This window comes from Pelodiscus sinensis, unplaced genomic scaffold, assembly GCF_049634645.1.
Source record: "Pelodiscus sinensis isolate JC-2024 unplaced genomic scaffold, ASM4963464v1 ctg144, whole genome shotgun sequence".
NCBI classification, from domain to species: Eukaryota; Metazoa; Chordata; order Testudines; family Trionychidae; genus Pelodiscus; species Pelodiscus sinensis.
Window position 1 is genome coordinate 37,564 of NW_027465974.1, and position 131,720 is coordinate 169,283.

Consider the following 131,720-nt stretch of genomic DNA (forward strand, 5'->3'; position numbering starts at 1 on the left):
AGGAGTCCGGGCTCGCAACCCCCCTGCTCTAACCACTAGCCCCCACTCCCCTCCCAGAGCCAAGGAGAACCCAGGAGTCCAGGCTCGCAACCCCCCTGCTCTAACCACTAGCCCCCACTCCCCTCCCAGAGCCAAGGAGAACCCAGGAGTCCGGGCTCTCAACCCCCCTGCTCTAACCACTAGCCCCCCCTCCGCTCCCAGAGCCAAGGAGAACCCAGGAGTCCGGGCTCTCAACCCCCCTGCTCTAACCACTAGCCCCCCCTCCCCTCCCAGAGCCAAGGAGAACCCAGGAGTCCGGGCTCGCAACCCCCCTGCTCTAACCACTAGCCCCCCCTCCCCTCCCAGAGCCAAGGAGAACCCAGGAGTCCAGGCTCTCAACCCCCCCCTGCTCTAACCACTAGCCCCCCCTCCCCTCCCAGAGCCAAGGAGAACCCAGGAGTCCGGGCTCTCAACCCCCCCCTGCTCTAACCACTAGCCCCCCCTCCCCTCCCAGAGCCAAGGAGAACCCAGGAGTCCAGGCTCTCAACCCTCCTGCTCTAACCACTAGCCCCACTCCCCTCCCAGAGCCAAGGAGAACCCAGGAGTCCGGGCTCTCAACCCCCCTGCTCTAACCACTAGCCCCCCCTCCCCTCCCAGAGCCAAGGAGAACCCAGGAGTCCGGGCTCTCAACCCCCCTGCTCTAACCACTAGCCCCCCCCCCCTCCCAGAGCCAAGGAGAACCCAGGAGTCCGGGCTCTCAACCCCCCTGCTCTAACCACTAGCCCCCCCTCCCCTCCCAGAGCCAAGGAGAACCCAGGAGTCCGGGCTCACAACCCCCCTGCTCTAACCACTAGCCCCCCCTCCCCTCCCAGAGCCAAGGAGAACCCAGGAGTCCGGGCTCTCAACCCCCCTGCTCTAACCACTAGCCCCCCCTCCCCTCCCAGAGCCAAGGAGAACCCAGGAATCCAGGCTCACAACCCCCCTGCTCTAACCACTAGCCCCCCCTCCCCTCCCAGAGCCAAGGAGAACCCAGGCGTCCTGGCTTCTGCCACCCCCACTATAACCACTGGACTCCACTCCCCTCCCAAAGCCGGGGAGAGAACCCAGAAGTCTGGGCTCCCAGCCCCCCATGCTCTGGCCACTAGTCCCCACTCCCCTCCCAGAGCCAAGGAGAGAATTCAGGAGTCCAGGCTAGCAGCTTCTCCCCACTCTAACCACTGGACCCCACTTCCCTCTCAAGGCAGATTCTGGCCAGCTCTGAGCTCGCCCTCCCTTGGGCCCGGAGCTGCCAGCTGCCAAGAGCCCCAGCCGGCCGGGAGGCAGATGGAGGTGTGTGGGGTGGGGGGGTGCCCCAGTGGAAGACAGATGGTGTGAGCTATGCAGTGCACAGCCCCCTCCTGGCAGGTGAGGGGGGAGCGCCAGCAGTGCTGAGCAAGGCTGTTGCCCCCCACACCAGCTCCCCCCCCAGCCCCGAGCCAGGGAGAGACCCCTGGAGTCCTGGGACTCCCAGCCCCCCACCTCCCACCCCACCAGTGAGAATTACATCCCAGGAGCCATGGAAAATTCCCAGCGCCAGACTGGATGGGTGGGTGAGATAATGAGATGCAAATATATGCACAGAGGAGGGAGTGGGGCAGGGCCTGGGGGCATAGGATAGGAAGGGGTCTGGGGCTGGTTGTGGGGGGAGGAACCAGGGAGCCTGGGGGGGCAATGGACACAGACGCCCCAGAGCAGGGCAGTCAGGCCTCAACCGGGCTCAGGGGGCGGCTGGTGGGGTCCCCCGAAGGGGAAGGGCCCCATTCCCTACCCCCCGAGCCAGCGAGGCCCTGCCCTGGGGCCGGGTGGGAGCCGGCGCCCCCCGAGGGGAAATTCCCCTGCCCCCGAGCTAGTCCCTGTCAGTGCCGGCTGGAGGGGAAGGGCCCATGGGGGGCGGCAGAGCCGGCTCCGGGGCGGGGCGGCTGGCGGCAGATGGCTGGAGGGCGGTGGAGGGGGCTGCTGTGAAGGGAACAGGCTGTACAGGGGAAGGAGCCAGAAGGGAAGGAAGGGGGAGCGGGGGGGGGGGGCTGGACAGGGACAGAAACCAACAGACAAGCACAATGCGCCCCCTGCTGGGCGAGGCCGGGCACTACCCCCGGCTGGAATCTCTGCCCCCAGCGCCCCCTGCTGGGCGAGGCCGGGCACTACCCCCGGCTGGAATCTCTGCCCCCAGCGCCCCCTGCTGGGCGAGGCCGGGCACTACCCCCGGCTGGAATCCCTGCCCCCTGCTGGGCGAGGCCGGGCACTACCCCCAGCTGGGATCCCTGCCCCCAGCGCCCCCTGCTGGGCAAGGCCGGGCACTACCCCCGGCTGGGATCCCTGCTCCCAGCGCTCCCTGCTGGGCAAGGCTGGGCACTACCCCCGGCTGGAATCTCTGCCCCCAGCGCCCCCTGCTGGGCGAGGCCAGGCACTACCCCCGGCTGGAATCTCTGCCCCCAGCGCCCCCTGCTGGGCAAGGCTGGGCACTACCCCCGGCTGGGATCCCTGCCCCCAGCGCCCCCTGCTGGGCAAGGCTGGGCACTACCCCCAGCTGGGATCCCTGCCCCCAGCGCCCCCTGCTGGGCAAGGCTGGGCACTACCCCCGGCTGGGATCCCTGCCCCCTGTTGGGCGAGGCCAGGCACTACCCCCGGCTGGGATCCCTGCCCCCTGTTGGGCGAGGCCAGGCACTACCCCCGGCTGGGATCCCTGCCCCCTGTTGGGCAAGGCCGGGCACTACCCCCGGCTGGGATCCCTGCCCCCTGTTGGGCGAGGCCGGGCACTACCCCCGGCTGGGATCCCTGCCCCCTGTTGGGCGAGGCCGGGCACTACCCCCAGCTGGGATCCCTGCCCCCCAGCACCCCCTGTTGGGTGAGGCCAGGCACTACCCCCAGCTGGGATCCCTGCCCCCCAGCACCCCCTGTTGGGTGAGGCCAGGCACTACCCCCAGCTGGGATCCCTGCCCCCCAGCACCCCCTGTTGGGTGAGGCCAGGCACTATCCCCGGCTGGGATCCCTGCCCCCTGTTGGGCGAGGCCAGGCACTACCCCCGGCTGGGATCCCTGCCCCCTGTTGGGCGAGGCCAGGCACTACCCCCGGCTGGGATCCCTGCCCCCTGTTGGGCAAGGCCAGGCACTACCCCCGGCTGGGATCCCTGCCCCCTGTTGGGCGAGGCCGGGCACTACCCCCGGCTGGGATCCCTGCCCCCTGTTGGGCGAGGCCAGGCACTACCCCCGGCTGGGATCCCTGCCCCCTGTTGGGCGAGGCCAGGCACTACCCCCGGCTGGGATCTCTGCCCCACAGCGCCCCCTGCTGGGCAAGGCTGGGCACTACCCCCATCTGGGATCCCTGCCCCCAGCGCCCCCTGCTGAGCAAGGCCGGGCACTACCCCTGGCTGGGACCCCTGCCCCCCAGCACCTCCTGTTGGGTGAGGCCAGGCACTAACCCCGGCTGGGATCCCTGCTCTCCAGCGCCCCCTGCTGGGTGAGACCAGGCACTACCCCCAGCTGGCAGCACCCCTCCCCCCAGTGCCCCCTGCTGGGCGAGGCTGGGCACTCCTCCCCCCAGCGGCCCCTGGCGGGCAAGGCCGGAGCAGCCGCACACAGACGAGTGACACCACGTTTCCTTCACACTCTTTATTGCACCCCTCTGGATGCAGATGAAAATGGCACAACCCAGCCCCTGACAAGCCAGCTGCCCCCCTTCGCCGCCCCCATCCCGGCACCAGGGCGGCAGCGTCCCGGCCTCCCCACAGGAGCTGATCTCTGGGCAGGGCAGGAGCAAGAGCTGGAAAGAAAAACCCAGGCGTCCTGGCTCCGTGCCTTGCCCCACCCTACCCACCAGACCCTACTCTCCTCCCAGAGCCGGGAGAGACCCCAGGAATACTGGCGTTCACCTGCCCCTGCTGCTGGGAATCACAGTGCTGACCCCCCCACAGTCTGGGGGGCCCCCCACTCCAGATCCTGGCTTCTCGGCACAGGGGACCTGGCTCAAAGGGGCCCCAGCTGGGACTGGACAGGCATCTTGACAGTCAGCACCTGCGAGGAGAGGAGGGGGGGTGAGCGTGGGGGAAACCGGGGCGGAGGGTCAGAGCTGTCGGGCAGTGCCTGCTCATGGGGCTAGGGGAGGGGCCACTGAGAACGGGGCGGAGTCAGATGGGCGGGAAGGAGCCCAACAGAAAGGAGCCCCAGCCAGAGGGGGTGGAGTCACATCAGAAGGGGAGGGGCCACAGCTTGGGGGCGGGGTCACTGTCTTAGGGGCTGGGCGTTTTTGCCTGGGGGCAGCGGTTCGCAATTTTTATTTAAACCCCCCCTCTCCCATTTTTATTTAAAACTTTTCAGGGAGCCCCTGTGGCACCCCCACACCGAGGCCCCGCCCCTTCTCCAAGGCTCTGCCCCTGCTCGCTCCTGTCACTCGCCCTGCCCCGCCCTCACTGACTCAGCGGGCTGTGCAGGCGAGTGGGGGGCTGAGGGGACCCCGGGGCAAGTTGGTCACGGTCCCAGCACTCGGGCGGGAGCAGGATACGGAGCGTCCCTGCGCAGAGGGGCCCCAGGGAGCCGGCGCCCAGGGGCGGGAGCCGTGCAGGGCCGGGGACGGGCTGAGGGACTCAGGCAGGAGCTGATCAGTTCGCCCTGCAGGGCCGGGTTTGAAAACACTTCCCTAAGGGAAACGTGATCACCCCACCCTGGGATTCCTGGGGGGTTCCCCTGGGGAGGTAAGGTCCCCCAAGGGGTGGGATTCCTGGGGGGTTCCCCTGGGGAGGTAAGGTCCCCCAAAGGGTGGGATTCCTAGGGGGTTCCCCTGGGGAGGTAGGGTCCCCCAAGGGGCGGGATTCCTGAGGGGGTACCTCTGGGGGGAGGTAAGGTCCTCCAAGGGGCGGAATTTCTGGGGGGGGTTCCCCTGGGGAGGTGGGGTCCTCCAAAGGGTGGGATTCCTGGGGGGGTTCCCCTGGGGAGGTGGGGTCCTCCAAGGGGCGGGATTCCTGGGGGGGTTCCCCTGGGGGGAGGTGGGGTCCCCCAAGGGGCGGAATTCCTGGGGGGGTTCCCCTGGGGAAGTGGGGTCCCCCCAGGGGCAGGATTCCTGGGGGGGGTTTCCCTGGGGAGGTGGGGTCCCCCAAGGAGCGGCTCACCCTCATGCCCCGGTGGAAGCGGGCATGGCTGCACTCGGGGACGATGTCGTGGGGGATGTAGATGTCGAGGACGTAGGGGTCCGGGCCCCCCCGCAGCACGACCCGGTCCTGCCCCAGCTCCAGGGACAACTCCAGCGCCGAGCCCTGCAGGAGGGTCATGAGAACCTGGGGGGACAGACCCCAGCATCCCCACCCCACAGCCCCCTCTGTTGGGACAGACCTGCCCCAAGGCCAGCACCCCCACCCCATTGCAACCCCGTGGCTGGGACAACCCCACCCCGTTGCACCCATCGCTGGGACAGACCCGCACCATGGGGGGCACCCCCCCACACACACACAGTGCCCCCCTGGCAGAGAGCCGACCCACGGTTGGCACCCTCGCCCCACAGAACCCACAGTAGGGACAGCCCCGCCGCACAGCCAGCACCCCATGCCCCCCCCCACTGGGACAGATCCAAGCTGGCTGGCACCTCCTGCCCCACAGGGCCCCCTAGAGAGACAGACCTGCCCCACGGCTAGCACCCTTTGCCCCACATCACCCTTTGCCCCACATCACCCTTTGCCCCACATCACCCTCTGCTGGAACAGACCCACCCTACGGCCGGCACCCCCCACTGGAACGGACCCGCCCCACAGCATGCTCCGGTGGGACAGACCCGCCCTATGGCCAGAGCCCCTGCTGCACCCCACCGTGCCCCTCATTCAGAGAGACCTGCCCCACGGCCGCCCACACCTCCCTGCTGCCACAGACCCAGGCTGGAGCTGCCAGGAGCTCCCCTCTGCAGAACTCACCACTTTGGGCAGGTGGATCTCAGCCAGCAGGAACTCGGGGGGCCTCCCCGCCGGCTCCGCCAGGATGGTGAATTTGGGGACCACGGGGGAGCTGCAGAAAGAAACAAGGGTGGGGAGAGCAGGTGCTCAGAGGGGGAGCAGGGCTGAGCACCCCCCAACAGCTCCTCAGCAACAGCCAGCACAGCCCTAGGGGGGCCACGCCAGGAGGGGGGGCCCCCAAGCAGGGGGAGAGGGCTCTACAGAGCAGCGGGGGAGTGACAGAGGAAGGGGCTATGTGGGGGAGGGAATTTCAGCACAGTAATAATTCCTGCTTGTCCCCCAATATTCCTCCTTTGTCCCCTGGCCTGGCTTCAGACCCAGCCCCCCCAAGTGTCCCTGTGGGTCTCCCCACCATTGTCACTGCTACAGACGCACACAGGACACGTCTGGGCCTGCGCTTCCCCATCTGCTTCTCTTATGGAGGGGGGGGAGCTTTAACAGCCCCTCCCGCACCCACAGCCCCCTCCCCCAGCCAGGGCTCCATTTCAACCAAGCTCTTGCAGTCACGCCAGTCTGACTCCTATTCTGCAGCCCCCCCAGACCACCTTATATCATCACCTCAACCTTCCCACCCCACTGCCTGCAGCCCCCAGGCCTGACTCTGTCGCACTGCTGGGACGCTGGGTTTCCCGGGGGGGCCCCAAAGTCCTTCCTAGCCCCTCTGGTCTCCACTAGGGAGTTATTTCGAACCGACACGCGGCACGTCCGCACCGCCAAGCCTGTGAGTGCGAAAGGACGGCCGCCCGCTTCCCACGAGGAACGACGCTGCTTTCGCGACCGCGGGAGCGTGGCCGCTCCGCTGCTGCTATTTCGAAAGAACGACCCCCCAGACTCACTCAAAGTGATCACGCTCTGGTGCTTCCTGGGGCTCTAAGTCGAGGGAACACGTCCACGTTCCGGGAGCCTGCCTGGGACTCGTTTCGAGGCTTCCCTGAAGCGTGGACGCGCGCTCTCGAAAGAGTTATTTCGGGAGTTATTTCAAAATAAGTTATTTCCTAGGGTAGGCAGGCCCTAGGTGACAAGATACCCCCGGTTACATGCTCCCCCGACTCCGTCTACACAGCAGCGGTATGTCGGCGTAACTGACGTAATTCCGAATTAACACATTTTGGGCGCGTCTACACAGCAAGCTGTGATTTCAGAATCCTGGCGAGCAGGATGTTTTACTCCGACTCCGGTAACCCTCATGTCACAAGGAGTACAGGAAATGGAAGGAAAAGCGTTCTTCCTTCCACTTCCGGCTGTGGAGACAGCGCCCAAAGCCAGATTAAGCTATTTCGACTTCAGCGACGCAATCGACGGAGCTGAAGCTGAGCAGCTTAATTCGACTTTTGCCCTGCTGTGTAGACATGCCCCAAGGCATCTGGGCTCGATCGGCTTGGATCAGCTGTATTTCCCACCCCGCCGAGTGCCTGTCCAATGGGGGAGAACCCACTGAACTCCTGAGGATAAGACGGGGGGAATGAGAAAGGGCAGGACTAAGGGATTCAAACACACTGACATTTATTTCAATTCATGCAGAGCCAGTGGAACTCTTTGCCACTGGATTTCCCAAGCAGCAATCAGAACAGCAGCTGGGGTGTGGGGGATAGGAGGTGTCACAGCATCCGCTAGCACCAGACATACATGGGGCAGAGTCTAGCATCCTTCTAAAATGGGGTGTGTGTAAATCAGATACCCGCCAATCCACTCACCTGACATCCATCTCCTGTATGACGGGGCTGGACTTGGTGCGGATGGTCTGTTCAGAGACGGAGCCCATAAACTTACGGTTCTTCAGCATTCGCCATTCTGCGCAGTGGCAGGGAAGGGATTAATGGGGAGGGGACAGATGGGAAGTAATAGCTCCCCACCGCCCCCAGCCCTACTGGTGCCCTTCATTCCTGACCCACAACCCCTGACAGCCCAGCCCTGTGTCCCCCCTCGCCCTGACAGTGCCCCTCACTCCTGACCCGCAGCCCCTGACAGCCCAGCCATGCCGCCCCCTCCCTCCCCCGCTGGGTGCCCCTCACTCCCAATCCGCAGCCCTTGCCAGCCCAGCTCTCCCCCTCCAGCCCTACGGGTGCCCCTCACGCCCGGCCTACAGCCCCAAAGTACCCCCAGCCTTGAGCTGGACAGTACCTGGGTGATTGATGTCCATATTGTACTTGTCTGCCAGCCCCTCCAAGGCGACAGTGATGAAGAACTCTTTGAAGAAGGGATCCGCCTGGCACAGAGAGGATGGGCGGATTTAGCCTGAGGGTCCCTTTAGGTCTCTATCCCCCCAAGTCCCACACACATTAACACCCTCCACCCCCGCTCCTGAATCTGGCAGAACCCCCAGCTGTGGGGCTCACGAGGCTGTGAGATACCCCGGCCCCGCAGGGGGCGCTCACCTCCAGTTTGGCGAAGAAGCCGGAGTTGATGACGACGTCGTAGGTGGTGCAGCCGTTCCCACCTGCAATGCAGAATGACTGCAAAAGCTCAGCCTAGCAGGCAGCCTCTGAACCCCCTCCCCCCCACATCAGACCCAGAATACCCCTGAGCGCCGGGATCGAATCAGGGCCAGAGTCCCACAGAAAGGACAGGCCCCCGCCCCCTACTCTGGGATTGCATGGGAGCTGGCGCACCCAAGAGGGGAAAGGCCCGGTGACCCACTCCCCATCCCCTGAGCCAGTCAGTCCCTGCCCTGGGGCCCCCTAGAGAGGAAAGGGAGAAGGGTCCTTGCTGTGGGTCAGGGGTCACAGACATGAGTGTGTTTGCATGCTGGGGAGCCAGGGGTCAAGGGTCATGGGGGGGTGCTCACTGTTGTCCAGCTCGGCATGGGGCTCCCCCAGGCTCATGGGGATGCGGAAGGACGAGGCGCTGTCCGACTCGATCAGACACTCCAGTTCCTGGCGGCTGAGGTCGGGGGGCGGCGGGATGTGCATCGACCGGCAGATGTTCACAAACACCTTCTCCTGCGAACCCGTGTGGGTCTTAATGCAAAAGCCTGGAGGGAAAGGGAACGGAGGGGATTAGGGTGTTCCCCTCTCCCAGCCCCCTGGCAGCCCAGCCCTGGGCTCCCCCCTCCCCAGACTCATACCAGGCTGGGGCTGGATGGGTTTTGAGGCAGGCACTGAGGGCATCGTGTTCTGGATCTTATGTGTGGCCTGGAGAGAAGGAGAGAGAAGACCCACGTCAGTGCTGCCACACCCACACGCCTGGGGTAGGGATGTGAATGAGTAGTCACTGTACGATTAACCAATAAGCCTCGGTTCGTCAGTCAATCTAGTCAACTATTCGCATTCCCTACCCCCTTGCTGCCTCTGTATCAGAGGCAGCCGGGGCGGGAGGAAGCATAAGCCAGTGCTGGGGAGAGCTGGCTTAAAAGCCAATTCCCCCCAACACTGGCTCTGCAATGCTGCCTGTCCCCCCCACCCCACACTGCTGCCTCTATTAGAGGGAGCAGCGCAGGGAGGGAGGGCAGCCTCCGCCCACAGTGAGCCTGGGCCGGCGGTGGATGGAGGCTGTTTGGCAGCAGCAGCCTCTGCCCACAGTGAGCCTGGGCTGGCCGTGGACACAGGTGGTTTTGCAGCAGCAGCCTCCCCGCCCCCAGCAGCTTTTGTCCGCCTGCAGCCTGGGGCAACAGGAAGTCAGTCTGTGAGGGGAGCTGATGTTTAAACTGGCTCCCCTTGTGGACTGTCTCCTGCCTGGCACCCTGCAGTACTGTCTCTGATACAGGAGGCAGCAGCATGGGATGGCAGGGGGGTCCCTGGGAAGGTGGCCAGACAGATTGGTTGCTGGCCCTGGGGGCTGTAGAACAGTCGACTAACTACTAAGAATTCACGCAGTCAGTCGACTATTCTATTACCCAATATCTAACATCACTAGCCTGGAATAAACCCCCAGCGCAGGCAGATCTTTGCAAATGAACCCACAACTCCCCCATCACCCTCCCCACAGATTCCAGCCATGAGAACCCCTCTCCTCACCCCATTCTATCGAATGAGAATGATTCCATGGGGAGTAAGGGGGCTATTCCCCCTTGCCAAGATCCCACCAGCCCCTGCCCTGGGGGCCAACTCCTTCCCCCTCCAGATCCCTTGTTCATCTCTCCGCCATCTGCAGCCATCGATGTGCCACAAAGCCTGCAGGTAGGGCAGGGGCAGAGCCCACCAGGTCCATGCCACGCCATGAGGTGCCAATTGAGAGCTCCGAGGACCCCACGGACACGGCCGGCAGGCTCCCCGCACCGGACTCCCCGGCACCGCTCTGTGAGGCGCAGGGAGCCGGGCGGCGCGGCTCACGCACCCGGAGCAGCAGCTGCCCGAACTCGTCGCCCTCGTCCTCCAGCTCCGCCGACAGCAGGGACTTGTCCGTCCGGGAGGCCATGGGCTGCGGAGACAGGACACAGCTTGAGGCCAGTGGGGGGGGAGGGGGCCAGTGGGGGAGGGGGGGCCAGTGGGGGAGGGGGGCAGTGGGGGGGGCACAGGGGCTCATCAGGGCGATGAGACACCAACCAGCCCCCAGAACTGCCCCCCCAAGGGGCCTGAGCGCGGCCCCCAAGCCAGGGCGGGGGCAGGGGCCTGGCGCCCGGCGGGAAGGAGCGAGGGGGCCCCTGGGGGCGGGTACCTGGTAGCCTAGGAAACCTGGGGCTCCCCCAGGTGGCAACGCCCCCCCCCCCGCCGTGTCCTCCAGCCCCACGGGCCCCCCAGAGCCGGGGAGGGAACCCAGGAGTCCCGCCCCCGCCCTTTGCCCCCCCGCTGCTATTGGCAACAGCGGCCCCAACCCCTGCGAGACCCACTTCCGGCAGCGTTTGGGTCAACTTCCGGTGTCTGGCGGGTCCCTTCCGGTGAGGACAGTATCGCTTCCGGGGTATGGTTCCCGCCGCGCAGCGGCTCTGCCCTTCTTCCGGCGGAAGTCGCGGAGGGAGGTCAAGGCCCGTCCCTGAAACCCTAGTCTCTATGGTGCCCGGAGGCCGGAAGTGGCGCTGGGTCCCTCCCGTGGGCTGGGCGGGCTGGGGGCAGAGTCCGCCGGGGAGTCGATGGCTGGGGCGGCGGGGGGGCGCCCCTCTGTGTGGGGCATCTACAGCTCCATGGAGTACGGGCCTGCCCCAGAGGGGGCGGGGCCTGCCCAGGTAAGGCCCCCCCCCCCCACTCCCTTCCCCCCAGGGTTCTCTCCGGGGGGGAGGGGGGTCTAGTGGTTAGAGGCGGGGGGGGACTCCGGGCTCTATCCCCAGCTTTACTTCACGATGCATTAACTTACCTGAATCCCCACCCCTCAAAAAAATCTGTGCCTCAGTTTCCCCATTCATGCCTTGGGCGGTGGCAGCTCTGCTAGCTCCTCAGGGGCTCTAGTCCTCAGTTTCCCCATTCATGCCTTGGGCGGTGGCAGCTCTGCTAGCTCCTCAGGGGCTCTAGTCCTCAGTTTCCCCGTGCATGCCTTGGGCGGTGGCAGCTCTGCTGGCGCTTCAGGGGTTTCATGCCTCAGTTTCCCCATGCATGCCTTGGCCGTGGTAGCCCTGCAGTGACTCATTAGTCCCATGCCTCGGTTTCCCCGTGCCTGCCATGGGCAGTGGCAGCCCCGCTGGCTCCTAGGGGGCTGTGGGGATTCAGACGACAGGGCCTGCTTGGCCCTAGGCCAAGGGCAGAATTGCAGAGGCAGCGGAAAGTACACTTCCCCTTCCCTGCCCCCACCCGCAGCCCTGACCTTGGTAGAACTGAGCCAGCACTGGAGCAGGGTGGCCGGGATGGGAGGATGCCTGCATTGCGCTGAGGGCCGGGCCTGGGGCCTGTCCCACCTGGGTTTTTCCATTGCAGACCCAGCTCTGTGGCTCTGCTGTGCTGACACCGCACCCCGAATGCAGAGCTCTTCCCCTGGGGGGTGGGGGCTGTACAGGAATAGAACTTTGGGGTCCTGTTCCCCGGTCACCTCCCACCTGGACCCTGCTCCCCTCTCATGACTGGAAATAGAACCCAGGAGTCTGGGCTCCTAGCCCCCCTTTCCCCCACTCTAACCACTAGGCCCTCCCAGAGCTGGGGGCGGAACCCAAGAGTCCTAATTTCCAGTACTGAAAACACCCCCCCCCCACACACACACCCGTTAAAACACCGCACAATAGGCTTGCGAAGAACTGGGGTCCATCGATTGACAACCCAGAACCCTGGGTTCTTTCCCTGCTTCTGGGAGCCGAGTGTGATCTAGTGGTTACAGCTGTGGGGGGCTGGGAGCCCGGATTCTCACCTTCTGACCCTCTGGCTGTGTGCCCTAGGGTAGGTCCATTCCATCTTCCTGTACCTCAATTTCCCCCCGTGTTTAATGAAACACTGAGGCTGTGTCCAGACTGGCAAGTTTTTCCGCTAAAGCGGCTGCTTTTGCGGAAATACTTGCCAGCTGTCTACACTGGCCGCTTGAATTTCCGCAAGAACACTGACGATCTCATGTAAGAAATCAGTGCTTCTTGCGGAAATACTATGCCGCTCCCGTTCGGGCAAAAGTCCTTTTGCGCAAAAGGGCCAGTGTAGACAGCTCAGATTTGTTTTGCGCAAAAGGATCGGGGCTTTTGTGCGCAAAAACGTGTCTAGATTGGCCACAAATGCTTTTGCGCAAAAGTGCTTTTGAGGAAAAGCATCCGTGCCAATCTAGACGCTCTTTTCTGCAAATGCTTTTAACGGAAAACTTTTCTGTTAAAAGCATTTGCGGAAAATCATGCCAGTCTAGACGTAGCCTGAGTGTTTTGCTCGCGGGAGTACGTCTGTTATGCTGAGGAGCAATCCTGCTTGGAACAGCCTCTGCCCCCGCCACTGCAGGACTCCTTGCTTACCACATCCTAGTCTGTGGAGAATCCCTTTTACAGTATAGGGCTTAGGACTCGTCATGGCCACATTCTGCTCCTGGCCACTAGAGCAGGAGTCTCAAACTTAATTTCCTTTGGTCCAGTCCAGTCCTGACACCCTCCTAGGGGGCACCCCCCTCTGGAAGCAGCTATGGGGAGTAGGACGCTTCTGAGTCTCCCGGCCCCACCTGCCTGGGCTATTTAAAACACCCCGGGGGGCCCCTCAGCACCACCAGCAGCGCAGCATCTGTCTCCTAGCTCTGCATCACTGCCGGCATGGCCCTGTGGCTTGGAGGAGGTGTGTCTAGAGCCATCCCACCTATAGAATGGTTCAGGGTGGTCACCGGGGCCCCTGCATTTTGTGGGGAGCCCGCGGCAGCTTTCTATGGAAGGCGGCCGAACTAGAATTCATTGACAAATTAGACACTATCAACCTGAACTTGAATAAAGCTATTAACTAGCTAATGCGTTACAAAGGCAATTTCTCCTGCCTTTGAAATTCATGTTTACACGAATGGGACATAGCCAGCCTGACTCCATTAGTGTCATTAACATGGGTCCTACAAGTGATAGGTAACCCGCTTTTGCTGTTACATACGCTCTGGATTCTCTTATTTCCACTCCAGCCCATCTGAGGAAGTGGGTTTAACCCCCGAAAGCTCATGATCATATTTCTTAGTCTCGAAGGGGCCACGGGACTGCTTGGTGTTTTTAAAGTTACAGACTTAACACAGTGACCCCCTCCTGAGATTTTCCCCCATATTGAGGGCCTGGGTGGGCTGGGGCAGGGGGCAGGACTCCCCTGGGTTCTCCCCACCTGCTGTGCTCACCGTGGCTGCAGCAGCCAGCTCTGCTTTGATGCTGTCCCATGCCAGCCTGGGCACTCTGCTTACACTGCGCCAGGCCCCCCGGTAATCCCTGTGGGGACGGGGCTTGGGAAAAGGGCAGGGGAGGGTCTGGGCTAGGGAGAGGGGTGCGGACACCCCCCACCCCCGGTGCTGCAGGGACTCGCCTGCCAGCAGCCGTGCGCGGGCCGGTGTGGGGTGTGCTCAGACCACAGCTGGGCCGTGAGTCAGAGCCTCTAGGGCCTGGTGGGGCCAGTTGCTCCCTGTTGGCTGTGCGGTGTATCGCCAAGTCAATGACTGGCTGGTACCAGGTGTATTCTCCTCCCTCCCCCCCCCCCCCCCCCGCAGGCCTGGCTGGAGACTCACGGGCGAAGCTTTGGGCATTTCATGGACGGCAAGTGGGTGAAGCCGGAAGGCCGAGAAGCTGCCAGCTGCACCAACCCAGCCACAGGTACAAGTCCAGCCCCCATGCGGGCTCCACAGAGGGACCTTAGATCTTGGGGGTGGGGAATGGGGCAGGGGCCTCTCCCCTCCAGGGGGCACCGGCTCCCACCTGGCCCCAGGACAGGGTCAGGGGGGCAGGGAATGGGGCAGGGGCCTGTCCCCTCCGGGGGTGCTAGCTCCTATCCCATCTATGAACCGAGTTGCTGCTTCTTAGCTCAGTTCCGAGCAGCTAGGAGGGGGAAGCCGGAAGATCCCTCCACGGGGCGGGAGGAGTTTGGGTAAGTCGGGGTGGGGGGGTGCAGCCAGCCGGCCTCCTTGCGCTAACCCCTGTCCCCACCCCAGGTGAGCTGCTGGCCTCCAGCCTGCAGGGGGAGCCGGAGGACGTGGAGGCCACCGTCCAAGCCGCCGCGAGAGCCTTTGAACCCTGGAGCCGCCTGCCATGCCATGCCCGGGCCCGGCACCTGCACAAGTGAGCGCTGGCCACCAGGGGGCGGAAGAAACGCAGCCGCTTTGGGTGCTTGGCCACCACGCCCCCTAGTGGCTGCAGCCCGCCTGGCACTGCCAGGCTCCCCCTGCTGCTTGGGATGTGCAGCGCATCACCGGCGCCACCTGCTGGCCGCAGCCTGCACTGCAGGGTAGGGCGTGCGAGCCCCGGCCTGACCCCCTCCTTTCCTCCCCTCCCGCCAGCATGGCCCGCACCATCCAAAAGCACCAGCACCTGCTCGCGCTCCTGGAGAGCCTGGAGACTGGGAAGCCCATTGGGGAGGCCCGGGCCCGGGACCTGCCCCTGGTCATCCGACATTTCTACCATCACGCTGGCTGGGCCCAGCTCATGGGTACTGAGCTGCGGGACTGGAAATCCCTGGGTGAGTATCGCGCCCCGAGAGCAGGGACTGCATCCCCCAGCCCGAGCTGGGCTCATCCGCCTCCTTGGCATGGGGGAAACTAAGGCACAACGTGGGGGCTGAGCAGCAGAGCCCACTCCTCTACTTGACTGCTCTCCCCCGACTTTCAGCAAACCCACCCCCAGACTGTTCCCATCTCAGAGCCTGGGAAAGAACCCAGGACTCCTGGCTCCCCCCCTCACCCGCCCCACCTCTAACCACTAGACCCCACTGCCATCCCAGAGCTGGGGACCCCAGGTGACCTCTGTCTCTTCCCCAGGTGTGGTCGCTTGTGTGGTTACCTGGAATTCCCCCTTGCTGCTGCTGGCCTGGAAAATCTGCCCAGCTCTGGCTATGGGTAAGTGTGGGGGAGCCTCACCCCCCCAGCCTCCACGTGTCTGTCTCAACTGTTCCCCTTGGGAGAGTCTCGTGCTTCTGAATCCCCCCCCCCCCCCCAGCTTCTGTATCTCTCCCAAGCTTCCTACTTGGCCCCTTCTAAGGCAAGGGACTCGTGATTGTCCCCCTCTTTGGGGCCCCCTGTGTCCCCTATGTGGGAGCCCCCTGCACCTGCCCCATGTGGTCCCCTCTGAGACCCCCTCCTCTCTCTGATTTCCCCCTGGTCAAGGCACAGAGTTGAGGTAACAGCCCCCAGAAGAGCCACACAGCTCATCCCTAGGAGGACTCAGCTATAAAGTGGCTGCACCCAAGAAACCAACCCCCTAAAAGGGACTGAACCCCCAAATAAACCCTTCTTACTCTGCGTAAAACTTTTCCCCCGAGCAAGCTCATAAGCTCTGCCCCCTTTTATCAAGGGAAGAGAGATATGCACACTGGTTGCTCCCCTGGTTAACAGTTATTTATACTGGGCATGAACACACACAAAAGTATCAGAGGGGTCACCGTGTTAGTCTGAATCTGCAAAAGCAGCGAGGAGTCCTGTGGCACCTTATAGACCAACTGCAGTGTAGGAGCATACGCTTTCGTGGGCATCTGACGAAGTGGGTCTTTGCCCACGGAAGCTTATGCTCCTACACTTCAGTTAGTCTATACGGTGCCACAGGACTCGACGCTTTTGCACACACAAGTGTTTTCATGAAGTATGAAAGCAGGGTCTACCTGATTGCAAGCGACAGCCGATCAGTGTAAGTTACCAAGGGAAAATACACAAGACTGGCCAGTGAATTTGGGCCATGAAACTTGTTAGGTACAAATTTTTACCCTCGACAGCTGTTCTTATCTGGGGCAAAATGCTTCCAGCCGGAGTTGATCTTTACTCGGGCCTGACTGTGCAGCTTTTTCAAGAGTTCTTTCCAGTCCTTCACGTGGGGTTTCTTGGGGTAGGTGTGGCAGTTTCAAAGGCCAGCGGAAGACAAAGACCGGATTGTTTCTGTTCCTTTCGATAGACTTTCCCCCAGGGCGGGAACCCTTTCCTTAATCCCCCCTCCCCCATGGAAAAATACCAGATTCAAGATGGATTCTAGCCCCAGGTGGCTTCGTCATGTGTCTCTCCAGGAACAATCACAGTGGGGGCTCACAGAGCAAACAGGACCATTCACGGGTCTTTGGTTTGAGTCCGGAGCCATTAAGTTCCTAAAGGTTCCCTCATGCGCACAATCAGAATTCAAACCGGAGTCACACCTCCTGTGTCTCACTCCATGACAAGAACGACCCAGGCCCAGAAATGGGATGTGCCCACTCAGCAGATTGTAACGGCACTGGACCTGGTACGGGATGCATTTTGCATAAAGCATCTTCAAGTTATGCATATTCATAAGCTGATTTTCATAAAGCGAGGGCGGGGGCCGCTTCTCTGGGCCCCCTGCACCCACATATGTGGAGCCTCTGTGGGCTCTGAGCCCCCTGCCCCTCCCCTCTGAGGCATCCCCCTCTTGACCCCCATTTCTCCCCACAGGGAACACGGTGATTCTCCTCCCACCCCCCCACGCCCGGCTCTCTGCCCTGCTGCTGGCCGAGCTGGGGGCCCAGGCTGGGCTGCCCGCCGGGGTGCTGAACGTGCTGACGGGGGAGGAGGCGCTGGCCGGGGAGCTGGCTGCCCACCCCAGGGTGGCTGCGGTGGCTGTGGCCAGCTCTGTGGAGGTAGGTGCTGCCCGGCAGCGAGGAAGGGGTGTTTGCCTGATCTGTGGGGAGTGGGGGGGAGCTGATATTTTGGGGGCAGAGCAGCCATAGGCTGGGAGAGCTCTGGGGGGAAGGAGGGAGCGGCTGTGACTTGGAGGGTCCTGAGGCGCAGGGGGAGGAGGCTGCTGTGGCCAGCAGGGGCTGGGGAGCTGCCCCGGCCCCATTGCCCACCTCTCCCTCTCCCCCCAGGTGGGGCGGGCGCTGCGCCGCGCCACGGCCGGCACGGGCACCAGGCTCTCGCTGCACCTGGGCGGAGACACCCTGAGCATCGTCTTCGACTCGGCCGACCTGGACGGGGCCGCCGTGGGGCTGAGCAACACCGTGAGCTGCCAGCGGGGCCAGGTGAGGCGGGAGCGCGGCCCGCCCCATGGGCTCCCATGCAGGGCCGGGCTGGTTCGGGGGGCAGGGGCCTGTCCCCTCTAGGGGGCACCGGCTCCCAGCCAGCCCCAGGGCAGGGGCTGGGAATGGGGCAGGGGAATTTCCTCTCTAGGGGGCGCCGGCTCCCAGCCAGCCCCAGGGCAGGGGCTGGGAATGGGGCAGGGGAATTTCCCCTCTAGGGGGCACCGGCTCCCAGCCAGCCCCAGGGCAGGGGCTGGGAATGGGGCAGGGGAATTTCCCCTCTAGGGGGCGCCGGCTCCCACCCGGCCCCAGGGCAGGGTCTGGCTGGCTCAGGGGTGAGGGCAGGGAACGGGCTCCTCTGGAGTGTGACTCTGTCGCCCCCTGGAGCCCATAGCCTGCGTTGCATGGGACATCACCCCCACCCCCCATCTGCCCTGACCCCCTTTCCCGCCAGGCTGCCGGGGCGCTGCTGCTGGTGCAGGAGGCTGCGGCCGGGGCGCTGCTGCAGCGGCTGAAGTTGAGGCTGGGGAAGCTGCGTGTGGGGGACCCGCTGGACAAGGCCATGGACGGGGGAGCCCTGGCGGACGAAGCCCAGCGAGCCGCCATAAAGGCCTACGTGGAGGAGGCCCGGGCAGAGGGGGCTGAGGTGAGGGGCTGGGTCTAGGGGGCAGCAGCAGGGACTGGAAGCCAGGACTCCTGGGTTCTCTCCCTGGCTGTGGGAGGGGAGTGGGGGGTGGTGGTTAGACCAGCAGGGGCTGGGAGCCAGGACTCCTGGGTTCTCTCCCTGGCTGTGGGAAGGGAGTGGGGGGTAGTGGTTAGACCAGCAGGGGCTGGAAGCCAGGACTCCTGGGTTCTCTCCCTGGCTGTGGGAGGGCAGTGGGGGGTAGTGGTTAGACCAGCAGGGACTGGAAGCCAGGACTCCTGGGTTTTCTCCCTGGCTGTGGGAGGGGAGTGGGGGGTGGTGGTTAGAGCAGGAGGGCCGGGGCAAAGCCAGGACTTCTGGGTCCCCTCCCGGCTCGGGAGGGGCGTGTCTCTGGGCTCATGTGCTGCTGTCTCCCCACTCCCAGATCTTCCAGGCGTGGGCTGCGCTCCCGGCCCGGGGCCCGTTCTACCCTCCGACCCTGATCACCGGCGTCAGCACCTCCTCGCGCTGTGTCCAAGAGCAGGTAGAGGCAGACGCCCCTAGAACCCGAGGGCCCCCGAGAGGCCGTCCCGTCCCGTCCCCTGCCCTCAGGAACAGGACTAAGCACCATCTTCTCCACCGGGGTGGGGACCTCAGGCCCGGGAGCCGGACGTAGCCTTCGGCTCGATTGGATCCGGCCTCCGAGGCTGGTCCCCCCCAGACTCCGGTGTGCGAGGGGTCTTTCTCGGGGGTCACGTCAGTGAGGGGTTTTCTCTCACTTCGTACGGCCCCCAACTGATTATTCTGCAGGTCAGTGGCCCCCGCGCCAGAAACGGTTCCTCGGCCCTGTTCTAGACCATCCCGGACAGGCGTCCGTCCCGCCTGCTCGCCGATATCTCCTGGGCTGGAGATTCCACAACCCCCCTTGGCAGCTTATTCCAGTGTTGAACCACCCGCACGGGCAGGAAGCTTTTCCTAATGTCCAGCCTCAACCTTCCTTGCTGCAGTTTACGCCCCTTGCTCCTTGTCCTGTCCTCAGTGGTCAAGGAGAGTAATTTCCCCCCCTCCTTGTGGCACCCTTTTAGGTACCCGAAAACCGCTCTCGTGTCCCCTCCCGGTCTGCTCCTTTCCAAACTAAACCAGCCCAGTTCTCTGTCTGCCCTCCTCGCTCCCGTTCTCTAGGCCCCTCATCCCTTCTCTGGACCCTCTCCACTTTCTCCACCTCTCCCCTGGAATGTGGTGTCCAGAACTGGACACAATCCTCCACCGGAGGCCTCGTCCGCGCCGAGCAGAGCGGGAGGAGGGCTCCTCGTGTCTGTTCATGCCTCCCAGAGCCTCGTCCGGTGGTGCCCCCTGACCCCTCGCCCCCTTCCTGCAGGACTCCTTCCTGGACAGTCGCTTCCCGTGGGAAACCGCTTGCTCCCTCCCACTTTTCAGCTCTTTGCCTTTTCAGCGATTTCCCCACGGCTTTGCTTACCACAGGATGGTGCCCCTGCCACCCGGCCCGCCCTGCCGGGCCCCCCCTGCCTCCTGACGGCCCTGCCGGGCCCCCCCCCCCCACAGGGCCCCTGCCACCCGGCCCGCCCTGCCGGGCCCCCCCTGCCTCCTGACGGCCCTGCCGGGCCCCCCCCCCCACAGGGCCCCTGCCACCCGGCCCGCCCTGCCGGGCCCCCCCTGCCTCCTGACAGCCCTGCCGGGACCCCCCCCCCACAGGGCCCCTGCCACCCAGCACGCCCTGCCGGGCCCCCCCTGCCTCCTGACAGCCCTGCCGGGCCCCCCCCTGCCTCCTGACGGCCCTGCCGGGCCCCCCCCCCCACAGGGCCCCTGCCACCCAGCACGCCCTGCCGGCCCCCCCGCCTCCTGACGGCCCTGCCGGGCCCCCCCCCCACAGGGCCCCTGCCACCCAGCACGCCCTGCCGGGCCCCCCCTGCCTCCTGACAACCCTGCCGGGACCCCCCCCCCACAGGGCCCCTGCCACCCAGCACGCCCTGCCGGGCCCCCCCTGCCTCCTGACAGCCCTGCCGGGACCCCCCCCCCACAGGGCCCCTGCCACCCAGCACGCCCTGCCGGGCCCCCCCTGCCTCCTGACAACCCTGCCGGGACCCCCCCCCCACAGGGCCCCTGCCACCCAGCACGCCCTGCCGGGCCCCCCCTGCCTCCTGACAGCCCTGCCGGGCCCCCCCCTGCCTCCTGACGGCCCTGCCGGGCCCCCCCCCCCCACAGGGCCCCTGCCACCCAGCACGCCCTGCCGGGCCCCCCCCTGCCTCCTGCCTGGCCCTTTCCACCTACTGCCGGGCCCCTGCCACTCGACGTGCCCTGCCGGGCCCCCCCTGCCTCCTGCCAGGACCCTCCCCCCCCGCAGGGCCCCTCCCACGCAGCATGCTCTGCCAGGCCCCCCCTGCCTCCTGACGGCCCTGCTGGGACCCCCCCCTCAGGGCCCCTGCCACCCAGCACGCCCTGCCGGGCCCCCCCTGCCTCCTGACGGCCCTGCTGGGACCCCCCCCCCTCAGGGCCCCTGCCACCCAGCACGCCCTGCCGGGCCCCCCCTGCCTCCTGATGGCCCTGCCGGGACCCCCCCCCCCCACAGGGCCCCTGCCACCCAGCACGCCCTGCCGGGCCCCCCCCTGCCTCCTGCCTGGCCCTTTCCACCTACTGCCGGGCCCCTGCCACTCGACGTGCTCTGCCGGGCCCCCCCTGCCTCCTGCCGGGACCCCCCCCGCAGGACCCCTGCCACCCAGCACGCCCTGCCGGGCCCCTCCCTGCCTGCTGCCTGGCCCTTTCCACCTTCTGCCGAGCCCCTGCCACTCGATGTGCCCTGCCAGGCCCCTGCCACCTTACGCGCCCTGCCAGGACCCTCCCTGCCTGCTGCCAGGACCTTTCCACCTCCTGCCGGGCCCCTGCCACCCGATGTGCCCTGCCGGGACCCCCCACCTCCTGCCGGGCCCCTGCCACCCGGCACGTCCTACCGGGCCCCTCCCTGCCGCCTGCTGGCACCCGCTGTCTACTCAGACTTGTCTTGCCCTGCCCTGCAGGTCCCTGGGCCGGTGCTGGTGGTCCTGCCCTTCCGGACCGCCAAGGAGGCCGTGACGCTGGGGAACCACCGCCCGTCCGGGCTGGCAGCCAGCGTGTGGACCGAAAACCTGCCGCTGGCCATGGAGGTGGCCCGAAGGTCGGTTCAGAGCCCGCAGTCGGGCCCCCGCTTCACCCCCCCACCCCCCTCCGAATCTGCTCTCCCATCCGCTGGGAGTCAGCTCAGGTTTCTGCCCTCTTCCCTCCCCCGCTTATTACGCTTGAGCACCCAGCACCTCCCTCCCCCCCCCCCCATTTTCATTCACGCTCGGCCCTCGCCCGGAGCTTGGGCGTCCCCGCTGGAAACGCGAGTGCAGTAGCCGGAGCCGGGCGGGCTGGTTTATTGCCCCCAGCCGGTGAGAGCGTGCGAGAGAAACCCTTGGCTGGCTGGAGACGGGGCCCGGGGCAGAGCTCGGTTAGAGAAACAGCCAGGCTGGCCGGAAAGACGCCCCCCCGAGAATCCTGGGGGGCAGCCCGTCCATCCCCAGCCCCGGGGTCTACGCTTCGTTTCCAGGCTGGCGGCGCCGCCAGTCGCCTCTCGGGAGCAGGACAGCGGGGCGGCGGCTGCGGTCGCTCAGAGACACCCCCGGGGGGGCACAGGCAAGCGGCCAGTTCTGCCAGGGCCCTGTGGGGCAGAGAGGGGGGAAGCCCACTCAGGGGAAGGCTCCGTCACCCCTGTCTCACCACAGCCTGCAGGTCGGCACCGTCTGGATCAACGGGCAAAGCTTCGTGGACGCGGCCGCGGGCCTCGGGGGCAGCAAGGAGAGCGGGAGCAGCCGGGATGGGGGCAAGGAGGTGAGTGAGACTGGGCAGGGGGAAACTGAGGCAGAAGGGTGCAGGGCCCCTTGGGCCTGACTTGTCCTGCCTCCTCCTTCCAGGGCTTGTTCGAGTACCTGAGACCGAGCTGGGAGAGCCGGGCCCAGCCCAGCCCTGCCGAGCTGGACTACAAAACCTTCGCGGCTTCCTGCAGCGCCGAGCCGCCCCCCCTGCCCGGCCCCACGGGGCCCGAACGGGAGGAAAACATGCCAAGGTGCTAACGCCTCACGGGCCCCCTCAGTGTAGGGCCGCGGCCCCTCTGGGGTGGGGCGGGGCTGGGTATCTGGGGACCCCCTTGCCGGGCACCGGGACAGGGCTGCTCTGGGGTGGGGCGGGGCTGGGTATCCGGGTGCCCCTTGCCTGGCACTGGGACACGGCCCCTCTGGGGCGGGGCGGAGTATCTGGGGACCCCTTGCCGGGCACTGGGACGCGGCCCCTCTGGGGTGGGGCAGGGCTGGGTATCCGGGTGCCCCTCACCAGGCACTGGGACACGGCGGGGCTGGGTATCCGGGTGCCCCTCGCCGGACGCTGGGACACGGCGGGGCTGGGTATCCGGGTGCCCCTCGCCAGGGGCTGGGACACGGTGGGGCTGGGTATCCGGGTGCCCCTCGCCAGGGGCTGGGACACGGCGGGGCTGGGTATCCGGGTGCCCCTCGCCAGGGGCTGGGACACGGTGGGGCTGGGTATCCGGGTGCCCCTCGCCAGGGGCTGGGACACGGCGGGGCTGGGTATCCGGGTGCCCCTCGCCAGGCGCTGGGACACGGCGGGGCTGGGTATCCGGGTGCCCCTCGCCGGGCGCTGGGACACGGTGGGGCTGGGTATCCGGGTGCCCCTCGCCGGGCGCTGGGACACGGCGGGGCTGGGTATCCGGGTGCCCCTCGCCGGGCGCTGGGACACGGCGGGGCTGGGTATCCGGGTGCCCCTCGCCGGACGCTGGGACACGGCGGGGCTGGGTATCCGGGTGCCCCTCGCCGGACGCTGGGACACGGCGGGGCTGGGTATCCGGGTGCCCCTCGCCGGACGCTGGGACACGGCGGGGCTGGGTATCCGGGTGCCCCTCGCCGGGCGCTGGGACACGGCGGGGCTGGGTATCCGGGTGCCCCTCGCCGGGCGCTGGGACACGGCGGGGCTGGGTATCCGGGTGCCCCTCGCCAGGGGCTGGGACACGGCGGGGCTGGGTATCCGGGTGCCCCTCGCCGGGCGCTGGGACACGGCGGGGCTGGGTATCCGGGTGCCCCTCGCCAGGGGCTGGGACACGGCGGGGCTGGGTATCCGGGTGCCCCTCGCCAGGCACTGGGACACGGCGGGGCTGGGTATCCGGGTGCCCCTCGCCGGGCGCTGGGACACGGCGGGGCTGGGTATCCGGGTGCCCCTCGCCGGGCGCTGGGACACGGCGGGGCTGGGTATCCGGGTGCCCCTCGCCAGGGGCTGGGACACGGCGGGGCTGGGTATCCGGGTGCCCCTCGCCGGGCGCTGGGACACGGCGGGGCTGGGTATCCGGGTGCCCCTCGCCGGGCGCTGGGACACAGCCCTTCTGGGATGGGGCCCAGGGGACTCCCCCAAGCGCGTGAAGTTCCCGGGGTCCCCTGAGCCCCTCGTGTACCTGCAGGGTGGACAGGACCTACAAGCTGTACTACGGAGGGGCTCAGAAGCGCCCTGAGGGGATGGCCTCGCTTCCCGTCCTCGACCCCGCCGGCAAAGTGCTGGCGTACGTCGCGGCCGGCACCGCCAAGGACATCCGCAACGCGGTGGAGGCTGCTCATAAGGCCGCGCCAGGGTGAGACGGCCAGCAACTCCCAAGACGCCTGGGTTCTCTCCCTGGCTTGGGGGCAGGGCAGGGGAGTCTAGTGGTTAGAGAAGGGGGGGTCTGGATTCTCTCCCTGGCTTGGGGGCAGGGCAGGGGAGTCTAGTGGTTAGAGAAGGGGGGGGTCTGGGTTCTCTCCCTGGCTTGGGGGCAGGGCAGGGGAGTCTAGTGGTTAGAGAAGGGGGGGTCTGGGTTCTCTCCCTGGCTTGGGGGCAGGGCAGGGGAGTCTAGTGGTTAGAGAAGGGGGGGTCTGGGTTCTCTCCCTGGCTTGGGGGCAGGGCAGGGGAGTCTAGTGGTTAGAGAAAGGGGGGTCTGGGTTTTCTCCCTGGCTTGGGGGCAGGGCAGGGGAGTCTAGTGGTTAGAGAAAGGGGGGTCTGGGTTTTCTCCCTGGCTTGGGGGCAGGGCAGGGGAGTCTAGTGGTTAGAGAAGGGGGGGGTCTGGGTTCTCTCCCTGGCTTGGGGGCAGGGCAGGGGAGTCTAGTGGTTAGAGAAGGGGGGGTCTGGGTTCTCTCCCTGGCTTGGGGGCAGGGCAGGGGAGTCTAGTGGTTAGAGGGGGGGGGGTCTGGGTTCTCTCCCTAGGTTTGCACCTCCACTCACTATTTACACTCCGTGCCTCAGTTTCTCCAGGGACGGGAGCTCCCTGAGTTGCCAGAGCAAAGTGTCACCCCCTTTCTGGCCCCATGCTCCCCTGCCGCGCCCCTCTTATCGCTGCCCGGCAGCGCGAGCACACATTGTCCCCAGAGCACTGGCGAGCCGCTGGCTTATCGTGGCTGGACTTTGAGTGAGGTGGCTGAGACCCGCCCGGCTGGGAGCGTTGCTGCTGCTCGGGGAGCCGAGAGGGGGACGGATGCCGAGACGTCCCTGGAGAGCTGGGCGCAGGCCGGGATCTGACCCAACGGGGGAAAATAGTTCCGACCTAAATTTGCCTGGGACAACGTCGCTCTTCTTGTTTTGGGGGAAAGTTGGGGCGGTTTTGCCCCCAGACCGGACGGTTTCCCTCCCCCGCTACCCAGAAGGGGACAGTTCAGATCCAGAGCTGGCACTGCTCAGCCTTATGGGAGCCCCTGGCCTCATGGGAGATGGTGCCCCATGCTCCTAGGGGCCAGGTTCCTCGTCTGGACTACATCTCCCATGATGCACCATGGTCTCACCTCAAGGGGAGGGGAAATCATGGGAGCCCATTTCCCATAATGCACCACAATCTCCCCCTCTTGGACAGAGGTGTTAGTTGCATCATGGTCCCATTCATCTATAGGCTGAGCTGTGTGGCGGAACTACGTTTCCCATGATGCACCACAGGTCTCCCCTGTTGGTGAATGGAGGAGACTCAAAGTCATCCCCCCTCCCCCCGGCTGTGGTGCACCCTGGGAATTGTGGTTCACTTGCCCCATGTTCCTCTAGGGCTCCTTGTGTGCACTGCATCTCCCATCATGCACTACAGTTACCCCTCTTTCTGAGATGTTGCAGTGCTTCATGGGAGTTGTAGTTCCAGCCTTTTCCACCACAGGCTGTGCACTGTAGGCCATAATTCTCCACAGCCTCCCCGCCCCAGTCTAGGGAACCTTTGGCAGTGGCGCATCATGGGAGTTGTAGTTTAGGGACTTCTTGCTCTAGTCTAGTCTATAGTCCTTCCTGGACTACAGCTCCCCTCCCAGGGAGCCAAACCCCACCGACTCCACGTGCTCTGACCTCCACATGTTCCCTTCCCCCACCCGACTCCGACACCCTCTGAGCAGCCCCCCAAATCCGCAGGGCCCCTGAGACCGGGGATTTCCCTTCGGGTCTGGTGGGGAGGGGCCAGGAGGATGGTGCAGGCGTGGGGCCTGGGCCATGGGTAGAGGGCAGGGGCTGGGGCTTCTGGGTTCTCTCCCCAGCTCGCTGTCTCCTGGCAGGTGGGCGAAGCGGACGGGCCACGCCCGGGCCCAGGTGCTGTACTACGTGGCGGAGAACCTGGAGCTGCGGCGGGAGGAGGTGGCGGCGCGCCTGGGGGCGCTGACAGGGGCCACCCCCGAGGAGGCCCGGCAGGAGGTGGACCTAGGCCTGGAACGCCTCTTCCACTGGGCGGCCTATTGCGATAAATCCGGGGGCACCGTGCAGGTGGGCAGTGCCCGGGGGGGCGGGGCGGCCCAGAGCACCCCCTATGACACGGGGTGGCCAGAGGTGCCACAAGGGGGAAGGGGTGAGCTGCAGCTGGGGGGGCAGGATTCAGGGGAGGGGGTGTAGTGGCGAAGATGGGGAGGTTCTGAGGTGGAGGTGGGGTTTGGGGAGGTGAGGAATGGGGGGCGGGCCCAGAAGGGGGCAGAGTATGGGGGACAGGAATATGGCTGGGGGGGAAAGGGGGCGGAGTCAGGGGGCGGGCCCAGGAGGGGGCGGAGTCAGGGGGCGGGCCCAGAAGGGAGTGGGGCCTGAAGTCAGGAATGGGGGGGGGCCAGGTGGGGGAATCATCCCCTGCTTTCTCCCCCCCTCCCCGCAGGAGACCCCCCTACACGGAACCACCCTGCAGCTCCGGCAGCCCCTGGGCGTGGTGGGTGTCACCTGCCCGGACGAGCGCCCCCTGCTTAGCTTCCTGAGCCTGCTTGCCCCCGCCGTCGCCCGGGGCAACGCCGTGGTGGTGGTCCCCAGCCCGCGCTACCCACTGCCCGCCCTGGACCTCTGCCAGGTATCTCCTCTTGGCGACGCATGGGGCTAGCCCCTCCCCCTGTGCCTCAGTTTCCCCACAGATCACCCCGCCCTCTGGAAGACGAGGCTGATGGAAAAGAAGCCACCGGGGCCTGAGAAGCTCCAGCTGTGGGGAGAACCCCCCTCCCCTGCTCTAGCTACAGTCCCTGTTGGGCGTTTCCAGCCCCCGAGTCCCTGTCCACCCCGCTGCTCTGCCCAGTTCTCCGTCGCCGAGGCTCTGCCAGTCCCAACAGGTCCCCCTCCCCGCTTCAGCTCCCATGCAGGCATGTTCCCCCCCCCCCAACGGCTCACCGGTTGCACCCACATTTGGCCTGCACAGGTCCTGGGGGGACCCCACCACTCTTAGGGGTTCAGCCCTTCCACCTCCGGGGACCTCCCTTCTCTCAGCCCCCAGCCCCTCGCTCTGGGCCCCCAGGCCCCACGCCCGGAGAGTGGGTCCAGCCCTGTTCTCCAGCCGGAGCGACTCCCAGCCAGCCGGGAGCGTTTATGGCGCTTTGAACCCAGCACAGGAGCCCTCGGGCCTGACGGCCTCTCCCCCCCCCCAGTCCAGACTGTCTGCCCTGCCCAGCAGCCCCCCTTCCAGCCAAGCCCCCAGCAGCCCCTCCCCCGCCTCTGTCTCCTGTTGTGAGCCCCTCCCCTCTCCGCCATCCTGTGTCCCCCCAATGGGGCAGGGTCGGGGCCTCTCTCTGCAGCCCGTTGGCCTCCCACTGGCCAGACCCGGCCTTGCCGCCAGAGCTGGCACCAGGGCACCAGTCGCTGGGGCTCCAGTTCTGGGCTGGGCCCTGTTACAGCAACCCCCCCCCCCACATGTAACCCCCCTTTGAACCGCTCCAGATACCCCACGTGGCCCCGGTAGGGTTGCTAGATGGTTGAAACAAAAATACCGACACACCCCCCCCCCCCCCCCCCAAAAAAAAAACACTGGGAAAAAAATTCTGTTGAAGAGAAAAAAAGGGGGGGAGACAAAAGTTGAGTTTAAACAAAAAAAAGGGAGAGGTTGAGCACTAAGACCCCGGGGAGGCAGCGCTCACTCTCGGAGTTCCAAAGCTCTGGCTTCTCATTGGTCGTCCCCCCCCCCCCCGTTTTATGCAGAACCAGGTAAGCGGGGGGGGGGGGGGGGTGCTGGGGGCCAGAGAGGGCTCAGGTGGGGGGAGGGAGGCTGGGTGCTGAGTGTCCGGTATTCTCTGAATTTTTTTACCGGACAGGAGGCGAAAATACCGGTGAACACCGGACACCTGCAACCCTAGCCTGCTCCAGGGGTACATTGGGCATGAGACGGAGCAGCGGAGCGTCGCTAGGGGGAAGAGCCGCCTGCCTGAGCAGCGAGCTCTCGCCCTGAGCTCGGAAATATTCCAGCCTCCCGGCCGGCTCGCCGGACTCTCTGGAAGGCTCCCAGCTGGCTCCGAGCCCTGGGGCTGCTGCCAAGAGGCTGCACGAATAGCTCTGTCCCCGGCCGTGGCTTTTCCCACATACGTCGCAGCCTGCGGGTGGGGATCAAGCCGCGCCGCGCCCGGGGGCGTTCTCAGCCCGGCGCCCGCTGGCCTGCCGCTTTGACGTCCCCCGGCGTCCCCCTCCGGCAACCAGCCAGTCGACCCTTAGCCCCGGTGCCGGGAAGCCGCAGACGGGGAGGGCGGTCGGGGGGCGGTTTGGCACGGTGAACGCAGTCGTGTGCGTAGCAGCTGGGTCGTGCGAGCGAGGGTTTCAAGGCTTGTCAGAACGAGCCAGTGGTTAATTCCACACCGATGTGGCTCTGCCTCGCCCCGGGTTGCTCAATTTTGCCCTTGATGGATTCGGGAAAGCGACAGTGTCAGGGCTGCCACGGGAGGGGGGACCCCACCCCGAAAGGAGGGGGCGGCAGGGCTATTGTAGGAGAGCCGGGGGGGGGGGAATTGCCTCCCTCCCTTCTGTGCTGCTGCCTGCAGAGCCATTCCTGGGGGTAGGACGGCCGTGGGTCGCGCCCAGGTCTCCCCCCATGCCTTGCCACCCTCAGTTTGGCAGTGCTGACTTCAGAGCTGGGCTTGTAGCCAGCAGCCACCGCTCTCCAGCCAACCAGTTCTGTGAAATCCCCTCTGGTAGCCGGATTTCACAATGTGCTGCGTGGTTCTCACAGCTGTCAGTGGGGCGGGTTGTTCAGTCTCCAGCACGCAGCAGCTTTAACACTTTTGCACCCGCGGGGCTGAGCGGCTGGGGAAACTGAGGCACACAGGGGCAGAGGGGGAAGGCGTCCCACAAATGCAGCGACGTTACAGCACCAAGCCCAGGCGCACTGACGGGCGCGGTTCCATTTGCCTCCTCGTTAAGGAGCCCGTTGACTACATTCCCCTGGCGAAGAGTTAGGAACAATTAGCGCCGGACCATGGGGGCCACACTGGCCCGGCTGCCCTGTTCCCTTTGGCTCAGCTGCCTCACAGTGTGAAAACGTCTCTCGCCTCCGCCCTTTATGCCCCCTCCCCTGCTCTAACCACTAGCCAGCAGTGCCTAGTGCCAGGGAGAGAACCGGGGAGTCCTGGCTCCCAGCGCCGCCTGCTCTAACCACTAGACCCCACTCCCTCCCCCCCCCCCCCAAGGAGAGAACCCAGGAGTCCTGGCTCCCAGCGCCGCCTGCTCTAACCACTAGACCCCACTCCCCCCCCCCCTCCGCACCAAGGAGAGAACCCGCGAGTCCTGGCTCCCAGCACTGCCTGCTCTAACCACTAGACCCCACTCCCCCCCCCCCCCCCCACCAAGGAGAGAACCCGGGAGTCCTGGCTCCCAGCCCCACCTGCTCTAACCACTAGACACCCTCACCAGCACCAAGGAGAGAACCCAGACATCCTAACTCTTCCCCCCCCATCCCTCGCCCAGTTCTGGCTGGTAATGGGCCCCCTTTCTGCTCCCCCCCCGGCAGATCTTTGACACCTCGGATGTCCCCGGCGGGGTGGTGAATGTTGTGACTGGGAATCGGGACCATCTGAGCCGGACGCTGGCCCAGCACCAAGATGTTCAGGCCATGTGGTACTTTGGGACCACGCAGGTGAGTGGGGATACCCCCACCGTTCCCCTGATCCTGCCAGCCCCTGCCCTGGGTGGGAGCCAGCGCCCCCTGGAGGGGAGAGGTCTCCCTCCCCCCCACCCTGCTTCCCCTCTTAACCCTTCCTCCTCAGCAGGGCTCCCAGTTTGTGGAATGGGCCTCGGCCGGGAACCTGAAGCGGACCTGGGTGAGCCACGGCACCCCCCGGCAGTGGGAGGACCCGGCCCAGGGGGCAGGTGAGGAGTTTCTCTGCCAGGCCACCCAGTGTAAGAACATCTGGATCCCCATGGGGGAGATTTTTGCCAACTGAAGCTGCCGGGGGTCCCACCCTGGAACGGCGCAGTCCAAGAGCAATAATAAAAAGGCTTCCTCTTGTTTAACCCTGCCCCTGCTGCAGGGGTCTGTCTCCTCTTGCATGTCACTGCCCCAGTGGGGAAACTGAGGCACTAGCTTCGGAGGGGGGTAGAACTCTGGACTCTTGGCTCCCAGTTCTAACTGGTACACCTCACTCCACTCCCAGGCCTTAAGTGACAAGTGCAGGACTCTGGAGTTCTCGCCCAGGCTCCGGGAGAGGGGTCAAGTGGGGAGGGCCGAGAGCCAGGCTTCCTGGGAGGGGGGCGTCTAGGGGGTGAGGTTTAAATCCCCGCCCTGGTGTCTCACGGCTGAGTCTTGTGTGAAAGGATGGGGGTGAGTAGTTATGAACCTCAAATTGTATTGTCTCTTGTACGCACCCTGTCCTCTTGCATCCGCCCCAGAGCAGGAGACAGAACCCTGGCTCCCAGCCCCCCATCCTCACCCACTGGAGTGGATTTACGTGCCAGCAGGGACTTGAATCCCGACCGGTCATGCACAGACATAGTGCTTGGAAAGGGTTGATTTTGCAAAGCTGGAAGCAATCACAACAGATCAGAAATGAATCACATAAATGAGAATGATACATTGGAATGATCTGGGAACATTTTACTAGAGTCCCAAAACAGCAGACCATTCAGGTTACAAACTGGCTGAGGTTAGAGGAGAAGTGAAGGCAGCTATAGAAAATAACAAATTGGAAGTCAGAGGAAACTGGTAGTAGCACAGATAAATTGGAAAATAAGAATTGTAGAAAACGGATAAGGGAAGCCAAAGGACACGAGCAGAAATATATGGCCTCCAGAGTTAGACAAAGCATTATTTTAAGTCTCTTGGGAACAGAAAGAACTGTGCCAGTGATATGAGACCATTGCTAGATGGAAATGGAAGAATTATCACTAATAAGGAGGCAAGGTAATACATATTTCTGTTCTGTACCTGGGATAAAAAAGCAGCTGAAGCAGGCTCAGCAGCTGGTGGTGCTAGCCCTCTTTTCCATTCCACTAGCACGACAGCTACTAACGTTCCAGACTCTGTTAAATCAGCCGATCTGGACAGCTGGCATCCAAGAGTCTTCAAAGAGCAGGCCGAGGGCTTCGATTTTCAATGTTTTGGAGCACTGAGGCAAGCCAAGAAGTCTGGCTGAAAGCAACTGTCAGCCTCCTGTAGCCCACTCCACAATGCTAGACATGCCCGACACATCGGTTCCAGGCAAGCTTATGGAGCAGCTGTTCTAGGACTTACTTAATAAAGACCTAATGGAAGGGAACTTGATTAGCCTGAGCCACGTGGGTGTCAGACTAACCCGGTAGCTGTTTCGGGTGAGACGGCGGCTGGGGGTGACAAAGGGCGCAGCTCAGACATCTGGGCCCAACACGATAGGACAATTCAAGTTCAGAGAGGCTGTAAAATTGACCACGGCCCACTTTAAGTGGACTACACGCTGGTTAACATGGGTCACCAAACCTGCCTGTGAACGGGGCCGCACCAGCGTGTGGGGATTGGCAGCAAGCTAGCAGCGGATCGATCCCCGGGGAAACGGTAAAATCGTCCCAGCCACCGTTGAGCGCGGTCAGCAATTTAATGTTGGTCAATACTAAGGAATGCACATAGGAAAAAATAATCCCAACTATGCAATATGATGAGGACTAATTTAGCTACAGCCGCTTGAGAGAGATCTTGGAGTCATCACAGAGAGCTGGCTGAAGACGTCCACACAGCGGCAGTCAAACAAGCAAACCGAATGGTGTGAATCATTAAGGGACGGAGAATAAGACAGAGATTAGCTTATGGCCTCTATATGAAACCATGGGATGCCCATAGCTTGAATACTGTGTACCAGTGGCGGCTATAGGGCAGGGCGAGTGGGGCGGCCGCACCGGGCCCCGCGCTTCAAGAAGCCCCACGCATGCACCGTGTCAAAGGGGGGGCCCCGCGAAATTGTGCTGCCCTGAGCCCCGCAAAATCCTCATCTGCCCCTGCTGGGTACAGATGTAGTGGCCTCATCTCAAAAAAGATCGCTCGGCATTGGAAAAGGTTCCGAAAAGGGCAACAAAGGTGATGTTGGGTTTGGAACGAGTCCCATGGCATGAGTGATCAAACAGACTGGGCCTTTTCCACTCGGAAATGAGGCTAAGGGGGGAGGTAGGATCGAGGTCTATTCAATCATGACAGGTATGGAGAAAGTGACTCAGGAAAAGTGATTGACTTGCTCCCATACCACAAGAACTAGGGGTCACCACGTGAAGTGAATAGGCAGCAGGTTTCAAACAAACCAAAGGACGTTTTCCTCATGCAGCGCGCAGCCAACCTGTGGAACTCCTCGCCAGAGGATGTGGTGAAAACCATGACTTGAACAGAGTTAAAAAAAAGAGCTAGATAGATTCATGGAAGACAGGCTGGGCAGGAATGGTGTCCCCAGCCTCTGACAGAGGCTAGGAACGGGTGACAGGGAGGGATCACTAGTTGATTCCCTGTTTCTGTTCACTCCCTCTGGGGCGCCTGGCATTGGTCGCTGTGGGCAGACAGGACACTGAGCTGAATGGACCTTTGGTCTGATCCAGTCTGGCTGTTCTGATGCTTTTATGACGCAGGCTGGGTGTGTGGGGATTAAACCAGCTTGTGTTTTCACACAGCTAGGGCTGGGCCAGACCTGAGAACGCCGGCCGCACGTACAGACTAGGGGTTGCCCTGTGGGGCAGCCCAGACTCGGGGAAGGATTTGGGGTTGTGGTGGGCACCCCACTGAGGCCGAAGGGCTAATGGGATTCTGAGACAAAGCCACAAGGGATCCTCGGGGCGGGGTGGGGGAGAGGCCGTTTGGCCTCTGGATCCGGAGTGCGCAAGCCAGGAGCGTTTCGCTGGGTGGAGATGGTTTGGGGGGGGACGCGCTCCCCGGCGCTGGCTCCCGACGTGGGGCACCGATATTCCACACCAGGCTCCACCGTGGCCCTGAGGTTGGCGGACCCCACTCCCACGACCGGAGCAGGGTTTTCACAGTGCGGGGTGCTGAGCCAGCAAGGGTCCTGGTGGAGTCTCCAGCTGCAGCTCCGGGGAAGTCTGGCTCTGCCGGCTGCCTCCAAGGGGGGCCCCGGGGGAAGAGCTGCGGCCGGGAGGCCAGATAAAAGGCCGCGATTCTCAAGTGCAGCCGGGTGGGAATGGGGCCCTTGCTGACGGGCTGCGGGAGCTAGGGACCTAGAGGGGTCTGAGTTCCCCCCTCCTGCCCTGCTGGCAGCTGCGCTTACTGATTACAGTTGTTGCAGCTACCGCAGTTCAACGGCTTGTGTTAAGCAATCAAACTTCAGAACCTTTCAATGCAAAGGCCCCCCTGCTCTAACTGCTAGGCCCCACTCCCCTCTCAGAGCCCAGGATAGAACCCAGGAGTCCTCCTCCCCTCCCAGCACCCCTGGGAGAAGTGTCTGTTGTAAGTCTTTGGCGCCTCCGTCAGGGCCTCTGACCACACCAAGCCAGCTCCATTCTTCTATCTCCCCAGCTCACCCCAGCCGGGCGTCCCAGGCGCCCTGTCCTCTGCCCACGGCCAAGCCACGGCGGGTGGATCCCGTTGGCAGCCCGTGGCCGAGCTCCGTTAGCCAGACGTCCCGCCCCGCAGCGGGGAGAGGTCGGCCTCGATCCCGATCCACTCGGGCAGGAAGGCGGCTTCCGGCTTGAAGAGCTGGAGGAAGGGGGAATCGGGGAGGGTGTAGTTGGCCAAGTAGATGGTCTCCCCCCCGGCCAGGTAGGCGGCCCAGATGCCGAAGGTCCCGATGGTCATGATCGTGTGGTTGCAATGGGCCAAGAGAGCGAAATCCCTCCCCGGCGACGACTCCTTCCCGTCCCCCGAGAAATACACGTCCCCCCGCGAGGCGTCAATGTTCTCCCGGCACCAGTCCATCCCGTTGCTGGTCACCACGAAGACCGGCTCCTGGTACCTGGCCCGGAAGTAGCCCATGGCCTTGTCCAGGTAGGCCTTGTCCGCCACCACCCCTTTCCAGACCTGGTGCATCACCCGGACGTAGTCCCCCCTCCGGACGTGGACCCCCACGTAGGTCACGTTCTGGCGCTGCCCACGCAGCCCGGCCAGGTACCGGTTGGCCTCCTCCCTGACGTGGTCGTGGAAGGAGAATTCCTGGCAGATCTCCTGCCGGAGGTGGTGGTAGAAGGTCCAGGAGCAGGGGTAGCCTGTGAGCCGGACGTATTTCCCCTCGATGTGCCTGTACTCCTCCGACATCCAGTCGTGGAGCCCGTAATCCCTCCAGGGGATGAGCCAGACCTGGTATCTGGAGAGCACGGGCAGGGTGATGCGGAAGAGCGGGGCCAGCTGCTGGTGCATCTCCGGCGGGATGTAGGCCTGGTGCCCGTTCATCTTGGCCAGGGCATAGAGGGTGGCGTATTCCCCCATCTGGTTCCCCAGGCGCCCTGCGGAGTTCACGGTCCACATGCCCGGATCCATGGCGAGCATTGTGGCGGGGGGGCCCTCTGTGGCGTTCAGGAAGGGGAGCATCCACTTCATGGTGGGGAACCAGCCACTTTGGTGGTAAAGGATTACCAGGACCACGAGGGCCACCAGGAAGAGGCAGACCCGGGAGAGCAAGCGGGAGGAGGCCCAAGCGACCGGGGTCATCATGGCTCTCAGCGGTGCTGAGAGGAGGCTCCGGCCGGGGAGAGACGGGGCGGGACGGGGGGGGGGGTGACTAGAAAGGGAAGGGGCAGAGAGGAACAGGGTGTGGTTAGAGAACGGGGGGAGGGGAATGGAGGCAGAAGAGAGAAGGAAGTGGCCGACTGTTGGGCACTGGACCCTTCCGGCCCCCGCCCCCGCCTGTGTTGCCCGGGCCAGGTTGCTGGCGGCGTGCGAGCGAGCCGCCCTGCAGGGGAGACATCCGACCGCAGTGACCGCCTGGGCGGAGCAAAGCAGGGGGACGTGTCAGACAAGGGTGCGTGGGGGGGCTGGGCGTTCACCCCATTTGCTGGGGGGAGGCTCTTGCTGCTTTTTACGCCCAGTGCAGTGCAGACAGGGGGTTCCCAGCCCCCCTCCGGGCGCCCAGCACTCAGGCCCGGAACCGCCCAAGCCCGCGGCCCGGCTCCGACGCCAGGCCAGCGGGCTCCATCCCCTGGGCCAGGGGCTCCGGGGCGAGTCCGTCGGGGGAGGGTCTGCCAAGGCCCCCGCAAAGGAGGGGCCCAAAGACTTCGGTTTGGTGCCACCTCACAGACGGGGCATCGGGTCCTGGCCAGTCCAGTGTCCCAGAGTCGCTAGTACCGCTCTCGGGCCGGCCAGCAGGGGGCGCTGGGCTGCAGGGGGGTTGGGAGGGGCGCAGTGGGGGGAGATGCGGGGCGAGCAGATGGGGGAATGCAAGGGGTGGGAGGAGCGCGGCGGGGGGAGTTGTGGGGCTGGCAGTGAGGGGGGGAACGAGGCGTGAAGGGCGCAGGGGGGGTTGCGGGGTTGGCAGTGAGGGCGTGGTGGGGGAGGGATGCGGGACTAGCGGGAAGAGGGGGAGGGGGGCTGGCAGAGAGGGCGCGGCGGGGGGGATGCGGGACGAGCGGGGGGGGGGGAGAATCGCGGGGGGGGGGGGTGCTGTCCGTGAGGGGCGGCAGAGAGGATGCGGGACACGCGGGCGGGGTGGTAACGCGGGAGCGGGGAGGTGCTGGCCTTGAGGGCGTGGCGAGGAGGATGCGGGACGAGCGGGCGGGGGGGGAAATGCGGGGCGGGGGTGCTGTCCGTGAGGGCGTGGCGAGGAGGATGCGGGACGAGCGGGGGGGGGGGGCTGTCCGTGAGGGCGTGGTGAGGAGGATGCGGGACGAGCCGGGGGGGGGGGTGCTGTCCGTGAGCGCGTGGCGAGGAGGATGCGGGACGACCGGGGGGGGGGGGGGGGGGCTGTCCGTGAGGGCGTGGCGAGGAGGATGCGGGACGAGCCGGGGGGGGGGTGCTGTCCGTGAGGGCGTGGCGGGGAGGATGCGGGACGAGCGGGAGGAGGGGGAACGCGGGGGGGGGTGCTGTCCGTGAGGGCGTGGCGAGGAGGATGCGGGACGAGCGGGAGGGGGGAACGCGGGGGGGGGGGTGCTGTCCGTGAGGGCGTGGCGAGGAGGATGCGGGACGAGCGGGAGGGGGGAACGCGGGGGGGGGGTGCTGTCCGTGAGGGCGTGGCGGGGAGGATGCGGGACGAGCGGGGGGGGGGGGTGCTGTCCGTGAGGGCGTGGCGGGGAGGATGCGGGACGAGCGGGGGGGGGGGGTGCTGTCCGTGAGGGCGTGGCGGGGAGGATGCGGGACGAGCGGGGGGGGGGGTGCTGTCCGTGAGGGCGTGGCGGGGAGGATGCGGGACGAGCGGGGGGGGAGGGTGCTGTCCGTGAGGGCGTGGCGGGGAGGATGCGGGACGAGCGGGGGGGGGGGGGGGCTGTCCGTGAGGGCGTGGCGAGGAGGATGCGGGACGAGCGGGGGGGGGGGGGGTGCTGTCCGTGAGGGCGTGGCGAGGAGGATGCGGGACGAGCGGGAGGGGGGAACGCGGGGGGGGTGCTGTCCGTGAGGGCGTGGCGGGGAGGATGCGGGACGAGCGGGGGGGGGGGGGTGCTGTCCGTGAGGGCGTGGCGGGGAGGATGCGGGACGAGCGGGGGGGGGGGGGTGCTGTCCGTGAGGGCGTGGCGAGGAGGATGCGGGACGAGCGGGGGGGGCTGCAGGGCGCGGGGGGGGGGGCCCGGGCCGGCTGTAAGGGGCGCCCCTCCCTTTGGCTCGCAGCCAGGACTTGGGTCAATATTTGCCGAGCTGGGCTGCGGGCCGGGCCGGGCAGGGCGCGGGCGGCGAGGTGGGGGGGGGGGGAGGAGCTCACACCTCCCCCCTCCGCCCCTGCGGGCCCCGCCTTGGCCCCCCCTGCAAGTCCCCGCCCCAACCCCGGGGGTCCCTCCGACCCCCCCCACCCACCGCTTGGAGCCCCTCCCCCCGGGATCCCCTGGGGCTCCCCCGCAGCCCCTCCGGGTCCCGGCGCCCCCTCCCCCGCAGTCCCACCCTGGGTGCCCGCGGCCCTGCCCCTGCCCGGCCCCCCCCGGAGCTGGGACTTTCTTTCACTTTCGATCCCTTGCGCGCTGGTGCGGGCGGCCCGGGCTGGCAGCGGGACGCGGCGGCGCTTCGGGGGGTCTGAGCCGGGCCCCCGCACGACCCCCGCGGAGGTGAGGGGGCGACACAGGCCGAGGGGGGAGCGGCCCCCCCCGGGCACAGCTGGGGGCTCCGCGCGGGTGGCCCACGTGCGTCCCATGCCCGGGGATGGGGACTTGGCACCGATCCTGCGCCAATCGCCGCCCCAATGCCCTGCCCAGCCCGGGTCCCCCCCAGCAGCTCTGCCCCCCCCCCCCCCGCAACCCCTGCACGCCGGGTCTCACCGCTGCCCTTTCTCGTACCTAGCTCCCCTCCCGGAGTGCGCCCTCCAGCATGCGGGTCGCCCACCCCCCAACGAGGAGATGACTGGGCGCCCTGCACCCCCAAAGGCCCCACCCCCACCCAGAGCTGCCGTGGTGAGTGGGGGGCAGGGGGCCTTAGAGCCAGGGCTAGAGCAAGGTTGGTTACTTGGTTTGGGAGGGGCTGGGGGGCTGGGCTGGTAGAGGGAGGCCAGGGGGCAAGAACTGGGGGGGAGGGGAGGAGGCTGGGCTGACTGGGGGGATTGGGGCTGGTGGGGGGGAAGAGCTGGGGGTCAGGGGCTGGGCTGAGCGGGGGAATTGGAGCTGGTGGGGGGGAAGAGCTGGGGGTCAGGGGCTGGGCTGACTGGGGGAATTGGGGCTGGTGGGGGGGAAGAGCTGGGGGTCAGGGGCTGGGCTGAGCGGGGGAATTGGAGCTGGTGGGGGGGAAGAGCTGGGGGTCAGGGGCTGGGCTGACTGGGGGAATTGGGGCTGGTGGGGGGGAAGAGCTGGGGGTCAGGGGCTGAGCTGAGCGGGGGAATTGGGGCTGGTGGGGGGGAAGAGCTGGGGGTCAGGGGCTGGGCTGACTGGGGGAATTGGGGCTGGTGGGGGGGAAGAGCTGGGGGTCAGGGGCTGGGCTGAGCGGGGGAATTGGGGCCGGTGGGGGGGGAAGAGCTGGGGGTCAGGGGCTGGGCTAAGTGAGGGAATTGGGGCTGGTGGGGGGGAAGAGCTGGGGGTCAGGGGCTGGGCTGACTGGGGGAATTGGGGCTGGTGGGGGGGAAGAGCTGGGGGTCAGGGGCTGGGCTGAGCGGGGGAATTGGAGCTGGTGGGGGGGAAGAGCTGGGGGTCAGGGGCTGGGCTGACTGGGGGAATTGGGGCTGGTGGGGGGGAAGAGCTGGGGGTCAGGGGCTGAGCTGAGCGGGGGAATTGGGGCTGGTGGGGGGGAAGAGCTGGGGGTCAGGGGCTGGGCTGACTGGGGGAATTGGGGCTGGTGGGGGGGAAGAGCTGGGGGTCAGGGGCTGGGCTGAGCGGGGGAATTGGGGCCGGTGGGGGGGGAAGAGCTGGGGGTCAGGGGCTGGGCTAAGTGAGGGAATTGGGGCTGGTGGGGGGCTAGACTGGCTGGGGGGGACGAGCTGGGGGCAGGGCTGACTGGGGGGATTGGGGCTGGTGGGGGGGAAGAGCTGGGGGTCAGGGGCTGAGCTGAGCGGGGGAATTGGGGCCGGTGGGGTGGAAAGAGCTGGGGGTCAGGGGCTGAGCTGAGCGGGGGAATTGGGGCTGGTGGGGGGCTAGACTGGCTGGAGGGGACGAGCTGGGGGCAGGGCTGACTGGGGGGATTGGGGCTGGTGGGGGGCTGGACTGGCTGGGGGGGACAAGCTGGTGGCAGGGCTGACTGGGGGGATTGGGGCTGGTGGGGGGCTAGACTGGCTGGGGGGGACGAGCTGGGGGCAGGGCTGACTGGGGGGATTGGGGCTGGTGGGGGGCTGGACTGGCTGGGGGGACGAGCTGGGGGCAGGGCTGGCTGGGGGGATTGGGGCTGGTGGGGGGCTGGACTGGCTGGGGGGGACGAGCTGGGGGCAGGGCTGGCTGGGGGGATTGGGGCTGGTGGGGGGGCTAGACCAGCAGGGGAGGCCCGGGGGCTGGACTGACAAGGGGGGCAGGGCTGGCAAAGGGAACCGGGGGGGGGGGGAACTTCTATACTCACCTCTGCCCCCCCAGGTCCTCCTGGTGCTGCTGCTCGCCGTGCTGCCCCCAGCCCCCGGCTGCGTCTTCCCCCACAGCCCTGTGACCAGCACCTTCACCGCGGCCATCAGTGAGCTGGTGAGCGACCCCCCCCCCCCCCCGCGTCCCTGCCCCTCCCCCGCTAACCTGGCGCTGCCCCGCCTCACCCCCCCCCCCCCCTCCGTCTCGCCCCCAGAGAGAGCACCTGCTCCTGGATTATTCCGTCCTGATGCCTGCGAACCTGGAACCGGTGAGAGACGGGGGTTCTGCCCCCCCCCTCCAGCCCCTCCCCCATCGCTAACGCTGCCCCCAGCCCCTGACCCCCGTGTCTCCCCAGGACGCCCGGTGCACCGAGCTGTGGATGGTCCATTTCCTGGCTGCAGAGCTGGGGCGCATGGGGGGCGTGGCGGGGCGCGGCCCTGCAGCCCCTGCTGGCCGAGGTGGCCAGAGAGACCCACTTCATCAAGAACTGCGCCATCTCTGTAAGCGCGGGGGCGGGGCCTGTCTCGTGGGGGGGTCAGTCCCCTGTGGGACTGCGGCTTGGGGGCAGGGTCTGTTCCCTTGGGGGGCGGGGCAGGCTGGGGCCTGTCCCTCTGGGGGCGGGGCCTGTCGCCCCTCCAGGGGGCTGGCTCCCCCAGGGCAGGGACTGGCTAGCTCAGGGGTCCGGGGGCGGGGAACGGGCCCTGGCCCCCCAGGTGTGGCCCGGGGGGATATTGCACAGAGGGGCCAGGTTCTGGGCCCCTCCCCTGCAGAGCAGTGACACCCCCTGGCCCCCCTGGCCCCCAGGACCCCGAGAGCTGCGTGGGGCTGGAACAGGCCAACGTGTCGCGGATGCTGAGCACCCTGAATGGCCACATGGAGGAGCTGAAGAGCAAATTTCAGCTGGAGCAGGACTTCAGCAACTGCAGCCACATCCGCTGCCAGCCAGGTACCCCCGGCCCCCGGAGACCCCCCTCCGGTCCCTGGCCCCCCAGCCCCCTGAACGCCCGGACCCCGGACCCATGAGCCCCTGGCTTCCCAAGACACCCAACTCCCTGCCCTCTGAGTCCCCCCCTCCGGTCCCTGGCCCCCCAGCCCCCTGAACGCCCGGACCCCGGACCCATGAGCCCCTGGCTTCCCAAGACACCCAACTCCCTGCCCCCGGAGACCCCCCTCCGGTCCCTGGCCCCCCAGCCCTCTGAACGCCCGGACCCCGGACCCATGAGCCCCTGGCTTCCCAAGACACCCAACTCCCTGCCCCCGGAGACCCCCCTCCGGTCCCTGGCCCCCCAGCCCCCTGAACGCCCGGACCCCGGACCCATGAGCCCCTGGCTTCCCAAGACACCCAGCTCCCTGCCCCCGGAGTCCCCCCTCCGGTCCCTGGCCCCCCAGCCCCCTGAACGCCCAGACCCCGGACCCATGAGCCCCTGGCTTCCCAAGACACCCAGCTCCCTGCCCCCGGAGTCCCCCCTCCGGTCCCTGGCCCCCCAGCCCCCTGAACGCCCGGACCCCGGACCCATGAGCCCCTGGCTTCCCAAGACACCCAACTCCCTGCCCTCTGAGTCCCCCCCTCCGGTCCCTGGCCCCCCAGCCCCCTGAACGCCCAGACCCCCAGCCTCCTGAGCCCCTGGCTTCCCAAGACACCCAACTCCCTGCCCTCTGAGTCCCCCCCTCCGGTCCCTGGCCCCCCAGCCCCCTGAACACCCAGACCCCCAGCCCCCTGAGCCCCTGGCTTCCCAAGACACCCAACTCCCTGCCCCCGGAGTCTCCCCTCCGGTCCCTGGCCCCCCAGCCCCCTGAACGCCCGGACCCCCGGACCCATGAGCCCCTGGCTTCCCAAGACACCCAACTCCCTGCCCCCGGAGTCCCCCCTCCGATCCCTGGCCCCCCAGCCCCCTGAACGCCCGGACCCCCAGCCCCCTGAGCCCCTGGCTTCCCAAGACACCCAACTCCCTGCCCTCTGAGTCCCCCCCTCCGGTCCCTGGCCCCCCAGCCCCCTGAACGCCCGGACCCCCAGCCCCCTGAGCCCCTGGCTTCCCAAGACACCCAACTCCCTGCCCTCTGAGTCCCCCCTCCAGTCCCTGGCCCCCCCAGCCCCCTGAACGCCCGGACCCCGGACCCATGAGCCCCTGGCTTCCCAAGACACCCAACTCCCTGCCCTCTGAGTCCCCCCCTCCGGTCCCTGGCCCCCCAGCCCCCTGAACGCCCAGACCCCCAGCCTCCTGAGCCCCTGGCTTCCCAAGACACCCAACTCCCTGCCCTCTGAGTCCCCCCCTCCGGTCCCTGGCCCCCCAGCCCCCTGAACGCCCAGACCCCCAGCCTCCTGAGCCCCTGGCTTCCCAAGACACCCAACTCCCTGCCCTCTGAGTCCCCCCCTCCGGTCCCTGGCCCCCCCAGCCCCCTGAACGCCCAGACCCCCAGCCTCCTGAGCCCCTGGCTTCCCAAGACACCCAACTCCCTGCCCTCTGAGTCCCCCCCTCCGGTCCCTGGCCCCCCAGCCCCCTGAACACCCAGACCCCCAGCCTCCTGAGCCCCTGGCTTCCCAAGACACCCAACTCCCTGCCCCCGGAGTCTCCCCTCCGGTCCCTGGCCCCCCAGCCCCCTGAACGCCCGGACCCCCGGACCCATGAGCCCCTGGCTTCCCAAGACACCCAACTCCCTGCCCCCGGAGTCCCCCCTCCGATCCCTGGCCCCCCAGCCCCCTGAACGCCCGGACCCCCAGCCCCCTGAGCCCCTGGCTTCCCAAGACACCCAACTCCCTGCCCTCTGAGTCCCCCCTCCAGTCCCTGGCCCCCCAGCCCCCTGAACGCCCGGACCCCCAGCCTCCTGAGCCCCTGGCTTCCCAAGACACCCAACTCCCTGCCCCCGGAGTCCCCCCTCCAGTCCCTGGCCCCCCAGCCCTCTGAACACCCAGACCCCCGGACCCATGAGCCCCTGGCTTCCCAAGACACCCAGCTCCCTGCCCCCGGAGTCCCCCCTCCGGTCCCTGGCCCCCCAGCCCCCTGAGCCTCCCAACTCCTTGCCCCCTGAGTCCTCCCTCCAGTCCCTGGCTTCCCCGAGCTCCCTGCACCCCCAGCTCCCTAACCCTCCAGCCCCCTGAGCCCCCAGCCTCCCGAGCCCCCCAACTCCCTGAGCCTCCAGGCCCCTGAACCACTGGCTCCCTTGAGCCCCCTGCCACCAACCTCCCCATAATCCTCTGTTCCCCCTCAGCCTCCCTGACCTCCCCCTGCTGTCCCCGGCCCTCATTGCTGCCAGCCTGGTCACGCCGGGTATGTCTACACTACCACCCTCGTTCGAAGTAGGGAGGTAATGTTTTCATACCCCCTTCCCTCCCCTCCCCACCCCCCACAGGAGCTACATTTGCTGGCAGCCCGGCACCTCTTCCGAACCCCCTCCCCCCGGCCGCTCTCCCCTCCCCCCCCCCCGCCCCAATCCCCCCTCCCCCCTCTCCCTACGCTCTCTGTGTCCCAGCAGGCCCGGCTCTCCCGCAGCCCAGCCTCTCCAGCCAGAAGCAGACAGGGACCCAGGCGTCCGGGGCCAGCTCCCTGCACCGGAGCCACTTGCTGGCCCTGCTGGGGCCCCTCGTGGGGTACCTGGCCTTCGTCAGCCTGTGGCACTGGCAGAGGCGGCTCCGCAGCCAGGTAGGGGCAGGAGCTGGGGGGGGGGGGGCCTATCCCGGGCTCCTGAAGCTGAGTCTTCCCTCTCCCCCCAGGGGACCCAGGAGGCTGAGCAGGCAGACACCTGAACGAGCCGGTCAGAGGAGTGGATAGGAAGATGGATCAGGTATAACCCTCCCCCCCCCCCGACACGTGGGGTGTGGGCCCTGGGGGGGGGCAGTCTCAGGAAAGGCGGGACTAGTGTTTAGAGCAGAGGGCTGGGAGCCGGGACGCCTGGGTTCTCTCCCTGGCTGTAGGAGGGGAGTGGGGCCTAGTGGTTAAAGCAGGAGGGGCTGGGAGCCGGGACGCCTGGGTTCTCTCCCTGGCTGTAGGAGGGGAGTGGGGCCTAGTGGTTAAAGCAGGAGGGGCTGGGAGCCGGGACGCCTGGGTTCTCTCCCTGGCTGTAGGAGGGGAGTGGGGCCTAGTGGTTAAAGCAGGAGGGGCTGGGAGCCGGGACGCCTGGGTTCTCTCCTGGGCTCTGGGGTGGGGGTGGGGAGCTGGGATGCCCGGGTTCCATTTCTCTCTGCTCCGTTTCCTTCCACAGCCTCCATCGGTCCTGCTGCTACGGATCCCAGGGCGTGGGCAGCCAGCGCCGGTGCGGGCCGGGGCCAGAGGCTGCTTTCACACCTCCCTGCCGCGGGCCGAGCGGCGGGTGGAGCCTCCCACCCTGCCCAGCGGGCTGAGGCCTGTGGCTGGACTCCCGCGGGGTGTGGTGCTGGCGCCTGCCCCCAGGAGTCGCTGTGCTGGTGCCGGGCGTGGACCGTGGCCGGCCTGGCGTGGACTGCAGGGCCAGCGTCTGCCCAGCCCAGCCCCACGGCTCCCACTGGCCGGCCCAGGAAAGGCGGGGCGGCGTGTTTTGTGGAGACAGCAGCCCTTCCTGGGACACCCAGCATGTGGCTGGAAACAAATGGATTTTCCTGCGGGCCAGGAGGCCGGGGCTGGGGATCGGAGGGCTCCGCGTCCGGGTGGGGCCTGTCCTGGTTTGACTCGGGGGGGGGGGGGGGGGAGAATACTGTGGCCGAGTGGGAAAGATTCATCATATTTTGTATGAATACTGTGTGTGCCTCAGTTTCCCCATGCGCGGCATGGTCACTGGCGGGGGTGCTCCCTGCTGGCTGCCCGGACCCAGATGTGACCCGGGTTCTACCCAGCACCCGCCCAGCAGATGAGCGCTCGCGGAGTGGGACCATCTGGGAGACAGAGGGCTAGGAAGCGGGGGACTGCTGAGGGGGGCTGGGCACTGGCGGGTCAGGGGGATGCTGGCTCCCAGGGGTCAGGGGGTGCTGGCACTAAGGGGTCGGGCTGCTGGCTCCCAGGGGTCAGCGGGATGACACTAAGGGGTCGGGGGGGATGGCACTAAGGAGTCAGGGGGATGGCACTAAGGGGTCGGGGGGTGCTGGCACTAAGAGGTCAGGGGGATGGCACTAAGGGTGCTGGCACTAAGGGGGCGGGAGGACGGTACTAAGGGGTCGGGGTGCTGACCAAGTCAGAGCCAGGAGCTGGGGGGCTCTTGCGGGGGGCTCCGAGCCTGACCTGGGGTGGGGGGGGAGGTCTGCTGGCTCTGAGCATTGGTCCAGGTGGGCAGGGGAGCTGAGAGGCTCACCCCAGAAGGGGGGGGGGCTGCAGGGACCAGGCCAGAGCCCTGGACCTGTGGCTGCCCCTCTGGGATGCTACAGGGACCCCACCCAGGCTGCAGTGGGCCCCACCAATTGGACTGGGGGGGGTTCTGGTGCCCCTTTGGGCCAGGTTAGGGGTCCCACACAGGAGCCTTCCCCTGTGCTGTGGGGCTGGTCAGGGGAGCCCTGGTTATGGGGCTGGGGATTCTTGCCCCCAAATAGCCCCCTGAAATTTCTCCTGGCCAAGTGGTGTTGGAAAGAGCTGGGAGGGGGAGGGGGGGAGCCAGGACTCCTGGGTTCTCTCCCCAGCCCTGGGAGGGCAGTGGGGGCTGGTGGTTAGAGCCGGGGGGGAGGGGGGAGCCAGGACTCCTGGGTTCTCTCCCCAGCCCTGGGAGGGCAGTGGGGGCTGGTGGTTCGAGCCCGGGGGGAGGGGGGAGCCAGGACTCCTGGGTTCTCTCCCCAGCCCTGGGAGGGCAGTGGGGGCTGGTGGTTCGAGCCGGGGGGGAGGGGGGAGCCAGGACTCCTGGGTTCTCTCCCCAGCCCTGGGAGGGCAGTGGGGGCTGGTGGTTCGAGCCGGGGGGGAGGGGGGAGCCAGGACTCCTGGGTTCTCTCCCCAGCCCTGGGAGGGCAGTGGGGGCTGGTGGTTCGAGCCGGGGGGGAGGGGGGAGCCAGGACTCCTGGGTTCTCTCCCCAGCCCTGGGAGGGCAGTGGGGGCTGGTGGTTAGAGCCGGGGGGGGAGGGGGGAGCCAGGACTCCTGGGTTCTATTTACAGCAGCAACAACAAAAAAGCCTCCCACGCCTTCATGCCCCCCAGTCCCATGACTGACCCCCCTTCTCTGCAGCCACCTCCCCATCACCCCGCCCCTCCCCTTAATCCTGTTACCCCCCCCCCTTGCTCCCAAGTCCGATGATTAAACCCTGGCGAGGGGGGGGGGCACCGTCTGGCTCCCCCAGCCCCCCCCCCCCATTCATTCCCTCTCCCTCCCGCTAATCCCCCGTGCGGACTTGTTCCTTGGCCGCTTGACGTGGCTGCCTGACGGGGGCCACTAAGCCCCTGGGGGGGCGGAGGGGAGCCGGACACCCCCGGCCTCCGCTGGCACCAGTTCCCCCAGCGCCTCCGGACCAGACGGACGCCGGCCCCGGGTAAGGCCCGTTCGGGGGCAGGAGGGTGCCAGGTGGGGGGGGTCAGTCCTGTCCAAATCCACACACAGCGCTGCAGGGACCTGGTGCACTGCTAGGCCCATAGGGCATGTCCGTGGGCCCGGGCCCGGGCTCCTGGGCTCTCTCCTCTGGGAAGGGAGCGGGGGCTAGTGGTTAGAGCTCAGCGCCAGGGCTCCTGGGTTCTCTCCCTGGTTTTGAGAGGGGAGCGGGGGCTAGTGGTTAGAGCTCAGCGCCAGGGCTCCTGGGTTCTCTCCCTGGTTTTGAGAGGGGAGTGGGGGCTAGTGGTTAGAGCTCAGCGCCAGGGCTCCTGGGTTCTCTCCCTGGTTTTGAGAGGGGAGCGGGGGCTAGTGGTTAGAGCTCAGCGCCAGGGCTCCTGGGTTCTCTCCCTGGTTTTGAGAGGGGAGTGGGGGCTAGTGGTTAGAGCTCAGAGCCAGGGCTCCTGGGTTCTCTCCCTGGTTTTGAGAGGGGAGCGGGGGCTAGTGGTTAGAGCTCAGCGCCAGGGCTCCTGGGTTCTCTCCCTGGTTTTGAGAGGGGAGCGGGGGCTAGTGGTTAGAGCTCAGCGCCAGGGCTCCTGGGTTCTCTCCCTGGTTTTGAGAGGGGAGTGGGGGCTAGTGGTTAGAGCTCAGCGCCAGGGCTCCTGGGTTCTCTCCCTGGTTTTGAGAGGGGAGCGGGGGCTAGTGGTTAGAGCTCAGAGCCAGGGCTCCTGGGTTCTCTCCCTGGTTTTGAGAGGGGAGCGGGGGCTAGTGGTTAGAGGGGGCAGATCTCTCCTCGTCCAGCAGGGTGCAACAATGCACAGAAGGGGACCTACCGCAGGTGCTTTCTCCTCTGGGGGCGCCGGCTCTCCCCAGGGTAGGGCCTGGCCGGATCAGGGGGGCAGGGAATGGGGCAGGGGCCTGTCCCCTCTAGGGGGCAGCACATTCCCATTCTACTAAGATCTCTTTTCCTTTCTCCTGTCCCCTTGTGACCACCCCTGGCCCGGACACTCTCCCGGGCGGATTATGCACCGGCCGGCTCCCGGACGGTTATTTTATTGTGAAGATGATTTAATGCCGCACAAAAGGAATTGAAAAATCCTCCGTGTTAATATGGATTAACTGCGGAGGCGGGGGGGAGGGCCAGCTGCCGGCCAGGCCAGACGGAAACTTAGCACACACTGGGAAAAGTTCTGCGCAAAATCCCCCCTTTCCTCCTGATAGGCCCAGGACTCCTGGGTCCCAGCCCTGGGTCCGGGATGGGGGCGAGGGGAGCCGGGACACCTGGGTCCTTCCTTTGGCTGGCTCCTGGACTCCCTGTGTCCCGCTGGGACTCAGTTTCCCCACCTCTATAATCACCAGACTGTGGCGTGGACGCTGTTTGGAGCAGGGCTGGGCGAGGAGGCGCTGTAGTGGGGCTTTGACACATGGACGCCTATCGCTGCTGCAGGGCAGGAGGGGACTGTGGGGTAGGAGGCCCCTTTCCCCGCCCCCCTGAGCCAGCCAGGCCTTGGGGCCAGATGGGAGCCCACGGACAGGCCTTGGACTCCCTGGAGGGGGGAAGGCGAAGATGGGGAAGCAGGCGCTGTCCCCCGGCTCAGGCCAGGAACCCAGGTGTCCTGGTGACCCCCAGCCTGGGGCTGCCCCGCGGGTGCCACTGCAGCCCCCAGGAAGGGGGTCAGGGCCGTCTGAGTGGAGCTCGGTGCGGGGGAGGAGTCGGGGGGGCAGGACTTCTGGGTTCTCTCCCTGGCTCAGGGTTCGCTCGCTGCCCCCACAGACGGGGCCTGGGACCCCCCCAGCCATGACCAACCAGGTGGAGCTGGCCATGGGGGATGGGCCCCACCTCAGCCTGGACTCGCTGCCCAAGCCCTGCCTAGAGAAACGCTGCCGCTGGCTCACCCACAACCTGCTGCTGACGCTCACCATCCTGGGTAGGTGGGGCAGGGCCCAGCAGGGGTGCTGGGCTGCAGGGGGGCTGGCAGGGGGCGCTGGACTGCAGGGGGGGCTGGCAGGGGGCTTTCAGGGGAGTGGGGGCCTGGCCTGGGAGTGCTGGGCTTTGGGGGGGCCGGCAGGGGGTGCTGAGCTTTCAGGGGAGTGGGGGCCCAGCAGGGGGTGCTGGGCTTTGGGGGGGCCTGGTAGAGGGTGCTGGGCTTTTGGGAGAATGGGGGCCCAGCAGGGGGCCCTGGGCTTCGGGGGGAGGGGCGAGGGCCCGGCAGGGGTCGCTGGGCTTTGGGGGGGCCGGCTGGGGGCGCTGGGCTTCGGGGGGAGGGGTGAGGGCCCGGCAGGGGGTGCTGGGCTGCAGGGAGCGGGGCTGAGAGGGTGGAGGCTCCTAGCTGACCCCCAGGTCCCGCCCCAAGGTGTGTCCCTCGCTGCCCCCCTGTGGCAGAGGCCATGCCCTGGCAGGTGGGGGGACTTTCCACGCTGGGTGATGGGGGTTACCAGCCAGAAAGCCGAGGTGCTAGGGGGCAGGAGGGCATCTCCCCATCCCCCACCCCCTCCCTCCTTTCCCCACATCTGCCCACCCTCGTGGCCTCTCTGTAATTAGTCGCCAGCAGGTGACCAATGGGGGGAGCAGCAGATGTGCCCCCCCTTGCCTGCTCCTCCCCCCAGCCAGGCCAGGGCAGGGGCAGGGCTGGCATGTGATTAACGTCTCCTTGTGTCTTTTACGTCACTACCCGGGAAGAAGAAAATTAAACATGGGCTAATCCCCCCTCCCACGTGGCCACCTCCCCCCCAAGTGCGCGGGTTGACATGTGGGCTCATTCTGAGCCCCATGAGGTGCTATGGGGCCCTGTGCTGCAGGGGGAGGGATGGAGGTTCAGTAGGGGGCGTGCTCCCTGGCTGGGCACCAACGGCCCAGCCACTGCACCCCACCCCAGAGACAGCCGCATCTCTGGGCCGGGCAATGGGTCCCTCTATGCCCCGCCACTGTGCCCCACCCCAGACCCAGCCGCATCTCTGGGCCGGGCAATGGGTCCCTCTATGCCCCGCCACTGTGCCCCACCCCAGACCCAGCCGCATCTCTGTGCCGGGGTAGGTCTCCCCAGATACCTGGCCACCCCACCCTCCTGAGGCCGCATTTCCCTGCTGGGGGTCCGACTGGGGTGGTGCTGAGTCCCTCCCCTGGTGTCTAGGGGTGATTCTGGGCGTGGTGCTCGGTGCCCTGCTGCGGCTGCTCGCCCCGCTGGACGGAGACCTGCTTGTGCTCATCTCCTTCCCCGGAGACATCCTGATGCGCATGCTGAAGATGCTCATCTTGCCCCTGGTCATCTCCAGCCTCATCTCAGGTGAGGGGCGGGGGAGGCTGCCCTGTTTGGAGCTGAATCCCAGTGCAGCCCCCGGAAGGCCCAGCTGGGCCCTGAACTCACAGCCCTTGGGAATGGCACAGGCCACGCTGCCCAGCCTAGCCACCGGGGGGCATTGGTCGGAGGCGCTGTCCCTACCTACAAGGGCCCCCCCCATGCCCAGCCCCTGCCCCAGAGCGGCCCCCAGGTGCCCAGCCCCCACACTGCCCCAGGGTCCCTATGTGCCCAGCCCCCACACTGCCCCAGAGCGGCCCCCATGTGCCCAGCCCCCGCACTGCCCCAGAGCGGCCCCCATGTGCCCAGCCCCCGCACTGCCCCAGAGTGGCCCCCATGTGCCCAGCCCCCACACTGCCCCAGGGTCCCCATGTGCCCAGCCCCCACACGGCCCCAGAGCGGCCCCCATGTGCCCAGCCCCCGCACTGCCCCAGGGTCCCCATGTGCCCAGGCCCCACACTGCCCCAGGGTCCCCATGTGCCCAGCCCCCACACTGCCCCAGAGCGGCCCCCATGTGCCCAGCCCCCACACTGCCCCAGGGTCCCTATGTGCCCAGCCCCCACACGGCCCCAGAGCGGCCCCCATGTGCCCAGCCCCCGCACGGCCCCAGGGTCCCCATGTGCCCAGCCCCCACACTGCCCCAGAGCGGCCCCCATGTGCCCAGCCCCCACACGGCCCCAGAGCGGCCCCCATGTGCCCAGCCCCCGCACTGCCCCAGAGCGGCCCCCATGTGCCCAGCGCCCGCACTGCCCCAGGGTCCCCATGTGCCCAGCCCCCACACTGCCCCAGGGTCCCCATGGGCCCAGCCCCCACACTGCCCCAGGGTCCCCATGTGCCCAGCCCCCACACTGCCCCAGGGTCCCCATGTGCCCAGCCCCCACACTGCCCCAGGGTCCCCATGGGCCCAGCCCCCGCACTGCCCCAGGGTCCCCATGGGCCCAGCCCCCACACTGCCCCAGGGTCCCCCGCCCCACCCTGCCCCTTGTGTAGCTTTTGCCCTGTGCTCGGGCAGGGCTGGCGGGGCTGGATGCCAGGTCTAGCGGGCACATGGGCACCCGGGCCATGGTGTACTACGTGTCCACCACGGTGCTGGCCGCCATCCTGGGCGTCATCCTGGTGCTGTCCATCCACCCGGGCAACCCCAAGCTGAAGTCGGCCACGGCGGTGGTGGAGGTGACCGACCAGGTGTCGAGCCTGGACGCCTTCCTGGACCTCGTCCGCAACCTCTTCCCCGAGAACTTGGTGCAGGCCTGTTTCCAGCAGGTAGGGGGCGTCCTCCCCCGGCAGGCAGGGAGTGGGGCGGGGGCCAGCAGGGGGGTTGGTTGGCCTGCAGGGAGTGGGGCCTGGCAGGGGGTTGGGCTGCAGGGGGTGGGGACCCTTCAGGGGGTGCTGGGCTACAGGGTGGAGGGGTGGGGTCCCGGCAGGGGAGGTCGGTTGCAGGGGGTGGGGTGGGGGCTCAGCGGAGGGGGGCGTTGGGCTGGAGGGGGTGGGGCGGGGGCCCGGCAGGGGGATTGGTTGGGCTGCAGAGGGCTGGGCAGGGGCTTAGTTGGGGGGGGGCTGCAGGGGGCGGGGGGGGACTCAGTGGGGGGGTTGGATTGCAGGGGGCGGGGGCATGGCCGGGGGGTTGGTTGGCTTGCAGGGGGTGGGGGCCTGGCAGGGGGGTTGGTTGGGCTGCAGGGGGCGGGGCGGGGGCCCGGCAGGGGGGGGTTGGCTGCAGGGGGCGGGGGCCCAGCAGGGGGAGGTTGGCTGCAGGGGGCGGGGCGGGGGCCCGGCAGGGGGCGCTCTCCCCCTCAGTCCGTACCGACCCCGGTTCCCCTCCCAGGTCCAGACGGTGTCCCAGAAGGTCCCTGTTGCGCCCCACGTTGTGCGGCAGGAAAACATCAGCCGGCTGCTCCCGGGGAACCTGTCCCTGCTCAACGCCACCCTCACCGAGATCACCCTGGGGCCCAGCACCGTCACCCAGAAGCGGCTGGAGTTCAAGGCCGGCATGAACGTGCTCGGTGCGTCCTGGGGACGTGCTTGGCCGAGGGCACTGCCGGGGGGAAGTTCGCAGCCGTAGAGCCCCCAGCTGGGGGCACTGTTCCGGGGAAGCTCGCCGCAATAGGGCACTGCTGGGAGGGGAAGCCCGCAGCCCCCAATGTCCCTGACAGCCTGCTCCCTCCCCACAGGGCTGATTGGGTTCTTCATTGCCTTCGGGGTGGTCATGGGGCAGATGGGGGAGCAGGCCAAGCCCATGGCCGACTTCTTCAGCATCCTCAACGAGATCATCATGCAGCTGGTGTCCATGATCATGTGGTACGAGGGGGTCGGGGGAAGGGTGTGGGGGGGGTTACTTCTCCCCCAGCCCCTCCCCTCACAGATTTCCCCCTCTTCAAAGCCTTCCCCGTGATTCCCCTCTCCCAGTCTCCCACCTGGCCCCATCCTGCCCCCCTCCCGATATTCACCCTTTGGCATCTCCCCCTGGCCCCGCCCCTCAGTCTCCCCCTGGCCCCACCCCCTACCATCTCCAGCCCTGCCCCCGAGGGTGTCTGGCTCCTGGGCCCCACCCCTCACGGTCTGGACCCCCAGGTACTCGCCCTTCGGCATCGCCTCGCTGATCTGCGGCAAGCTGGCCGGGCTGCAGGACCTGGAGCTGGTGGCCCGGCAGCTGGGCATGTACATGGTGACGGTGGCGCTGGGGCTGCTGCTGCACGGCGCCCTGGTGCTGCCCCTCATCTTCTTCGGGGTGACGCGCCAGAACCCCTTCGCCTTCTACGCCGGCATCTTCCAGGCCTGGCTCACCGCCCTGGGCACCGCCTCCAGGTGGGCAGGGGCGGGGCTTCGCGGGGGCACCGCCTCCAGGTGGGCAGGGGCGGGGCTTCGCGAGGGCACCGCCTCCAGGTGGGCAGGGGCGGGGCTCCGCGGGGGCACTGCCTCCAGGTGGGCAGGGGCGGGGCTCCACGGGGGCACCGCCTCCAGGTGGGCAGGGGCGGGGCTCCACGGGGGCACGGCCTCCAGGTGGGCAGGGGCGGGGCTTCGCGGGGGCTCCGCCTCCAGGTGGGCAGGGGCGGGGCTTCACGGGGGCTCCGCCTCCAGGTGGGCAGGGGCGGGGCTCTGCGGGGGCACTGCCTCCAGAAGGGAGGGGGGGCAGCTTGGACTGGCACTGGGGGGGGTGAGGGTCTGGGGTCTCCCTGCGTGTCTTGCCAGGGGTATCAGGAGGATCGGGGGCTGGGGGTGTCATCGGGTGTCGGGCCTCCATGGGCTCTGGGAGCCTCATCCCCAGCATGGGGTTGGGGGGGGGAGCCCAAGAGAGCCTGGGGGTGTCAGGGCTCCCAGGCAGAGGGCATGGGGGGCGTCGGCCGCTGTCTACACCCCCCCTCGGTGGGAGTCGCACCCGCAACCCCCACCCCTAGCTGGGTCAGGACTGGCCAAATACCGGCCCACAGGCCAGATCCGGTCCAGCAGCCCTTCCCCCCCCATCCCCATTCACCTGCACCTCCGCAGCTCCCATTGACCGCGGCTCGCCGTTCCCGGCCAATGGGAGCAGCCGGAACAGCGATCTGCGGCCAATGGCAGCTGCAGTCCCCGGGACCTGCGGGGGCCCAGCCTGGCAAAGCGCCACCATTTTGGGGCCCACCCCTGCGCGAGGGATTGGTGCAGGGCCCAGGGAAACTGAGGCACGGCCCAGGGAAACTGAGGCACGCTCCCGGGATCGGCACAGGACAGTAAAACTCACAGGCACTGTAACGAGGTGCCACTTTGTCACGGGGGCTCCAGGGGCGTCTTGCCCCCCAGTGCAGGACCGAAGGGTGTGGGGGGTGTTGGGGGGCCGAGGGCTGGGAGACCCAGGGGCCGTGTCGGGGCTCCGTGTGCCTCTCCCCCCAGCGCGGGGACGCTGCCCGTGACGTTCCGGTGCCTGGAGGAGAACCTGGGGCTGGACCGGCGCGTGACCCGGCTGGTGCTGCCCATCGGCGCCACCATCAACATGGACGGCACGGCGCTGTACGAGGCCGTGGCGGCCATCTTCATCGCCCAGATGAACAGCATCGCCCTGGACACGGGGCAGATCGCCACCGTCAGGTCAGCCCGGCCCGGCCCCGCCCCCAGGACCCAGCCCCCCACTCCCTGCCCCCAGCACCCCCCACTCCCTCCCCCCAGTGCCCGGACCCCCCTCTCCCTTCCCCCAAGCCCCCAGCACCCCCCAACCCCTCCACTCCCTACCCCCAAGCCCCCAGCACCCCCCAACCCCTCCACTCCCTACCCCCAAGCCCCCAGCACCCCCCAACCCCTCCACTCCCTACCCCTGTCCCCCAGCACCCCTCACTCCCTACCCCCAAACCCAGCCCCCTGCACCCCCCACTCCCCACCCCTGGCCCCCAACCTCACCCCCAGCCCCCAGACTCCCTACTCCCTACCCCCCCACCTCCAGGACCCCCCACTCCCTACCCTTGGCCCCTAGCCCCCAGAACCCCCCACTCCTCACACCTGGCCTCCTCCAACCCTGGCTCCTCGCTCCCAAACTCCCCACTCCCTACCCCTGGCCCCCCGACCGCCCCAATCTCAGGTGTCCGGCTCCTGACCCCCTCGCCCCCAAGTCCAGCTGATGCCCAGCCTGGGACGGATGGGAGCCGGCGCCTCGGCCCCTGGTGCTGACCCCCGCCCTGCTCTCTGCCCCCAGCCTGACAGCCACCCTGGCCAGCGTGGGCGCGGCCAGCATCCCCAGCGCCGGGCTGGTCACCATGCTGCTCATCCTGACCGCCGTGGGGCTGCCCACCCAGGACATCAGCCTGCTCATCGCCGTCGACTGGCTGCTGTGAGGGCCGGGCGGGGACAGGGGGAGTTTGGGAGGGGGCAGGGAAGAGCCAGGGAGGGGGTAGAAGGGGAGAGGGGGGCCAGGAGGGGAGGGGGCAGGGAGAGGTCACCCCATGTCCCTGCCCCCCAGCGCTGATGCCCCTCCCCCCCCAGGGACCGCCTCCGCACCTCCATCAACGTGGTGGGGGACTCGTTTGGGGCAGGCATCGTCCATTACCTCTCCCGGGCGGAGCTGGCTGCCATCGACGCCCGGGCCGAGGGGCGCCCGCCCGAGCCCCCCAGCCCCAAGCTGCCGCTGCCCAACCACCAGGGCCCCCCCGAGGTCACTGAGGCGGGGTACACGGCCCTGCCTGCCGCTGACAGCGAGGAGGAGGAGCAGGTGAGGCTGCCCCGCTGCGAACTTCCCCGCGACAGTGCCCCGGCGCCAGGAGCTTCCCCGCGACAGTGCCCCGGCGCCGCGAGCTTCCCCGCAACAGTGCCCCACTGCGAGCTTCCCCGCGACAGTGCCCCAGCGCAGTGAGCTTCCCCGCGACAGTGCCCCAGCGCCGCGAGCTTCCCTGCAACAGTGCCCCACTGCGAGCTTCCCCGCGACAGTGCCCCAGCGCAGTGAGCTTCCCCGCAACAGTGCCCCGGCGCCGCGAGCTTCCCCCGCGACAGTGCCCCGGCGCCGCGAGCTTCCCCGCGACAGTGCCCCGGCGCCACGAGCTTCCCCGCGACAGTGCCCCGGCGCCACGAGCTTCCCCGCGACAGTGCCCCGGCTGATTCGCTGCCTGTCCCAGCAGGCGGAGCCGGCGGGGGCAGAGGACGAGGGCGCCGAGGGGTCCCTGGGCAGTGGACAGGAGGAAGAGGAGGCTGCGGAGGAGGAAGAGAAATAACCCAAGCCCTCGTCAGAGCCGCTGTGACTGGCCGGGGGGGGGGGGGGGGCGTTAACTCTCTGCACTCGGTTTGGCCCCAAATCACTGGGTTGGCCCCCCCTTGTGGCCCCTCAGAAGCTCGGTACCCAGGACATGGGGGTCCCTGTGTACCCAGTCCCCCCCCCAGCTTCTGCCTGCCCTGCTGAGGGGGTACAATGGGGGGAGCAAGAAGAGGGACAGCTCTAGATTTTCCGCTCTCCCCCGGGGGCCTGGGACCCATCTGGGGGACGGGACCTACATGGGGGGGGGAAGCAAATTCAGGGAGAAATTAGAACTAATTGAACCAACTCCCTGAGCACTCCCCCCGCCCCGCCTGTCCAGCTCTGGTGTCCCCTCGTCTGTCCGGCCTCGGCACAGGAGCTCCCCTGGCCTCGGCTGGCCCCCTTGGCCCAGCACGGCTCGGTCTGTCCTGCACCAAGGGGGCTCTGGCTGCCCCCCCCTTCACTGGGCCCCACTCTGCCCCCCGTCCTGTCCGTCTGCTCCCGCAGCCCCCTCCCCGTCGAGCCGGGGTTTCTTTGAGCTGTGGGTCTGGCCTCCAGCACATGCCCAGCTTGAAATTGCTTCATTTACCCACCCTCCTGGGCCCCCCCGGCCCCAGCTGCGCCCCAAAAGGCCTTGTCCCCCTGCCCTTCCCCATTGCGTTCAGCAGAGGTCTGGATATGCCCCCTCCTTCCCTGGGGGGCGGAGTAGGGCCCATGGCCCCGCCCTCATCCATCCCACACAAGCTTGGGGGGGGGGGGGGGGCTTTATTTCTAATAAACTACTGGAACCTGCTGACATATTCCGGCTTGGCCCTGATGAGCAGCGGGAGGGGGGGAAGGAAGGAATTGGGGGAGGAGCCTCTTCCAAGCTCCACCCACAAAGCAGGCCCTGCCCTTAGACCCCGCCCCCTCACAGCTTGCCCATGGGGGCAGGCTCCCCGCAGGCCCAGGTGGCGGGGTACAGGCTGGGGGTGGGCTCAGCCCTGCGGGACTGGCTCCATCTGAACGCAGGATGCAGGTGGGGGCTTTGCACCCAGGGGTTTTTACAGGAAGGTGCCTGTGCAGAGCTGCCCCTGGGCTTCCCACCCCTGCCCTTGCGCCCAGCTCTGGGGAGGCGCACGTTCTGCTGGGCCAGCTGAAGGAGCTGCAAAGCTGGAGGGGGGGGGACGGAGGAGTCGATTCCCCCACCAATCACACTGGGAGCTGCACATGCAGCTGGCTGGAAGGAGCCGCCGGGGCCGGGGCGCTGGACAGCTGTTGGCAGCTGCTGCAAGTAAGGGGGGGGGGGGCTGGTCACATCTCAGTATTGGGCTGAGGCGGCCACAGCCGGGTGGGGGAGGGGAACCCAGGGCCAGGCTGGGGGGTTGTTTTTGTAGGGTCTCCCTCCTTTCCTGACCCATAACAACAGAAGGCCGGGTTGGGGGGGGGGGGAACCATGTTTATTGAACCTCACAAGTCCCATTGGGTCTAAGAGCAGCTGCAGAGCCAATCCCCAGAGGGGCCTGAGCCCCCCCTTCTGCCTGGGGGGGGCAGCGCCAGCCCTTCTCTGTGCCAGAAAACCCCAGCCTGTGTGGGGGGGGGGGGGGCAGGGCCCTAAGTACATGTCCCAGCTCCCCCCATGGGAGCGTAGAGAGTGGGGGGAGGCTGAGAGCTGGACTGTTGGAGTTTTATCGGGGGGGGGGGGGGGTCAGAGGAAGTTCCCGGTGGGGAGGTTAGCCGGGGACAGACACTCCAGCTTTGGGGGACTTGGCTTGGGCTGCTCAGAGCAGGCCGGGGGCGGGTCCCCAGAGGGCGTGGGTGGGGCAGGGAGGGGGGGCTTTGGTGGGGAGTAGGGCCAGGGAGGGGCCTGGCCAGTCGGCTGCGGGGGCGGGAACTTTTCTTCCTCCGTCTCATAGAAGAACCATTCATAGGAGCCCTTGGGGCTGTCCAGGTGCAGCGCTGGGGGGGGAGATGAGAGTTATGGGTGGAACCCAGCCCCTCCCCTGCGCTAACCACTAGACACCCCTTCCCCTTAGCCAGGACTAGGACCCAGGCATCCAGCCCCCCCAGCCCCTCCCCTGCGCTAACCACTAGACACCCCTTCCCCCGAGCCAGGACTAGGACCCAGGCATCCAGCCCCCCCAGCCCCTCCCCTGCGCTAACCACTAGACACCCCTTCCCCCGAGCCAGGACTAGGACCCAGGCATCCAGCCCCCCCAGCCCCTCCCCTGCGCTAACCACTAGACACCCCTTCCCCTTAGCCAGGACTAGGACCCAGGCATCCAGCCCCCCCAGCCCCTCCCCTGCGCTAACCACTAGACACCCCTTCCCCCGAGCCAGGACTAGGACCCAGGCATCCAGCCCCCCCAGCCCCTCCCCTGCGCTAACCACTAGACACCCCTTCCCCTTAGCCAGGAATAGGACCCAGGCATCCAGCCCCCCCAACCCGTCCCCCGCTCTAACCACTAGACACCCCTTCCCTCGAGCCAGGAATAGGACCCAGGCATCCAGCCCCCCCAACCCGTCCCCCACTCTAACCACTATGCCCCCCCAAGCCAGGGTAGAACCCAAGCCTCAGGGCCCCCAGCCCCCCCGCTCTAACCACTAGACCCCCCTTCCCCCGAGCCAGGCGTGCGGGCCCCGCTCACCGAGGTCATCGAAGGGCCCGTCCTGCAGGCGCTGGTGCGTGAAGGACGCCCCCTTGGCCCCCCGGCGGTAGGCGCAGTAGATCCCGGCGAAGAGGCAGAGCAGGAGGACGCAGGTGGCGAGGAACAGGGTCATGGCGTGCGCCCCCCCAGCCCGCGGCGGCTCGGCCGGCCGGTCTGCGGGGAGAGCACTGCGGTGGGACCCAGGCGTCCGGCTCGCCCGCCCCTCCCCTCGGGGTCTGCACCGCCTTCCCCTGCCCCATGCCAGGGCCCTCTTTGTCCCCCCCGCTCTCCTACCTGCCCCGTGCACCCCCCTGCTCCCGCGTCCGCACTCCACACACACCCCCTGCTCCCCCTCCTCCCCCATATTCACGCCATCTGCTCCACCCAGCCTGCCCAACACCCCCCACATCCCTCCTGCATCCCGCCTGCTCCCCCTTGCTGCACCCCACCCTCCTGCACCCCCGCTCTGCATGCACCCCCTTTTAGTGCCTCAGTGCACCCCCACCTGCACATGCCTTAAGGCACCCCATGAACCCCCCTCGCTGCCCACATGCTAACGCCAGCGCCTCCCCCCGGCATCCCCACTCCCCAAACCCCTGCCCCCCCCAAAGCCCCTTCACCTCTTCTTCGCTCCACACGCTCCACCAGCAGAACCATCTCCACCTCTCGGGGCCCCGGGGCCCCCTGCTGGCCGGCATCTCCTGCCACGGCCCCCGGGGTCCTCTGGGGCCGGCTGTCACCTGGGGTCCCCTGGCCCAGTGTCACCATGGGGTGGGCCAGGCTGCTGGGGGGCAGGGAGGGGCTAGGGGTAGCGGGGAGCGGCCCCGTGGGGCTAGAGGAGCTAGAGGGAAGGGGAGACCCCCCAGTGTCAGGTGAGGGGGCAGGAGTGGGCAGGGAGGGGGGTGCCCCATCAGACAGGGGGGTGGGGTCAGACCAAGGGGCAGTAGGAGAGGGGGACTGGGAGGCTCTGGCAGAGAGACAGGCCCCGAAGGCCAGCAGGGCCACTGGTAGCCAGGGGGAGTCCTGGGGCAGCATCGCCTGGCACCTGGGGGGGCAAGAAGGGGGCGTAAGTTGGGGAGTTAGGAGGAGCAGCCCTGAGTGCTTGGGGGAGCCCCCCCCCGCCTGCCCCCCTGGACCCAGCACCCGCTGCTGCCCCCACAGCTGGACTTGCTGATTGTCTCAGCTCACAAACCCCAATAGCCCTGCCCCACCCCCTCACTCTGTCTCCCCCACCCTCCCTTACGCTCCCTGGAATGGGGCAGGACACTGGATGTGGGGTGCAGGTTCTGGGAGGGGCTCAGGACAGGGGATCGGGGTGCAGGTTCTGGGAGGGGCCCAGGGCAGAGGATCAGGGTGCAGGTTCTGGGAGGGGCTCAGGGCTGGGGATTGGGGTGCAGGGCAGGGGATCGGGGTGCAGGTTCTGGGAAGGGCTCAGGGCTGGGGATTGGGGTGCAGGGCAAGGGATCGGGGTGCAGATTCTGGGAGGGACCCAGGGCAGCGGATCGGGGTGCAGGTTCTGGGAGGGGCCCAGGGCAGGGGATCGGGGTGCAGGGCAGGGGATCGGGGTGCAGGTTCTGGGAGGGGCCCAGGGCAGGGGATCGGGGTGCAGGTTCTGGGAGGGGCCCAGGGCAGGGGATCGGGGTGCAGGTTCTGGGAGGGGCCCAGGGCAGGGGATCGGGGTGCAGGTTCTGGGAGGGGCCCAGGGCAGGGGATCGGGGTGCAGATTCTGGGAGGGGCCCAGGGCAGGGGATCGGGGTGCAGGTTCCTGCCAGGCGGCGCTAGCTGTGGGCAGCCCCTGTTTGAGGCACGGGGGGGCTAAGGCAGCTCCCTGCCTACCCTGGCCCCACTGCTGCAAGAACCCAGCAGGTCCTGGTGGCACTTGTGGGGGGGAGGGGCAGGGGGCGCCACGCACTGCCACACCCCCCAGGCCACACCCCCCAGCTCCCATTGGCCATGGTTCTCAGCCAATGGGGGCTGTGGAGGAGGGGGCCACAGGGACCTGCCAGGGGCCACGTGGGGCTGGGAGTGGCGGGCGACACCCGTCGAACCCGGGGCGTGGCCCAGCCCCTAGCGCCCCCCCACCCCGCACACGCAGCTGTAACCTAGCGACAGCAGGGAAACTGCCCCCCGGGACCCCCCCCGCTCTTGGTTACGAGGCTGTTGTTGGTAACCCCATGCCAGCGGCGCAAACAACCCCCTTCCGGTCCCCGCTGGGCTCCCTGCCTCCCATTCTCCAGGAGACCTGCCCCCCCATGGAGATGGGGGGCCATGAAGTTCTTCCTGCCCCTCCGCTGTTTGGCTCCTCCCCCAGCTGGAAATGCAACTCCCCCCCCCCCCCCCCGCCTAGTCCTGGGCCCCTTGTCGGGTGTGTGGGGGGGGGGGAGAAGTAGTAGTCCTGGTTCCCCCCCCCCCCGCCTAGTCCTGGGCCCCTTGTCGGGTGTGTGTGTGGGGGGGGGGGGAGAAGTAGTAGTCCTGGTTCCCCCCCCCCCGCCTAGTCCTGGGCCCCTTGTCGGGTGTGTGTGGGGGGGGGGGGAGAAGTAGTAGTCCTGGTTCCCCCCCCCCCCCGCCTAGTCCTGGGCCCCTTGTCGGGTGTGTGGGGGGGGGGGGGAGAAGTAGTAGTCCTGGTTCCCCCCCCCCCCCCCGCCTAGTCCTGGGCCCCTTGTCGTAGGGGGGGGGGGGAGAAGAAGAAGCAGTCCTGGTCTCCCCCCGGGTGCAGGAATTACAGCTGCTTTTTGAGGTCCCCCCCCCCCCCAGGTTGGGATAACTACACCCTCTCTCCCCTTACCCCCCCCCCCCCACTTGCTCGCCTGCCCCTTTAAATACCCAGAGGCAGGGGAGTCACAGCTGCCTTCAAAGAGGTGTGGGGAGACCCAAGGTCCTGTCCCTTTAAACTTCCTGGGGGAGGGGGGAAGGGACGTGCTCTGCCCCCAGCACCTGGAGAAAAATAAGGGGCTGTGGGTATTTAAAGGGGCAGACACTCCCTTAAATACCTCCCCCCCCCCCACTACCACCCACACACACCCCAGTTTCCTCCTCTGCAGGCCCCTGCCTGCTGGAATTGGGCACTGCCCCTTTAACAAGGAGGGTGGGAAGGGGTTCTTTGGAGTGGGAAGGGATACGCATACACCCCCAAAATGGGGCACTGCTCCTTTAAGTAGTGATCAGCCCGTCCCCCCACAGCACAGGGGTGCACCCGCCCTCCCCCTGGACAGAGTCACCTCCGCCCAGGAGCAAGGCCACTACCCTTTTTAATACCTGGAGCAAAAATGCTGGGGCTCCCCACTCCTGCCCCCCCCCAGGCCCGCCCACACGGGAGGGGCTTTGTGGTACCCCGTGTCCGACTCACCTGGGTGGGGGAGCAGAGAGCAGGGGAGACTCAGCTGCCTCCAGGCGGGAGAGACACACAATGAGCCAGGTGGGGGGGGGGGGCGGCTGCTCCCTAGCAGGCCCCCTGGGATGTGGGGGTGGCAGGATGACGTGCCTGTCCCATGGGGGGCACAGCTAGGAACTCAGCCATAACAACCAGAGCTGGGCTGCCACCTCTGGGGCTGGGGAGCAGCGCCAGGGTGGGGGAAGGAGACGGTCACAGGAAGCGGCGGGGGGGGGGGGGGGGTAAACAGGACTCACTGCACTGTATGTCTGAGGGCAAAGCTCCCTTCCTCCCCCTGCCTCCAACTGATAGCCCACGGCAGGGCAGGGCATCGCGTCACCTAGCAGCAGTAGCTCGGGCAGGATAAAAGCTCTACTGTTGCTGCCAGTTGGAAGCCACCCCCACAAGCCCAGCAGCAGCCTGGCCCCGGCCCAGCAGCTGGAGGCAGACAAGGTCAGGGAGTTTCTCGCACAGCCAGTGGGAAGGGGAAAAGTCACACCTCCCCGTCTACTAGCATGCAAGTCCGGGCCTAGCTCGCTCCCGGGACGCGCTCAGCCGGCCAAGCAGGCCTGGGATGGGGAAACGGGCCCCACAGCTCTGACTGGGCGAAGGGCGGAGGACAAATCATGGGGCAGTTCTCAGGCTAGGGAGGAGGTGACGAGCAGCTCCCCCAGGTGTGCAGGGGCCCAGCATGGCACAAGTCCGGGGACCAGGGCGTGCAGAGGACACACGGTTACAGGAGCCACTGACGTGGGAAGCGTTACAAGGAGGTCACGCTGACCTGAGTGATGGTAGGTGCCTCAGTTTCCCCACATGCTGCACAGCCGCAGAGGAGGGGGAAAGATGCTGTCCACTGGTTGCACAGACCAAGGGGTGATGCCCCTAGCATGTGGGGCCCAGCCCCTCCACCCCCAGGGAGACCCACAAGAACACCTATGGGTGTCCCACTGGGGAGGGGCAGACTGAGGATGGGTTCCAGGGGTGGGATGGTAGGGGCTCCCCTCCTGAAAGCCGTCTAGGGATCAGGCAAGGCTGAGTGGGAGCCCAGGGTCGATTACGGACAGGGCTGCATTCACTGTTACCCCACAAGCAAGAGACCCCCCCACTGCTCCTGGGGAGCAGCCATGCAGTGAAAGCTGCAGGACCCCCCCCCAGCAAAGGGGCAGGCAGTGTCCTCCTACTGCCAGGGAAATCCCCCCACAACAGCGAACAAGCCCTTCAGCTCCGGGCCTGCCGGCAGACCCAGGAGACTCAAAAGAAACACTAAGGCTTGGTCTACGCTGGGGGGTTGTTGCGCCAGAAGTATGCAAATGAGGCCAAGCGTGGAATATCACCAAGCCTCATTTGCATACCTAATGAGCACCATTTTTGGCAGAAGAGGCTCATGTGCCAGAAGGAGCATCAACACGGCCCCGTCTTGCGCACGAGGGGTTTTCTCGTCCTTCTGGCGCAAGAGCCTCTTCTGCAAAAAGTGGGTGCTCATTAGGTATGCAAATGAGGCTCAGCAATATTCCATGCTTAGCCTCATTTGCATACTGCTGGTGCAACCACCCCCCAGCGTAGACCTAGCCTAAGGTGGGCCCCACAAACAGGAGGATGGAACAACTTGTCTCTGTGGAGATCGCCTGGAAGAGGGGAGCGGGGAGATAGAATACGGGTCCGTAAGACCCAGCGGGGGGGCAGGAAGGGAGTGTTATTTACCCTGTTCTCCCCCCCCCTTGGTTCTTGTGGGGTGTAAGAGTCACAGTGACATTAACAGGCCATGGGAAGGATGTCCCCCCCCCCCCACAGGGCAGCCGGTGGAACTCCCCGCCTGGGGATGCCGTGAAGCCCAACCCACCGTAGCAGGGTTCAGAGCGCGGGCAGGCAGACCCCTAGGAGGTGGGACAGGCAGGGGGCCAGCCGGATGCTCCATCTGCTGCCAGGGGAGAGATCCCTCACTAACTGCCCAGGGACCACAGGGGCAGACAGGGCTGGAGGCTCCTTTCCAAGGCTCAGACGGACACAGCAGGGGGTAGAAAGCAGAGTCTTTAATGAAGCGGGGGGGGGGGGGAAGCCCACGGGATACACGGCAGGGCAGGGGGGAGGTTCTTGCGCCAGGCAGCCCCCCCAGACAGCGGATCTCTCCAGCCAGCAGGGTCAGCGGCGCCCGAGAACCAGGAGCAGCCCCGTGGCCACCAGGAGCAGCAGGACGGAGACACTGAGCAGGACGGTGATGAGCACCATGCCCCCCGAGCGGCCCCCCGGGCTGGGGTCCAGGGTTCGGAAGCTCCGGGGCAGACCTGGGAAAAGAGGCGGGGCTTAGTGCTGCAGCAGGGGCGGGGGGGCAGATCAGAGCCAGGCCTCTGGAAGGGGAACCCCCAGGACCCAGACACCCCCCCCCCCCAGCTCTTACCTCTGGTCTCAAAGGGTCGGGACCAGTTGGTCACAGCCACCGGGCTCCCGGCCAGGCTGGACAGAGCAAACCGCACCCTGCGGAGATCCAGGCATCAGGGACTTAGAAGGACAGGAACAGAGGAGTCCTCCCCCCAGGATAAAACCCAGCCTGGCTCCTCCCACTTCTGCTCTAACCACTAGCCATCCCTCCCCCCCCCCCTTTATGCTTCCAACAACCCACCCCGCAGTTTCCACCCTCCCAGGCACCTCCCCAGCCCCGGTACCTGTAGCTCCGGCCTGGGAGCACGTCCCGGGTGCAGGTGTCGTTCAGACAGGCCAGGCCTGGCCCCACGTCGTAAGCAAACACCCACGGGGAGGGGGGCTCCTCAAACAGGGGGCTGCAGGGGGGCACCGGGAAGCCCTGGGGCACTTTGTAGGTGGCGTTGTCCCCTGAGGGAGATAGCAACATGGAGCCACGGCCCAGAAGCACCCCCCTCTAACCACTAGCCCCCGCTGCCCCCCCAGTACCTGCAGGCTGCACATGCACTTGGATGGTGGCCGAGGCCCGGGGCACTTGGCTGGGGTCCACGCTCGCCTGGCGCCATCGCTCGTAGAGGCAGTAGGCCGGGCGCAGCCGCAGGATGGTGGAGAGGCGAGAGGCCTCAGAGTAAAGGCTCACGGGGTAATCTGGGGGGGGGGGGGGGGGGGGAGAGAGAAGTGAGACTCTCCCCTGATCAGAGCAGCTCAAGTCCTTATCCGCTCCAGGCCAGGAGAGAGCCAGGAGTCCAGGCTCCCTGCTCTACCCACTAGTCCCCACTCCCCTCCTAGAGCCAGGAAAAAACCTGGGCCAGGGCTCAGCAGAAATCAGCCCCCCCCCCCCCCATTGGTAAGCCCAGCTCACCCAGGGGAGACAGCACAGCAGCCCCCAGACCCAGCCAAAGGGGAAAAGGCAGGAGCAGGTGACCCCAGCATTGACTCCCCATGGCTGCCTGGCCACCCAGCAGCTACAGCCAAGCGTGGCCCAGGGCTGGGGCTTAAATGGCTCCCACCCCTCAGCAGCAGGTGGGAAGGGCGGGGCCCTGGGCTGGGATTTAAAGGGGAAGAGACCCCCCCCCACATGCAATCCTGCTGCTTGTGAACCGTGGGGTGGAGCTCCCTGCCTCCCACCCCCGTGTGTCCTGGGGGGGATCCCCCTGCCTCCCACCCCCGTGTGTCCTGTGGGGCATCCCCCTGCCTCCCACCCCCGTGTGTCCTGGGGGGGATCCCCCTGCCTCTCACCCCCGTGTGTCCTGGGGGGGATCCCCCTGCCTCCTACCCCCGTGTGTGTCCTGGGGGGGATCCCCCTGCCTCCCACCCCGTGCGTGTCCTGGGGGGATCCCCCTGCCTCCTACCCCCCGTGTGTGTCCTGGGGGGGATCCCCCTGCCTCCCACCCCCGTGTGTGTCCTGGGGGGGGATCCCCCTGCCTCCCACCCCTGTGTGTGTCCTGGGGGGGGATCCCCCTGCCTCCCACCCCCGTGTGTCCTGGGGGGGATCCCCCTGCCTCCCACCCCCGTGTGTGTCCTGGGGGGGATCCCCCTGCCTCCCACCCCCGTGTGTCCTGGGGGGCATCCCCCTGCCTCCCACCCCGTGCGTGTCCTGGGGGGGATCCCCCTGCCTCCCACCCCCGTGTGTCCTGGGGGGGATCCCCCTGCCTCCCACCCCCATGTGTGTCCTGGGGGGGATCCCCCTGCCTCCTACCCCCGTGTGTCCTGGGGGGGATCCCCCTGCCTCCCACCCCCGTGTGTGTCCTGGGGGGGGATCCCCCTGCCTCCCACCCCTGTGTGTGTCCTGGGGGGGATCCCCCTGCCTCCCACCCCCGTGTGTCCTGGGGGGGATCCCCCTGCCTCCCACCCCCGTGTGTGTCCTGGGGGGGATCCCCCTGCCTCCCACCCCCGTGTGTCCTGGGGGGCATCCCCCTGCCTCCCACCCCGTGCGTGTCCTGGGGGGGATCCCCCTGCCTCCCACCCCCGTGTGTCCTGGGGGGGATCCCCCTGCCTCCCACCCCCGTGCGTGTCCTGGGGGGGATCCCCCTGCCTCCCACCCCCGTGCATGTCCTGGGGGGGGATCCCCCTGCCTCCTACCCCCGTGTGTGTCCTGGGGGGGGATCCCCCTGCCTCCTACCCCCGTGTGTGTCCTGGGGGGGATCCCCCTGCCTCCCACCCCTGTGTGTGTCCTGGGGGGGATCCCCCTGCCTCCCACCCCCGTGTGTCCTGGGGGGGATCCCCCTGCCTCCCACCCCGTGCGTGTCCTGGGGGGATCCCCCTGCCTCCTATCCCCCGTGTGTGTCCTGGGGGGGATCCCCCTGCCTCCTACCCCCGTGTGTCCTGGGGGGGATCCCCCTGCCTCCCACCCCGTGCGTGTCCTGGGGGGATCCCCCTGCCTCCTACCCCCCATGTGTGTCCTGGGGGGGATCCCCCTGCCTCCCACCCCTGTGTGTCCTGGGGGGGATCCCCCTGCCTCCCACCCCCATGTGTCCTGGGGGGGATCCCCCTGCCTCTCACCCCCGTGTGTCCTGGGGGGGATCCCCCTGCCTCCCACCCCCGTGTGTGTCCTGGGGGGGGATCCCCCTGCCTCCTACCCCCGTGTGTGTCCTGGGGGGGATCCCCCTGCCTCCCACCCCTGTGTGTGTCCTGGGGGGGATCCCCCTGCCTCCCACCCCCGTGTGTCCTGGGGGGGATCCCCCTGCCTCCCACCCCGTGCGTGTCCTGGGGGGATCCCCCTGCCTCCTACCCCCCGTGTGTGTCCTGGGGGGGATCCCCCTGCCTCCCACCCCCGTGTGTCCTGGGGGGGATCCCCCTGCCTCCCACCCCGTGCGTGTCCTGGGGGGATCCCCCTGCCTCCTACCCCCCGTGTGTGTCCTGGGGGGGATCCCCCTGCCTCCTACCCCCGTGTGTCCTGGGGGGGATCCCCCTGCCTCCCACCCCGTGCGTGTCCTGGGGGGATCCCCCTGCCTCCTACCCCCCGTGTGTGTCCTGGGGGGGATCCCCCTGCCTCCCACCCCTGTGTGTCCTGGGGGGGATCCCCCTGCCTCCCACCCCCGTGTGTCCTGGGGGGGATCCCCCTGCCTCCCACCCCCGTGTGTCCTGGGGGGGATCCCCCTGCCTCTCACCCCCGTGTGTCCTGGGGGGGATCCCCCTGCCTCCCACCCCCGTGTGTGTCCTGGGGGGGATCCCCCTGCCTCCTACCCCCGTGTGTGTCCTGGGGGGGATCCCCCTGCCTCCCACCCCTGTGTGTGTCCTGGGGGGGATCCCCCTGCCTCCCACCCCCGTGTGTCCTGGGGGGGATCCCCCTGCCTCCCACCCCGTGCGTGTCCTGGGGGGATCCCCCTGCCTCCTACCCCCCGTGTGTGTCCTGGGGGGGATCCCCCTGCCTCCTACCCCCGTGTGTCCTGGGGGGGATCCCCCTGCCTCCCACCCCGTGCGTGTCCTGGGGGGATCCCCCTGCCTCCTACCCCCCGTGTGTGTCCTGGGGGGGATCCCCCTGCCTCCCACCCCTGTGTGTCCTGGGGGGGATCCCCCTGCCTCCCACCCCCATGTGTCCTGGGGGGGATCCCCCTGCCTCCCACCCCCGTGTGTCCTGGGGGGGATCCCCCTGCCTCCCACCCCCATGTGTCCTGGGGGGGATCCCCCTGCCTCCCACCCCTGTGCGTGTCCTGGGGGGGATCCCCCTGCCTCCCACCCCCGTGCGTGTCCTGGGGGGGATCCCCCTGCCTCCCACCCCCGTGTGTCCTGGGGGGGATCCCCCTGCCTCCCACCCCCATGTGTCCTGGGGGGGATCCCCCTGCCTCCCACCCCTGTGCGTGTCCTGGGGGGGATCCCCCTGCCTCCCACCCCCGTGTGTCCTGGGGGAATCCCCCTGCCTCCCACCCCCGTGCGTGTCCTGGGGGGCATCCCCCTGCCTCCTACCCCCGTGCGTGTCCTGGGGGGGATCCCCCTGCCTCCTACCCCTGTGTGTCCTGGGGGGGATCCCCCTGCCTCCCACCCCTGTGTGTCCTGGGGGGGATCCCCCTGCCTCCTACCCCCGTGCGTGTCCTGGGGGGGATCCCCCTGCCTCCTACCCCCGTGCGTGTCCTGGGGGGGATCCCCCTGCCTCCCACCCCTGTGTGTGTCCTAGGGGGGATCCCCCTGCCTCCCACCCCTGTGTGTGTCCTGGGGGGGATCCCCCTGCCTCCCACCCCTGTGTGTGTCCTGGGGGGGATCCCCCTGCCTCCCACCCCTGTGTGTGTCCTAGGGGGGGATCCCCCTGCCTCCTACCCCCGTGCGTGTCCTGGGGGGGATGCCCCTGCCTCCCACCCCTGTGTGTGTCCTAGGGGAGGATCCCCCTGCCTCCTACCCCCGTGCGTGTCCTGGGCGGGATGCCCCTGCCTCCTACCCCCGTGTGTGTCCTGGGGGGGATCCCCCTGCCTCCCACCCCTGTGTGTGTCCTAGGGGGGGATCCCCCTGCCTCCTACCCCTGTGCGTGTCCTGGGGGGGGATCCCCCTGCCTCCCACCCCTGTGTGTGTCCTAGGGGGGGATCCCCCTGCCTCCCACCCCTGTGTGTGTCCTAGGGGGGATCCCCCTGCCTCCCACCCCCGTGCGTGTCCAAGTCGAGGGGATACCCAGGTTTTGGGGCCAAGGGGGCCTCCAGAATGGGAAAAGAGGGTTGAGGTTCCTGTGAGTGGGGGGCACAAGTGTTTTCCTGGGGCTGCCAGCTGTGCCCTGGGGCCTGTGTGACATGGGTCTAGAGCAGGAGTCATAGATCCCCAGGGCCCAACCAGCCCCTCCCCCAGCTGCCCCGACTCCTATTGTGCCCCCCAACTGGGTACAAAGGGGGACTTGCCTCAGGCCCACAGCCTACAGGGGTCCTCTCCCCCCCGGCTGGGAGAGACAGCTCAGCCCCACTTTCCCTGCCAGCTCGTTAGGGTGCTGGTTAACGAGTCCGGTGCTAATGAGCCCTGGAGAGCGAGAGCCCCCCCCCCATTCCTGGAATCACCCACTCGTCATGGACAGCAGTGAATCATGGGCGGGGGCCGGGGCACCGTCTAATGAAGCCTTTGTGGGGGAGGGGAGAGCAATTAGGAACCAAGGGCCACGGGGCTGGCCGTCTGTCCTACCGACTCAGGGCTCGCCCCCCTATGGGTGTCAGACTCGGGGGTCCCAGGAACCCCCAGCTCAGCACGGGTGCTGTTGATCCGCGACCCTCCCTCCCCCACCAGCCGCCTGGGCCTGCATCCCGCCGGGAAGGAGGGGGCCGGCGGGGATGAAGCGCCGCGGGAGCTGGGCTGCAGGAGACGGGGGTTCGCTGGGGCGCTTCGGGAATCGCAGGTAACCTGCGGGGGGCAGCACTGGTCTGGTCTCAGCTGGGGGTCTCTGGGCCAGGGAAAGCGGGAACAGAGGAGATGTTGCCCCCCCCCCAGTGGGTGGGGTGGGGCAGGGCCATCTGTGTCGGGGGAGGGGTCTGTGTCCAGGGGGGCTCTGACGCTCTTCCTGTCCCCCCAGGGCCAGCGATGGACGTCCTGCCTGGCGCTGCGAGAGGCCTGGTCCCTGTCACCTTCCTCCTGGGCTGGGCTTTGCTGCTGTGTTCAGGGGCACGGCTTCCCCCCAACAGGTACCGCCCCCCCCCCCCCCAGCTCGGGAGAGAGCCCAGGAGTCCTGGCTCCCAGCCCCCCTGCTCTAACCACTAGAACCCGCTGCCCTCCCAGAGTTGGGGAAAGAACCCAGAAGTCCTGACTCCCAGCCCCCCTGCTCTAACCACTAGAACCCACTGCCCTCCCAGAGTTGGGGAAAGAACCCAGGAGTCCTGACTCCCAGCCCCCCTGCTCTAACCCAGGCCTGGCCTTTGGGCAAGGCGAGCTAGGGGGTTGCCTCGGGTCCCGTGCCACCCAGCTCCCGGCCCTGACTGGGAGCCATGCGGCCCAGCCAAACAAAGCTGACTTGGGCCCCATGAACTCTTTGGCCGGGCCTGCTCTAACCACTAGACCCCACTCCCCTTCCCAAGCCAGGAAAGAACCCAGGTGTCTTGGTCTCTCCCTAGGCTGTGGACGCGAGAGGTCCCACAGGACCCCACCGACCCCAGCCCAGCTTGGGACCTCCAGCAGCCGCCCATCATCCTGCAGGACTGGAGCCTCGGGGTGCTGGCTGGAAAAGGGCAAAGCAGGAAGTCCCACCTCTGGAGCAAGCCAAGACAGGAAGTCCCGCCTGCAGAGCTTGGGCTGGGGCGGGAAGAGAAGCATCATGGTGGTGGATGACGCGGCCTTCCGGGAGCGCAGCAAGATGCTGATGGCCATGGAGCGCCAGAAATGGCTCAACGCCTACCTGCAAAAGCTGCTGGTGGTGAACCCCGACTGTGGGGGGGAGTCTCCATGCGTCCCCCCGGGGGCCTCGCACCCCACAATAAAGGATCTTTGCTTTCTGTTGCCCGACTCAGCCCCCAAACCATGAGCCCGTCTTCTCTGGAGTAATGGGCCCCTTCTCTCCTGCCCTGGGTCTCCCCACATAGCTGGTACCTGCTCCCCATCTTTCTGGGCTCCCCCCTCGTCCAGGGCCCCCCAAACCCAGCCCCCTTCCATACCCTCTTCCCCAGGAAGGGAGGGAGGGTTGGGAGCTAACAGGACAGACCCCCATTCTCTCCTTCTGCTGTGGGGACCAGATATGCCAGGAGTCCCCTTGCTGTGACCCCCAAGCTCCCCCCAGCCAGGGGGCTGCCCCATTTCTGCCCAGGGGGGACGCCTCTCTCAGAGGGCCAGGGTGAATGTGTCCACAGCAGGCTCATGGCTGCCCCAGGCAGGGAGCTAGGTGGGTGGGACCCACTGGAGGGCAAAGAGTTGAGAGAGGTTGGGGGGGGTTGCTGGGGCTCTCACAGTGAGGGCTCGGGGGGAGGATGGGCATCTGGCTCCTGCTCTCCCCCCACCCCCAAGCCAAACACCACACAGGAATATCAAGCAGCAAAATATTTATTGGTTGGTTGCTCAGGGCATGCACCCGATCCCAAGGCTGGGACAGCTGTTCCTTCCCCCCAGAACTTGGGGCTCCCCAGCCACATCTGTGCCCCCCGTGCCACCAGCCACCCGGCTCAGGGAGTGGCCGCTTAGCAGCAGCTCCTCAGTACGTCACTGGCTGCGGTGGGAGAGTCTCCCGGAGAACCGGAGGCACAATGGAGCGGGGCCACAGCCCTGGCCCTGTTCCCCCATAGAACATGATGTGGAGGGCATTCCGAGGTGCCATGGGAGGGGAAACTGAGGCAGCGAATGACAGAGAAGGGATGTAACAACCTCCCCCCGACACAGGGGGAGGCAGTTGCAGAGCAGGGGAGAGAACCCAGGAGTCCTGGTTCCCAGTCCCATTGCTCTAGCCATTAGCCCCCACTCCCCTCCCATTATAACACTCAGGGCGCTTTGGTGTCCTTTCTGCCCCCACCCTTTGAGCCAATAGTGTTTTGGGGGGTGGCTGCAGGGAAACAGGAAATGATATGGGGCACTGGGAAGGCTAATTGCCCCTGCTTGGCTGGGGGGGCACTCGAGGGGGTTAGGGGCAGAGTAAGGGGGCGGGTAGTGGGCAGGTGGGAGGGCTGGGTGTGCCCACACTGGGCCTGGACAGCTCTTGGGCACTGCTGGGGAGGGAGGGGAGTCTGTCGCTGGGGGGGGGGCTCCACACGCAGGCAGCTCAGTGGGTGTTGAGGGGGGCTAGGTCTGGCTGGCCGCTTCAGGCAGGGGCAGACGATCCAGGGCCCCCAGCTCTGCAGTGGGAATGAGAAATCGAGATAAGGCAAGAGCCCCACGGACTCCTCCCCCCAGACCCACTCCCCTTGGAGAGCCAGGCACCCAGCCTTCCCCCACCTGGCTCCAAGCCGCAGACCCACCCCCAGCCAGAAGAAAACCCAGGTGTGCCCCCCTCTAACCATTAGACCATGTTTCCCTCTTGGAGTCAGGAAGAGAACCAGGTGTCCTGGCCCCAGCCCATCCCCTGCTCTAGCCACTACACCCCTCCTGCTCCGCTCCCTCTGGCCCTGGCACTCACCTGGAAGACACAGGGAGGGCTGGAAATCCAGCAGGGGCTGGAAGCCGCGCTCAGCCGGGGCACCTGGAGGAGAAAGGGGCAGGTGAAGGGGGTGCAGAGAGGGAACCTGAGGGGACTGGGGCCAGGACTCACCCTCAAACTCTGCTCCCAGCTGCATCTGCTCCTCCACAGCCTCCCGCTTCCCGGCCAAGGCCCCCTTGTCCATCAGCGGGCGGTGGGCATCTGCGGGGAGAGAGAGAGAGTGAGGGGGGCGGGGAGCCAGGACCCCGGGTTCTCTGCTGGCGGGGGAGGGGGGATACTCACGGGGGCCCAGCAAGTAGCCCGCACTGTTCAGAGTCCAGCCACGTTTGTCTTTGAGCTGCAGAGAAAAATCCCCATTAAACAAGGCGCTTTGCCCCCCTGCCCAACTGCAGGGACACCCCCCCCCACGATGTGTGTGTGGGGGGAAATGGAACAACTCAGCAGGCCCTGGGGGGGCCAGAGGGGGAGGGGCTGGCCAAAGGCCACGGGGGAGCTCTCACCATCAGAGGGATCGCGGCACAGTCGCCCAGCAGCCCCCACAGCAACAGAGAGAGGCAGAGCAGAGCAGGGGTCCCCATCTGTGAGAGAGAAAACCCGGGAGTCTGGGCCCCCACCTGCTCTAACCACTAGCCCCTCCTCTCCCTCACAGAAACAGGATTAAACCCATCCAGGCTCCTTCTGCCTCTGCCCCCCACACTCCCTGCTTATCCCACACGTCCGGCAACATCCCCGGCCCAATGCTGCAGGATGTTTCTGTCCCGTCCCCCCAAAACCTTCCACCCCACAGATCCAGCATTGGGCTCCCCCAGCCCTGCCGGTGCCCCTCACTCCTGTCCTGCAGCCCCTGCCAACCCAGCCCTGCCAGTGCCCCTCGCTCCCAACCCACAGCCCCTGCCCGCCCGGCTCTGCCCCCCAGTGCCCCGCACCCCCTTAGTGACAGTGTCTGGTCCGGGTGGCCTGCGGGAATCTCACCTCCAATTCTGCCCTGTTCTGGTAGCAGCTGGGGCAAGAGGGGCCGGATTTATACACAGCAGGGACTTGGGGGGGGGGGAATGGGTGCGTCATATGGGGGGTGGAGGAGAAATTGACGTTAATCGCCCCCCACGAATTGGGGGGGGCTAGTTAATTTATTTTGCCTCTAATTTCTCTTCTCCACTTAGGCATACGGGCCCGAAAATTGGCATAATTAGAGCTAATTGAGTCCTGCTCGAGGGCGGGGGGGGGTCTCTGCCGGATGCTGCTGCGTTGATGGATTATATGGGGGGGGGGCTGGTATCGCCGTGCCTCAGTTTCCCCAGCATTGAGCCCGCCCCCCACTCCCTTTTAGCAGCTAGGAATCCCCCCGAGCAGGGGAGCGAGCCCAGCAGCCCGAGCCTCCCCCCCCCCCTGCAGCCTCATTAGGGAGCCGGGGGCCCCGGCCCGGCAGCACAATTAGCGCCTCGGTGCGAATCCGGAGCGCGCGTCACGCGCCAGGACCCCGGGCGCGGCCGCAGGGCGGGGCGACTCCTGTCACTCTAGGGGGCGCTGGCTGGTCTCCCTTCTGCGCACGCGCAGCCTCCCTAGCCCCACCCACTGTATGGGGTCCCCCCAGAGGACGCTGATTGGCTGCTTCTCGGCGTGGGGGGAGGGGCGGCGCTGCCATTGGCTGCGGCGGGAGGTGTCCGGCGCGAGGCCTGTCCCGTTGCTGGACCCGGCTGTAGGGCGGGGCCCTGGGGGGGAGCGATTCCTGGAGCCGGCTGCAGGTGCGGGGAGGGGGCGGTGCATTGAGGGGCGCAGTGGGGCGCGCTGGGGGGAGGGAGCCCTAGGACTCTGCAGAGGAGGCTCAGCAATGGGAGGTGTGGGGGAGGGGTGTTACGGGAGTAAGAGCAGGGAGGTGCGGGGGGGGAGCAGCACGGGGCTATGGGGAGTAAGCAGGGAGCTGTGGGGGGGGGGAGCAGCACGGGGCTATGGGGAGTAAGCAGGGAGCTGTGGGGGGGGAGTAGCACGGGGCTATGGGGAGTAAGCAGGGAGGTGTGGGGGGGGAGTAGCACGGGGCTATGGGGAGTAAGCAGGGAGGTGTGGGGGGGAGCAGCACGGGGCTATGGGGAGTAAGCAGGGAGCTGTGGGGGGGGGAGTAGCACGGGGCTATGGGGAGTAAGCAGGGAGGTATGGGGGGAGTAGCACGGGGCTATGGGGAGTAAGCAGGGAGCTATGGGGGGGAGTAGCACGGGGCTATGGGGAGTAAGAGCAGGGAGGTGGGGGGGAGTAGCACGGGGCTATGGGGAGTAAGCAGGGAGGTGTGGGGGGGGGAGTAGCACGGGGCTATGGGGAGTAAGCAGGGAGCTGTGGGGGGGAGTAGCACGGGGCTATGGGGAGTAAGAGCAGGGAGGTGCGGGGGAGGAGTAGCACGGGGCTATGGGGAGTAAGCAGGGAGCTATGGGGGGGAGTAGCACGGGGCTATGGGGAGTAAGCAGGGAGCTATGGGGGGGAGTAGCACGGGGCTATGGGGAGTAAGCAGGGAGCTATGGGGGGGAGTAGCACGGGGCTATGGGGAGTAAGCAGGGAGGTATGGGGGGGAGTAGCACGGGGCTATGGGGAGTAAGCAGGGAGGTATGGGGGGAGTAGCATGGGGCTATGGGGAGTAAGCAGGGAGGTATGGGGGGGAGTAGCACGGGGCTATGGGGAGTAAGAGCAGGGAGGTGCGGGGGAGGAGCAGCACGGGGCTATGGGGAGTAAGCAGGGAGGTGCGGGGGGGGGAGCAGCACGGGGCTATGGGGAGTAAGCAGGGAGGTGTGGGGGGGAGCAGCACGGGGCTATGGGGAGTAAGCAGGGAGGTGCGGGGGAGGAGCAGCATGGGGCTATGGGGAGTAAGAGCAGGGAGGTGGGGAGGAGCAGCACGGGGCTATGGGGAGTAAGAGCAGGGAGGTGGGGAGGAGCAGCACGGGGCTATGGGGAGTAAGAGCAGGTAGCATGGGGGTGTGAGGTGTAGAAGTGGGGAGGGGGATCTGCCTCACACTGTGTTGCAGGTGGCTGGGCAGAAAGGAGGTGGCCACCTTGGGGAGTGGGCTCTGGGTCGGGGGGGGGGAGATGCCATACTGAAGTGGGGGTGCAGTGGGGCTGCAGGACAGTTGTTGGAGGGCTGGGGGGAACTGCTGCTGTGGTGAGGGGTTTTGTTTGGGGGGTGAGGCCCTTGGTAGCGGGGGAGAGGGGCCTAGGTTGAGGGAACTGTTGTGAGGGTAAAGCACAGTTGGGGGGGTGCAGAGACCCCCCGAGTGCAGGTGTAGCTCTGGGGCCAGCGGGATGCGGGGGGGTGGGGGTGTTACACCAGTGGTGGCAAAGGAGGGAACCCAGGCATCCTGGCTCTAACACTTAGCTTGGTTCCAGGGCCAGCCTTAAGGGATGCTCGGAGCTGGGATCCCGGGGGGGGCCGTTTGATCCCCACGCCCCGGCCGCCATGACTGAGTACAAGCTGGTGGTGGTGGGGGCTGGTGGCGTTGGCAAGAGCGCCCTGACCATCCAGCTCATCCAGAACCACTTTGTGGATGAGTACGATCCCACCATTGAGGTGAGACTTATCCCCAAGGAGCCCTGTGCATGTGCCCGGTGTCTCTGCTTCCTCTACTCCAGGGGCCCCCCCTGCCCCAGAGGGGCTACTGGGCAAGGCACTCTCAGCCTTTCTCGTCCCCTTGCAGGACTCGTACCGGAAGCAGGTGGTGATTGACGGGGAGACGTGCCTGCTGGACATCCTGGATACAGCCGGGCAGGAGGAGTACAGCGCTATGCGTGACCAGTACATGCGCACGGGTGAGGGCTTCCTCTGCGTCTTCGCCATCAACAACGCCAAGTCCTTCGAGGACGTGCACCACTACAGGTCAGCGGGGGCCTTCCCTAGCCCAGATGGCACATGAATAGGGCTGGGCTAGCAGGGGTTGCAGGTCGGGAGTGAGGGGCACTGGAAGGGCTGGGGGGCCAGGGCTGAGTGAGCAGGGGCTGCGGGTGGGAAGTGGGGGGCACCGGCAGGGCTGTGTGGAGCCCAGGGCTGCGTGTCGGAAGTGGGGTGTACCAGCAGACCTTCATACACCTGGCCACAGAGCACACTGTACCCCCGTTTTGTGGCTGAGTGTGTGTTTACTGATTCAGAACCCACTGACACCAGTGAGCACAAGGTCTAGCTCTGTACTGAAGCCTTTAGGCAGTGGCCTCTTGGGAGCCCACAGCCCAACTGACCCAAATCTCTTTGGCTGAGTGTGCATGGTGTCCCTTAGTCCCTTCCAAAGCTGTGGGACGGGGTGGGATCAGTCTTCTCTCCAGATCCCAGCTGTGTCCTTCCACCCCAGGGAGCAGATCAGCAGGGTGAAAGATTCAGACGACGTCCCCATGGTCTTGGTCGGTAACAAGTGCGACCTGCCCTCTCGGACAGTGGACACCAAACAAGCTCAGGAGCTGGCGAAGAACTACGGGATCCCTTTCATTGAGACCTCAGCCAAAACCAGGCAGGTGTGTAGGGGACACTGCTGGGAGAGGGGAGGTGAGGCAAAGTGACTCCCACCTGTCCCCAGAGTTGACCAGAAAATGACTTTTTCCATTGGGAATGGCTCCTCCTTGGGGTCCCCTGGGTGGTCTCCATCTCCCAAGATGCCTGCTTGATGACCTTTTTGAAAAGATGACAGATTCAAAACTGATCAGTCTCTGTTCTCTGCCAGCCATTACAAGCCAGCGGAACTCGCTGCTACAAATATAGCTCAATTCCAAAAGTGACCTGAGACTTTGGCTGTTCATGTTCTAATGCATTTTGGGAGGGAACTGAAACACCCTGAGCATTAGACTTAGGAGGAGACCTAGCATTTGGGGTAAATGCCAGCGTCTGTGCACTACCGTGTTCTGGAACTTTGTTTTCTGTGCTAGAGAACCTTAATTTTTGCCAGGCCTGGTTTTGGGCAGTCATTTGTCTAAACTGTTCAGCTGTGCATGTTTCTCTTCTTGCCCTTTCTGTTCTTGTCACTCCAGGGAGTGGAGGATGCTTTCTACACACTGGTACGGGAGATCCGGAAGCATAAGGAGAAGATCAGCAATGGACGCAAGAAGAAATGCTCCAAGAAAAAGTGTGTGATCCTCTGAGAGTGACTGATGCTGGATTGGCAAGGATCCTTGCCACTCCCGTGCCCTTTTGGTTTGTAAACTCCAGCAGAACAGCATCCAGCCACATCCTGATGGCTGGTGGCTTTGGAGGTGCCGGGAGGAGAAGGCATCAGAGACTAGGATGTGACTTTCATTTGGTTTTATGATTCAGTTTATCCTTGAAGTTCCAACTAAAAACAAGTTAAAAAACAAACTCCCCTAACCCCTGATGATGATGACCCAGAGAGAGAGACACCCTTCATTTTGCTGCCTGTTTTTGATGGAAGAAGGAAGCATCCCCTGGAACAACTGAGGACAGAAATGAGGGCAGCAAAATCAGATGAGCTGTGAGGTTGTAACTCCTTCCTGTCTGATCAGAAACCAGGCTGTGATGACACAGTGTATTCCTGGTGGGATTTAATCTCTGGCCCCATTAGCAGATCTCTGCATCCCTCTAGTTTGCTCTCCAGTTGGAGAGCAGGTCTTTTCTGGGCCAAGAACAGCTGTGCCACCTTAGCACACAACCTGTTGCCCCAATGGAGAGAGAGGATAATTTGCTCACCAAAGGAATAAGAGTATCCAGGCCAAATGCAGTTTTGCATTGGCTGGAGGCTTAAGTCCAGCAATCAAGAAGTTGCCAGGTTCTGGAGATGGCCCCACACCACTGGCAGACCTGGTGGGTAGAAAGCCAGGAAACATGGGTGTTGATTGGAGCAGGGATGTGCAGAAGGGCAGTAGCTGTGTTTTGAGGAGGGTGACAGATTGTTTCTCTCCCAGTGTTTTGACTGTTCCTTGGAAATTCATGTTTTATGAGGGACAAAGATTCCATGTGGAAATGGTGCAGATGCTCTGCTTCTGGGCCCCCTCTGTGTTAAGATCTAGAAAGGCATTTCTTCCCCAGTGCACTGGGCAAACAAGTGGGAGCTGCAAATAAACCAGTGAAGAAATTAACCCAGGCACAGGGGTGCCCACGTAGTCTGCATTTCCCAATCACTATGGCTCAGTCTGAATAATCGTAATTGGTGTTAATGGTGAGCTGCTGCCACAGCCTGGCTTGATTTCAGAGGGAGGAAAGCAGGAGGGGAGGGAGACCTGCTGGTTCAGTTCCTGGATTCGGGATCCTGGGTAGACAGACTTGAGTCCAGCACAGCTTAGGTTCACAGTTCTGTTGCTCAAAGTCCCTGGGCGGCTGAATCTTAAACTTGTGAGTCTCACCTTGCTCACAGGGTGTGTGCTGTGACTGTGGCAGGCCTGTGGGACCAGTGTGTGCTGGGGCTGGAGCTCAGTGCCAGGGCTCTGGGGTGAGGGGGTAACCCAGACTACTGCTCTGGGGCCCATCCGAGGGCTCTGGCACGGGGCAGTTTTGGAGCTCTAGCAGAGGAGGTGCCAGTGGCGTGACTGTGGCTGTAGGGGTAGGGTCTGGCTCAGGGTTGGGTTGCTTAGGTTGGGTGTGGAGTTTAAAGCCACCTGTGTGATTCCCGCATTGGGGGCCTGCCTGGTTCCTATGGTCAATAGATCCAGGCCTGCTCCATCTTACTCCAGTTCCCTAACGAGTAAAGAATAGCCACTGTATGGTGCACACTGCTTTGCCCCATGCAGCTCAGTGCCACCCAGGCATGCCCCGAATCTGCCCTATAGGGGGCCTGTGGGAGCCCACAGTGTGCTCAGCCAAGCCTGCCCTGCCCTGCATGGGGTCAGGTAATAGTCCCTGTGCAGACTGCTCTGGCCACACCCAGTTCTGGGCTGGCAGCAAGGCCTTTAGGCCAGCTCTGCTCTGAGTGGGGGAGGAGACACGGGGTTGTTCACACCTACTTCCTGTGCCATGGGAGGGAAAACAAGGGCTAGGTGTGGGAAAAGGGCTTCACTTCGGCTGAGCCTGCACTGAAAGCTGCGCTCCTGCTCCGTTTCATTGGCCTGAGCTGCCTTTATTTGCCTTCAAGTTGGGCTGCTGTGGGGGGGAGAGGGATCAGTAGTAGCTTAGCACTGCCTCCTCTCCCCCCTTCCCCTCTGCTGGATGGGAAGGGCTCACTGAGGTGGGGGCCTGAGGTACCGTAGCTGGAGGTGGGGCCATGCCAGCCCTGAGGGCATGGTCCAGCCAGGCTGCTGTCTGCAGGACAGTCCCAGGTAGCACAGTGCTGGCAGCAGGAGGAGTGTGAGGAGCAGGCCCAGCAGCAGGCGGCTGGGGAGGACGTGGGGCCGTGACTGCTGCGGAGGGGGAAACCTGCACAAAGAAACATGCTGGTTTTACATAGGAGAGAGGCTGTGGCTTTGCTCCCTCCCATTCAGAAGGTGGAGAAGGGGGGATTAATCTCTTTGGAAGAAAGCTCACACCATCCAAGATAAAACAGGGGTCAAAGTCTCTCGCTCCCGCCCTCAAGTCTGATTTACACCTTTCCCAGAAGGAATTCACCAGGGGTGGAAAACACTCCTCTGCACACACTTGGAGCTTTCTGTTGACCCCAGGTGGATTTCATTTCACTTTAGACCCGGCTCATTTCACTTCAGCTCGAGCTGCTTCCTGAACAATTGAAGCTACTGTAAAAGATTGCACCTATCTAAACGGATTGAGAGTCACTCCGGGTCCCTTTGCACCTGGGCTCCTACACTGCGAGGCCAGCAGGCCCCCTCTGAGCTGTTTTGACTTGTGAGCTGCCCGCAGGGTGACTATGCACTGGTGGCTGCAGTAGATCAGGTCTCGGAGAGAAACAGCCAGGCTTGATTTAAATACTGGCAGTGATGAAGAACTGACCCCAGCCCTGGGATGTTGAGCGGCTGGTTAATTCTCCTCACTGTTAAATATTTGTGCCAGTTTCTGTGTGGGTTTGTCTAGCCTCAGCTTCTAGCCACGGACTGTCAGACCTGGTCTGCTAGCCTCAGGAGCCCCTGAGCAAATATTTGTTCCCCCAGGTAGAAGATGGCAGAGCATGATCAAGCCACCCCTGAACCATCTTTGTGAACTACGTAAACTCAGCCCTTTCCAGTCCTCCAGCCATTTGCGGGGCTTTTCTCTGACCCCTCTCCAATTTAGCAACAGCCTTGGGCTGCAGACACCAGAACTGGGCACAGGATTCCAGATGGAGCATAACCTCCTAATTCCTCCTGGGGTTTCTCCTGTCTATACATCCCTTTTCTGAGTTTGATACAGCAGGAAAACCACTGTACACTCCCCCTGCATCCTCTGGGATACCCCTGCTGCTGGCCAGGCAGCTCCTCTGCTGGGTACGCCAGTGGGGATGTGGAAGGGTGGTGTAATGCAGACACGGGGTTGTGGTGGTGGACTGGGAACTTGGCAGAGGGCTACCTACTGTGGCACTGTGGTTTCAAACCAGCAGTGAGGCAGCTGCTTCTGTTTGACAGGGGAGAGCTGATTCTGCACGGGGACGAGTGCCTGTTCCTGCAGGCCCCTGGGGCTCCTGAAAGAGAAGTAAAGCTGCATGACTGTGATGAACAACACGACACAAGGCCTTTAACTGTGGGGAGGGACAGCTTGAGGCTACGCACTCCACCTCACAGTATGTCTGTGGCACTGGGGCTACAGCTTGGGTTAACTGACTTGGGCTGTAACAGGTTTGGGCCCAGCTGGAGCCTGAGTTATGAGACATGGACTCCAGCCCAAGCCCAGATGCTGCAGTTGTAGGCCCCAAGTCCTGTGCACCCAGCAGGCCTGTCACGGGCATGCCACGGGTCTTCTCTACCTGCAGCACAGATGATCCAGGCAGATATATCGCCACTCGCCTGCTCCCAGGTGGAGCCAGTCACAGCTGTTAGGAGTAGTGGGAAGAGGTTGCGGAGACCCAGCCTGCCTAGACAACGAAGATCATTCTAGACATGGGCTGCATGCTGTGCTCTAGCTGCTGGGGCATGGTAAACTCCCCACCACTTCTAAGCGACAAATCATGCCTTTGCTGGAGTCCAGGTGAGCACCAAAAAGGATCAGAGGCTAGAAAACATGACCTCTGGGGAAAAGTGTGGTGTCCAGCATGTTAGCCTCTAGCCACATGGTTGGGCACCCCTGGGCTACAAGAACTGGATATGGAGGAGGGATGAATAGTCTTCAAATATGCATGAGGTTGTGCTAAGGAGGATGGCAATTGGTTCTCTGTTCACGGAGGGTAAGACAAGTGGGAAGTGGTTTTATCTGCAGGGAGTCAGTTGGGTGGGCTGTTAGGAAAAGCTTTGTAGGTTTAAGGCTGGCTCAGCAAGGGAATGGGTGAGCAAGGGAGGCTGTGGAAACCCATCATGGGAGGTCTTTAAGACCAGATTGGACAAACTCTTGTCAGGGTGGTCTAAAATGAGGCTTGGTCCTGCCTCAGTGTGTGTGTGTAGGGGGGAGGGGTGTAGATGACCGCTGGCTGTCCCTTCTGTGGCGCCAAGCCAGATCCTCAGCTGGTAGGAATGATCTTAACTAGCGGGAGGCCAGCAGAGCTCCGTGTGTGGGCTGTGGGGCTGTTCTACCCAACCCCTAACACCTCTCCGCCAGGGTTAACATGCCAGCCTTGCTGCTTCCTGCAGCAGCTTTGGCTGACTGGCACTCACCTCTCTGTTGCACTGGACAGTGGCGAGTCTGCGGGCTGGGGGTCCAGGCAGAGAGGCCTTGCTGCCTGAGGGAGACAGACACAATGAGGATGTCCCTGAAGCTATTGTTCCCTCCCCACCCAGCAGAGCTCAGCTGCTGAGGCCTGTGCTGATACACTGTAGCAGTATCAGAGGGGTAGCCGTGTTAGTCTGAATCTGCAAAAGCAACGAGGAGTCCTGTGGCACCTTAGAGACTAACTGAAGTGTAGGAGCATAAGCTTTCGTGGGCAAAGATCTGACGAAGTGGGTCTTTGCCCACGAAAGCTTATGCTCCTACACTTCAGTTAGTCTATAAGGTGCCACAGGACTCCTCGTCACTGTAGCAGTGGCAGCAGAGGAGGGTTTGCAGAGGGTGCTGGTCAGATCATCCCAACAGGGAGCTGTGGTCTCTCTTCTGTGTGGCTCCGAGAGCTGCCAGCTGCTCCTTTTGGAACAGGGTTGCCAGGGGGCAAATATAATACGGATTCTTTCACCTAATGCATCATTTGCCTGGGGAGCTCTTTGCTCCGTGACCTAGTGGAAGCCGGGCAGGTTTTCCAAAGGGGCTGAACATTTAGACAGGCAATAATGTCTTGGGTAAAAAGATGATTTAAAAAAGTTATCCAGGCATTTTATCTGAGCACCTTGTAAACAGATGTCTCCTCATGACACCTTTGGAGGGAGAGGAAAGGCTGTTCTCCCCCATACAGAGCAGGACTACAAACCCCCCTTGCAAAACCTCTAAACTAGGGCGCAAGCCACAGGACATTAATCTTTTCTAGTTTAGCAGGGATGTAAAGGTGCAGGGACCCTGCTTCCCCCCAGCGTAGGGTGGGATATGCCGTAACTGTAGGGCTGCTGGCTCCCTTGGTGACTGGTCTGATCCAGCTTGGCAGTTCTCCTACAGCAGGCATTGCAGCTGGACTCTGGTAGGGGCAGGTGGCATTTCAATTGGCTGAGGGCTCTAGCGAGCCAGGCCTAAAGCAGAGGGATCTGTGCGGCACCACTTGCCCGTCTAGAAGGCTTGTTCTGCTGCCGAGCATAAGCCCTGTCTCCTGGGGAGGTCTGGCCGGGTTGTTATGGGCAGTGACCCAAGCACAAAAATGGCTTGCACTTAAAGACATGCTGTGCATCCTGGCCTATACTTACACTGGCACAGCTGTGTTGGTCAGGGGTGTGAGAGAAACACACCTCTGCTTACACTGCCAACAAAGACACCACTGCTGGCAGCCAGCTAACCTAGCTAACGTCAGTGGGAGAGATGGTGTTTCTGCCCCAGCAGAACTCCACCTTCTGTGGGTGCAGGCCGCACCTGTGCTGGCCATAGAATATGCAATGTAGATACAGTCTAAAATCAATAATGAACCCAGGCATCAGTCCAGCTGGAGACAAAACGGGCCCTTAATTAAATGCATTTTCAAAGCACCTCATTGGCAAGTGAGTCCCAGTGCCTGGGCGGGCGATAACCCTGTGCTCTAGCAGGGAAGTAAGAGTTTTTTTGTTGCAATCCATGCCCCATTGCCATGGCAAGACTGCAGCAGTGGCCTGCCTGAAGGTGGGGGCTGTTCAGATAAACAGTTCCTTACGGGAAATACTCTGTCCAGCGAGTAATTGGGAGGCAGACATATACATGTGAAGGGCCACGTGGGTTTTTCATTCCCTCTTCCCTAGCAGAAAACAATTTTCTTTCAAAGGAACCTCTTACCGTCCCTCCCCACTTTGTGCTGATAAGAAGCTCTTAGCAGGAAGGGGGTAATTAGTAAGCACAATGGGGGAGATTAGCCCCTTGAGAAGAGAGAGATGTTCATTTCTGTAAGTGGGGGAGGACAGGGGAAGAGTTATAACGGCATTTAAAGGGTAAAATCGTAGAGACTGGCCAGATCTCACAACAGCCTGTGCTTCCGTGAGGTACAATTCACCTGCAGTCATGGGAAGCACTGCGCACTAGTGTAAATGACTGCACAAGGGGCAAGGCAAAGGGGAGCTCAGATCTTTCTAGTCTTCTCTGCTGATGCTAGTGCAGCTGCAGCTCCTCCAGAACGGGGGAAGCCCTACTGCAGACAACTCCTGCTGCTGCTAGAATCCTTAATGCTATGAGCTAGATTCCCAAAGATACTTAGGTGCCTAACTCCCATAGTTCTGTGGCTAAATAACCTTTGAGGAGCTAGGCCCATGTCTTCAGCTTGTTTGACAAGATGACAGCCAGATGAGCACTGTACCAGGGCACTGCCCACCTTGTGCAAAATAGCTGCACTTGTGCCTTTATGACGTCTCAAAAGCGCTAACCACTTACGACCATCTTGTAGATGTTAAAGCCAGAAGGCAGCCCAAGGGTCATGCCATCTGACCTGTAAAACCCAGCCATGGGATTGCCCTGAACTCACTGCGTGGAGGAAGGCAGGGGGACGGGACCAGTGTGCCCTGCAGCTACTCAGGGGAGATTCCAGTGCTTCCCTGCTGGTTAGCAATGTGCCCACAGCTCGGTTTTGTTGCTACTTGTGGTGCACATCTGCACATGCCTCGGTGCACATGAAAATGTATTCCGCACATGGATGGAAAAGATTAGAGGGAGCTTGGATGGGACTTGAGCAGGTGTTTTAGAAAAACAGCCCATGTAATTGCCAGGGATGGAGAATCACCCACAGCCCTTGGGCAGTTGTTCCTGTGGTTAATGCCCCTTACTGTTAGAAGTTTGTGCCTGAATTTGTCTTATTTCAGTTTCCACCTTTGGACCGTGTTAGACTGCTGCCTGCCAGATTAGAGAGCCCCTCTATTAGCTAATTTCTGTTCCCCATGTGGGTATCTATGGACTGGGATCGAGGCACGCCTGAACCTTTACTTTGTTAAAATAAACAGATTAAGCCCTTGGACACTCTCGCTACAAGACAGGTTTTCCAGTCCTGTATCATTCTCTGAGCCCTCTCCGCTTTATCAACATCCTTCTTAATTGGCTCTTCTTGAATCTTGGCCTTAGTCTCTTTGGGCCTTAGTTTCCCCTCCTGTAAAATGGGGATAATCCCTTCCTTTCTCTTCCTGGGCTATTTTGATTCTAAGTTCATCAGGGCAAGTGCTGTCTTTTGCTGTGTGCATGCACAGCACGCCTAGTGCAATGAGGCCCGGATTGCAGCTGAGTGCTACTGTAATGCTACAGGTGTCCCCCGCACACACCCCTTGCCCAGATGTGTGTTTAATATTTATTTCAGAGGCGTGAAAATGACCAGCTCCAGGAACACTAACTATCTCAGAAACCTGTTATTCACATGCCCGGTGCCCACAGAGGGGGCGGGGGATTAGTTGCTAATACCTCCTTGCTGGGTGATCATTTTCAGCAGGTGCATTCATCATTCTCAATTTCCCTACTGCTGGCGCCACTTTGTAACCGAGCCCGGATTGCCACTGTGGGATGAAATCCTATAGGTCTTTGCCTTGTTCTGGCCAGCGGGGGGAGGAGAGCAAATCGGTGCTCTCTGCTATTGGGTGTGCTGGGGGATGCTGCCTGTACAAACAAGGCTAGTTCTGTGCTGGCGGAGCTGACACCAGGGCAAGAGCTGGCCGGAGCGTGGAAAGAGCATGGAGACACTTGCGCCCGAGTCAGACAGCACCGTTATTTATAGCTCTGTGACAGCTAGGGGGCCCGACAGAGTGGATGCCTGCCAAAGCTGTAACTCATCCGGCTGAAATCAGGCTAAAGGCATTACCCTGAGTCGAAAGGTGGCTGGATTTAGCCAGTCCATGTTAGCTAAGATCTGTACCTTTCCTTCCGGCCAAGGAAACACATGGGTCTCCACGCAGCATAAAGAGCTGTGCTCGTCAGCGGTCCCCTTGGCTATCCTAAGCTGCTTCTCTCCACCATGCTCACACAACTCTTCCTTGGCTGGGCAGTCCCAGTCTCTCGGCTCCTCTGTGCTAGATGGGAAGAGAGGGGATTGTTTACCATCGCAGCCACGCCTGACAGAAATCCGCACAAGGTGCTGTACAAATACACACAGGGGGAGACCAAACTCATTACAACAGGGCTGGGCAAAATATGATCTGCGGGCCGCATCTGGCCCGCAAGAGCCTCAGCTGGCTCTTTGGCTGCCCTGCCCCCGCTCAGCACTCAGTGCAGCCGGCTTCTGCAGGGCCATATGCATCTCTGAATGCTGAGAGCCCAGGGGAGGGGGCAGAGGCGTCTCACACTCCTCCCGCCCCAATAGCTCCCACTGGCCGGTTTCTGGCCAACAGCAGCTGCCTGTTTGCAGGACAGGCAGCATGTGAAGTGCCCCTCCCCCCATACCCAGGCTCACAAGTGTTTGCAATAGTGAACATGGCCCCTGGAGCTGCTGTGAGCAGTACAGGGGCATGGGAGTGCAGGACCCTGATTAAGGAGCCTGCTGGGCTGCTGGCTGGGAGCCACCCAAGTAAGGTCTCCCAGCCAGAGCCTACCTCTGGCACCCCAGCCCCTCCCTCCCCCTACTCCATGTAACCCAACCCTTCTGTACGCCTGCTCAACCCCCCTGCATCTTCCCAGACACTGCATCCCCTACGACACCCCTCCTCAGGTCACAACCCCCTCACAGACCTTGCACCGCAATCTGCTATTCCTGGTCACAGCCCAAATCCTTGCACCGCCTCCTGCACTCTTGCCCCAGCTTACAAATCCCTCCCAGACCCTGCACTCGCCCCTCGTACATCCCTCCCCCAGGCCAGAATCCTCTCCTGCACCCCAATCCCCGGAGCCAGGTCACAACCTGAGCCCCTGCACTCCTACCTCAGGTCACAAATGCTTATTGGATAGTTGACAGAATAGTTAACAAGTCACTTCCCCCCTCCCCTTGCTGCCTGTATCAGAGAAGAGGAGGGTACTTCAAAGCGGCAGCCAGGACCCAGGCTCCGTGCAGTGCTGCTGCTTTGAAATGCCATGTGGAGCATCAGGATCCTTGTGGCATTTCAAAGCAGCAGCACCGCACAGAGCCGAGGGTCAATGAGAGAGAGTCTCCAGCTGACCCCGGGCTCTAGCACTTTTGCCTTTAAAGGCGGAGGCGCCCTAATACTCGATGCAAAAATGCTTCGACTATTCGATTAGTCAATTATCCAATACTTAACATCCTTATCCCAGACCCCCGCACCTCCTTCATTATTATAATGGAAAAGTGCGGCCCTTGAACACTTACCAAATTCTTGGAGTGGCCCTTCCCCATCGAAAATTATTGCCCACCCCGGATTACAAGCTAACAAGACAAGACAAAGGGTGGGCGGGGAAACTGAGGCATTAAACAAAGCAGGGACTTGCACCAGATCAGCAGCAACATTAGGACTAGCATGCAAGTCACCTGTCTCCTAACCCAGTGCCCTCCAAGGTCAGTAACAGATCTGTCTGCTGGGGAAAGAAGTTAAAATCTGGTTTTAAGCTCACCAAGAACAACCAGACTCCACACGATTCCCGAGAGACCACAGCTGTGGAACACATGCCCCACTGCTCTGCGTCTGCTGGGAGCAGGTCGGATAGCTTGGCTGGCAGCGTGGGGAATGTTGTTATTTATTAATTGTTTGTGTTGCAGAAGCATTTAACAATCTCAATTAAGGATCAGGGTCCTGGCGTGCTGCAGGTATATACAACCTCCTACCTCGGGGGAAGGGTGCAGCACAGAACAAGTGAGGTTATCTGCCAGGAGGGGCTATGAAGAAAAAGCTGCTGCACAGCTCTGCACACGCAGTGTTAAAGGGATGGGGGAGGTACCCTCTGCCCACTCTGCTGTAAACACTGCCAAAGCCAAGCAAGGATGGTTCTGGGTGCCCGGGCACCTGGACCCAAAGCACTATGTGCTCCAAAAAGGCAGATGCCAAGTTTGGTGTGACACTTGGTGCCAATTGCAGGATAAGATAATCAGAGCACGAACCTATCTGCATACGCTGCAGGCCTCAGCTAGTAATTAGGCATGTGGTTGGCACAGGTATTAACAAGACAATTTTTTATTTCAGAAGGTTGAAAAAGCTACTAGGGGAGAAGCTGTTCTAGATTGGATTTTAACAAATAGAGAGGACCTGGTTGAGAATTTGAAAGGGGAAAACAGCTTCGGTGAAAGTGATCGTGAAATCACAGAGTTCATGATTCTAAGGAATCATATATATAGTAGCCCAGGGTCTGTGCATCTGTAATGCTGACATACACGGCCACGCCCCCTGGCCATGTACGTCAGCGCCCCGGCCCCCTTCCCCTTGCTCCCTGGCAGTTCAGGCCCCACAGCCCCCCAGACGCCCCCCAACAGCGCTGTTTCCCTCTTCCCTTCCTCCGGGCCTCCCCCATTCTCCCCTCCAACCCCACAGCCCCCAAACTCCCCCAGCTCTACTTACCACTCCCCTTCCGGCCAGCCCCGCCCTCTTCCCCTCCCTCCATGGCGCGCTGCGCCACTCAGCTGACCGCCGCTCCCGCCGGGCCCACCTGAGCAGTGCTCTGGCCGGGCCCCGGTGGCGGAGCAAGCAGCGGCAAGGGCTTGCTGCCGCTTGCTCCCCCGCCGGGGCCCGGCCAGAGCGCCGCTCAGCTGGGAGCAACGCAGCATGCCACGGGGCAGAGGGAGGGAGGGAGGGGAAGGGATGGGAGAGGAAGGGGGGGCACCACGCAGGGAGGGGAAGGGGGCAGGGCTGGCCGGAACAGGGGTGGGAAGCAGAGCTGGAGGAGTTTGGGGGCTGTGGGGCTGGAGGGGAAGATGGGGGGGGCCCGGAGGAAGGGGGAGGGAAGCAGCGCTGGTGGGGAGGTGTCTGGGGGGCCGTGGGGCTGGCCGGCAGGAAGAGGGGGTGGAAAGCAGAGCTGGGGGGGGGATCAGGGGCCATGGAGCTGGACGGGACGAGGGGGGCGGGAAACAGACCTGGAAGGGGGCGGGGTGCAGCCACAGGCCACTTGCCGCCGCTTGCTCCCCCGCTGGGGCCCAGCTGAGCGCTGCTCAGGTGGGCCCAGTGGGACAGGAAGGGGAGTAGGGCGGTGATGTACACGGCCAGGCGGCGGGGCGGTGTACGTCACGGCCCCCCCTTCCTCCTCCCGCCGTGGTGCTGAGTGATGCACCCCTCAGCTGCGCCGCCACGGGAGAGGGGAGGGCGGTGACGTAGACAGCCCCGCCCCCTGGCCGTGTACATCACTGCCCCGCCCCTCCTCTCCTTCCCCGCTGAGGCCTGGCTGAGCCCCTTCACCTCCCGCCTTGGCTCTCGGCTGACTTCTGCACTGCTCAGCCAGGCCGCCGCATGGGAGTACGCTGCGCAAGCGACCATTTGGGCTCCGCACCCCCCCATGCAACATGGGGAGTGCAGAGCCCAAACAGCCATTTGGGCTCCACGGTCCCCCGAGTGAGAGGCAGGAGGGGGAGGAGAAATGAAAGAAAGAGACAGAGAGAGAGGCAGGAGGCAGAGGAGAGCTGAGAGAGACAGAGGGGGAGGCAGTAGGAGGAGAGAGAGAGAGACACACACAGACACAGAGTGAGAGACCAGAGGCCCAGGAGAGAAGACCGACGTGGAGGAGAGACCTGAAAATCCCAGCTTATGACGGGCTAATTGGCTAGTGGTAGAAGAAGGGAGAAGAGCAAAATAGAGACAATGGATTTCAGGGAGGCAGATTTTGGTAAGCTCAGAGAGCTGGTAGGTAAGGTCCCATGGGAAGCAAGACTAAGGGGAAAAACAACTGAAGAGAGTTGGCAGTTTTTCAAAGTGATAGGGAATAGCCAGCATGGGTTTGTGAAGAACAAGTCATGCCAAACTAATCTGATAGCTTTCTTTGATAAGATAACGAGCCTTGTGGATAAGGGAGAAGCGGTGGATGTCATATACCTAGGCTTTAGTAAGGCATTTGATACGGTCTTGCATGATATTCTTATTGATAAACTAGGCAAATATAACTTAGATAGGGCCACGATAAGGTGGGTGCATAATTGGCTGGATAACCGTAGTCAGAGAGTTGTTGTTACCGGTGCTAAATCCTGCTGGAAAGGGATAACAAGTGGAGTTCCGCAAGGGTCTGTTTTGGGACCCGTACTGTTCAATATCTTCATCAATGATGTAGATATTGGGATAGAGAGTACGCTTATTAAGTTTGCAGATGATACCAAACTGGGTGGGGTTGCGACTTCTTTGGAGGATAGGGACATAATTCAAAATGACCTTAGCAAGTTAGAGAAATGGTCAGAGGTAAACAGGATGAGGTTTAATAAAGAGAAATGCAAAGTGCTCCACTTAGGAAGGAACAATCAGTTCCATACATACAAGATGGGAAGCGACTGTCTAGGAAGGAGCATGGCAGAAAGGGATCTAGGGGTCATAGTGGACCACAAGTTGAATATGAGTCAACAGTGTGATGCTGTTGCAAAAAAAGCAAATATGATTCTAGGTTGTATCAACAGGTGTGTTGTAAGCAAAACTCGTGAAGTCATTCTGCCGCTCTACTCTGCACTAGTTAGGCCTCAGCTGGAGTACTGTGTCCAGTTCTGGGCGCCACATTTCAAGAAAGATGTGGAGAAATTGGAAAGGGTACAGAGAAGAGCGACAAGAATGATTAAAGTTTTAGAGAACATGACCTATGAAGCCAGGCTTCATGAACTGGGCTTGTTTAGTTTGGAAAAAAGAAGATTAAGGGGGGACATGATAGCGGTTTTCAAATATCTAAAAGGGTGTCACAAGGAGGAAGGAGAAAATTTGTTCCTCTTGGTTTCTGAGGACAGGACAAGGAGTAATGGGCTTAAAGTGCAGCAGGGGAGGTTTAGACTGGACATTAGGCAAAAATTCCTAACTGTCAGGGTGGTCAAATATTGGAATAAATTGCCAAGGGAGGTGGTGGAATCTCCCTCTCTGGAGATATTTAAGAACAGGTTAGATAGACATCTGTTAGGGATGGTGTAGACGGAGCTTGGTCCTGTCTTGAGGGTGGGGGGCTGGACTCGATGACCTCTTGAGGTCCCTTCCAGTCCTATTATTCTATGATTCTATGACCTTATTAAAGGCCCAAAAACAAGCTATTCTGCTGCGTAGAAAAGATAGAAAGTATGGCAAAAGACCTCCTTGGCTTAACCAGGAGATCTTGCTTGATCTAAAAATTAAAAAGGAGTCATATAAAAAGTGGAAACTAGGACAAATTACAAAGGATGAATATAAGCAAACAATATCAGTATGCAGGGGCAAGATTACAAAGGCAAAGGCACAAAATGAGCTCAAACTACCTACAGACATAAAGGGAAACAAGAAGACTTTCTATAAATTTATTAGAAGCAAGAGGAAGACCAAGGACAGGGTAGGCCCACTGCTCAGTGAGGAGGGAGAAACAGTAACAGGAAACTTGGAAATGGCAGAGGTGCTTAATGACTTATTTGCTTGGGTCTTCATCAAGTCTGATGATGAAGGAATGCCTAGCATAGTGAATACTAGTGGGAATGGGGTAGTTTTAGAAGATAAAATTTAAAAATAACAAGTTAAAAATCACTTAGAAAAATTAGATGTCTGCAAGTCACTAGGGCCTGATGAAATGCATCCTAGAATACTCAAGGAGCTGATAGAGGAGGTATCTGAGCCTTTAGGTATCATCTCTGAAAAATTATGGAAGACAGGAGAGATTCCAGAATACTGGAAAAGGGCAAATATAGTGCCCATCTATAAAAAGGAAAATAAGAACAACACAGGAAACTACAGATCAGTCAGTTTAACTGCTGTGCCAGGAAAGATAATGGAGCAAGTAATTAAGGAAATCATCTGCAAAACCTGGAAGATAATAAGGTGATAGGTAACAGGCAGCATGGATCTGTAAAGAACAAATCATGTCAAACTAATCTGATGCTTTCTTTGATAGGATAACGAGTCTGGTGGATAAGGGAGAAGCGGTGGATGTGGTATATCTAAACTTTAGCAAGGGATATGATACAGTCTTGCATGATCTTCTTATCAATAAACTAGGCAAATACAACTTAGATGGGGCTGCTCTAAGGTGGGTGCAAAACTGGCTGGATAATCGTTCTCAGAGAGTAGTTATTAATGGTTCACAATCCTGCTGGAAGGGCATAACAAGTGGGGTTCTGCAAGGGTCTCTTTTGGGACCAGTTCTGTTCACTATCTTCATCAATGATTTAGATATTGGCATAGAGAGGACGCTTATTAAGTTTGCAGATGATACCAAGCTGGGAAGGGTTGCAACTGCTTTGGAGAATAGGGTCATAATTCAAAATGATCTGGACAAACTGAGAAATGATCTGAGGTAAGTAGGGTGAAGTTTAATAAGGACAAACACAAAGTACTCCACTTAGGAAGGAACAATACGTTTCACACACACAGAATGGGAAGTGACTATCTAGGAAGGAGTCCTGCAGAAAGGGATCTAGGGGTCATAGTGGACCACAAGCTAAATATGAGCCAGCAGTGTGATGCTACTGCAAGAAAAGCAAACATGATTCTGGGATGTATTAACAGGAGTATTGTGAACAAGACACGAGAAGTTATTCTTCCGCTCTACTCTGTGCTGATTAGGCCTCAATTGGAGTACTGTGTCCAATTCTGGATACCACATTTCAAGAAAGATGAGGAGAAATTGGAGAAGGTCCAGAGAAGAGCAACAAGAATGATCAAAGGTCTAGAGAACATGAGCTATGAAGGAAGACTGTAAGAATTGGGCTTATTTAGTTTGGAAAGGAGAAGACTGAGAGGGGACATAAGAGCGGTTTTCAGGTATCTAAAAGGGTGTCACAAGGAGGAGGGAGAAAACTTGTTCTCCTTGGCCTCTGAGGATAGGACAAGAAGCAATAGGCTTAAACTGCAGCAAGGAAGGTTTAGGTTGGACAGTAGGAAAAACTTCCTGTCAGGGTGGTTAAACACTGGAATAAGTTGCCTAGGGAGGTTGTGGAATCTCTATCTGTGGAGATATTTAAGAGCAGGTTGAATAGACATCTATGAGGGATGGTCTAGATCAGTGGTTCTTAACCTGGGGTGCACGCAGCCCCTGGGGGTGCGAGATATGCCAGATTTTTTTTTAATATATCTTAGGTTTAAAACTGACTTACTTCAATGATTTTTAATAAGGAGTACGTATTTTGAGAATGTATTTTGAGAACCAAAGGAGTGCAGGCTGCAGTAAAGTTAAGAACCACTGGTCTAGATGGTATTGGGTCCTGCCGTGAGGGCAGGGGACTGGACTCGGTGACCTCTCATGGTCCCTTCCAGTTCTAGTGTTCTATGATTCAGACAACGGTTCAGGGCCAAGGCTAGACCCAGTGGTACTGAAGTAGATGCAAATTATGTCAGTTATTGTGTCTACACTGCAATAAAAGGCCCACAGATGGCCCGGGCCAGCTGGCTGAGGCTGCAGGACTATAAAATGGCTGGGTAGATGGTCAGTCTTGGGCTTCCTCCCCATGAAGGACTCCAGGCCTCCTGTGGTTTGACAGCCTTGCAGGGCAAGCTCCAGGCAGTACCCGATGGAACTCAGGGAAGAGCCGGCAGAATGGAACTGGGGTAGAAAGCAGCTTCCACATCCCTCCTACTGTTTGTACCTTTCTGGCATCAGTCGCTGCTGCTGTTCAGCCAGGGCTTCACCTTCCCCGGTGGGGCTCTGCTGAGCCAGCCATGCAGGGGTACAGTCGACCATGCTCACCGCCTGTAGAAACAAGTCCCATCAGTCAGTGTGACCAACTGCTGGTTAAGGCAAGCATCTGGTGGCTGTTGCCCCAAGTTCCTAGAGCACTTCCTGGGGAAGCTAAGCCCAGGAGTTCCCACATGAGTGTGACTGGCTCCCTTTCAAGCCACCCATGAGAGACGATTCGTACCACGCTCATGCTTTGAATGAGGGGCAGAGGCGGGAATAGAACCCAGGAGTCCTGACACGTGTTCACTCTCTCCTGCTGTAACTGCCAGCCCTCACTGTCTCTGGGACTCGGGAACAAAATATCCTGGCGCTATCTCCCTGGACCACATTCCCTTCCACCACAGGCACTATAGGCCTCAGGAGTCCTGATGCCCAGGCCTCACCCTCCTAACCTCTAGACTCTTCTTACTCATGGAAATGGAGCCACCATGAGTGTTTAGTCCCCCTTGCAAATGAAGCATGCCTCCCACCAAGTCCCTGCCCCACACCCAATGCCTGGCGTGGCACTGAGGGGAGAGCGCCCCTGCAGCTCCTGAGAGCATTGCAAATAAGGGAGCGCACAGACACGCCATCACATCCTGAGGCCTTAGCTGGCATTTTCATGAACATTTCCTTCCCAGCTAGTGCCCAGTGCTGTGTTCAACTAGGCAAGATTTCACTAATCTGAGTATTTAGCCCAGCATCTGGCCAGGGCATGGCAGCTCTCAGGGTCAAGTAAAGGGGCAGGGCTCCAGCTGGTGAGAGCTTGAATACTGTTTCCCTCTCCATCCATGGCTCCCACTCTCACCTGCTCCTCTGCTCCAGCCCTGACAGCCACTGGGCTCCTCCCCACAAGCAGCTGCACCAGCGCAGGACCTCCTGAGGCTGGCAACACCCCACACAGTGGGCTGGGCAGACTGGCCTCCACTTTTCCTCCCTGCAGGGAGAACAGGGCAAGGGGCAGTACACATGCAACAGTGATTTATCCTCATGTGAACTGTTCCTGGCAACAGGCCAAGTCCTAGCAGAGCCCAGGGAGTCTGCAGCAAAGTCCTGCTCTGCCTAGCCCATGTGGCTTCTAAAACTGAGGTGTTTGGTGCTTCAAACTGGCTGAGGCACCCAAAATAACTGGCTGCCTATGAAAACCAGGAATGAAACTGCTCCGTGCCTCAGTTTACCCCCGGGCATACTGCATATGAGGACCCTGCTTTACACTTTATTAAGCACTGTGAAAACTGTAGATGACAGTGCCCTGCATGGTTATTCCCTATCGTTTCAATCCTGAATCCCGGACTGTTTCCTCCCAGCTCAGAGCTCCTTGGGGTGTTTCTAATACAATCCGTCTGTGGTTCCATGTATCAGCCCTGCCCCACAGACGCTCTAGGACTGCTGATGCTGGAGTGGGGAGTTCCCTGTCTTTGGGAGGAAGTGGTGGTGCTGTCCAGGTCCGAGGGAACAGCCCAAGTGACATTGCACAGAGGCTAGAAGGGATGTGAAAAACTACTTTGGGGGAGATATTTCCATGGTAGTTGTACCAGTAAGCAAGTGAGCAGCCTTGATTCATAGTTTCTAAGGCCAAAAGTGATGCCTTGTTTTCAGAAAAACAGCCAATCAATCACAGCCATTCCAGCAGTTAATTCCCCTCAGTCTGTTAGCGCCTGGGGACCAGCCTGCTTCTGATGACACAGTTCCTGTGAGGCCTCCCTTCTGGGACAGAGCAGGCGTAACCTGGCCAGATTTGTGAATTCTGCCACAGGATCAAAGCACAAGTCTAATTGGGCTTGCCAGGTCAAGCTTCCCTTCCCCCTACCTGCTGGATTTCTTCTATCTCCACGCAGAGTGGCTGTGCAGGAAGCTGACAGTGGGGTTTAAGCTCGTGGGGCACCTCCTTCAGCAGCCTGTATAAACAGAGTCAGGTCTCTTTCCTTTTCAGACCTCAGCATTAAGTCGTTTAACCTCTGGGATATCCTGGCTTTCCATATGAATAGCCAACCTCTCTCTGAATTGTAGTAAATTCTTGGCCCCAGCAGATTCATGTGGCTATGAGTTTCACAGTCTTGTCCCCAGGAGTTCGAAGAGGTCAGCTCCTGGCCACACTCAGGCAAGTTTAAAGCTCTTCCGGAGCTCTTGGTTATTTTTTAACCTTTACCATTTGAAATCTGGGTGGTTTAATTACAGTTAAGGCCAATTAAATTCCTTGCAATCAGCTCTGAATTCAAAATTGCAGGGCTGGGAGGATCGTTATGTTCAGTGTTTGTATAGCACTGGGCATAGCGAGGGTGGGAATTGCTTGATTTGGGGAAGCAGGAACAGAGCTGGGAACACACAACCTCTGGCAGATCTGTCACAGACGGCCAAGTTCTTTTTGCTAGCTATCTGCAATGGATTGAACACTACCACATGGTGCCTGGGATGCTGTATGAACATTGTGATAAGCCAAGTGCCACTCCCCTGCATTGCAGATGGGCTGGAAGTGACTTTTCCATCACTGACAGCTGTCATATGAGAGCAGTTTGCGTCATTAAAAATGAGCCTGAGGTGAGCAAAGATGGGGAAAACTCATTCAAGTGTTCTTAAGCAGTGTGGCAGCAGCACCAGTGCCGCACTGAACTAGATCAGGGTCCCCCATGTTGTGGATGCTATATCTATGCACAGCAGGAGTTGTCTAAACCAGTGTTTCTCAACCTTTTTTTTTATAAAGTACCCCTTTTAAAAAAATTATAAGTACCCCAGGTACCTACAGTTTTCAGACGCACAACATTTTTTTCTACTATTGCAACACATTTGTTTAAACAATTTAATTGTAGCTGAGTGGGTGTAAAAAGGACAAAAATAATAAAACTTAAAACAAATTTCAGTTGTGTCGATGTACCCCCCCAGATTTCTCTTGAGTACCCCTAAGGGTACTCATACCACTGGTTGAGAAACACTGATCTAAACTGCCAAGAGAAGGATTATTATCTTTTGATGGGGAAACTGTGGCAGAGAGAGATTAAAGGTAATTTTGGCAGAGCTGGGAACTAAGCCAGATCTCAAGTTCAATACCGTAGCCACAGTCCTTCCTAACTCTGAGCCTTTATTATTGTTGATGCAACGGCAGTAGGGACAGAGAAGAGCTCAGAAACCTGATTCTTCTGGGTCTGGAAGGATCCCACCCCCAATGTGGAAGGGCTGCTAAGCAAACTGAACTGACACCCCACCCCCAACATTTCTTCATGTGGCCTCCTAGCCCCAGAGCTTCCTCCTGAGCACAAGGCAGGAAGAAACCTTGCTCAAACCGCACATCTCACCTCTGCAGGGTGTGGAGTGCCTGCAGCGCTTTTACTGAGTTACCAGACAGGCCAGCCTGAGCCCGACCATCATGAGTCTCAGGATGGAAAGAGAGGAGAGTGTTTCTGCATGCAGCTTTTGGACCAGAGCCGTTTCTGAGCAGATGCAGTCCTGGTGAAATTTGTTCTGTCCCCGGGCTGGCCCTTAGTGGACATGTGTCTCTGACACACATGTACCATGTGACTCAGTTTCATCTCACGCACTGGGGTCTGAGTGGAGGCCACAGAGGCAAAACAGGGAGCTCACATTACACAGCTACCCTGAGGTTTAACAGGGAGGGAAGCTGAGTTTCAAAGTAGCTCTGGGGAAGAAGCTCCTGTGAACAATGCTGCCCCACCCTAAGGAGCAGGGATGGGCTAGTTGGGAAATGCCAGGTCTCAGGGCTGGCTGTCCCCAGGTGCTGCTGGAGATAGGGCTGCCTGCTGTGGCTGAGCACATTCCTGAAAGTTTCATCACATGACATAATCTTTAATTAAAGATTAACCTTCAGTTTCGGGAGATTCCAGGACAATCCTGGAAAGTTGGCAACTCTTGCTGGTTTTTTGGGGTCAGCATCCCACCCTGTGAGAGCAGCAAGAGCTCCCCTTCCTGTATGTCAGATTCTCTCTCTCCTCCTCCCACCTTTCCCACACCCCTGCCAAATAATGACCAGTGCCCAGACCCCTCACCCACAAATTGTAAAAGCAGTCCCAGTGCGCTTGCAGTTCCATATAAAAAGGACGTGTTGAAGTTTTAATGAATGACTAGCCCAATAGCCCAAGAAGTGCCGTAGGACTGTCCATAACACCTTGTGTACTGATCGCTGATTCCCCTTTATAAACAGAGCTCTGGTATGGAGCATGACAGGACAAGATCCTAGTTACAACTCCTGTGTCATTTTGCCACTTATCTAATCTAAGTCTGTTCGTCTGGCTCTTGTTCTGCCTTTCTCCACGAGATTAGAGGGCCTTTACTACCCAGGATTTTCTCCCCAGACACTAATCAAGCCATCTCTCCCCCTTCTTTTGGGATCCATTAAACAGACTGAGCTCCTTGTGTCTCTCGCTGCAAGGCATTATTTTTTCAGCCTGTGAATCATTTCTGCAGCTCTTCTCTGCACCCTCTCCAACTTTGCAACATCCTTTTTAAAATGAGGACATTGGCACCAGGCACAGGTCTGCCGGATCATCTCATCATCACTCAGAACACACAAGAAGGGATTCCTGAATTGAATCCTTCACTCCTGGCTGCGCTAGGGCAGGTCTTTCACGAAGAGACACTGTCTTGATTAAAGACCAGTGGAGAGAGCTGCCTGTCCCCGAGGTGTGTTGTTCCAGTGGTTTGTTGCACTCTGTTAAGATTTGTCTCTCATTTCTAGTCTGAATTTGTCTGGATTCAGCTTCCAGCCATTGGCTCTGGAGAGAGCTAACCCATGCCACAGAGTGCATGGGTGTGTCTGCCCTCATTAGACAGACACCGAGAGATTAGACAGGCTAGTTCATAGCTCAGGGAACAAACCACGACTTCATCTGCCCGAAGGTCCCTTCTGAGCAGGTTATTCCAGGACTGTCCCTTCTTCCCTGGGAAGCAGCTGGCTGCGGGAGGAGTCAGGGGATAGGGCTGGTTTGGCCTGGCAATTCCCATACAGTACATACAGTGTTCACCAGGCACCCAAGCCCCACAGGGGCAGAGTGGAGGCATAGCTAGAGGGCACCCTAGGAAGCTCCTTTTGGAGAGCCAGTGGCATGCAGCTGTGCATGAACTGCAGCCCAGAAATGCCCAGCACTCTGAGCAGGAAGCTACAGGCTTTTGACCTCAGAGTGTATGCTGCGGAACTCTCTTAGCTGGATTTACCAGTGCAGCTGCTGCCTTCCTTCTTCAGGGGCTGAAGGTGCCTTCTAAGGGCTGCTCTCGGTAATGTCTATGCTCTGGTAGCTTCATGGAACTCAGTGATAGCTCTTGCTTGTCCCTGGCCTTGAACCCAGCCCTACTCCTACTTCACCTCAAACCAGATAACCAGCTGTGACCTCAGTGCCACTTTCTGGCTTTGGCCTTGACCTATTCCTAGCTATGGGCTCCGGCTCTAACCTTTAGGCATGACCGCTCACACCCTGGTTTCTGACACTTTCTCCTTGCCCTCTGTGCCAGCCTGGCTGGTGCACAGATGATGAACAGGGCTGCATATCTATGAGGGGCTGCTCAGAAGCACTTACATGGCCAGATCTTCGTAGGTTTGGCTCAGCTGCTCCTGCAGCTGGCTTGTTTCCAGTCTCAGCTCCTGTGAAGGAAGGACAGACCCTTTGGAGCTTCCTCTGTCACACAAGCCAGGGTGGTGGCTGTGTTCTCCCAAAGCACCCGGATCACCAGGCATTGCTTCAGCCAATGGGCCTAGTTCTTCTTACATTTGCACCACTCTTAGTTGCCCTGGCACAGTAAAGTACCCTTAACGTGGGGCAGAAATGGCCCTCTGAGACTGTGGCCCCGTGCAAGGTGCATAATGGCTCAGCTCCCTCATAGAGGGGTGGTTCGGGGCATGACCAGAACACATGGCATTGTGGCTGTTCTCCACTACCCAAGCCTCACAAGGGGCCAGACTGGAGGCATGGCCAGAGGAGACCATGGGAAGCGGACTTTAAGTTAGAGCAACCCGGAGGTCACACTAACCTATGCCAGGGCACCCCGTCCACAGCCCCACAACACAAGGAGCACAAAGATGGCTTAAACCAGTGATCACCAACCCCTCGATCCTGGAGACTCTCCCAGTTGGTAGCAATCTTTGGTAGGAAGGCAGGCTTGCTGATAAGCAGAGCTCCACAGCTAGCAGCTTGTGTTGAGGTGCTCTTCCCCCCCCCCCCCCATGTTTCTCCCTCTTGCAGCTGCTCCTGGGCGGCTGCCTTTGCACAGCAGGAAGGGGGAGGGGCATTGATGTCAGGGTGTCCCCCTGCTCCTGTACCCCATCTCCTTGGAGCAGGGAAGAGGGAGGCCAGCCTGACTGGCCTGGACTCAGAGCATTCCCTGAGTGTGTGAGGTTTACTTAAGAAATGCAGCCCCAGTGCCCTCTTTCTGAGACTTCCTCAGCAGCCAGTTCTCACCCTCTCTCATGTGCGCACACTCTCTCCCTCTTCCCCTTCCTGCCCTGTACCCCATCTCTGCAAAGCAGGGCACAGGAGACACAGACTGGGAGCTGCTATGGTCTGAGGTCTGCTCTGAATGGTGAGGGCCAGAGACAGTGCACTGTTTCTGAGATGTCCCTAGCAGCCAGCTCATAGCTCCTCTCTCTCTCTCTCTCACACACACACACACACGCACAATATCTGGATTACACACAATCCCTTTCACACTCACATCCCAACACACATTTGTATTGTGGTTACTGCTCTGTACTTCCTGCATTGCACAGATATTCTCTGTAATTTATTCTTTCTAAGTATGTCATTTCAAGTGTGTTGACTGCTCTGTGCATTTCATTTTCATGTTTATTTCTCTTACACTTAAATGTAATTGTTTGAGGAGTGAGTTCTAAAATGCCGAACCTGTACTGACTGGAGTAATAATCCCCATGGTATCTTTTAACAAATATATCTCATATCTTGGTTTTTGGTTTCTACTGGCAGTGCCCATTGGCCATGAATGGGAAACTGCCTTCTCTCAGAGCCAACATCTCATCTTCTCTCCTGCCTCAGACCAGACCCTCCTCTCAGAGCAAGCACCCCACATCCCCCTCCCACACCCTGCTCCCTCTCAGAGCCAGCACCCTGGATCCCCTCCTCTATCCCAACACTCTGTCCAGCCCAGAGCCCTTCCTGCACCCCCACTCACACCCCTCACCTCCTCTTGCACCTGAACCCCTCAGCCCCAGCCCAGAGTCTACACACCCTCCTGAACCTTTGCCCCAGACCAGTAAAAGTGAGTGAGGGTGGGGAAGGGTAAGTAATGGGTGGGGGGGGGGGGGGTTTGGAATGAGTTGGATAGGGCAGGTCCTGGATTGCCCTTAAATTCAAAAAAGTGATCCTAGGCACAAAAAGGTTGCAGACCACTGGCTTAAAGCCACCTTAACCTTGCCCCTCTCACGCACCACCCCCTCCTGGTCCTGGTGCAGGAGCAGAGTAAGTGAGATACAGGCCCAGCAGAACCTTCAGGACTTCCTGGGTCATTGAATCTAATCCCCTTGCTATTGCAGGTCACCCTGTTGCACCATAAACATACCAAGCTCCAACATCAAACATGTATTTGTCCCCACCACTCCTCCTGGGAGGCTGTTGTGGGAACTCCCTGCTCTGATGGTTAGAAACCTGCTTCTAGTTTCCAGCTTAAACTCATTCCTGGCCAGTTTGCCCCATTTGTTGAACTCAGGTGGCCAGCACTGGACACAGTATTTCCGATGAGGTCTCACTGGTGCCTTGCACAAAAGCGTGAATAAGCCTAGGATACCTGTCTTCTCCATGGTCCACTGCTCAAGGAGGAGGATAAAGAGAGTGCACACAGAGCTGGGCAGGGAGGATCCAAGCTCTTTGGTGAATCAGGTGAAGAGATCAACAGAGCAGATAGGCAGGAGCATAGTAGGGACTGGGTGCTCATTACCTGTACTACTGTTTTGTACTCCGCCAGCATGGCCGTCAGCTCTTCGGCATGATTTGTTGTCTGTAAAAAACAAAAAACAGCTTCACTCTATCACAGTGACTTCTATTGCTTCAAAGGAGGCTCTGATAGATTATTGCCGCCAGCTGCTTATTAGACATGTCTGACTTTGATCTTAACTGTGAGGCTGCAATGACACCTGCTGGGCATTAGGAGCACTGGCAGCACAACCAGGACCACAATTTGCATCGGTTTAAGGCCAGCAAGGACCACTGTATTTATCTAGCTAGATTTCCCACATGACACAGGCCAGAGCACTTCCCCTGCATGGAGCCCTAACTTCTACTGGCTGGGTGTGTAAATACACATCAGTGACACTAATAACACCTAGCTCTTAAGGCTTTTTGTGCCTTAAGATGTGGAGAAATTAGAGGTGGAGAAATTAGAGAAGGTCCAGAGAAGAGCAACAAAAATTATGAAAGGTCTAGAAAACAGGAGCTATGAGGGAAGGCTGAAAGAACTGGGCTTGTTTAGTTTAGAAAAGAGCAGACTGAGAGGGGACAGGATAGCAGTTTGAAAGTACCTAAAAGGATGTCATGGGGGGGTGGGGAGATTTGTTCTCCTTGGCCTCTGACGATAGGATAAGAAGCAGTGGGCTTCAACTGCAGCAAGGCAGGTTTATATTGCACATTAGGAAAAATTTCCTACTGGTCAGGGTGGTTAAACACTGGAATAAATTGCCTAGGGAGGTTGTGGAATCCCCATCTCTGGAGATATTTAAGAGCAGGTTAAACAGACATCTTTCAGGGGTGATTTAGAAGGTACTTGATCCTGCCATGAGGGCAGGGGACTGGACCTGATGAACTCTTAAGGTCCCTTCCAGTTCTAGTGTTCTAGGATTCTACTAGATCTCAAAGTGCTTTACAAAAGGAGGTTAGTATAGTTACAGCCACTGTATAGGTGAGGAAACTGAGTCACAGAACGGCAAAGTGCCTGATCCAAGGTCACCCAGCAGTCCAGCAAACAAACAAACAAGAAAAGAAGTACTAGAAATACCAACACACATGCTGTTCTCACTCACAACAGATTGCTCACCTCAGTAAGGGCAGTGTCTTTGCAAGAGAGGAGAGTTTCATATTCACAGAGCTGTGTCTAGAGAAAGGAAATATGTGCTTAACCTTTGCCTATCATTAAGGGTCTCAAAATGCCTGATGTTCATTGGTAAGCTTTTGAACTCCAGTGGGAAAGTGGGATGGCATAGGGTTATAGAAATGAAGAACTGTCAGATCTTCCTCAAGAAATCCCCAAGTCCAGCCCCCTGCAATATGGCATTAACCTCATTTTGCAGCAGGGGTAATAGGCATGGTGTGGGGAAAGAGACATGTCCGCCCTCCTTCCCCCCCAAGATAACACAAGTCAATGGCGGAGTCAGCACGTCCTGACATCCCACTTAGCTGCTCTAAACCACTGCATGATACAGGCCAAAATGATGCTTTCTCATCCCATGGGAAAGTCCAAACTTTAAACAGATTTTTTTTCACAAAACAAAGTATTTAAAAAAATTCATGTATTTTATATAAAAATGATTTAGAATAGAATAGTCGAAATGGAACATTTTGGTACATTTCCTGTTGCGAGAGAGATGATCTTGCAAAAATGTTTAGATTTTATCATATCAGCATTTTTTATCGGAAAATTTTCAACACCGCCTGCTGTAGATGTGTAAAACTTTTAGCCACACGTCACACGCTTGCCTGCAAGCTTTATAAGGAAGCCAACAGAAGCTGCGGGTTCTCAACACTGCTGCTGCTGGGGTACTTAGAACCTAGCAACTGATTTAAGTGACACACACGTTTGCCTTGGTATTAGTACCTTCAAATCTGACTTCTCAGCAGCCAGCCCTGCAACCTTCTGCTTCACTCTGTCTCTCTCTGTGAGCAGCTTTCTGTTCTGTAAAGCAGCCAGAGGTCAAGTTTAGTGTTAATTAACAAACCATAGCAAAGAGACAGGAGCAGCTCCTTGGGCCCCTTCACCAATGAAATGCAGCTGCTGCTGAGGTGAGACACACAAGCAGCTTACCATAGGAAGTGAAAATTAACTCCACATCCAGCCTAAACTGCAGGCACAATAAAGGCAGTTTAAATGCAGTTAGGGCCACATCTTCCATTGATATCAGTGGAAGTTCGGAGCCTAACTAGCTGGAAGGATATGGATTTTCGCCACACTGCAACTGATCAGGACACAGAGGCCAGTAATTCCTGTTCCTATTACAAAATGCCAGGCCACACAGAGTCAGAAGCGCAATTTTGTATCTCCCCAGAAAGATGACAGCTTCAGCAGCACAGCACCCCCCTCTGACTGAGGCTGGAGAGTGTCCCCAAGGAGCCCCCTGCCCTCTAGCACAGTACTGGGACAATGGACACAGGTTAAAATTAGGGATGTAAAAGTGTGGTCGATAAACCGGTTAACCGATAAGCAAAAGCTTATCGGTTAATGCAGACTACGTGCATTTCCCCGCTCCCCTCCCCACTTGCCAGTACATTTTTTAGCAGGCTGGCCAGCAGCCCGGCTCAGTCCTGGCTTGTGATGGGTCCGAGAGCTACTCTCACTGCGGCTCTGCATTTAAAGCGTATTAAGAGCCAGGTGGGAAGGCGGCCCAGCTCAGTTTTGGCTTGTGCCAGGTCCGGGAGCTCAGACCACCCCTTAGACAGAGGCTGCCGCCACCCTGCACCACTGCCTCTTTTTCCACAAGGGGAGCTAGTTTTTAAACTGATTCCCCTCACAGACCAGCTTCCACCTGGCACCCCATACAGCTATCTGATACAGTGGTAGCAGCACTCAGTGGCAGGGGTCATCTCACGAGTGAGGCTGGAGCACATTGGCTGCTGGCCTTGCCCCCAGAGACTACAGAATAGTCGACTATCCAATAAGAATTCATGAGGTTACTCAACTATTCAATTAACCGATATTTAACATCCCTAGTTAAAATAGCTCGATCTCTGGCAGAACACTGAGTATTTTAGCCAGAAATTCCCACCGCCTGACCTATATCCAGTGGTTGAGGTAGAATGTCTGCTTCTGAAAGTCATCCAGACTTGATTTAAATACTCCTAAATCCTACAGAACCCACCCTATCCCTTAGCAAATCATTCCAATGTCTAATAATCCTCACTCTTAAAAATCCCTGCCTTATTTCCAGCCTGAATGTATCTAGCCTTAGCAGGCAGGCCCTGGAGTCTTTCTGTTCTGCTTTTGTCTGTTAAATGCTCTAGATACTTAAAGACCCGTTAGTCACCTTTTGACCTTCTCTATGATAAGCTAAGTAGATTATATTTCACAGACCTCCTCTGTGCTCTTTCCTAATTCACTACTGACTCAGAGGGGAGACTACCTCCCACCTACACTTGCAGCTTCCCCTACATATTTCTTGGAAATTTGGCATTAAAGTACATATGTGGTCAACTTCATAAGACAACTCCAATCTCCATAGCCCTCCTCACCTCCTCTTGAAGATTGTTCACTTGTAAAGAGAGGCACTGCTGTTCCTTCTCCTATAAGTTTAAAACATAAAACAAACATGGACCTAAGCAATATGCCCTAGAGTTTGGCTATGACATTATTCAGGAAACAGCCTCATCTTGGGTCTTGGTTTAATAAATTGCAGTAACTTGGTTACCGACGTTATTTGTCATCAACACACATTTATTTTCACATCCCCCTAAAATCCCCGTGGTGAATTTGCATCAAGAGCCATGTGCCCCACAACAGCTGTGCAAGGCCTGTAAACCACTCATGGCTGCAGCAGATGGGAACTTTGAAATGCCCATGGGTTTCCAGAAAGACAACAAAAATGTAAGTGAACTCAATATTGCCAAAAAGCACCACATTGATGGGCGGAAATCCTCTCTTTATCCCACAAAACGGGTACACTACGGGAAGTCCGGAGGGAAAGCTTTTGCTCTCTCACATGCTGCCCCCTGCTGATTTTCCTCAGCACTCCATTGCTAAGTTATCATTTGGTGTAAATCAGCACACATCTGCCGATCCACACCGCCTAAACAAACCCTAGACCAGGGCTGGAGAACCACAGGCCCGGGGGCCAGATGTGGCCCCTGGCTTGCCTGGATCTGGCCCCCGAAGCTCAGGGCTCCCCTCTTAGCCTACTGAGGGACTGGAGCACACAAAGTCTACTAGCCTGAGCCCCATTAGGCTCTGGCGTGGCAAGGGGAATGTGGGAAGAGTCTTTCTCCTGCTCAGCCAGGGGCCACATCAGTGAGGGTTTGGGGTTTTTTTGGCTTCTCACTTGTGTGTGGACCCCGACTTATTTTTCTGAGAGTCAGTGGCCCCTGCCCTACAGAAGGTTCCTCACCCCTGCCCTAAGCGTTAGAGACCATTCCAGATCGGATCTCTTTGCTACCTGGAGCCAGGTGGAACAGTGGGTTTATAATGCGAAGGAATGTCCCACTAAGAATGATGCTGAGCCCCATGAGCTTGTTACATGTTAGGGAAGTGCCAGTTTCCCATGGTCACTTTCTGAGGCTCTCAGCAAAGAGAAGGTAAGAAGTTGAGGTTTTCTTGGGTGGTTACATATACTCATAGCTCAGCATGTGGGCAAACAGCTTCAGAGAGTATGTGACCTGTGCAAAGTTGCATGGTAAATCATCTTCAGCTTTAGCTAGTGAACCCAGGAGTCCTGGCTCCTAGCCCTCCCTGCTCTAACCTGATTCTCTTCCCCCTCCTCCCAGACAGTAATTGACTCCAGGAGTCTTAGCCCCACTTCTCCAGCCTCTAGGGAATACCGGCTGCCGGCCTTTGAACCTCCAGCCAGGAAAATGTTGCTGAAACAGACTCACAAGCACCTACCAGCTGCCGGGCTTGTGAGTGAAGTTTGCCATTCTCCTCTTCTAGACTTTTCGCAACAACCTTCAAATCTTCTAGTTCATTAGACACTGATTTAGCCTGTTCCAGGGCCTGCTGTGAACTACCAAGGAAAACAGCCAGTTAGGAAAGGACAGTAATTCAAAAGCTTCTTAATTAGCAATGATCAAGGTAGCCTGAGATAACAGCAGTACAGGACCAAATGCCACTAAATAAGAAGTCTGAAGCTAGGTCTACACTTGCACTACGTCTAGACTGGCATGATTTTCCGCAAATGCTTTTAATGGAAAAGTTTTTCTGTTCTAAGCATTTGCGGAAAAGAGTGTCTAGATTGGCACGGACGCTTTTCTGCAAAAGCACTTGCGCAAGAGGGCTTTTGCCCAAACGGGAGCAGCATAGCATTTCCACAAGAACACTGACAATCTTACATGAGATCGTCAGTGTTCTTGCGGAAATTCAAGCGGTCAGTGTAGACAGCTGGCAAGTTTTTCCGCAAAAGCATCTGCTTTTGCGGAAAAACTTGCCAGTCTAGACGCAGCCGCAGAGTTTTTGTACTGTCAGTTTCACTGGAGATAGTGAACTGGTAAAAGAAAAGTTCTGGTTTGTGTTCTCACTTACTTCCACAGCCATCAAAGAGTGTTCACATTTGCAGCACTTCCATCGCTGATGGGAACAGCACCCTAATGGCAGCTATCTCACAATGCAACTCCCCCTATTTTGAAAATGGGTCTTGTGGGGCGTGATCACAGGGCATCCTGGTACCTACACAGCTCCGTCTCTCCAAACCCTGATCAGCTCCAGTAGCTCAGCAGTGCTCCAGGCAGGGGTTCATTTGCTCCCTGGAGCACGCATTGTCACCTGGCAAGAGGGTAAGTGAGCACTTGCCAAGAAAACAGGAAGGGGTGTTTCAAAGTTCCCCAGGGTGGAGGGAGATTTATGGGGGGGAGAGGCAGATATCTGTTTACCGGCATTGGAGCAGTAGAGCTGCTGGCCAGAGTGGTCACCTGGGCACTGTGGGATACCCTGCAGAGGCTAAATGCTCTGTAAACAGCAAGAACATGTCTCCACTTGCACATCACTGCAAAAGCATTAACTGTAAGAGCTGTATGCCTCTTGTGAAGGTGGTTTTCTTTTGGCAGTGAAACTTCTGAGTTTCACTGCAAAGCCATTGGCAAGTATAGATACTCCCATGTTTTTTGCGCAAAAAAAAGAGACTTTCTCCACTTTAAATGGCAACTGTAGACGTGCCCTGAATTTCCTTGGAAACCTCAGGAGTCGCAATAGTTGATGCAGAGGATGGACATATTTATTACTCTTTGCATTTCAATAATCCCTAAAGGCCCAGTCATAGACTAGGGCCCTAGTGGGGAGGTGCTGCACAAACTTCCAGTCTGAGCAATGAATACAGCTGCTAAATTCCCCCATGCACCCACACAGCAGCTACTTAGTTTAACATATCCAACACCCAGAAGAGTGAGACTGCTCAAGCCTTGTGAAATAATGAACAGAATAGATAATAATCACCAAGCACTTCATCAGCATCTTAAATCCGCCCACGCAGGGATGGAACATGAGGGCCATGTCTCAACATGCAGCTAGGCTGCACAACAGCTGGGCATGGGAAGGCAAGGTGAATCCTGTACCTGGTCCACACCTCGGGCAGGGGAATTCAGGGAGACAGAATGGAATTAACCATGCTGGGATGTCGCCAGAACAGCTGGGAGAGCGTGCCCTGTCCTGCAGTGAGCATGATTCAGGGTCCCAGAGACTGTGCAAAATCGAGTGTTTACTGTAGACCTCGCCCGATCACCTCCAAACCCCACACTGGAGTACAGGGACCAGTATGGACAACCAAGAACCCTCTGCTCAGCCCCCACCCCGCTCCCAGCAGCTCAGGCCCCTTGCAGCACACTCGGGCCAGCACTGTCTGTCAGAAGAGAGCCCCCCCAGTGAGCGTCACACACAGCTCTTTGAAGCACACTGCCTCCTAGCACATTGGGGTGTCGGCGCTAACCAGAGAGGACAGGGCCCCTCAGCCTGCCCCTGGCAGCCCCCTTGTCTGTCTCCCATCTCACTTACCTTCTCAGTCTACTCTTCAGCTGGAAGATCTCTTCAGTGAGGCGGGAGCTGTGTTCCTCAGCTGCCTCGATGGTCCTCTGCAGCTTGGCATTCTGCATGGCCAGCTTTTTGTGGCCATACTCCAGGTCTTCAATGCTGCTCATCAAGGCGGCAGCCTCTTCCCTTGGAGGCCGGCATGAGCAAGGGTAAGAGGGCAGTTGGTTGGGAGATTGCTCCTCTCTGGCACTACCATCACACCCCACAGTGCTACTTGCCTAACCACAATCTCCACACAACAGGCCCAGCATGGAGAGGGGGCGCATTCCGTCACTGAGGCTGACATTTTTGTCTCAGCCCCACTAGGAAATGGACTGAGACACCCGACCCCTAGCATATATCATACCCAGCTTGATGGCAGTCAGCATTGCTGATGGGTTGCTAAAGGGGACCTAGTGTAGAGAAATCTATGTATTACATATCTTCACATAATTTCATATGACTTTGCATTGTGCTATTTTGTATTTCAAATGACTTGGCATTGTGCCTCTCCATATAATCTTGTATTAGACCCCTATTTGATATGGGAACTTTGTATTAGAACCCTATATAGAAAACTTGTAGAAAACTGGGTATATAAAGTGGAAGAAAAATGTCTTTTTGCTAGGAGTAGAATAAGATCTGCCCCCCACTCTCTGCCCCCCACTCTCTTCCCCCCACTCTGTAATCAATTGCCCTGTTGAATGAATGAGGTGTGAATGAGTAAGACTTGGAAGCCAGGCACCTCCAGACAGCTACAACAGTTGAAGAGGGGGTGGAAGCCAGACCCAAGGACAATAAAACTTGTCAAGTGGGCTCAAGAAAGAAGAGCAGACATATTGAGGGCCTTGGGGATTAGAAGCAGGCACCTTCTTTGGAAAACACCCTCTCTGAACAGCATCAGGACAACAGGACAGAAGCAGCACAAAGGACCAAGGGGGACAGACCCAGATTTTGAATCTGGGATAGATTTGCATGAGAGGGAAGCTTCTATAAAAGTGAGGTGTCTTGCAGAGGGCCCCAGGTCTTGTCTTGTCACCATCGGAGCATCGATCAGGATCAACAGAAGCCCAGCTCCACCCCTCAGCCATCTAACTCACCTGGCTAGTGAAGTTAAGGGGAGCAACTAGTTGGTAACAACAACAAGACGGAGTGTGCTTGTTTGTCTGTGTCAGTGCATGAGTGATATATATATCATATTCATATAATAAGTCTTGATTGATCTATGTATGTTCAATAAATGTGGCATGTTGCCTTATCCCTCTGAAAAAGATCCCAGGTGCTTCTTGTAAGTACAACACTAGATGAGCAGTGCCCATCAGTAACTCTAGTTCAGCACCCGACACAGCAGAGACTCAGATAGTGACTGAACCCAGACTGCAAGGCAGCGGCAGTACTATTTAACCCCACAGGCAGCCGCTGGCCCCCTGAAATTACCACCATGGGGAAAATGATGGCCATGTAGTATTCCCCTTCCTGCCGTGTCACAGTGGACTATCTAATCCAGCATCCCACATCCCACTGTGCTGGATCATTGGCCACTCCAGATTGCGGTTGTGGTCCATTTAAGCCAGCATTCGGATTCTAAGAGTGGCTGGTGCTGGGTGGTTGGGAGAAGGGCATTATTGTGACCCCCCAGTAATGCATCTCATTACTGAACACTGCATACCTAGGAGGGTTATCCTTTCCTGACTCCCTGCAGCATATAAATGGTCCTTGTAACTCTCCTCCTAGGTCCTGGCCCTGTGGCTGCTGCTACTAAAGCATGTAATCCTTTTCTGAGAACTTACACAGGTATGAGTCCCCAACATCCTACAGCATGGGTCAATTATGTCCCCAGCGTTCCTATCTGGCAGACTATAAGTTGGTACTTACGGGTTTACACTGCCGATATCACCACCATACCCCTCTAACTGTGCAGCACTAGAGACAGCCCTCTGCCACCTCCCTGAAGAGGAAAGACAGAGAACGATTTCAGGGCTGCAGCCTTGCAGGGGGTTTCTGGTCGTTACACTCACTGCTATCAGGAGTAGGAAAAGTGAATGGGAACCTGAAGAGCGATATCAAATTATGCGCAGGACACCTGCTCAGAGGCTCCCACTAACCAGCCAGGAGGGGTAGTAAACTCAGGGAGAAGTTGTAACTGACCTTTAAGAGACTTCCTCATGTCTGTGAAATGCCACTGGCCCCTTCTGGGCTGACCAGAGATGTGCCATGGCAGGACATCACAGCCTCTCAGCTGCATTGGGGGGCACAAAGGTGGCTGAATATTTCCCCAGTCCTGGAGCTATCCAGACAACACCTGAGTCCTCAGCATAAGCTAGAGCAGCCCAAAGGTTGTTTTGCCTTACTTGTGGCTGCTGGCAGCCCTTAGAAGTTGTTACAGTGGCTGGGATAACTGGAATGCAGAGATACTCTGGCTATGGCCCTGCTTTCCTGTGCCAGAGCCTGGGGAATGGGGGGAGTCCTGACAGGGCAGGCCGACTCAGTCTCTCCTCATACAAAGCTCTCCCTCTAATCTAGGTTCTTATACCACACCCTCACTGCAGTACACCCAAATTGTCCAAGCATTGCAGAAATGAGGGCAGGGAAAGCAACTTAAGATCAAATTCTCAAAGCCCAGGGCATTTAGGCACCTAGCCCTCACTGATCTTTCACTAGGGTCTAGACTCCTGGATCCCATCACGTGAAGATTGCCCTAAGAGCTCCCAGGATGCGAGCTCCGCTAGCTTTCCCACTGCTTGGTAGACCCCCAGGAGTGGTTCCCAGAAGACTCTGAATCACACATCTCACATGCAGACAAGCCCAATCAGACACAACCTCTGCTCTAGAAGCTAATCAAGCTCTTTTTCCTACAGACAAGGCAGGAAGAGAGAGACTGCTGTTGATTTTTCTACCTCTAAACCCTCAGGAAGCACCCAGATGCTACAGCAACAGAGGGGCTATGCAAGGATTAATTATGTATGTATTTCAAAACTTGGGTGGGTTCCTGTGTCCTCAGCAGAAAGGATGAGGACAGACACCTCAGTCAGGCCAATCAATAGCACATCAGGCTGCACTACCAAGCCATCTATATTTAGAATTAAATACACAGTTCTTTTTATTATCCCTTTCAGCACAACCTACCAGATGGCCACAGGCGCATATCGTCCACAAACTTGTCTCCTTCCTTTGTGCTGTCTAATCCCCTGGATGAAATATAAATTAATAATCATAATTTCCACTTGATCACCATCCATATGAATTGAATCGTGTGCTCTGTGCATATTCCCAATTCACCACCCGCTTCTTAATAAACATAAGAATGACAATAGTTCCTTAAGTTTAGTAGGGGATGTTATGCCATCCGACACTAATTAAGTCGCTTAATTAGTTGGGATAAGAACTGCTCAGGTCTCTTTAATGCTAAAGTCAGAAAAGCTATGCACGCAACAGGTGAGGCCTTAGGGCTATCCCAGATAAAGCTGTGATACTAAGGCCAAGGGAAGGGTTATATTATGCATTTCCCTGACTGTTTTTGTTAGAAGGACACAGAGCTAATAACTATTAATATTACTAACAAGACTGATTTTGGAAACCTTTTTAAAAAAAACTTAGCAGCACATATGACATAGACACACAGCTAGATGGCACAGGGAGTGGGATTCTCACCGCAGTATGGGCATGCGATAAGAGCACAGGGAACTCCTAAAACAACTCTCAGAGATGTATATCAAGTCCCTGCAGGGGTCTGGGAGTCAGGTTCCACTCCCAGCTCTTGGAGAGAATATATACTAGGTGGGCAGAGCAGGACTCCTGGCTTCTATTTACTGCTCTATGGTGTGGTGTTGTCTAGGGACCTGGAGCAGGAAGGAATGGGAGTCACAGGGTTAAGCTGCTATGAAACCCTGGAAGGCCAAGTTGCTTGGCAGATCAGATCGCTGCATAGCAAGATTCTCACAAGGCCTTAGGTGCCAAATACCCACTCATTTCCATTTTTTTAAAGTACCTTTGAACATCTGGCCTTTCACCTCTCTGTGCCTCAGCTTCCCTTTCTGTGAATTACCGTCTTACCCTCTCTTGCTCTGGGGTTGTGACACCTAAGTCACAGCTGTTCCTAAATTATCTACTGACCCATCCTGCCGACAATTTTCAATCCAGGTCTTCATGATGGCACGGAAGGTTGGTAAATCCACTGCAGCTCCCCTTTCTTCTGGGTCCAGCATTTTGTAAAGCATCTGCAGTCTCCCTTCCTCGCAGCTTTGCCCTGTCACAGACTGCAAGTACTCGATAATACGGAAAACAGACACCTGTCCTGCAACCAGAAATTCAGGCATACAATAATAACCTCCCAGCAAAACACAAACATTGCTAGAGATGGAAGGTTGGTCTTGTGATTACAAAAATGGTCTGGGAGTCTGCAGATCAGTGAAATCAGTGGAAGTTAGGCCTTTACCCGCAAAGATATTTAGGTGTTTGAGTTGCTGCAATCTTTGAGTAATTGTATGGATTTGTGCGCTAGACACACTCCTAGAGCCACCTCAAGGCATTTAAATAAAGTGACTTTGTTTTCAAAGTGACTCACTGCAACCTCTAATTAACAGGTGGGCCCTCTCTCATGGAAATCTATGTCCCCTCTGTGACAGCGCATCGGGGTTCCCCCTGATCCTGCACCCCCGTAGCAGCATGAACAGACTCCGCCAGCCAGTAGAATAGAGAGGGTTTATTGCTTCTCCAGGATACAGCACAGCATAGACGTGATGTGGTTACAGGAGTCAGGGCCAGGCAGCCTTAGACCCCTTGGGTTAGGGGATCCATCATCCCCCAGCTTAGTCTGTTCCCTTCATGTTCCCAGCCAGCAACTGCCTCCCTCCCAGACTCTGCCCCCAGCCAGGTGTCCGTCCCCACCTCCCTTCCTTTGTCTGTCCCTCTGAGAAGAGCCTTGTTATCTGCTCAGGCTGGGCCTAGGTGTCTGGGCCAATATACATATGAGTGAGTCAGTGGAAATCACACATCACAGTGCAGGGGAACACCGGTTATGGGTTACAGAGCAGACAGCACCCCCACTATGTCACACCTTCTTCTTCATAGTATTATAGTTCCCCTCAAGAAGTTGACCATGCAACCTGCTGTCCACTTTCCACTTAGCCTTGTTCATTAACTCCTAGGAGACTGGTAGATCCCAGGCACGGCCTTACTTTTTCAAAGGTCTTGGGAATGGGAGGGTAGGCGTAAGGGCTGAACACTCACTGACTGATTCCACTCTGAAAGGAACCTTTGAATCTAACACACAGTTGGTTTCCTGATAGCACTAAAGTGGCTGGAACTCTGCCAGGACTGTGCATTTCCAGCTGACATTAGAAAGCTTTCTACCTGTTTGTTCCAGGTCACAGGCATCAAACGTGCAGGTCAATACGTGCTCCTCAGAGCATTGGTTCTTGCTGCTTTCTGCAGAGCTCTCCCATGACTCTGCTAAGGAAGAGGAGGAGAGATGTAACACTTACAAGCTAAGAATATAAGAACAGCCATGCTGGGTTGACCCAATAGTCCAGTGTTTCTCAAGGTGGGCTGCAGACCGGCTTTGGGAAAGCTGCTAACAGGCCCACACTGCTTTGTATACCTAAAGGATCTGTAGCCACTAGGGATGCGAATGTTTACCTGGTTAACTGGTAAGCTCCACCCTTAACGGGTGAGGCTTACAGGTTAAGGTTAACTGGTAGGGTCTGGAGCAGCTCCCTGCCTGCCAAAGGCAGGGGGCTGCTCCAGCCTGTTAGAGAAAAAGCTGCCCCCCCAGTAAAAAGTTTGGCCAGGCTGTTTTTGTTCAGTACTCCTTGGGAGAAACCGGCCGCACACTTCCTGTATACCATTGCCTTTAGAAAAAGGGAAGGTGTGAAAAGGGGAAAATACCCTCAGACTCTCCCACCTGTCACCTTGGCGTGAGAACTGCGGGGCTTACCTGGTTGTATGAAACCTGCACAGTTTCCACCCAACTCCTGGGACACAGACCCCCCACTTGGTGACCATTGGGCCATGTACGGTAATATGCAAGCGCGGGAAAGCGATGTGCAGATTTGGGGATAAATACCTATCGCACAGTTCGCTCGAGGAGGTCTTCGCAACACACGTACCACTGTGCGTGTGCCTTCTCGTATACTTCAAAGCGCTGCCGGCCTGATCAACCGACCAGCCACCTCCCCCGACTCTCGGGCGTAACCAAGGTCTTCGCAACTGAACCGATATCTTTGAAATGTTCCGTGTGCTGTGTAAGTTGGTATGTATGATTTGATTTTCTTCGTTGTATAAGCTTAGTGTTGTACAGTAGTTGTTTTGGGTAGTACATAGAGTTTGTAGTTATCACTATTTAATTAGCGTAGCTGGATATTTTTAGAATAGAGACTATTGCCCTTGCCATTCCCATATTTCTGACACGTTTAACTAAAAATTGTAGAATAAATATAATAAATACTGTAAATTCATTATTAGCACGGTCTATTAAAAATCTTAGAATAAATACTATAAATTCATAACTGTCATAAATAAATATCTTTTATTTGCTAAAACGGTCCACCTGGTTCTGTCCTTCCCCCCCTTAGGTATGTATCATCAGACCTGTGATTCTCGCGACATGGCGTCACGAACAGGATGCCCGTGGGAAGATAGAATTAACTTAACCCCGGAAGATTTACTCTTCCATGCCCAATAACACGAAATCACCAACACAGGTGACGGCATACTGGGACACCTGAATATAACCGCTGAGGATAAAAAATGGGAGGTACGCCTTGATGGCCCATCACTGGGTTGCATCCTCCACACGCACCCCACTAGTCACTTTTTCCTGGTGCTGGAGGAAAAGCAGGTAAAACTAGCGGGCCTTAAAAAGCCACTAGATCCAGCAGCGACCCCGTCACGCCCTTAAGGCTATGGAGGCCTGCATAAAAAAAGCAGGAGCCTCTGTCTCTCCCTCGACATTTTACCCCGACTTAGAGACTGGGGGCCGAGCACACACCTTAGCCGCCAACATAGCTGCCACTCTCGTAAACGCGCGAACGCACCATAAGTTAAAACCTGATACTTATGAACCTCACCACCTTTTAGGAGCACTATACGGCCAGTTCATAACCGCACTGCGCCTAATAGAACAGTACAAAGTTACTGCATGAACAGTTAAACAGCAAATGTGCCCCACAAACCAATTAAATGGGATTTTACAGCCTTACTAGACAGGGAGCATTGAAGCTTCCTGCAGCTCTCCTTGGCTGGAAATGGTGACTGGAGCCAAAGGGAGATGTGAGACTCTGTGGCTTTAGAACCTTTAAGTAAATCAATTAGTGTGGGCCCACTAACGGCTTTCCCAAAGTTTGAGAAACACTGCAATAGTCCATCTAGCCCAGTATCCTGTCTTTGACAGTGACCAGTGTCAGATGCTACAGAGGGAATGAACAGAACCGAGCCGTTATCAAATAATCCATCCCCATCCGCCAGTCCCAGCTTCTGGCAGTGAGAGCCCCAGGGACACCCCGAGCCTGGGGCTGCGTCCCTGACTACCTTGGCTAATAGCTACTGATGGACCTACCCTCCATGAATTTCTCTCATTCTTTTTTTTTAATCCAGTTATCGTTTTGGCCTTCACAGCATCCCCTGGCAATGAGTTCTACTAGCTGACTGTGCATCGTGTGAAGATGTATTTCCTTGTGTCTCTTTTAAACTCACAGACTAATAAGTTCACTGTATGACCTCTGGTTCTAGTGTCACATGAAAGGGTCAATTACACATCCCTTCACTTTCTCCACTCCATTCATATTATAGACCTCGATCATATCCCACCCTTGCTGAACAGACCTAGTCTCCTCATATGCAAGCTGTTCCATGCACCATATCGTTGTTGTTACCCTTCTCTGCATCTTTTCCACTCCTTATATAATGGTTTTGAGATGCGGTGACCAGAACTGGACGCAGTATTCCGAGGTGTGGGTGTGCCATGGATTTATATAGTGGCACCAGGGTATTTTCTGTCTTACTATCTCAATCTTTTTCTTAATGGTTTCTAACACACCCTGAGCCACTGCACATGGAGTGAATGTTACCAAAGCACTGCATGTCTGGTTCCAGACTTAATTACCTGCAAGCAAACACACACCCCTTCTGGAACGTCCTATGATCCCATTACTGTGCTGTGGGATAGTGGACAACTTGCTTGAATATGGCCTTTGTAATTACACTAGAAGGAACAATGCTGGCCTGTCTGAGGGGCAGGAAGGTGGGGAACGGTCTCCCAGAAATCTAATACTATAGGTTATTTTCCTGTGCTAACTTTTAAAATGCCATGATGATTCACACACACACCACAAAATTCCCATGCTTATGCCCAGGGATAGCAATAGACCAAATTCTGCTTATACCAGCCCACATCTGGACTAATTCCTCAGGCTTAAATTGAGTTATTCTGGATTTATGTTGACGTAACTAAGAGAAGAACTTGGTTTGACAGGTCAAATCACAGGACGTGAGTCAGAGGAGAATTGAGTTCACAAAGCCTGATATGCGTAGCCACAGTATACATGTATCTTTGTATCTTTCCATCCCTATGCACTCTTCCACACCCCATCTATCTCAGGCAGCAATCGTCATGGTACCCAGGCTTTCTTTGATCTCTTACCCTAACAGTTTGGAATAACCAAGTCAGCATCCGACCTAAAGCAGGCTGTCCTGGGCAGCATAGTGGGAGGCAGCTGTGTTGGACAGGATGATTCATCCGCCTCTGAGACTTGCCTCAATTCAAATAAAACCCAGGCTGTGCCCCATGAATCCTACAAAGACAGCCTCAGTGTTCTTTACAAGCACTTTCAGAAGAGTCCCTCTAGACTGTATTACAGAGCACTTTCAGTTAACTCTCCAGCTGCATCTAGACTGGCAAGTTTTTCCACAAAAGCAACTGCTTTTGCGGAAAAGCTTGCCAGCTGTCTACACTGGCTGCTTGAATTTCTGCAAGAACACTGACGATCTCATGTAAGATTGTCAGTGTTCTTGCGGAAATGCTATGCTGCTCCCGTTTGGGCAAAAGCCCTCTTGCGCAAATGCTTTTGCGCAAGAGGGCCAGTGAAGACAACGCGGTATTGTTTTGCGCAAAAAAGCCCCAATGGCGAAAATGGCCATCGGGGCTTTCTTGCGCAAAACCGCGTCTAGATTGGTACGGACTCTTTTCCACAAAAAGCTTTTGCGAAAAAGCGTCCGTGCCAATCTAGACGCTCTTTTCCGCAAATGCTTTTAACGAAAAAACTTTTCCGTTAAAAGCATTTGCGGAAAATCATGCCAGTCTAGACGTAGCCTCTAGGTATTATAGCCATCTACCACATAAGCTAAAAGCCTATGTGGTAGCTAAGACTGCTAGCTAAGGCTGCAGAGCCAACTAGATGCCACTAGATGGGACAATACACCACACCCTGAAGCTGTGGGTGAATGGGCTACATAGCAAATGTGCTTCTTGCTTTTCTTCTTCACACTTAAGCTCTCACAGAAAGGCCCCAATCCTGAAATCCAGTCTGCACCATTGGGGCTCCTCTACTGATCTGACTGCAGAATCAGAGCCTAACCTGGGAGGCAGCATGGTCTAGCAGGCAGAGTACTAGGCTAGGCATTCTGAACACCCTGAATACCATCTACATGTTTTGTTAGTCTATAAAGTGCTACCAGACCATTTGTTGTTTTTTTCTGTAACAGACTAACTCGGCCACCCCCTGAAGTACGGATGGTGAATTTGTTGTCCGTAGGATTCAGAGCCATTTGGAGGAATGGCGTGGATCTCATCTCCAGAGCTAGTACTGCAGATTTAGGCAGACCACGCTGCTCAGTTTACCCTTGGATTGTGTTTTCACTTGCAACCATGTGGCTTAGAAATGTAGCTAGCTATTCAGCAAAGCACTTACCTCATAGAGGTAGCATTACAAATGGTGCTTAGCTACTACAGTAAGGGAGGGGGGATATAGTAGATAATAGGCATGTAAAAGTTTATCGGGTTAACCAGTAGGGACTGGAGCAGCTTCCCACCTGCTATGGGCAGGGGGCTGCTCCAGCCCCACGGCAGGCCCCCAGGTGCCTTGCAGGCAGGGGCTGCTCTGGCTGAGACTGCTCCAACCCAGCTAGTGCAGCTTCTGCCTGTGGCAGGGGGGATGCAGGCAGGGGCTTCTCTGTCCAGGCTGAAGCAGCCTCTGCTTGCAGCAAGGGGGAGGCTGCTCCCACCTTGCTTGCCCCCCCCTTAAATTGGTTAACCAGTTAAATAGTGTGTAACCGATTAGCCAATTAAATGGGATTTTACATCCCTAGTAGACAGACAGACCCCAAACTGGTGCTACATACCCTCTGATGACTGGACCATATGCAATTGTACAGCTGCTGCAGGGTTGTGAGACAGGGTCTGCATGTTCGCTGGCTGATCTGTATCTCCACAGAAGCTGGCTTCATCAGAGATCCAGGGGGAAGCGGCCTCCTGTGAGGACAGCATGTCTCCTGCCACATTCGCTAGCCCTGCAATAAAACAGACAGTATGATGCTCACTGTCCTCCTTCCCAAAGGAAGCTCTCTGCTGGGGGTAGCATAGGGACCAGCCTTCCCAATGCTGTCCTCATAAGCACTAATCAAGGGACACCTGATTAAACTGCAGCAAATTGATTGATCGATCGTATTCCACTAGACAAGAATAAAGGCTAGAGCGGGTAGGGAGGGACTCACTCTACAGGGGTAGCTGTATTGGTGTAGTTACACCAGGACAGCCAGACCCTTAGATTCCCCCACATGTATCATTCTAGGAGCTGGCTTTGGCCCAGTGCCATCAGCACTCGGCCCCGAACTGTTCGCTTTTGGAAGAGGTCTCGGGAACCCCTCCCCTGCTTAGACTGGAATCTGTCTTGTCTAATCAACTTGGGCATCCATGGAGCAGAGGGCAATGTGGGGGTCAAGACACCCCCCCCATGCCCATTAAAAGCTTATTTGCGGGGTCAGCTGGTGCTGCCCTCTCTACCCGAGGGGATGGATTTAGGGTAGACAGCCTATCTGAGAGGGGTGTGTGGGAGTGGTGCTGAAAGAAGCGGGGACAGTTGTACCAGGCTCAGGGCAGCCCCCACAAGTCTGTAAAAATGGGGTGAAATGGGATATGATGAGCCAATGGGCCAGGTGACCTGTGGGCATTACCTGGGATGTCTGGCCGACATGAGTGTATTTAGGGAGAAGAGCATATTTGCTTAGCATCAATGGGTTTTATTCTGACTCAGCCATTGGCTTGCTTGGTGACCTTGAGCAAGTCCCTGCCTCACTGTGTGCCTCAGTTTCCCCATCAGGGGCTAATGATACCAACCTTTTTTGTGGTTTATGGGGGCAGTGGGTCTGTGGGGCTCTCTGGAGCTGGTGTGAGTGTGGTGGGCAGGGGAGATTTGGGGTTGGAGCTTACAGGGGGGGGAGCAGGTCTTTGGGGCTTTCTGGGGCTGGTGTGAGTGCTCAGGGACAAGGGGGGATTTGGGGTTCAGTGGCTTTCAGGGGCAGTGGGTCTTTGGGGCTGGCATGAATGTGGGGGGACCAGAGGGGATTTGGGGTGGTTGGGGGACTTCTGGGGGCAATAGGTCCGTGGGGCTCTCTGGGTGAGTGTTGGGAGGTGAGGGGGGGGGTTGGGGCTGTGGGGCTGGCATGAGTATGGGGGAAGGGGGATTTGGGGTTGGGAGCTTAAGGGGCTGCGGGGCTCTCTGGGGCTGGTGTGAGTGCTGGGGGGCAAAATGGGGGGACTTGGGGGCTGGCAAGGACAGTGGGTGTGTGGGGCACTGGCGTGAGTGTGGGGGCAGGGCGCTGAGGGGGGGCGTGCCCCCCAACATTAATTCCCTCCTCGCATGGGGGGGCGGGGCACCTCCTCCCCCCGCCCGGGGCAGCCCGCTCGCTGGGGGCTGCCCGGGGGGAGGGGCGGGAGGGGCTGGCGCGAGCCTCAGAACGATGCCGCCCGGCCCCTGAAAAGGCGGGAAAATTCAAACTTGGGGCCGGGCGGCGGTTGGGGGCGGCAGCAACGGTCGCGGCTTGAGCCCCTTCTGTGCGCGCGCGGCGGGGGGAGGGGCGGGTCAATGGCACCAGTGACTTCATAGACGGAGGGGGAGGGGGGAGCGGGGATTCCCCCAAATTAACCAGGCTAATCACCCTCTACAGTTATTAAGTAGAGGAGGGGGGGGGAGAGGCTGCCCCATGGGTAGGGCACCCCCCCCAACGTGGGCAACCCCCCCAAAAAAGTGACACCCCCAATGAAACAAACACTGCATGGCAAGGGGGGCTGCAAACATGAGAGGGGGACCCCTAAACATGCTCAGGCTGAAGGCTAGTGCCCAGGGCCCTCTTAGCATGTTCCCACCAACCAGCATCATGAGATGGGGAAACTGAGGCACCGAATGTCAAAATGACATATCCAACCTCCGCATGTGGGAGGATCTATTTGCTAGGCCCTTTTGGGTGTGTCTAGAATACAAGGGTTTTTTGTTTGTTTGTTGGTTTTTTTTTTTTTTTAAAGTGGCCTTTTTTCGAAAAAAAACTTCCCCTGCGTCTAGAGTGTTGCTGCGTTCTTTCGGAAGTAAATCAAAAGAATGCAGCAGTTTTTTCGACTGCGGAAAACCTCGTTTTACGAGGAATATCGCCTTTTTTCAAAAGTGCTCTTTTGAAAACAGGTGCTATATAATGCAAACTGTGCTTTCTTGAAAGAGAGCATCCGGACAGCCTGGGTGCTCTCTTTTGAAAAAGCGGCTTGCTTTATCGAAAGTACTGGTTGTAATCTAGATGCTCTTTTTCGAAAGAGGCTTGCAGTCTAGACGTAGCCAAAGATGCTTATTTCAGCCATATTGTGGGAGGGGGGGTCTCCTTTGAGGGCTTGAGGGTACCTGCCGGGTTGGAAATCATAATGGCAATTTAGGGATATATCAGAGGTCACAACAACAAAATGACCCTTCACATCCCCTGAATGGCCTCTTCTTAAATTAGGGTCTCCCCCCAAATTAGGTAGATTAATTCCCCAAATGCACATGAAGTGAATGAGGCAGGCAGAGAGGTTTGGGTGCTTACGGGGGCAATGGATGTGTGGGGCAAGGAGCTGCCATGCCACTGGGACCTGTGGCCCAGGGATATCCCGGAGTGAGGGGTTTCCCCAAATTAAAGGGGATTAATTCCCCCCCACAAAATTGAAATCAGTGTGCTCTACTTTGGCCCATAGGGTGTACAACATGGGTTTGCTGTGGCATCATGACCTTTAACCCTGCAGGCAGTCCCTCCCAGCCATGAAAGTCCCCCCATAGAATAAAACCTGATTAATTCTCCTACATATCTGAATAAACTTTCCATGTGGGCCAAGAATAGCAAGGCTGGGGGTGCTGTTGTGACACAAGGCTTTCCCCTGGAAAATTAATTCTCCCCACCCCACCCACCAAAAAAGTGGTATGATCTAGTATGATCTAGTCCAATCATGCCCTCTGTCCCCCGCAAATAACCCCTGAAAATGGATAACTTTGTGCCCCAGGAGGTCACACCTGTTTCTACACCTCCCAGGGGCACACCTCAATGGAAAGCGACTGTAAAGTGGTGACTGAAAGGCTGTGGGACCTAGCTCGTCCACATGGAGGGGATTGCTCTGTGTTCTCAGCCTAGCCCTGGAAGAACAGACAGCATGCGATGCCAAGGCATGTCATGGGCATGGGAGATGTGTAACCATCCAAGACCTTTGTACTTGCACAAACAAGATAGGCGTGAACCACTGCTGTCTCTTCACAGATACATTTCACACCTGTAGAGACTCTTCCACTGGCTCGGTGGACATGGGGAAGTCAGTGGATGTTATATACCTTGACTTTAGCAAGGCTTTTGATACGGTCTCCCACAATATTCTTGCCAGCAAGTTAAGGGATTGTGGATTGGATAAATGGACGGTAAGATGGATAGAAAGATGGTTAGAAGGCCAGGCCCAGCGGGTAGTGATCAATGGCTCAACGTCAGGATGGCGGTCGGTTTCTAGCGGAGTGCCCCAAGGTTCGGTTCTAGGACCGGTTTTGTTCAATATCTTTATTAATGATCTAGATGAGGGGATGGATTGCACCCTCAGCAAGTTTGCGGATGACACTAAGCTGGGGGGAGAGGTAGATACGCTTAAGGGCAGAGATAGGGTACAGAATGACTTAGACAAATTGGAGGATTGGGCCACAAGAAATCTGATGAGGTTCAACAAGGACAAGTGTAGAGTCCTGCACTTGGGACGGAAGAATCCCAAGCATAGTTACAAGCTGGGGACCAACCGGTTAAGTAGTAGTTCTGCAGAAAAGGACCTGGGGGTTACAGTGGATGAGAAGCTAGATATGAGCCAACAGTGTGCCCTTGTAGCCAAGAAGGCTAATGGCATATTAGGTTGCATTAAGAGGAGCATTGCCAGCAGACCCAGAGATGTCATCATTCCCCTTTATTCGGCTTTGGTGAGGCCGCATCTGGAGTATTGTGTCCAGTTCTGGGCCCCCCACTACAAAAAGGATGTGGACGCATTGGAGAGGGTCCAGCGGAGGGCGACCAAAATGATTAGGGGGCTGGAGCATATGACTTATGAGGAGAGGCTGAGGGACTTGGGTCTGTTTAGTCTGCAGAAGCGAAGAGTGAGGGGGGATTTGATAGCAGCCTTCAACTTCCTGAAGGGAGGTTCCAAAGAGGATGAAGAGAGGCTGTTCTCAGTAGTGACAGATGGCAGAACAAGGAGCAATGGTCTCAAGTTGTGGTGGGAGAGGTCCAGGCTGCATATTAGGAAAAACTATTTCATTAGGAGGGTGGTGAAGCACTGGAATGGGTTACCTAGGGAAGTAGTGGAGTCTCCATCCCTAGAGGTATTTAAGTCTCAGCTTGACAAAGCCCTGGCCGGGTTGATTTAGTTGGAATTGGTCCTGCTTAGAGCAGGGGGCTGGACTTGATGACCTTCTGAGGTCTCTTCCAGTTCTATGATTCTATGATTCTAAGTGTGTGTGAGGATTTCAAACAGGTGACAGAGGAACAGCCCCAAATAGTTTTTGAGGGATGAGCAACTCGGTCCTCTGGTTTGAGAACTGCATCCAGCAACCATAGAGTGGGGTCACTACTCTGATCTAAAGCAAATTGTGAGATGGATAATAATCATTGCAGTACGCAGTGGTTTAGCACAGGAAGGGGAGAGTAACAAACCCACTTCTGATGCTTTAGCAATGACGACAGAACTTATAATAGGATGAATGGAACTGGTTCCAAATTGCACCAGCAGCCTAGAGTTACTCTTGCAAAAAGTGCCACAAGCATCAGTTTTATGCACCATTTTGCTCCCTCCATCCTCACACACTCTTTTTGTAGCCTGTGGATCTGAGCAGCAAGTGGCAGGCAGAAGTGTCAGCATAATGAACCAAACCACAAGTGCACACATAATGAAACCAAAACTCCAGAAATACAGCTTTGCCTACAGAGCTACAACATGATAGGAGCACCAGGTGCCTGAGTTTGTTCTCTCTCACAAGCATTCCCTCTCTGACATGTACACGCACAATCTGATCTCATGCACAAACGTCACATTACAGTAGTGCTGTCACTGACAATAAGAAAAACATTAATATAGCCCCAAACAGAGCTAGAGCCAATAGGATATTGTGAGGATTAATTAAAGCAGCCCAGGATTTTATATAGATTGCTGTACAAAACAGGATTCCAGCCTTCTGAAGAAATAAAACTACAATTATTGCATGAACTTTGAAGACAATACACAGGGATAATACGAATCTGATGTGTGACTAAGACCCAAAGAATGGCCCAACTGGGTCAAACCAAAGGTCCATCTAGCCCAGTATCCTGTCTTCTGATGGTGGCCAGTGCCAGGTGCCCCAGAGGGAATGAATAGAACAGTCAATCCCTGTCACCCATTCCCAGCTTCTGGCAAATAGAAACTGGGAATGGGTGAATTACTTAATTTCAATCAAATAGTTGAGGTTGATTTGCTGTAAAGAGGCTGGAAATTGGTCACAGTCCGGATATTTGGCTGGCCAATCTTGGTGGAAAACTATGAAGATGTGGACAAGGTGAAAGAGAAAGAGAGAAGGGACGGACAAACCCCATCAATCGTTAACAGCTATGATTTAAAAGTCTGAGGCGTAGCCATGTTAGTCCGTAACTTAAAAAAAAAAAAGAGTAGTCCTGTAGCACCTTAGGGCATGTCTACACTAGGAAATTATTTTAAAATAACTTACTTCGAAATAATAACTCCCAAAACAACTATTTTGAAATAGTGTGTCCATACTACAGGGAAGCCTCGAAATTAGTCTGAGGCAGGCTCCCTTAATGTAGACGTGCTACTTTGACTTAGAGCCCCAGGAAACACTGAGAATGATTACTTTGAAAGAGTATGGGGAGCAGTTATTTTGAAATAGCAGCAGTGGAGCATCCACACTACTTCTATTTCGAAATAACTATTTTGAAATAAGCATTTTGCCTCGTGGAAAGCAGGAATTATTATTTCAAAATAACCAGCCCCTTATTTCGAAATAACAGGCTTGGTTGAGTAGACACACACACACACAGATAAATCCCTGTAATATTATATTTTGTATTAAGATCTTGTCCTTTTAGATATATCTTTAAGTGTTCTTACAGAATCTCTGTAACATTTCTCCTATAACTTGGTATTAAGATATATAGATCTTGTAAGAAAAAATGTCTTTTGAGCTCTCCCCTTTCCTCCATTGTCCTGTTGAAATAATGAGGTGTGAATGGAGAATGAAAGGGGAGCACCTCCAGCAGCAGTTGCAAGGGTGGAGAAGGTCTGGGAGCCAACACTAAGACAATACCTGCAAAGTGAGCTCATGAAGAAGACTGGACATACAGAGGCCTTGGGAGTCAAGCATCAAGTGCCTGCCCTTGGAAGAACTCTCTTTGAAGCAGCATTAAGAAAGCCGAGGTGATGACTAATTGGCTGCATTAGAGGGATAAATAGGAGGCATCTTGCAGAGGGACCCCGGGTTTTTCATCTTTTCAACATGGGAGCATCGAGCCGGATCTGCAGAAGCCCAGCTCCACCCCTTCCCCATCTAACTCACCTGGCCAGTGCAGTTAGGGGGAGCAACTTTTGGTAACAAGAAGACGGTGTGTGCTTGTGTGTGAGAGAGAGTGCATGAGTGTAATGTATCATATGCATATGATAAGTATTGTTTGATCTATGTATGTTCAATAAATGTGGCGTGTTGCCTTATCCCCCTGAAAAAGATCCCGGGTGCTTCTTTTAAGCACAACATGGGGGGAGGGGAAGAAGCAGAGTGCTCATGTATGGGGTGGAAGGAAAGAAGTGGGCTGCTACTGTCCCATGGTCATCTTGCAGTGACTATGGCAGAGAGTTGGCACTGTCATATGCTACCTCCTTATCCCTATGTGCCGGGCTTGCCTGGGGGAAAGGCAGCTGTTGGCCCAAGACCCTCAAATCCATGTTGCCCTCTGGCCTCTTACCCATGGTGGTGAATCGGGAGGGAAACAAAATGGTGGCAAAGAGTGACTGGAGGCCACTTCCCAAACCTCCTATAATCCAAGACATCACAAGGTTCCCTCTTTTCTATGAGCTCGAGGTGATCCCCAAGCCTTTCTTACCCATCACTCCAGCACCAGTCCTGGGGCACACGGACAGGATCGCTTAGATTTCCCATGTCTCCCCCAAGCCATCAGGCTCAATAGGCTTTAGGTTCAGACATACATTTGCTTGAATTGCATGTAATCATCAGTAGGTCAGGGAAACGTCCAGTGTGAAGAGAGCATCCTGGAGTGGGGACACCCGAGCCTCTGCCTTAGGTGGTCACAAGTTTGGGGGTCAAACTCCCAGGAATCCTGGGTCCAGCCTTGTTGAGGTTACGAGAACTGTGCCACACAGGGAAGCGGAAGGGGTAGCCCTCAAGGTCAGGGAGGTCTCTGGGTAAAGGAAGTGGAAGCAGAGACTCAGCTCCTGTTGCTGGCTCATGCCACTGGGGCAGTGTAGAAGACAGGAAAATATCACTCAATAGCGGGACCATTCTTTCACTTACATGTAAACGTCCCCTTACAAGGATGTTCAGTGATGGGTGACAATTACAAGGGAGCTGAGAAACCTCTCCCATGAAGAACATCAGGAAACAACAGGGAGAGGAACATGAGGGCCTCTGTTAGAGGATACAGACAGCAACAAGGTAGGATCAGTAACTTTGATCCCCAGTAGACCTAGGAGTACCTTTCAAACCTGCCAGGGTGCTGATGTGGAAGACGGGTGTCCCTGATTAAGCCAGGTTTGCACAGAAGCTGTACATTGGTTAGCTCTTTGGGATACCTTCGTTCTGCATAAATGATGCTTTGCTTTATGAAGTTGGTGGCTCAGAGGCATCTCAGAGAGAACAGGGCTGTGGGTGCTACTGAGAATCACAGGAGAGTATTCCCCACAAATAGGGATAACTGGAAGCCTGAAATCGGAGCGAGATGCCACAAGGGTTAGAGGTGCAGTCACCTTAGGCACTGTGCCACCCTGTCTAATGATCCTGACCCACAGGGACCTTCAGCTAAATTGAACAGAGTGAACTGAAAACTGAGCAGAGAAAATCTACCATTAACCCGTGAAACTCATTGCCAATGGGCTCATTCTTGAGGCTAAGTGTTGAGCAGACTGTCCAACATGAATACTTCGGGAAGCCACCTTGTTTATCTGCCATGTCTGTACAGTGCCGGGGGCACTGGGGGTCTGGATGGATCTAGTGGGGTAATTCGTACAGCCCTCTATAAAAGCAGCTGAGTTTAGAATGTAATTTCTCCATTATACCTCCCACTGGAGGGATAACCTTTATTGCAAGAAAGACCAAGGAGTAGGACTGATTACACAGCTCCTCCAACGTGGCTCAGACCTCTCCATCGCCTGCCCACTCTCTCTATTTGCTACAGCTTTCTGAAGAAGAAGAAAAATTGGGGCCTCCTTACTACAGCTTTGTGCTGGGCCAGGGTAATGGGGGGAGCTTTCTTCAGAGGGTGGGGGGCTTCCATCAGCCCATCCCGGATGGCTAGCAGCCTGTGTCTCCTGTCACTAAGGGATGAGCCATCCGACCAGCTGGAATCAGAGGCCTTCTCGGGCCTAGCTCTGCGCGGTAAGTTGATGATAAGGAAGGCGAGCCTGGGGCGTGGGATCGGCAGGACACGTCTCTCTACGACAGGCTCTGCTTCTGCCCCGCCACCTGCTCCTTCCTCACTAGACTCTGCTTGGCTTCCCTGCAGGAGACACAGGTTAATGGAGAATGTATGATACTGTACCTGGGAGTGTACTGGGGAGGAGATGCTCATAGGAGAAGGGTGGGAGGTTTAGAGCAGCAGGGGCTGGGAACCAGGACTCCTGGGTTCTCTCCCCAGCTCTGGGAGGGGAGTGTGGTCTAGTGAGTTAGAACAGGGGGCTGGGAGCCTGCTCTCTTGAGTTTTGTTGCTATTTGTGTCCCTATCTCCCTGGGTGCCCTTTGGGCATGGACAGTCCCTGCCTTGCTCTGTGCCTCAGTTTCCCCTTCCCTACAAGGGACTCAGCCTGTGACTAATGGAAGAGTGATGACAGCAATGGTGAGCAGGGGCCCTAGAGCGACTGCAGGGAGGGTAATATTCAGGAACGTTGCCTTGGGTCCCAGTGTGCGCCTCCTTTTGTCTGTTACACTGTCCCTCAGCCTGGAACCTGGTTCTGGCAGGTGGGGCAGGGGGAGACCAAAAAGTGAAGCGGGGGTGAGAAAGCATGTTTCGCCCACTGACTCAGTGCCAGGTGCTCATGCACGGAGCCTAGCAACAGTGTCACCGGCTTGCAGATACACTGACTAGCTTCTGGTTCCTGGATGTTAAAGGAGCCAGGTGGGGAGGGAGAGAGGTCCACATGGGGATGTGTGTATGTGGGGTTGTCTATAGTAACTGATGGAGATGGAGAGAATCCAGGAGTCCTGGCTCCCAGGTACCCTCCTGCTCTAGCCACTAGACTCCCTCCCTTCCCAACAGCCAGGGAAGAATCCAGGAATCCTGGCTGCCAGCCTCCACCCTCCCATCCCCAACCTCCACTCCCTTCCCAGAATCAGGCCGGAGCAGTCCCTCCCCCCCACCTTTAATCAGTTAACCGGTTAAACAATACATCTAACCAGTTGACCAATTAGGCAGGATTTCACATCCCCAGTCCCTAGAGGTTAAGTCCTGCTGCAGGAGAGCTGTCTGTGTCCTCATTGGGGTCACTTGGGGAGCACAACACCCTTCATAGCTACTCTGGCTTAGCATGCAAATGCTGGTGCTGGACTCAGCCCCTCTGCGCTCACCCTCCATCTCTTTGCCAGGTCCCGCTCGATGGAGGTCACCATCCTGTCAGAGAACAGCATCGCACCCGTCTGGTTGTCTGTCACCTGCACCGGAACAGGAGCGGCTCAGCCCAAGCAGGAGGCTCGGGTAGGTCCCTGAGTCTGAGCAAGAAATAGCCACAGTGCAGCCCCTATGGGCCCAGAGGGGGGGCAGGGAATAGCCACAGCATGGGGTACCCCAGCCATGCTCCCAGTGGGTGCTGGGACGGACATTATTCCACCCACCCACCCAGCATCCAGGGAGCGGGGGCCAGGGGCAAGGTTCCCTCTAATCTTTTGTCATTCATGTGTGGATTTTTTCCATCCATGTGTGGATTTTTTCCATCCATGTGCAGGATACACGTGTAGTAGAAACACAAACGGAGCTGTGGGTGCTCTGCTCAGCTGGGCAGCACTGGAATCTCTCCTGGGCAACCGCACAAGCACCCAGCCTACAGGGCATACTGGAGGGGGGTGAAGGGGCACACGGAGATTTCCGGTCCCAGGGACAGGTGCACCGATCCCTTGTGATTTGGATGTTGCTGGGGGAGCGGGGGAGATGGCATCACTGCCTCCCAGTTCCTGCTCACCTTGTTGATCTCGCGGTGGCTGTACACCGTGGCATTCCCCACCCTGCGCTGCGCCTTCTCCTCAGTGTGGTAGTTGGGGGGAAGCTTGCTGAAATCAACGGGGGCCTCAAAGCGTCCCTCCCCCAACTGCGCCTGCAACAACCCATCTCCAGTGAGTCCTGGGAGTTACAGTCCCCATGGCCCTCCCAGAGCTAGGCAGAGAACCCAGGAGTCCTGGCTTCCAGTCCCAGGCCACACACACTATACCTCCTGTGCTCCCCCCAGCAGAAATTGTGGGTGGGGCAATAGCTAGCCATGGGCTGGACAGAGATACAAGGCATGTGCATGGGGACAGAGACTCAAAGGTAAGAGGGATGGGGACAGATGGAGCTACAGGGGCAGGTAGGTGAGTGTTGGGAGCTGGAGAGATGGGAGGTGCCTGGGGAGGGGCAGAGGGGATGGCTGAGGGTGTCTAGGCAGTGAAGAGGGGGGCCTAGAGCTATTTGAGGATGGGGGACTAGGGGCAGGCTAGAGGGGCAGGTGAGAGTGACTGAAGGGAGGAATGGGAGAGGGTCTCTGGTGGTGCCAGGGGAGGGGGGATCCTTTGGGTGTGGTTCGGGGTTCCTGGGGACAGGGATGTGCGGGGGTACATGGGGATGCCTGGGGACAGGGATGTGGGGGGGTCCATGGGGATGTCAGGGGACAGAGGTGTGGGGGGCCCCTGGGGCACTCTCACCCGGCTACGCCCCAGCAGGCGTTGGAAGTGGCCCAGCAGGCGGCGGGCAGCAGGCGACAGGAGGGAGCCCTTGGCCCCAGCCAGCAGCGTGACCAGGGCGCAGAGCAGCAGCCAGCATGCTCGCATCACGTCAGAGTGGATCTGTGGGGGCACAGAGCAGGTGAGCTGGGGTGGGTGCTTCGGCCTGGGCACAGCCCCTTTCAACCACACCCTTCCCTCTCCCCCACACCCTTCCCTTTCTCCCTGCTCCATTCCTCCCCCACATCCCCCTCCATCTACCCACCCCACATCCTTCTATCCTCCCCTCCACCCCATCAATCTGCTCTCCCTCCCTCCTATACACCTTTCTCCATTTAGGGATCCCTCTCCCCTTTTGTTCCCCATGCAGCTGCCCCCCACCTTTGACCAGCCCTCTCCCCATAATTACTCTGTCCTATTTCCCCTTCTGACCAACGCTGCCCCCATTTCTGCACACCCATGAGATCCTGCCCCATTGTACTGTGACCCCGGCCACTTCCTGACCAACCTTCCCTCCCCCCTGGAACTGGCACCTCCTTCTGTCCTCCCAGAGCTCCCACTGCCCCAGTTTCCCTTCCCTGTCACCGACTAGCCACCTCCCAGGGATCCGTACTGGCCCGTTTCACTCAGGGCGCTGATTCGAACGGGATTCTGATTCCAGAACCAGCCAGTAGGAGGCTCAGGGCACCAGCACTGGCATGGTGGGGCTCTGCTTCAGGGAGTGTCCTGCCACTCTGGGGGACTCCCCCTGCCATGTCAGCAGCTGGGCAGGGCAGAGGCTTGGGCAGTGGGGCAAAGCCATGCCGTTTCTGTGATCATAGAGCAATGCGCAGCTTTGCTGCAGGGTTCCTCAGTTTCCCCATGGAGCAGGGAGGACCACTCTGGCCTGCCCTATGGAGTGGAGCTAAGGAGAAAGTTGTTTATATTTCATGCAGTTGATAGATGCACTCCAGGCTTATGAACTGGGCCCTGCCCATCTCACAACTGTGAAAAATGTGTCCCCGATGTGAAATAAGACCTTTCCCGTGAGGTCTGATCTGCTCGTACTGCCCAGCCAGGGGCTCTGGCTGCTAGGCCAGGCTGGGCTGGGGTGGGACGGGACTCGCCCTGTGTGGGGAGATCAGACCCACCTCCAGAGGCAGTGCATCTTCACTTCTGTGCCCCGCAGCTCCTGTTGAGGTTTGGGCACCCGTTTTTCCAGGGACCCCCCCCCCCCCCATTGGCCAGGGTCCCTGGGCACAGCCTTGTGGCCTGTGCGTTAATACACCACTGGCTAGGATTAGCAGCTAGCAGCTTTGGCTGAGGTGCTCCCAGCGGCACCAGGAGATCAGTCTCCATTCATCTTCAGGAGCTTTCAGAGGCCGGCTGCAGGCAGCCCAAAAGTGAGAGTGACAATCCCCCTTCCGCACACACCCCCCACCCCTGCACTGTTCCAACAGGAACATTTTAGAGCTGAAGTTGTGAAACTGACCAGTTTTAAAATCCTGTGGCCGTGAAAGTGACCAAAAAGGATGGTGAATTTGGCAGAGCCCTAATCAAGAAGCACTTTTTTTGTGTTCATGTCAGGGCTCACCACTGCAGGTGAGGGGTTACAAAACGTCAGTGCATCCAGTGACTGCAGCATTCCCAAAGCGTCCCACTTTGTTATGTTCCCCTGCAGGCCACCAGCATGACACAGACCTCTCCCGCTTCACTAGGGGCATGGCCTGGGCTGGGCATGTTGCCGCTTCATGCTGGAAAGATTTTCCCCAAGGGTTTGTGTGCTGCAGAACTGACATTTGCCACCCGCAACCAATGGGAATCTAACGCTGGCCAGCCAAAATCCGCAGAGAGGGTGACGCGCCCAGGTACATCGACGGGAGCCAGCGCTGGTCAGGCCAGACTGTGAGCGCTTATATAGGGGGTGGGGTGTTATCACTTTTGCAATGAACATTTACTGAGGGCTGCCATACCACATAGCCCCACTGGGGGTAGCACTCGCAATAGGGGCCCCATCATTGCTGACCAGGGAAGAAGAGAGAGGGAGGGAGGAAGGGGTGAGCTGGGGACACATACTCTTGGTTAATTTTCTTCCAGTGTCCCTTGCAAATAACAAAACGGACCAATTTTTCAGGTTTGGACCCCAGTTTTTTATTTTATTTACAAAGTGGATTTAACAAAAGTTGCAAATTCTTGGGGCAGGGGAACGTGGGGGTGGGGTCAGCTCACATAGGAGGAAAACATCCTCCTAGCTTGTCAAATCTGGGACCCCTGCTCAGGAGGGGGATTGCTTCCCCTGCAGTGGCAGGTAGTGGAAAGGACCGATTTGCTCCCTTCTCCCCACTTGGTCTCCACCATCCTCTCCGCAGGGGAAAACAACATAGAAATAGTCACATATCCCAACTTCCCTCCCATCCCCAGCTACCAGGTCCTCTCCCCACTCCCACCACCCTGCATCTCCCCTCCCTACTGCAGCAAACCCCACCAATATATCCCCAGAGGAAGAAAGAGACAGCACCCCTTTCCCTATGCCACTGCCCCAAGCGTGAGCACAGCTCAGGTCAGGGACCAGGCAAGGGGGGAGGGGCACATCAAAGTTGGGGGAATAGACTAGGGGCCCTGCCCCATGCCAAGAACACTCAGATCGGGAAAGAAAGCTGCTTCGGCCCAGGCTGGATGGATGGTCCCAGCTGGAGGGCAGTGGCTCATACCCATCCACTCTCCCTCCACCCCCTAGGGCAGGAGGGGCTTCCTAGGAGTATCGGGTCAGCTTGTCGTAGTTCTGGCCCATGTTTCTAAACAGAAACATCGATAACATCATGAGACAGAGCTGGGGGGAGAAAGAGAGAGAGTTAGTGGAGGGATCCCCCCTCTGCCACCAACAATCCCACTGCTCCCACCAACACCCTCTGGAGACCAGGGTACGGCAGAATTAATGGAGGGGCCCCACCTTAACGGAGGGATCTCACTGCTATTGCCAACCACCTCCACAGAGTTGTGGAGGGAGCTGCGAGATCCCATTCCCTGCACAGCCTCCCCACTGCCCTTCTAATGCAACCACACTCCCCTGCAAAAAGACGCAACATCAGTACTCTGATGGGGGCTGGGAAGAAGTTGGGGATAAAGAGGGTCATGAGGTAGAGTCAGCACCTAAGTCATTTGGTGTTCAATCCCCCAGCTGTGATGACTCCCTGAAATCAGCCTGATCTCCCCGCCCCACTCCCTGCAGCACAGCACCCCCTAGTGCCACCCTGGGGTTTTGGGGCCAGGCTTGCCAGCCCCCCACTTGAATAACCACTTCTCCTAACTCCCTCATTCTTTCCACAGATACTTTATTGTTAGGGGAGGGGGGAAGTCTCCCCATCTCCTGTCTATGGGGCCCCCATG

General features: G+C 60.0%; 11 protein-coding genes and 2 long non-coding RNA genes across 23 annotated transcripts in view; 5 read left to right on the top strand and 8 right to left on the bottom strand.

Moving 5' to 3' along the window:
• Positions 1–3,611: 3,611 nt before the first annotated feature.
• Positions 3,612–10,769, bottom strand: PIH1D1 (PIH1 domain containing 1). 2 transcript variants are annotated; one of them, XM_075917511.1, is made up of 10 exons: positions 10,716–10,769; positions 10,223–10,306; positions 9,015–9,081; positions 8,736–8,921; positions 8,326–8,387; positions 8,072–8,156; positions 7,645–7,741; positions 5,912–6,002; positions 5,120–5,263; positions 3,612–4,028 (listed from the first exon to the last, which is right to left on the bottom strand). In XM_075917511.1, exons 2-10 carry the CDS (start codon positions 10,301–10,303, stop codon positions 3,981–3,983), a joined length of 861 nt encoding a protein of 286 aa, XP_075773626.1. In that variant the 5' UTR covers positions 10,304–10,306; positions 10,716–10,769; the 3' UTR covers positions 3,612–3,980. The 2 variants fall into 2 exon arrangements, with proteins under 2 accessions (XP_075773626.1, XP_075773625.1); XM_075917510.1 differs by lacking the exon at positions 10,716–10,769 and adding an exon at positions 10,544–10,704.
• Positions 10,770–10,890: 121 nt separating this feature from the next.
• Positions 10,891–29,773, top strand: ALDH16A1 (aldehyde dehydrogenase 16 family member A1). Of its 2 annotated transcripts, none has more exons than XM_075917507.1 (17): positions 10,891–11,048; positions 13,940–14,042; positions 14,378–14,504; positions 14,723–14,901; positions 15,200–15,277; positions 16,832–17,016; positions 17,245–17,397; positions 17,849–18,040; positions 18,462–18,560; positions 21,049–21,185; positions 21,775–21,880; positions 21,964–22,115; positions 23,511–23,678; positions 25,597–25,801; positions 26,178–26,363; positions 29,271–29,396; positions 29,527–29,773. In XM_075917507.1, the coding sequence occupies exons 1-17, from the start codon at positions 10,956–10,958 to the stop codon at positions 29,701–29,703; spliced, it is 2,466 nt and encodes an 821-aa protein (XP_075773622.1). In that variant the 5' UTR covers positions 10,891–10,955; the 3' UTR covers positions 29,704–29,773. The 2 variants fall into 2 exon arrangements, with proteins under 2 accessions (XP_075773622.1, XP_075773623.1); XM_075917508.1 differs by having other exon boundaries at positions 29,530–29,773.
• Positions 29,774–32,805: 3,032 nt separating this feature from the next.
• Positions 32,806–34,396, bottom strand: LOC142825597 (galactoside alpha-(1,2)-fucosyltransferase 2-like). The gene has a single exon (XM_075917509.1). It carries the CDS (start codon positions 34,365–34,367, stop codon positions 33,330–33,332), a length of 1,038 nt encoding a protein of 345 aa, XP_075773624.1. The 5' UTR covers positions 34,368–34,396; the 3' UTR covers positions 32,806–33,329.
• A 2,030-nt stretch (positions 34,397–36,426) lies between these two features.
• On the top strand, positions 36,427–43,494 carry FLT3LG (fms related receptor tyrosine kinase 3 ligand). 4 transcript variants are annotated; one of them, XM_075917531.1, is made up of 9 exons: positions 36,427–36,895; positions 37,128–37,237; positions 38,834–38,935; positions 39,033–39,086; positions 39,174–39,318; positions 39,623–39,764; positions 42,287–42,456; positions 42,528–42,598; positions 43,016–43,494. In XM_075917531.1, the coding sequence occupies exons 6-8, from the start codon at positions 39,668–39,670 to the stop codon at positions 42,558–42,560; spliced, it is 300 nt and encodes a 99-aa protein (XP_075773646.1). In that variant the 5' UTR covers positions 36,427–36,895; positions 37,128–37,237; positions 38,834–38,935; positions 39,033–39,086; positions 39,174–39,318; positions 39,623–39,667; the 3' UTR covers positions 42,561–42,598; positions 43,016–43,494. The 4 variants fall into 4 exon arrangements, 3 of the variants coding, with proteins under 3 accessions (XP_075773646.1, XP_075773645.1, XP_075773647.1); XM_075917530.1 differs by having other exon boundaries at positions 36,432–36,895; positions 42,290–42,456; positions 43,016–43,485; XR_012899982.1 differs by having other exon boundaries at positions 36,434–36,895; positions 37,128–37,280; positions 42,290–42,456; positions 43,016–43,488.
• A 1,266-nt stretch (positions 43,495–44,760) lies between these two features.
• Positions 44,761–54,954, top strand: LOC142825607 (excitatory amino acid transporter 2-like). 2 transcript variants are annotated; one of them, XM_075917534.1, is made up of 11 exons: positions 44,761–45,230; positions 46,998–47,151; positions 48,355–48,507; positions 49,532–49,782; positions 50,342–50,519; positions 50,688–50,814; positions 51,088–51,321; positions 52,384–52,578; positions 53,177–53,311; positions 53,464–53,689; positions 54,093–54,954. In XM_075917534.1, exons 2-11 carry the CDS (start codon positions 47,022–47,024, stop codon positions 54,183–54,185), a joined length of 1,722 nt encoding a protein of 573 aa, XP_075773649.1. In that variant the 5' UTR covers positions 44,761–45,230; positions 46,998–47,021; the 3' UTR covers positions 54,186–54,954. The 2 variants fall into 2 exon arrangements, with proteins under 2 accessions (XP_075773649.1, XP_075773648.1); XM_075917533.1 differs by lacking the exon at positions 44,761–45,230 and having other exon boundaries at positions 45,285–47,151.
• A 408-nt stretch (positions 54,955–55,362) lies between these two features.
• On the top strand, positions 55,363–62,470 carry LOC142825600 (uncharacterized). Its single transcript, XR_012899979.1, has 3 exons — positions 55,363–55,478; positions 60,877–60,993; positions 62,333–62,470. It is a non-coding gene; the product is annotated as an uncharacterized LOC142825600 (long non-coding RNA).
• Positions 55,667–60,286, bottom strand: LOC142825601 (uncharacterized). The gene is made up of 4 exons (XR_012899980.1): positions 60,179–60,286; positions 57,453–57,877; positions 56,833–57,006; positions 55,667–56,143 (listed from the first exon to the last, which is right to left on the bottom strand). It is a non-coding gene; the product is annotated as an uncharacterized LOC142825601 (long non-coding RNA).
• LOC142825598 (uncharacterized) lies at positions 62,218–63,638 on the bottom strand. Its single transcript, XM_075917512.1, has 5 exons — positions 63,480–63,638; positions 63,107–63,265; positions 62,863–63,028; positions 62,598–62,674; positions 62,218–62,484 (listed from the first exon to the last, which is right to left on the bottom strand). Exons 1-5 carry the CDS (start codon positions 63,559–63,561, stop codon positions 62,342–62,344), a joined length of 627 nt encoding a protein of 208 aa, XP_075773627.1. The 5' UTR covers positions 63,562–63,638; the 3' UTR covers positions 62,218–62,341.
• A 5,553-nt stretch (positions 63,639–69,191) lies between these two features.
• On the bottom strand, positions 69,192–72,136 carry LOC142825599 (galanin peptides-like). 2 transcript variants are annotated; one of them, XM_075917515.1, is made up of 6 exons: positions 71,607–72,092; positions 71,135–71,212; positions 70,917–70,971; positions 70,746–70,835; positions 70,614–70,676; positions 69,483–70,332 (listed from the first exon to the last, which is right to left on the bottom strand). In XM_075917515.1, exons 1-6 carry the CDS (start codon positions 71,697–71,699, stop codon positions 70,280–70,282), a joined length of 432 nt encoding a protein of 143 aa, XP_075773630.1. In that variant the 5' UTR covers positions 71,700–72,092; the 3' UTR covers positions 69,483–70,279. The 2 variants fall into 2 exon arrangements, with proteins under 2 accessions (XP_075773629.1, XP_075773630.1); XM_075917514.1 differs by having other exon boundaries at positions 69,192–70,332; positions 70,614–70,835; positions 71,607–72,136.
• A 115-nt stretch (positions 72,137–72,251) lies between these two features.
• On the top strand, positions 72,252–76,688 carry LOC102447251 (GTPase KRas-like). The gene is made up of 5 exons (XM_075917513.1): positions 72,252–72,376; positions 73,998–74,178; positions 74,306–74,484; positions 74,951–75,110; positions 75,621–76,688. Exons 2-5 carry the CDS (start codon positions 74,068–74,070, stop codon positions 75,729–75,731), a joined length of 561 nt encoding a protein of 186 aa, XP_075773628.1. The 5' UTR covers positions 72,252–72,376; positions 73,998–74,067; the 3' UTR covers positions 75,732–76,688.
• A 943-nt stretch (positions 76,689–77,631) lies between these two features.
• On the bottom strand, positions 77,632–118,597 carry KASH5 (KASH domain containing 5). The gene is made up of 20 exons (XM_025183571.2): positions 118,034–118,597; positions 117,040–117,207; positions 112,057–112,155; positions 110,818–110,998; positions 109,831–109,892; positions 108,580–108,652; positions 106,690–106,851; positions 104,596–104,713; positions 103,233–103,283; positions 101,605–101,682; positions 100,828–100,884; positions 99,736–99,795; positions 97,368–97,432; positions 93,656–93,743; positions 92,654–92,782; positions 91,775–91,878; positions 84,038–84,191; positions 80,268–80,332; positions 79,037–79,144; positions 77,632–77,952 (listed from the first exon to the last, which is right to left on the bottom strand). The coding sequence occupies exons 2-20, from the start codon at positions 117,182–117,184 to the stop codon at positions 77,757–77,759; spliced, it is 1,995 nt and encodes a 664-aa protein (XP_025039356.2). The 5' UTR covers positions 117,185–117,207; positions 118,034–118,597; the 3' UTR covers positions 77,632–77,756.
• A 6,895-nt stretch (positions 118,598–125,492) lies between these two features.
• On the bottom strand, positions 125,493–128,988 carry DKKL1 (dickkopf like acrosomal protein 1). 3 transcript variants are annotated; one of them, XM_075917520.1, is made up of 5 exons: positions 128,951–128,988; positions 128,337–128,477; positions 127,622–127,753; positions 127,014–127,097; positions 125,493–125,949 (listed from the first exon to the last, which is right to left on the bottom strand). In XM_075917520.1, the coding sequence occupies exons 2-5, from the start codon at positions 128,460–128,462 to the stop codon at positions 125,623–125,625; spliced, it is 669 nt and encodes a 222-aa protein (XP_075773635.1). In that variant the 5' UTR covers positions 128,463–128,477; positions 128,951–128,988; the 3' UTR covers positions 125,493–125,622. The 3 variants fall into 3 exon arrangements, with proteins under 3 accessions (XP_075773635.1, XP_075773634.1, XP_014427951.2); XM_075917519.1 differs by having other exon boundaries at positions 128,888–128,986; XM_014572465.3 differs by having other exon boundaries at positions 128,863–128,983.
• Positions 128,989–130,459: 1,471 nt separating this feature from the next.
• LOC102446830 (leukocyte antigen CD37) overlaps positions 130,460–131,720 on the bottom strand; it is a 7,174-nt gene continuing 5,913 nt past the window's right edge. For both annotated transcript variants that reach the window (XM_075917517.1, XM_075917518.1), the window contains exon 9: positions 130,460–131,163. In XM_075917517.1, coding sequence (XP_075773632.1) covers positions 131,086–131,163 — 78 coding nt within the window. In that variant the 3' untranslated portion in view covers positions 130,460–131,085. The remainder of the gene's footprint in view (positions 131,164–131,720) is intronic.

Bases quoted from the DNA above. Each gene is read 5' to 3' on its own strand.
- PIH1D1 (XM_075917511.1), bottom strand. From the start codon at position 10,303: ATGGCCTCCCGGACGGACAAGTCCCTGCTGTCGGCGGAGCTGGAGGAC. The intron at 9,082-10,222 runs GTGCGTGAGCCG...CCTTCTCTCCAG, and splicing joins TCGGGCAGCTGCTGCTCCGG to GCCACACATAAGATCCAGAA. The intron at 6,003-7,644 runs GTGAGTGGATTG...TTCTTTCTGCAG, and splicing joins ATACAGGAGATGGATGTCAG to CTCCCCCGTGGTCCCCAAAT.
- ALDH16A1 (XM_075917507.1), top strand. From the start codon at position 10,956: ATGGCTGGGGCGGCGGGGGGGCGCCCCTCTGTGTGGGGCATCTACAGC. The intron at 14,505-14,722 runs GTGAGCGCTGGC...CCCTCCCGCCAG, and splicing joins CGGGCCCGGCACCTGCACAA to CATGGCCCGCACCATCCAAA. The intron at 25,802-26,177 runs GTGGGCAGTGCC...CCCTCCCCGCAG, and splicing joins AATCCGGGGGCACCGTGCAG to GAGACCCCCCTACACGGAAC.
- LOC142825597 (XM_075917509.1), bottom strand. From the start codon at position 34,367: ATGATGACCCCGGTCGCTTGGGCCTCCTCCCGCTTGCTCTCCCGGGTC.
- FLT3LG (XM_075917530.1), top strand. From the start codon at position 37,184: ATGACTGGGCGCCCTGCACCCCCAAAGGCCCCACCCCCACCCAGAGCT. The intron at 38,936-39,032 runs GTGAGCGACCCC...TCTCGCCCCCAG, and splicing joins CCGCGGCCATCAGTGAGCTG to AGAGAGCACCTGCTCCTGGA. The intron at 39,087-39,173 runs GTGAGAGACGGG...GTGTCTCCCCAG, and splicing joins TGCCTGCGAACCTGGAACCG to GACGCCCGGTGCACCGAGCT.
- LOC142825607 (XM_075917533.1), top strand. From the start codon at position 46,791: ATGGGGAAGCAGGCGCTGTCCCCCGGCTCAGGCCAGGAACCCAGGTGT. The intron at 49,783-50,341 runs GTAGGGGGCGTC...TTCCCCTCCCAG, and splicing joins TGCAGGCCTGTTTCCAGCAG to GTCCAGACGGTGTCCCAGAA. The intron at 52,579-53,176 runs GTCAGCCCGGCC...CTCTGCCCCCAG, and splicing joins GGGCAGATCGCCACCGTCAG to CCTGACAGCCACCCTGGCCA.
- LOC142825598 (XM_075917512.1), bottom strand. From the start codon at position 63,561: ATGGGGAGTCAATGCTGGGGTCACCTGCTCCTGCCTTTTCCCCTTTGG. The intron at 63,266-63,479 runs GTGAGCTGGGCT...CCCCCCCCCCAG, and splicing joins TGCTGTGCTGTCTCCCCTGG to ATTACCCCGTGAGCCTTTAC. The intron at 62,675-62,862 runs GTACCGGGGCTG...GGATCTCCGCAG, and splicing joins CTCCCAGGCCGGAGCTACAG to GGTGCGGTTTGCTCTGTCCA.
- LOC142825599 (XM_075917514.1), bottom strand. From the start codon at position 71,699: ATGACGCACCCATTCCCCCCCCCCCAAGTCCCTGCTGTGTATAAATCC. The intron at 70,836-70,916 runs GTGAGTATCCCC...CTCTCCCCGCAG, and splicing joins GGGCTACTTGCTGGGCCCCC to ATGCCCACCGCCCGCTGATG. The intron at 70,333-70,613 runs GTGAGTGCCAGG...TTCCCACTGCAG, and splicing joins GCCCTCCCTGTGTCTTCCAG to AGCTGGGGGCCCTGGATCGT.
- LOC102447251 (XM_075917513.1), top strand. From the start codon at position 74,068: ATGACTGAGTACAAGCTGGTGGTGGTGGGGGCTGGTGGCGTTGGCAAG. The intron at 74,485-74,950 runs GTCAGCGGGGGC...CTTCCACCCCAG, and splicing joins GAGGACGTGCACCACTACAG to GGAGCAGATCAGCAGGGTGA. The intron at 75,111-75,620 runs GTGTGTAGGGGA...TTGTCACTCCAG, and splicing joins CCTCAGCCAAAACCAGGCAG to GGAGTGGAGGATGCTTTCTA.
- KASH5 (XM_025183571.2), bottom strand. From the start codon at position 117,184: ATGCTGTCCTCACAGGAGGCCGCTTCCCCCTGGATCTCTGATGAAGCC. The intron at 108,653-109,830 runs GTAGGTTGTGCT...TTTCCTCTTCAG, and splicing joins TATGCGCCTGTGGCCATCTG to GGAGGTGGCAGAGGGCTGTC. The intron at 99,796-100,827 runs GTGAGCAATCTG...TGTTTTTTACAG, and splicing joins AAGACACTGCCCTTACTGAG to ACAACAAATCATGCCGAAGA.
- DKKL1 (XM_075917520.1), bottom strand. From the start codon at position 128,462: ATGCGAGCATGCTGGCTGCTGCTCTGCGCCCTGGTCACGCTGCTGGCT. The intron at 127,098-127,621 runs GTGAGCAGGAAC...GTTCCGGTGCAG, and splicing joins GCCACCGCGAGATCAACAAG to GTGACAGACAACCAGACGGG. The intron at 125,950-127,013 runs GTGAGCGCAGAG...TGTCTCCTGCAG, and splicing joins ACCTGGCAAAGAGATGGAGG to GGAAGCCAAGCAGAGTCTAG.